Source organism: Thalia democratica, chromosome 2 (assembly GCF_965202585.1).
Source record: "Thalia democratica chromosome 2, ktThaDemo2.hap1.1, whole genome shotgun sequence".
Classification (NCBI taxonomy): Eukaryota; Metazoa; Chordata; class Thaliacea; order Salpida; family Salpidae; genus Thalia; species Thalia democratica.
The window spans coordinates 54,680,011-54,810,298 of record NC_139166.1 but is presented as its reverse complement, the minus strand read 5'-3'; the positions used below and the strand labels follow the sequence as shown (position 1 = coordinate 54,810,298).

At 25.5% G+C, this 130,288-nt stretch overlaps 16 protein-coding genes across 18 annotated transcripts; 9 read left to right on the top strand and 7 right to left on the bottom strand.

The window, feature by feature from the left end:
- Positions 1 to 12,679: 12,679 nt before the first annotated feature.
- On the bottom strand, positions 12,680 to 17,036 carry LOC145849633 (large ribosomal subunit protein eL15-like). Of its 2 annotated transcripts, none has more exons than XM_082954623.1 (4): positions 17,000 to 17,036; positions 14,221 to 14,392; positions 13,187 to 13,434; positions 12,680 to 12,927 (listed from the first exon to the last, which is right to left on the bottom strand). In XM_082954623.1, exons 2-4 carry the CDS (start codon positions 14,390 to 14,392, stop codon positions 12,730 to 12,732), a joined length of 618 nt encoding a protein of 205 aa, XP_082810749.1. In that variant the 5' UTR covers positions 17,000 to 17,036; the 3' UTR covers positions 12,680 to 12,729. The 2 variants fall into 2 exon arrangements, with proteins under 2 accessions (XP_082810749.1, XP_082810750.1); XM_082954624.1 differs by lacking the exon at positions 17,000 to 17,036 and adding an exon at positions 16,658 to 16,832.
- Positions 17,037 to 36,158: 19,122 nt separating this feature from the next.
- LOC145829660 (uncharacterized) lies at positions 36,159 to 40,445 on the top strand. 2 transcript variants are annotated; one of them, XR_014369566.1, is made up of 6 exons: positions 36,159 to 36,320; positions 36,791 to 36,861; positions 36,935 to 37,090; positions 37,684 to 37,828; positions 38,188 to 38,390; positions 40,141 to 40,445. XR_014369566.1 is itself a non-coding variant. In XM_082937513.1 (5 exons), the coding sequence occupies exons 1-5, from the start codon at positions 36,206 to 36,208 to the stop codon at positions 38,337 to 38,339; spliced, it is 639 nt and encodes a 212-aa protein (XP_082793639.1). In that variant the 5' UTR covers positions 36,159 to 36,205; the 3' UTR covers positions 38,340 to 38,708. The 2 variants fall into 2 exon arrangements, 1 of the variants encoding a protein (XP_082793639.1); XM_082937513.1 differs by lacking the exon at positions 40,141 to 40,445 and having other exon boundaries at positions 38,188 to 38,708.
- On the bottom strand, positions 40,118 to 41,239 carry LOC145829661 (uncharacterized). The gene is made up of 2 exons (XM_082937514.1): positions 41,133 to 41,239; positions 40,118 to 40,476 (listed from the first exon to the last, which is right to left on the bottom strand). The coding sequence occupies exons 1-2, from the start codon at positions 41,210 to 41,212 to the stop codon at positions 40,167 to 40,169; spliced, it is 390 nt and encodes a 129-aa protein (XP_082793640.1). The 5' UTR covers positions 41,213 to 41,239; the 3' UTR covers positions 40,118 to 40,166.
- Positions 41,240 to 41,493: 254 nt separating this feature from the next.
- On the top strand, positions 41,494 to 43,189 carry LOC145829923 (uncharacterized). The gene is made up of 3 exons (XM_082937808.1): positions 41,494 to 41,589; positions 41,859 to 41,887; positions 42,572 to 43,189. Exons 1-3 carry the CDS (start codon positions 41,522 to 41,524, stop codon positions 42,886 to 42,888), a joined length of 414 nt encoding a protein of 137 aa, XP_082793934.1. The 5' UTR covers positions 41,494 to 41,521; the 3' UTR covers positions 42,889 to 43,189.
- Positions 43,190 to 46,631: 3,442 nt separating this feature from the next.
- Positions 46,632 to 49,888, top strand: LOC145828724 (angiopoietin-related protein 2-like). The gene is made up of 4 exons (XM_082936478.1): positions 46,632 to 46,718; positions 48,065 to 48,198; positions 49,175 to 49,248; positions 49,617 to 49,888. Exons 1-4 carry the CDS (start codon positions 46,632 to 46,634, stop codon positions 49,886 to 49,888), a joined length of 567 nt encoding a protein of 188 aa, XP_082792604.1.
- Positions 49,889 to 51,310: 1,422 nt separating this feature from the next.
- Positions 51,311 to 52,435, bottom strand: LOC145830029 (uncharacterized). Its single transcript, XM_082937923.1, has 2 exons — positions 52,299 to 52,435; positions 51,311 to 51,643 (listed from the first exon to the last, which is right to left on the bottom strand). Exons 1-2 carry the CDS (start codon positions 52,376 to 52,378, stop codon positions 51,337 to 51,339), a joined length of 387 nt encoding a protein of 128 aa, XP_082794049.1. The 5' UTR covers positions 52,379 to 52,435; the 3' UTR covers positions 51,311 to 51,336.
- Positions 52,436 to 52,660: 225 nt separating this feature from the next.
- Positions 52,661 to 54,063, top strand: LOC145829999 (uncharacterized). The gene is made up of 3 exons (XM_082937889.1): positions 52,661 to 52,755; positions 53,023 to 53,051; positions 53,738 to 54,063. The coding sequence occupies exons 1-3, from the start codon at positions 52,688 to 52,690 to the stop codon at positions 54,052 to 54,054; spliced, it is 414 nt and encodes a 137-aa protein (XP_082794015.1). The 5' UTR covers positions 52,661 to 52,687; the 3' UTR covers positions 54,055 to 54,063.
- A 4,645-nt stretch (positions 54,064 to 58,708) lies between these two features.
- Positions 58,709 to 60,951, top strand: LOC145828723 (fibrinogen-like protein A). The gene is made up of 4 exons (XM_082936477.1): positions 58,709 to 58,730; positions 59,127 to 59,260; positions 59,577 to 59,673; positions 60,680 to 60,951. The coding sequence occupies exons 1-4, from the start codon at positions 58,709 to 58,711 to the stop codon at positions 60,949 to 60,951; spliced, it is 525 nt and encodes a 174-aa protein (XP_082792603.1).
- Positions 60,952 to 62,386: 1,435 nt separating this feature from the next.
- LOC145829989 (uncharacterized) lies at positions 62,387 to 63,415 on the bottom strand. Its single transcript, XM_082937879.1, has 2 exons — positions 63,336 to 63,415; positions 62,387 to 62,699 (listed from the first exon to the last, which is right to left on the bottom strand). The coding sequence occupies exons 1-2, from the start codon at positions 63,413 to 63,415 to the stop codon at positions 62,393 to 62,395; spliced, it is 387 nt and encodes a 128-aa protein (XP_082794005.1). The 3' UTR covers positions 62,387 to 62,392.
- Positions 63,416 to 63,676: 261 nt separating this feature from the next.
- On the top strand, positions 63,677 to 64,860 carry LOC145829968 (uncharacterized). The gene is made up of 3 exons (XM_082937860.1): positions 63,677 to 63,772; positions 64,017 to 64,045; positions 64,519 to 64,860. Exons 1-3 carry the CDS (start codon positions 63,705 to 63,707, stop codon positions 64,833 to 64,835), a joined length of 414 nt encoding a protein of 137 aa, XP_082793986.1. The 5' UTR covers positions 63,677 to 63,704; the 3' UTR covers positions 64,836 to 64,860.
- A 2,399-nt stretch (positions 64,861 to 67,259) lies between these two features.
- LOC145828721 (uncharacterized) lies at positions 67,260 to 68,040 on the bottom strand. The gene is made up of 2 exons (XM_082936476.1): positions 67,932 to 68,040; positions 67,260 to 67,560 (listed from the first exon to the last, which is right to left on the bottom strand). Exons 1-2 carry the CDS (start codon positions 68,009 to 68,011, stop codon positions 67,260 to 67,262), a joined length of 381 nt encoding a protein of 126 aa, XP_082792602.1. The 5' UTR covers positions 68,012 to 68,040.
- Positions 68,041 to 68,256: 216 nt separating this feature from the next.
- Positions 68,257 to 69,375, top strand: LOC145828720 (uncharacterized). Its single transcript, XM_082936475.1, has 3 exons — positions 68,257 to 68,383; positions 68,539 to 68,567; positions 69,071 to 69,375. Exons 1-3 carry the CDS (start codon positions 68,316 to 68,318, stop codon positions 69,373 to 69,375), a joined length of 402 nt encoding a protein of 133 aa, XP_082792601.1. The 5' UTR covers positions 68,257 to 68,315.
- Positions 69,376 to 77,318: 7,943 nt separating this feature from the next.
- LOC145829980 (uncharacterized) lies at positions 77,319 to 78,404 on the bottom strand. Its single transcript, XM_082937870.1, has 2 exons — positions 78,306 to 78,404; positions 77,319 to 77,833 (listed from the first exon to the last, which is right to left on the bottom strand). Exons 1-2 carry the CDS (start codon positions 78,383 to 78,385, stop codon positions 77,530 to 77,532), a joined length of 384 nt encoding a protein of 127 aa, XP_082793996.1. The 5' UTR covers positions 78,386 to 78,404; the 3' UTR covers positions 77,319 to 77,529.
- A 252-nt stretch (positions 78,405 to 78,656) lies between these two features.
- Positions 78,657 to 79,876, top strand: LOC145829958 (uncharacterized). Its single transcript, XM_082937849.1, has 3 exons — positions 78,657 to 78,762; positions 79,002 to 79,030; positions 79,527 to 79,876. Exons 1-3 carry the CDS (start codon positions 78,695 to 78,697, stop codon positions 79,841 to 79,843), a joined length of 414 nt encoding a protein of 137 aa, XP_082793975.1. The 5' UTR covers positions 78,657 to 78,694; the 3' UTR covers positions 79,844 to 79,876.
- Positions 79,877 to 96,074: 16,198 nt separating this feature from the next.
- On the bottom strand, positions 96,075 to 97,189 carry LOC145828719 (uncharacterized). Its single transcript, XM_082936474.1, has 3 exons — positions 97,090 to 97,189; positions 96,798 to 96,826; positions 96,075 to 96,391 (listed from the first exon to the last, which is right to left on the bottom strand). The coding sequence occupies exons 1-3, from the start codon at positions 97,155 to 97,157 to the stop codon at positions 96,075 to 96,077; spliced, it is 414 nt and encodes a 137-aa protein (XP_082792600.1). The 5' UTR covers positions 97,158 to 97,189.
- Positions 97,190 to 97,440: 251 nt separating this feature from the next.
- On the top strand, positions 97,441 to 98,532 carry LOC145830011 (uncharacterized). Its single transcript, XM_082937901.1, has 2 exons — positions 97,441 to 97,544; positions 98,188 to 98,532. Exons 1-2 carry the CDS (start codon positions 97,465 to 97,467, stop codon positions 98,486 to 98,488), a joined length of 381 nt encoding a protein of 126 aa, XP_082794027.1. The 5' UTR covers positions 97,441 to 97,464; the 3' UTR covers positions 98,489 to 98,532.
- The last annotated feature ends 31,756 nt before the right edge of the window (positions 98,533 to 130,288 follow it).

Genomic DNA, 130,288 nt, shown 5'->3' with positions numbered 1-130,288 from the left:
TTTAGACCTTATTTAGATTTTAAAATGTTTGCTTAGCTAAGGTCAATTTGACCTTAAGATAAACATTTGATATTTAAATATCTAAATTATATAGTTTTAAAATTACAACAAAAATTTGAAAAAAATCACATAATTCGTAGGGGAACGGGTCTAAATTACACGAAGACAAAACAGCCGACAAACAGGGTTATTGCCATCTATAATAAGCTTGTTTGTCGGCTGTGCTTAAAAGAATCAACAGCCGTTAGGTATGCGTTCGTCATTTAAGTCAGCCAGTTTTTCATAATAAAGTTTTTATGTAATTAATAAAAACTATATTTTTTTGACTTCGATCGAGTTTTTTCGAAAATATTCTAAATAAAGTAACGTGTTAAACATCACATATTTAATCTTAGTAAATTGTAAATAATTAAATTGACTTTACAACTTATCTATTTAAATTATCTAAAATTAATTGTCTGTTAAAATTGTATAAAGATTTAATAATACAAATTTATGCCAAGACATGATCTTTTAACGAAGTATATACATGAAGCAATCTTAAACAACTTATGCACTATGCAATAAAATGTAAGCATATTAACTTTTAAACAAAACTAGTTAAGCTAAAATATTTAAAAAATGTTTAACTGTGTTTTTGTTAATAACTATTTGTTACGAAAGTGGTTACTTAATAAATAATATTAAGTGAAACAAAAAATTGCAGCTTTTTTATCATTTAAAAATAGACAAAAAAGTGTTACGATACATGCATTACTGCTGTTTCTTAGAATTGAGGTACTTTGACACAAGAAAAACTGGAAAGATTACTGGTTACTTCACATGATTCTTCTGACCATATACCAGTTTGTACATCATAAAATAAACAAGCATTTTTAAAATCATTATAAATAGCAACTTTGCTCCCAATAGAAATGACTGAAAGTGGTCTGTGTAAGTAGTCTTTAATACAATCTGTAGCCGATTCAATTAAAATAAACTTTTCACTGAAAGAATCATAAACTTCACAATTTGTTGTATCACCTCCTACTAAAAATAGCTTGTTCTTAATAGATACTGATTTGTGATGACATCTACCTTCGATCATGTTAGGCATGTGTGCCCATGTATTTGCTATATGGTCATATGCTTCAACAGTGTTTAATTTTCTATTGTTAAATCCACCGGAAACAACTATTCTTCCTTCAAATACTGCGCTTGATGCTAAATATCTCGCTTCGTTTATTTCAGCAACTTCTGCTAAGCTATAATCTGCTGGACTAAACTTAAAACAAGATTTTGTTACTGTCATTTGAAGAGATCCTCCTATTAAATAAAGACTCCCCATAAAGCTACACGAAGAATATAGTATAGGTTTGAAATACTTATAAGCTATAGTTTTCCAAGTATTATTAATCCTTGAATACTTTTCAATAGACATTGTGGAATACAAATCATTACCTATGCCACCAATTACATATATATCATTTTTAATCCAAGCTACTTCGGATAACTGTCTTACTTTATTAAGTTTCGGTAAACTAGTAACATCATCATATTTGTTTACTTTTATGCTGTACACATCACGAACAACTTTTCTATCTTTCACGCCCCCACATACTATTATATTGTACTTGTCTTGACTGCAATACCTACTAACAGTTTTCAAACTTTTTAAGTGAGGTTCTTTACTTTTTTCTTTTAACATTTCATTTAAGAAAGCAAAATCGTCAATATAATTTAAAACCTTGTTTGAAACTAGTTTAAAAGCAGGAGCTGATAACAGCGATAGACGAATCTTCAAAAATAGATTCTTTGCGTATACATTACGTTCTTTGTTGTGATCTACCCAGGAACTTACTGCATTGAAAATTTCCAATTCTGAATCTATGTTTAAATCACTGCTTGACAATATTTTTGAAATACATTTAAAATCCAACTCTAAAAAAGAAGCAGAATCAACAAACATTGGGAAACAACGTTCAATAAATTGCAACGTTGATTTAGACGCATTTGAGCAATTAAATAGTTGAGAAAAGTTAAAAATAGCTGCTACATTTTTAACTTTAATTTTATGTTTGATACATCTGTGTAGTTCTTTTTCTAAACTTTCATCAATCAAAACTGTACTTTCTTGTAAAGATGATATGACTACTTTCATATTTGGTCTCATGTTTCCTACAATGTAAAAAGTTTGTTATATAAGTATTGCATAAAATAAATTATTTTTTGCCTAATAAAAAAAAACACAATGTTAAACTACAAAAAAAATATATTTATGTTGATAGTTCTTAAAACTGCATAAGCACATTTTTATTAAAGTAAGAATACTTTAATCACTAGAAAACTTATATTAATTGTTTAAGTTTTTTCGAAAATTTGATTTGTATGTTACGATATGTTAGCATTAGCAGAAAGAAGCATTTTATAACAAAATCAGGTAATTAAGTTCTTAAATTAAGCTGAACCAGTAAAATTAAAAACAAGACTTGAACAAAAATGTATGTTTATAAACTTTCAAAAGTTTTCTAGAAGAAATTAATCAGATTTTATATTTTAGTTCAAAGCTCAGAAAATTATGGACTCTGATTTTTTCTTTCCAGCTTTTTTATAAATACAACTGAAAAAATTTAACAGTATATACTGGTCTAGCTATTAACTTATGTTGGTCTAGCTGTATTGCTAGTTTCAAAATTAACTCAGGTTCAATCGTATAATGCTGCTAGTTTCCAAATGCATATACCAAGCGATTATTAAAAACTTAAACTAAAAAAGCTATAGAACTTTTTCCACAAACCATGTACTAAAACTTAATTAGTCGTTGAGTTAAATGGTTTTATGTTTTAAAATTATATTTTAAATTGAAAGTTTATCTCATAGAACTTTTAGGGTATAGAAATTTTGTAAACTCTTACTAATTCATTTAGTCAATTTATAACAATTTACTTTAAAAAACAATACAGATTACAAACAAAAAAAATGTATAGTATAAATACACAATATGTTTTAAAAACACATTTTTTTAAATTGTAACTATCAAGTAGCGATAGGAGTAAGTTTTTACTATTAAACAGATCTGGCTTAATGAGGTTGTCTTTTTTTATTCTTAAAATTCAGTATAAACAAAAATTTTGTTTTTTATAAGGTATATCTAAAAAATAACAATTTACTTATATAATCTAAAATTAAACTATAACTATTTTCAATTCTAATAGGTTTTACCTGGTCTAGCAAAATATTTTGTTTTTTGCAAGCATTTTCCATCTTTAGATTTTAAATAATTCTTTCTGCTTAGCTCTATTAGATCATAAACACGAGTATCTGTATAAGATGCTTTTTTGTTGCTTTTTTCTTGGTGACAGATTTTATGTTTTCTTTTCCTTTCATTGACGCTATAAGAGGGTTTTGTATCAAAAGACGCTTGGACGTCATCTGAAGTAATCTTATCCATTACTTATTTTATAAATTCTGCAATTTTCATGAAAAATGTAAACACTTTAAGCATATGTAACACAAAGATACTCTTGTTTAGTTAATTATTTTATTTATATATATTTTTTTTTACACTTAAATTACTGTTTAAAAATAAACGCTTTAAAAAAACAAAGTTAGTGATCAAAATGTACTTGTATGAGCTGATATATATTCATAATTATAAAATTATTTGAGCAGACATTTTGACAAAAAAAACTTCAATTACAAAGGACTTTAATTACAAAAAACTTTAATGATTAAAAAAAAATATAACAAAAAGTAAAATCTTACTATTTTTTAAATAAAGTAAACTTCAACTTATAGTTGTATTATATCTTATTCCTGTACTTAATTGGCTAAACACTTTATTTATTACTACGTAAACTTATTTTTAATTTTTTGTTCTCGTATTTGACTAAAACCGGTTTGTATAGAAATTTTGTATACAATGAATAGAGGGAGTCAGGTTAACTTTGCTGTGATTAAAGTTTCAAATCAAGTTTTATGAAAAGTTAATTAGATCTAGTATAGATTTTCATAACTTAACTGACTTATTTGTAGTCAAAGTTTTTATGTAGGTCCAAGTCTACAGAGGGCTTGTGTGATGATCGGAGTGGTATGATCAAACCTTCATGTTTAGAAAATGAAGCAATTTTTATTTAAAGTTAGACACCCAGTTTTAGAATACTGTTCTAGTAAAGTATGTCGCAGGTAAAACATGGTGAATTTTTAGTGATATATAAGGGACAAAACTAAAAATTTAAAATAATACTAAATATAAAAACATAATGCCAATGTTGTGCAGGAATCTTAATCTGAAAAATAAACCCAAGTTTATTGAGTTTTTTTCTAAAATTAAAAAAAATCTTAAAACATATGCTTGATTTGTTCAAGGAAATAACTCTAATGCATTATTAGTATAATAAAACTAGATTATTTCAAATAAAAACTAAAGCTTCTAGTAAATAAATAGTGAACAACTTTATATAAGCATCTAATTTATCTTATTTTTGTGTAGTATGTACTAGTACATAAAATAAACTTTTATAAAATTAGTTTAAAGATTCGTAGCAGAGTTTCCTTTTTTTTTTTGTAATAGTTAATGTAAAATCTAAACAGATTTAATGACAAAACTAGTTACAACTGTTTCTGAGAAATTTAGCTTTTATTGAGATTGTCACAAAGTCAAAAAAAAATTCAGCCTGACTAACTAAAAACTAGCAAAAGCTACATCAGGTTAGCCTGAATTATTCTTTGTTTTAAAAAAAACTAAAAAATATGTAAGTCAAATGCTCTAACTAATCACGCTTAAAGTCTAAAATATTGGTAAAATAATTGTTCAAAAAAAATTATTTTAAAACCAAATTTAAAGTCAGAAAAACTAGTTTAGGTTTAAATAAAGTATTCAAAAATTGTCTAATTTCTTAAAATTATTACTAACTTCAATTTGCCTTAAATATTATGAGTTTTTCAAAAGTAATAAAACATCCTGAATAGACTGAGTTTTTTATATTTGTTATAACTCTGTTGCGTAGTTTATAGCATTCACATTAAAAACTAACTTTTAATTTTAAACCACAATTTCCAAACTTAGTAAGATAAAACAAGCAAATGGAACAACCTATGTAGAAACGCTGCTATAAATCATAATCTGATTTTATTAAATACCCAAACTGTTTATTTTTCATATTTTATTTCTCTACTAACGGTCAACGCAGGTCCCACCAAACAGGTTTTGAACCACCTTTATTTTTTCTTAAATTAAACTTTGAGAGATTGACTTCTAAGAAAGTATTTTCGTTCAAAGTACTAAAAGTTAAGAAAACAAACTTATTCACAAAAACGAGCATTTAAAAACCGTATAACTTGATAGCCAAAAATCTGATTAACTATATAAAGACCTTTAAAATAACACATACCGGATTAATTAAACTCATTAGTTGTTAAACTAATAGCAACTGATTTATGAGTTTTGTATCTGTTCACCAAACTAATTCTTTATAGAAAATTAGAAAAATTAATATATACTAGCTGGACCCAAAACTTATGTTTAAGAAATTATTTTTCAACTAAAAAACATAAGATGAAATCTTAGTTTTTACATACCCATGAGTGAATTTTTTTTAGTTTCACAATATACTTACTAAGTACTTCCAAAGTTTGTATTTTTACCAAAACCAGAGTCGTATCTTATTGACTTTTGCAAAATTGTTAAAATATTAATATTTATATTTTAAAAATTAATCTTAATTTAAAATATCAGTGAATCCATGTAATTTTTAAATCTCAGTAAAAAAAAAATTTGTTAAATATTTATAGACACTCATTATTTAAAGATGTATTTAATTATAGTATATTATGATAAAACAAAAAGTCACAAAAATTATAAAAAACTAAACAAGTAAAAGTTATATCTAAATTCAATAATAAAAATTTAACTTATTCTATTTTTTTCAGTATACTGTGTTGATAGTAGAGTTTATATTAAAAAAAACTCTTTTAACATAGTTGAAGTTTAACATTTTAGTATACTTAGAAAATCGTTTAAGAAAATAGTTATGAAACAAAAGCACTACAATATTTATTTTATAGTAAAAACAACATTTAAAAGAAAGGAAAATTAATCTATATTTAAAATTTAAATGGTCAGTTTTAATGAAATATTATTGTTAAAACTAATTAATAATAACCAAGTCCAAATTAAGAAAAATATCATGACAAAAGTTGTCCGGTAGTCTTCTTTCAAATGATCTTTTTTCTAAAATAATTAAATATTTTTTCAACATAGTTTTTTTTTTAATAAATAAGTTTGATGCAACATTGTTAATACAAAATTAGATGACTTTTAACTAAAACTGTAGTTTGTAAAAAGGACAAAACTAAATAAAACACCTCATATTCGCCTAAATTGTATATATGATCATAAACAATTTTAAAAAAGTTATTTGAATTAGACAAGGTATAACAGTAAACTGATTTCTTTTGTGAGAACAAGTTAATGAATTTATAGCTTAAAAACAGCTTAACGCTCTTTAATGAAGGTTTCATTTTCTTATTGAAAAAGGACTGGCTATCTTTAACAATAATAAATACTACTTGTGTTTCTTTGTACTAGATAAAGTTTATCTGATTTTTAGAAGTAAAAATAAAAAGCAAAAAAATATTCCTTTGAACTAAAATTACTTTAAACAGTTAAAATTACTAAAATAATAACAAAAAGATTTTCTTTTTTTAGCCGAGGTATGCATAAACCAAAACAAACAAGCCTAAACGAGGCTAATTTAAAAAAAAAGTTTAAACTAGCCTGAGCTAGTTCAATGTTTTGTTAAATTTCAAAATACTCAAATTATCCAAGCGGCTTGGTTGTGTAACAACTCTTCTTCTGTTCTTTTTAATCTAATGTTTACATCCTGTTACTGCAGCACCAATAATCAGTTTTAAATTCGACACTCAACATTTAAGTAAGATCAATTTGCAAGTATAAAAATAAAATGTTTGTTTAATCAAAATCGACTTATGTAAATAACCTTAAATTAATTTTATCTCTATACTAAGGGGTAGCATAGACTCCAAAAACCAGTTTAGGAAAATTCTTAGCTTTGACTACAGTGAAGTTTTTAAATAATGATATTTACCTTTATTCTATTTGTTTAAGGATTATTGATTTCAAAAACTAAAAAAATTATAAGGAAAAGACTTACTTTACTAAGAGCCTTTAAACTTACAGTTATTTTAAAGTCTGATTTTTTTTAATATACTAATGTAAGTAAGTTTAAGTTAATACTTTTTAAACTATGCTTGCATCTAATTTTAAAACCTCATATTTCGTACAAATGCATTTTAATTGTTTTAAATCTAAATAAAAACTACTAGAGTTAAACCTAAGCTTAATTTCAAACTGTTATAAACTTTTATTTTACAAACTAATGAGTTTTGTAACAAAATTTTACAGGATATTTACGAAATACTTTTAATTTTAACCTTAACAGGGTCGTACTTTGTAAATTTTGGCAAGTTGTCAAAAGAGAATAAAATTTTAGTGAAAACTTAATTTTGATTTAAAGTATCGGTATAACTTGCAATTTTGATGTACATGTACCTTGTTAAACTTTGTTCGTACAAAAATTTTTTGTTATACATTTACAAGTATTTACAGATAGTTAACATTTCTTGACTTTATTCATTTAGCAATGAATGGAAATAGGAAAATATTAAGTTAAATAAGTTTACAATGAAGTAAAAACTAAAACATTTTTAAGTTTAAGTTTACAAATACATCATTTTTTAAAACAGTTTTCTTCTTTTTTTGTAACAATAACTGTTGTTTTTTCAATTAATAGTTAGCCTGTTTTGCTTTTGAAAGAACAAAAATACAACAACTAAAGTTTATAAATATTTGTTGCTAATACTTAGCTTTGCTATTTCTACTTTTATATATTTTTAAGCGTGCTTTCTATATCAATTTGGTGGGCAACAGTTGCCAAAAAGTATTAGCTTTGACATTTTCTCCCCTTTTTTTAAGAGGATTCAGAGCTACATTTTTTCTACTTTAATAACATAAAACTAATAAAACACGATTTAGAAAACAGTTAAAGTTAGTGAAAATCTGTTAGTGAATTAGTGAAATTTAAATATTGTGGGCAGAGTTGCTAGAATTCTCAAAAACTTAATAATTATTTAGAGTGCTTAATAAATGTTTGTATTTTTTATCTTGAAATAAAGGTTTGAGTACTTTTGTGGCAATTTTTTAAGAGAAACCTAGCAGTTATAATGGTAGGTTAGGCAAGTGTTGATACCTTTTTTTTCGATATTATAACATAGCTGTAGTTGTAGAAATTAGCATATTGCCTTAAGTTTCAAGCAGCTTTGTAAGAAAATTATTTTTCTAAACATAGCTGTTATAGAAGTTTTATACATACTAGCTGTAATTTTTATCAACCGTTGATTTAATTTTAAAGTTTAGCGTAGTCCATAGTTCATTTTTTAAAGCAGCGCCTTTCCTCTATTAATGATGGGTCCTTTTCACTGTGTTAAATTATTATTTATCTGGCTAGTCTATTGGTGGATGTGCTTAGGGTTTTAGGTTTTTTTTTGTTGTTAGTCAATGCATTTATATATTTCATGTTGATTGTTCTTCATCAAAACGTAAATAAGTATAAGTTTGTGGTTAGAAATTTTGCTTTTTAGGTTAATATATAAATTTTACAGATATTATATTAAAATATATTTTTATTTTGTTATGTGTCTTTCTGTTTAAGTGGCCTAGGTTTTGATGCCTAGGTCCATCATATGGACAATAAACTCGCAGTAATGATAATAATAACTCAGGATCTGATTTTAAAATTAGGTTCCTGATAACCTGGCTGGATAATACAGGGTTGCCACAGATCAAGCTGAGAAAAATTATCTGACTTTTTACCAAAATTTTCCTGAATTTACTAAATTTAATTTAAACTTATCTTAAAATACATAATCTAACTCTTGAAACTATATAAAGCTTTTAATCTAGTTTTAAAACAGGTTATAGCAACAGTTTTTTTGCTAAATTCAATCATCAAACTTTCATTACATCACTTGAACCATCTGTGTATGATTGATGTGTTTGCAATAAACAGCACTATCAGCAAAATACATGTAATATTACCTTATAAACACAGTTTGTCTGAAAAAAGACACAATTTTTTAGCATTTCCTAACATTAATGTATCTAAATAAACGAAACGACATATAAGGAACTTTTACAATAATAAGTAAACTTAAACTTTGCATATACCTCTCTTATAATTATTTTACAAATTTAAACTACTTTAAAAACATTATAATTAGATAAAGTACACACATCAACTTGTTACATAAAATACTCAACTAATTGCTTAATTATAAAGTACTCAATTATTTACTTTAAAAAAAAACTTTGATTTAAAAATTAAGTTAGATAAACTTTTGTTTATATATCAGTTTCACTATTGAAGTGTCCTTGCCATAGATAATCAACAATAAAAAGCTTACGAAAACTGCTTGTTCAATATATTAATAGAAAAATTTTGCAGCTTTATAAAAGATTTTTATTATTTTATACCAGATGAAGCATTGGAAATTGAATTATTATTTAAATTTCTAGGAAAATTTTGCAACTTTTATCTGACTTTTTTACAAAAACCCCCATTTTTTCTTGACTTTTGTCTTTTTTAAAAAGTTTTTCCAGACCTTGTGGCAACCCTGATATTATGATATTCTAAATTTTTAAAATAATGTTAATGTATGTTCCAAAATTACTTTAAATCACGGTTAAGACTTTTTTGTTCTTTTCCATGAACTCAAGAATACCTAGTGTAAGCTCAGAATTTTCTTTAAGTTTGTGCAAGCACCTAAAGTAGTCTACTGGATCAGAATTGTATTTTGTAATTAAGAAGAATCCAGATGTTATCTTTAATTAATATCAGGCTGGCCAACATTTTTACAAATTACGACCTTATATGTAAACTTTTAAAATTTACACCTATACATTCTAAAAACTTATAAAATTCATACAAAACTTCCCTCTTAAAATATATAAGACTACTAACTTTTCAAGAAGATTTTGCTAAGGTGTTCACTATAAAGTTGTAAAGATTTAACTTACATGGATATTATTTTTTTTACGGATTTATAAATACACCTAGATTATCCCCTTACATAACTTTAATAATGTTAGGAGAGTTTTGCATATTAATCTGCTACTCCATTCTAAAACAAGTAGTTTTAATTAACTCTTTATTCATATACTGTCTTAAAATTAATTATCATCTTTAATCACTTCCTCTTTTAAATTAGTTTGTTAATAACATTTCTATTCCAGTCAGTTACTATTAAAATAAAGAATTAGTCTACATTCTGTTAATAATATTGCGATAAAACCAAACAGCACCGCCTTAAAATTTATCTTCTTTTGGCTAATCGATTTACTTTATCGCAATTATACCTTAACCAGAAAAATCATCCAAATACATAGAGAAAATATGCGTTTTGTACATACAGTAAATTCCTAATACAACGTTTAAACTTCTAGTCTAGTGTGTTCCTACCATAAACCTCTTCCACCGTCATTTCAGTCTTAATTCGAAATTAAAGTTACGACTTAAAAATAATTGAAGTTGCAAGTCACCTATTACAACCCTGACCCGTATATTATATTGCGTTAATAACTATAAGCGATGTTTAAATATACTTATTGTTGTAACATAAACTTTTCCTTAAAACTTTAAATTAGTACATTTGAAAAATTAATCAGTGAACTTTTAAAAAAATTTAATAATTATTATAACCAGTTACATATTGGGTTGATTGGAAAACTTGCAACTTATTTGCATCTAAGTTAAATGAACCATTTATTTCTAAATTTTATTTATTTGTTATATCTTTTGGTTTAGGTAATTTATTTTAAAATGTATGACTTTAAATTTTGCTCTGTAATCTGCACTAGAAATTTTCATTTTACCATTATTTTTAACTGAAAATATTAGAATCCATGAGGACTAAATCGTTCATTTGTGTAAATGAGTATCTTATACTACATTTAAACCTTTGTCTATTCTTGATTTTGAAGGGTTTTCTGTGTTTAAATTCAATTTTCAGGGTTCGTGCGCGAATTTTTTTTCATTTAGCCTGACTGAGACCAATTTAGCCTGACATTTTTTCAAAGTAAGGAAAATACCCTTTAGAAGTCATTTTAGGTACTGGGGGGTCTTGATTAGTACTATTGAGGTCTCTAACTTAATCTCAAAAATATTTTGGGCTTTAAAAATCTGCAAAAAGCAACTCATAGCTTAGTTACAACTCAATAAAATAAGACTAAATTGTGAAAAAGGTGATTTACCCCCCTATGCCCTTAACATAACAAAATCAGTGATAAGTTTTAACACAAGTGTTATATCTAATACATAACTAGTGCAGAAATTTAGTATATATTACTTAACACAATTGTTCAAGTTAATTAAGCACTTAGTAAAAACATTATAAACAGAAGATTTATAATAAAACCACGTACATTGTCGTGTTTTACTATAATTTGAAATGAAACGCTTACACGAGTATTAAAATAAGTAAAAAATGTTGTTTATAGTATTTTGACTAATACTTAAATTGATACATAATTATAAATCCTAAACTCTAAATAAATACAGTGATTGTTGATGTCATATCAGATTTTAAAATCTTACACTTAAATTTAAAAAAAAAACCTTATATATTTTGTTCTTGTAAAGATAAACTAAATGTACCCAAAATTTGCACTCCCACAAAACTTAGTACTTATATCTTAAAGCTAAGTTATGGTGTTGTAAACATCTCTAATAACTTTAAACAAACAGTAAAATATTTAAATAAACTGCTATTGCGAGTTTTAATTTATTATAATGTATTTGGTATAAAGCCTTTAAATTAGAAATTAAAACAGTTCAACCAACTAAGCTCTGAAAAACATAGCTGATGTAAACAAATTTAAACAAACAGCTAAGTTGTTGAACTAAACTGTAATGTTTAAACTGTATTTTTGTTTATTTTTTGTTTATGAATTTTCATAACACTGACGTATATAATCTACTCAAAACAAAATAATAAAGATTCTTAAATTGTTTTTAGAGATTCAACAAAAGATTTCAAGCATTTATTTTTACAAATACTGACTGATTTTGTCTTCAATAAATAAATTTTAACAAGAAATAAATTCACATCTCAATTTGATCTTAAAAAGATTTCTCAATTTTATTTAGTCAAAAATTTTCAGCATTTGAACTGAAAAAAACTGAAATTCTCAAACTTTTAAATAAAAAAACTGACTTAGCCTGACGTTTTTCAACTTTTTTCAAAAAAACTGATTTAGCCTGACTTAGCCTGACGCGCACGAACCCTGAATTTTGTATCTTTGTGTCCCGTCAGACTTAAAAACAAAATTATGTTAAATTAGCTTATATAATTAAGATTTTCACTGGAATGCAGAGATTATTTTTGCAATAATTAAATCCGACTTAATTACAAACTTAACTTTAAATAAACATTAAGTTTAATGAAGCCAGAGGCATAACAATACTTATCATTTTACTTAGACTTTCACAGGATAGTGAACCTTTTTTTTATGGTCAGTAATTTCATAATTTCCATCTTAAGTGGAATTGTTTAATAAAAATTAAAGTATCCCATAAAACCGTGTTGAAATTTTATCACTACTAAATAATTACAAAATTTAACGTGTGAATTCGTCTATTTTAATTGTATAAAAGAGCGACAAAACAAAGCATATTAACGCTTGCGTCTCATCTGGGTGGTGTTCTTTCTCAGCCAGTTGGCGTGGACGGAACCTCCCTTGGTGTTTCCAACGAACTTGTGTCCCTTTCCGAGTCCTCTGGACTTCTTGCCGGCCGAGGTGAGTCCTCTCATCTCACGGTGCTTCATGGTGGAGTCGCAGATCCAGTTCATCTTGGCGTCGTTCCTGATGGCCTGTATGAAGTTTTGTGTTTAATTTACTGATTTTGTGACCACTATAAAGTGATGTAAGAAATAAATTAAACAGTGTTTTTGTATTTAATATATTTATGAATTATTTGTTAGTTCAAATGTTTTATCAAGTTTTTTTTTTATGAATTCAATACAATAACGCAAGCATTAACAGAATTTATAAAATTTTGAATATTTCAGAAATTAGTAAATAAAAGAACATGATAAGTGTGTAAAGAAAACAACATAGTTATAAACTCACATTGTGCATTGGGTCGACCATGACGACTTCGTAGTACTTGTAGGTGGAGTCTTGTGCCACCCAGTAGCTGTTGAGCACCCTCAAAGCTCCAAGGACGCGTCCGGCTCTCTCCTCAGCAACGGACTGCAAGCTCCTGGCGAATTTGAGCTGGTTGACTCCGTGGGTGACGGGCTTACCGTAGGTGGCTCCCTTGGGCACAGGGCGTTTGCGGCCTCCACGGCGGACACGTACACGGTATACAAGGACACCTGGAATTATTAACATATTTTATTCAGTTACTTATAGATCTCACTAATGATAAAAATACACAATAAATACAAATGAAACTACAAAATAATCAAATCCATGTATTATATAATATAGTAAACTTTAGTAAAGATTTTTTTATTACTTGACTATTATCTTAAAAAAGGTTCCTCAACATCTGTTATCACTAGAATTGATGTTATCACTAGAAAAAACAAAAATTTTGTTTAACTGATGATTATCATTTGCATTTTCATGATCCCAAAACTGAGTCTTCTTTAGGAAAAATTTAAGTTTTAATTAGCTATAATTTTTGATTGTATTTGGCTTGTGACAAGTCTTGAAAGTTATTTAGCTTATTTCTTCTATAAGCATGGCAATTAAGCAAACATGAATTTTTACTAGTTGTAACTACTAACTATATATTTAAAACCATTGAAAAAAACTCGTATCTTATTAAAGAGGTTTTTATATGTCAACTTTTTTCTAAGATTACTAGTGAAAAAAAATAAGTTGTTAAGTTGATTTCGAAATTACTTTATTTTTTGCTTTTGTTTTGAAATTCATAATCACATGCTAAAACAAAAATACTTGACTAAAAACTTAAGTTTATGGAAAGATTCAGTATAAAACAAAATAAAAAAACAATTATATTGATATGATATTTATAATTGATAACTACTGCTTGTTTGCAGAAAAAAATACAGAAACACAGGTATAAAAATTATTATACTTGATTTATAAATAACCAAAACATATATATAATTTTAACAACACACATCACACACCTTGTTTGGCCTTGTATCCGAGTTTCCTGGCCTTGTCAGGCCTGGTGGGCCTTGGTGCCCTGTGGACGGCGGGAAGCTGCCTGTAATGCCAGCACCTGATCCTCTGGGTGAATCTGTTGATGTCAGACTGCTTCTTGCGGGAAATTTCAGTCATATATTGGTAAGCACCCATCTTTAGATATTAATAGTTTATTTCTAACTTAATTCTTGTGATTAAATTCAAAAAACTAATGTTGATTTACATAGATGTTTAATAAGTAATGGGAGTTTATTAGGAACATGTTCAAATTTTTTTTCATTTACAAGATGCTTAGATCTTAGTAAGAATCTGACTACAAACAGCTCATTATATTGATATAACACCCTAAAAAAAACTTTGTTTATTAAGACTCAAAGTTATCTTTATTTTATTTATCTCAACAAATAAGAGAAACTACTTGTCCTTAAAGTCTTATCTATCATTTGAATAACAACTATAAGGAAACTTGATGGTAGATTTATTGATAACAACATTTTTCATGTTCTTCTTAATAGTTTGTAGTTTTACAACCACCCACAAAGTAAGCATACTTATTTTGACTTCGAATTGTATCGCTTTAATATGATGTATTGAAGTAAAATACACTCTTATTTTTTACATCAAGTCTTGATAGTGTGTATATTATACTAATATAAATAATAATAAAACTATATCATTAAAATATTTACATTCATAATTAATAAATTATTTGTTTTATTTATTATTGTATATTTTTGTATATTTAAACTTTTTAAAATTAATTTAATCAAGGCTAATACAGCCTTAATTAGAAATATTTTATGTTATAGGAGTATTCTAAAATAAGCATATAACTATGAAAATTAGTGAAGTACAGGAACTATAAAATCTTATGTTTAAGCTACATTATTACATAAAATTATAGATTATTAAACAGAGATTACTTATTTAGACTAAATATAGTTCTTATCTTAATTATAACATAATCAATACTAATATAATTTACATTAGTACAAAAAAATTATATACTTACATCTTTGAACTTTTGTATAATTGAAACTTCTTTAGAAATTTTGTATTAGAATTTATATCATAAATTATGATTAAAAATCTAAATAAAATATTTATTTGACTATACAAAATTTACACACATTTTCATCAAAACTAATTTTTGACAGTTTTTATTTTAAAAAACCAAGTTCCAACTGGATTGTAAAAAATAATGGGGTTTATATACAGATCATTATATACAGGTCAAAGATTAATTTTTATAAATGTTATAGGCTGTCTTAATAAATACTGATTACACCAAATTAACATGGTTTTATCATTATTTTAATATATTCAAGCATAACATTAGTATGACCCCTATTCTAAATACAGGGTTGCCACTTGTTTTGTCAAAAGTTTCCAGGTTTATAAAGTGCACATTTTTGGGTCTATTTCTAATTTAAAGCAAGTGCAAGGTAAGAAACAGAGTTAAACAGTATAACTGCGAAAAAATACTGTGAAGCTACTTAAAATATGTTTTTTAATAAAAAAACATTTGATGACAGAAAAATTATATTTTTAATATATTTTTGGAGTCAAATTGAAAACATTACTACTGAACATGTGAAAACTCTAAATTCTGGTTTAGCTTGATTTTTTTAGTGACTCAAGTTCGAAATTCCAGGTTTTTTTTGTCAAAGTTGTCAAATTATAGGTTTTTCCAGGTAAAGTGGCAACCCTGTAAACATAATTCATTCAAGCTTAATCCTTCACAGAAATTATTTTTGACACAATCAGAAAAAATCTTAAATTTTTATAAAATGTCACCTTAACTTTGGTTTAACATGTGAGAGCTAATTGGTCTTAAATTTCAGTTTAATGAAATAGATCAAAACTTATATTGCCATATACAAACTTTATCTTTATCAATCAAAAGTATTAGTTTTCATGAGCATTATCTATAACATAAATGTCAGTATAACTCTTACATATATAAAACAACATGCTTCATTATATATTTACTATACTTTAATAAATATTAATTAAAATAACAAATAAATATTTTTATGGATTTATTGTTAGTAATAAACTCATGTTACTAAACAAAACACATTATTTTTTTAGATTAATAACTTAATCTCTAAAGTTGAATCTATAAAAAAATTTAATAGCTTATTTCTAAATTTTAAACAACAAATAAATACTAAATAGATATTCAGATAACATATAAAGTTATAATTAACACTCTACAATAAGTAAAAATATACACATATAATATGGAATATACGTCAAAACACAGTGTGTGGGATGGACAATTGTTTAAACTATTTTGGTTGTTATAACATAGCTGTAGGTCAGGGTCAAAAATTTAAGTTACAACTTGAAAACTTATCTAAGAAATGATTTTTAATGAATAGCCTATTATAAATTAGTGGATCTTTAACTTACACTTCAAAAGTAAATAGTGACTTCAGCTTTCATATAGTTTTGATTCTTGATGGCATAACCAAAGGTTGTAGCCTGTCAAAACTAAGCCTTGCCATCTAACTCTCCGCATATATAGCGTCACAGAGTTTTTTTCTTATTTTTAAAATTAACATTGATCTTTAGATATCAGTGGAACTAGCATGGACTAGAAAATTTATTTAATTTTTAACTGACTTATAAACAATAAATTGCTTAGTAAAAACAAAAAATTGTGACTATAAAAAAAACAATTCTTTACATGCTTCAGTAAGAAAATAATATATTATTAATAATAAGTTTACTGAACATTGGTATGCAACTAACCTTGTTTTGTAGTTGGTTATCAATATGGAAAGATATTACTCACCAAAAAGATGAAAACATTCAGCTGTACGTTTATGGTCTTTTTTAGTTTTGCTTTAAAACTTAATTTGGCTTTTTATGCAGGGACAGAGTATATCAGGGAGCTTATTTTAAATAAACTTCTAATTTAAATTCTTTGAAGATATTTTAAAGCAGAGTCTGACTATCTTTTATTGTATCTTTTAAGCACTTAAAAAGCAATATTTAAATTAATCTAAAAACTAAAACTATTCTCTGAAAAATATAAACATTATCTAAATGTAGTTTTAATACTTATTTCCTTAACGAAAGATTTTAATAAAATGTTACGTCGAAATTATAAGAACTTTTACTGATTAAAATTATTTTATTTTTTTCTTATTTGATAAATTTTTGCATATCGTTTAAAATAAAATTTAAACTATTTAATTTAATTAAAAAAAAAACAAAACAAATATACTTGAATGTTTAAAAAGCTTATAGTATATTCATAAAATGTTGAATAAAAAAGGTTTAAAACAAAACTATGATATATAACTTAAATATTTTTAATGTTAATATTAAATAGATAAAAGAAAAATATCTAAAAAACTTTCGAAAAATTCATTTTTAAATCTTGTAGTTACATTGATAGAAGATTAATTTTTATTAGCAATTATTATTTTCTAAAGAAGTAATTTTTACTTTTGTGCAAAACTAAAGGTCAATACTAATTTCTAATCAGCAACAATTTTTTCTTTAATTTAATTTTACTCGGTATAACAGCTTTTACTTTTTAGCTGTATTCCATCATTTTTTGTTTATCACTCAAAAGTAATAATTTTTAAGTTAAATAAATTTAGTAATGTTTGTATTGCAAGAAACTAAAAAATATAAATTATAATACACATTTTATAAAGATTATAAAGTTTACGATTTATTCTGAAAAAGCACGTTTAAACTAGGTTACTGATAAGTGATAACTCTTTAAAAAAATCATCAAATAAACAGTTGAAAACAATTTACTACTGTTTTTTTGTTAAAATCACTAAAAAAGTTATTGATTAACAAGGACATTTGATAATTATAATACCACAAAATTACATACTTTTTCTAACTAATATTTTTTTTCTTAAAACTGAAAATACCATTCTATAAATGCATTCTGTTCATTATTTGTTATAAAACTATGATGAGTTTGTTAAGTATTAAAAAACTACTCCAATTAAATAATGATAGCTAGTTTCTTCTGACTTAAGCTTGTTAAATAAGTTTTAAAAATTGTGTGTTTTTTTGTAATCAATTTTATAATTTAACAGCAGTTTTCGATATATTTTATAAAAAAAACACGAAAAGATTAGGTAAAAAACTTAACAAGCTCGAAACAATGACAAACTTACAAAACATTTTCTAAGTAATAACACTAAATAAAAGATTTAGTACTCATTTTAGACAAACAATTAACAGTCTACTTATATAATATCAATCATAATTTTATTATTTGTATATGTTGTTATAAACCCCAATTAATTATAGCAAGAATATTATACTAAAAAAAACCTAAAACTTGTTATAGTTTTATTTTTGAAGAAATCTATAATACTATATTACATAATAAACCAGTTTTTTAATAATAAGTAACTACAAACACTAAGTATAATGAAGTTTAAACTTAATTAGATAAATGTACAAAAAAAGCTGCTTTGTACATAATTGTAAGAATACTCAATTAAAAATCCTTAATAACGTGTTTTAAGTCGTTCATAATTTAAAATTGATGCTTATTGTAATGAAATTTAAAAAAAAAACTAGTGATATAGATTAGTTTTGTGTTTAAAAAGAAATCTTCTACAAAAATACAAAATATTTTAATAAAAATTGCAAAAAAAAAACTTAAATATCTATTTTTATCAAAAGTTTTATAAAAATCAAACGTTTTAAAACTTATTAACACTGGCAAAATCTTTTTGCTACAATTTTGAACTTGTTTTTAGTTTATGAGAATAATTACTATATAATTATTTAGTTTGTCCGGTTCGTATTTTAGCGAAAAGGTTTTAATATTAAGCTTCATTAATTCTCAAGCCACATTTGTATTTTTTTTTAAATATGGACATACTTTAAATAAATTTACACCGCTATTTTGTAATTGCTTTCATAACTAATAAATAATAGAAAAATTTTGATATTTTATATTTGTTATAAGCAAGTTAATAAAAAGTTAAAGCTTATAGCATTTTATTTTTTATCTTAGCCGTTTTCACAAAGTAGGTTTTTAGTATTGAGATTAGTTAACTTATATGCTGCTGTTTTCAGATTATCATTTTAAAAATATTATAACAATTAGTAATGCCTTAATCTTTGACTACAACAGATGTCTGTAGTTAAAACTTTTATGATATGAAATATCATCTTATAAAAATATATTTTTAGATATCAAGGTAAATAAAAACTATTAAAAAAATTTCAGCACAGGGTTTCCCAAACTTCTTGTTATATGAAACACTTTAAAGATATTAAAAAGCAATGACACTCTCCGAAAATATTTTCCAAAAAACAACACTTTGACCTTTTTTTCTTGCTTTTCATCATTAATTTGAGAAGATCTAGTGTAAGTTTTAGATGATGTCCTTAAATACGCCTACACTACTAAAAAGACCCACTTTTGGAAGCCCTAGTTTAGTTTCAGTTCCAAAATAACCCTTGTATACGTTTGAGAACTGTTTTCTTTGTCTTAATTATTGATTCTAGAAAATTTAGTGCTCGACACGTTTCAAAATTCTCCCATAATATCTAGTGAAAGTTTAAAAACTATCTTTAACGAGTTATATTCTAGGGAAATCCATGAGGAAATAACAAATTAATAGTTTTTATTAGAGCACACTTTAACCTCTAAACAAATACAGTATTTAATGATTATTTTAAAACAAGGTAGAATTTACTTAGTAAAAAATTGTTGCTTTTTCCATTGTAAATACTTTACCTTTTATTCGTTATTTTTTTAACATAGTATAAATCAAAACTAAAACAATTTTAAAACTTTGTAATATTTTTTAATGAACTTTTCATGTTTTTAATACACTACTATTTTTAAATCTAAATTTCTAAATGCTAAATAAATACTTATACTTAATACCGGTTACTACATTTACTTCAATCACAAAGCAAAAAAAAAAGTAAATTCAAGAGATTTTCAAAAATTTTAAATTTTTTCTAGGGAAATCTAGGGGTTTTTCGAAATATCACGAATTTCTAGGGAATTTAGATAAGGAAGCGGGAACCCTGCTTTAAATAGCCTAAGACCATTGTTTTGCTCACAACATCATCAGCTCTAAAATATCTAGTGTAAAATTATGGCCTTATTGCCCCTTTAGTAGTCACGGACCCGCTTTTGCTTCTTTGCCGTTTATGGCCCCCTAGGGGGTCCTCTGATCCACTTTAGGAAACCCTATGTTAGAATGGTAACTTAAAAGATTGAAAAACAAATTAAGTACTAGGTAACTTTAAAAAACGAGAAAGTTTTTGCTTATACCAAAATAAAAAAAGTATATTAAGATTCGCACACAACAACTGTTAAGTTTTTTTTCACAAAGTACCTTCAACATATAGTTTAGGTTGTTGTACTAAAGTTAGAAGAATCGGAAGCAAATACTTTTTTTTTCACATAAAGATCATAATTTGGTATCAAATTGTGACACTCTTAAAACACTTGCAAGAAATAGAAAGATTATAAGAAGATTGAATTTATATTAAGTAACATTTGTTATTGTTATAACTAATTTAAACTAGTTAGTGAAAGTTCCAAATGTTTTGCAAAGCTATTAAATTTTTAAGCTTCTCGTGTTTTTGACTTTATCTGCTGTTTATAGTATATTTTTACCTAAAATTACTCATTTAATTTTATTGAAATAAGATTTCTACAAACTTGTTTAATATACACTTAAGTTTCATTTTATACTACATTATAGTTAATAAAGATGTTTTACAGTATATAATTTGTGAAAAACAAAGTATATTTTAGCTATTATAAATTGTTAGTTTAAAAAAGTTAGATTACATACAGAAAAAACTTGGTTGAATTGTTTTAATATTAAACCGTATTTAATCGTTTTTCACATATAAAGCACAAATATTAATTTGAAGCAAACTTATTTGAATAAATAAGAAAAATAAAATGTTATAACGGTTAACATAATGGTTATTTGTATACTAATAACTGATAATATTTGTTTTTTGTATAACTGTTAAGTCTTTTTTTAGCTCATTATAATTTTGAACTAAGTGTGGTGTGCGATTTGATAACCAAGAGGTCTTTACGTGCATCCAAGTTCTTGAAAGAAAAAATTGAGCATATTTTTTTTAATTTTTGTTAAATCAACTTACAATTTAGTCATAGAGGTTTGCTGTATCTAATATAGGCAGTTATCAAACAACGATTATTTGATGAATGACAAAAATAGCTAATCTAGGATTTTTTCCAGTACTACTTAAAGTTTTGATATTGTATAAAGTAAGCTAAGACACTTTGCTTAAGGAGTTTTATAATCTTGTTAAAACAGTACTCACTAAATACTTTAAACACTAAACCAGTTAATCTAAAACATTATAATTAGTTAAAAGTAGTTTCTAAGGTGCTGTGCTTTATAGGCAAACAATTAATTAATTTAAACTTGTTTATTTTGGAACAAAATACTACATTTTATTGTAAATAATCAAGAAGTTTATTATTTTGAATAAGTAAAATTGGTTTTAGTTATTTTTAATCTTTTAGTTGTTTATATACTTAGATATAACATCAATGAAACTATGTAAAAATAAAGTTTATGTGTTTTTTGAAATTTATTAGTTTACTCAAGTAAATTTCAAGTTCATTTATTTTTATATAAACATTTTAGATAAATGCAGAATGCAATTTATATAGTCGAATAGTAAAACAAACATCTAAAAAACATTGTGTAAGTTTTTTATTACGTCAATTTGTTTCAGAGTTTTGTTAGTGAAGAACATATAAAAATGAAGTGCTGTGGAAAAACTTCAACCAAAGACAACTTAGTAAGTAAATTTATAAATAAAACTTCATTTCAGTTAAATTTATTTTTAGTAAGACAAAAAATTGATTAAAAAAAAACAGAGTCATAAAAAACACAGTAAAGTGTAAATAACAAATTACAAAATTTTAAGTTTGTTTTCATTTTTACCACAAAAATTTAATGAAAAAAGTTTAAACTAACATAATGTAAAACTATTCTTAACAAAAAAAATCGAAGTCTTAAACTCAAAATAAATATTATCAAATAATCAAAGTACATACAAAAGTGTTAAAGATTCATGCATGTTGTTTATCTAAAGAAACGTTTTTTAGATGAGAAAGATTTTCAAACCGTTGGGATTTATATGGCTTGTGATCTACTTTGTTTTCAGAGTCTTACCTTATTTAATTTATGGAATAATTGGTTAGTAAAAAAAATTAGAAAGATGTTTAATAGAATGTAAAAACAATAAAAAATACTAAAACTGAGAATTAAATAAATTTACAAAAAGAATAACTTATTTCTAATAAATAGTAATTCACAACTGTTTTGTGTTTTTTTTAAAGTACATTATATTCTAATAAACTTAAATACAACTATTAGTTCTTTTGAAATCAAGATAGTCGGTATAAAACAGTTATTAATGACTCGTTTATTAATTTTTGTTTAACTTGAATTAAAAACATAAGGTTTAAAAAACCAATATACTTTATGATTTTAGCTATTGTCATATATTTAAACAACAACAATAGGATTTTTGAAAGCTTCGGTTATAAAGTAGCACTTAGTACTTGTAAGAAAGTATTTTACAATCTCCCACATAATTATGTATAACAGTAGTATCACTTAAGTATACAAAAATTTCCTGATTACAGTTTTGTGTTGTTTATTGTATATAAATCATAAAAAACTGTTATACAACTTGAATATTTTCAATGTGACAGCTCACGGAGGAGATGGAGATTTTCGTTGCAACAGAGCGGGGAAGACTTGCGCCAACATGTGCTACGATCGTTTCGCTAAAATCTCAACTTTCACCTTTTGGGGATACCAGGTGACTGATAAGTGATTACAATTTGCCATTAAATAAATGCAAGTTAAAAAAACTTATTTTAATTTTACTATGAAAAATCGTACTTAATAATTTTAGAAAATTATTAATTTGAAACAAAAGTTGTTTGATACAAACAAACAGATTAAAAGCTTTCTTGATGCTTTTTATGATTACTTAAAATTCAGTACAGCAAAATTTTGTTTTAAAACAAAATAAATTTTAATAAATATAAAAAAAAAATTAAAAAACAAAAACATTTAAATTTTTCAGTTGTTTGCCATAATAAGCCCGATGCTGCTTGTTTACTTGTTTCGATATCTTTATTACAAAAAAGTTGCCAAAGAAAGCAGGACAATTGAAGAAAATTTCACTACTGCAAAAGAGACCAGGGTTAAGAAATTTTTAGTCTATGAAATTGGAAATTAAGTGTATAACTTTAAACACACATATTATTTATATCATTACTTTGTATAGATTAAGTTAAAGATTTAGGAATTAAAACAAAAATAATATAAAAAAAAAGTATGTAAATATACTTTTTGTCATATTAAAGTTAGTTCAAAAAATATAAAATTATACTTTTTAAAATGTATAATATTAAAAGTCATATATGTCTTCTTAAAATGTGATATTGATAAAATTTAAAATTATTTCAAAAGTAATTAAAGTCTCGTTGATCATCTGAGATTAAAATAAATTTTTGAGTTTAGAGAACTGATACTCTATAGTTTAAAAAATATTGTTGAAGCCTTAATACTTTTGAGTACAAAGTCTGAAGTAAAATAAAACTTAACTTTATTTCTAGCTGTTAAACAAAACATCAAAAAAAAGAAAGATATTTAATTAATTTACTTAAGAAATACTATTTTTGCAGCTATCAATAGGAGATGTCGGGATGCAATTTTTGATGACTGCATTCATTTGTATGAGGATGATTATAGAAACAGCTTTTCTATATTTTGGCATTAGATTCCTAGATACCCAGGTAACTTGAAAAATTTCAAGCGAAAAGTAAAACGTCAATTTGCTAATTTGATCAATGTTCAGATGAACATAATTTAACTGTACGTTCAAAGAAAGTTGTTTGAGCTGCCAGAAATTTAAAGCAATTAGATTTAATAACATTTTTACCCTTAGATTAATAAAATAAATGTTTTAATTCATAAAAAAACAATACAGATTAGTCCCAAGCAAGGATTTTTCCAATTCAAACATGCTGAGCGTTACAATTGCTCGTATGAAGATGAAAACGACTCAGCTTTTCTCGATGCTTGTCGGACACGTGACCCCGTCGCTTGTTCCGTGTTAAGTGTCTACGTTAGTTCATATTTTCATCACCTTCAAAAACCAGTTTTGAATCATAAAGATTCTTTAGAATTATTTTCGAGTTAGGGTGATTTCAAAAGAAATCAAGAGGATTTTACTTTGAAGAAGCTATTTGTTCGTCTAAATTTTTTTTTGATTTCAAGAAGTTTAATGCTTTTGTAAAGTCTTTTTAGGACAAAACTAGTTTAAAATTAAGACGCTTTTAAAAAATTACAAAAAATTATCAAGTTTTAAGAAAACTTGTACTTTGTATAATTTTATTTTCGATTCTAAGAAGTTACTGCTGTTATACATCATTCCAATTAAGTGAAATTGATTTCATGTTGCACTTAAACAGGAGAAGACGTTGTTTTTCAATTGCATGTACATGCTGAGCGCTATTTCGGTCTTTTACAGCATTTTTGAAATTATTGTTGAAGCAATAACGTTTCTTGAAGTTATGTGGGATTATCGTAATGAAAAAAAATCCAAGTAAGAGCATTTGTTTTAGTATAACTTTAATGTTTTCTAACGTGGCTATAATTTTTTATCATATATGTATACTTCATACAATCACAATAATCTTGTAGTATATACTCTCATGAGTTTGGTTATAATAACTATTATTAAGTTTTACTTTACATATACAAATGGTAAAGTTTATTGAATACAGATAATAACTCATACTCAGAAACAAATTTTAGTTTCAATTGTTAAAAAAACTCTGAATAAATTTATAGCTTAGATTGGTTATTTAAACTTCTATAGTATTTTAAACTAAAGTTTTTTAGTTAAACAGTTTAGTTACTGATAACTAAGCAAGCAAAGTATAATTTCTATAAAAAATGTTGATTATAAGTCTTGAAATTTTTGTAGTGTTATGTGCTTATAACTTAATTTTTAAAAACTGTGTTTAAAATTTAATTTGTAACGTAGACTACGAGTGACATAGTTTTTTGTGTATTTTTTATAATTAAATTTAACTTTGCGAAACGCACAGGTACAAAACAAGAAGTTCAAATCACAAAAAACAAACATCTTTTTGCATGAAAGGTTTTTATAATTTTTATTAAATATTTAAAAACAAAAAAAAAACAAATGTTTTTATATTAACAGCTTAGTTATAATTTAAGAGAGCATAACAATACATAAAAATTTTTGTTTAGAATAATAAAACTTTTAGTATTTAAGTTTATTTTTTTGGAAAAAATACTAACAAGTTTGTATTTTTGATGACCGCTGTACGTAGAATTTTTTAAAAAGATAAACGTAAACACTTTAACATTGTTTGAAATGTTAGGTGAGTTTGTTTACAAACAACTATAATACGTTAAACAGAAATAGATTCAAGACATAAAAAGCCTAACCAAACTAAATGGTCTACCGAAATTCAGAACAAACAAAATAGCTTGTCAGATGAGTTTGATCGGACCATAAAGTTTATGAACAGAATAAAAGAAGTTGATTATGATCGCACAAAACCGATATCAAAATCTAAAACTAGAAATTATGATCAGGTTAACAAAATAAAAAGAGATTAAACAAATATACTGAATTTTTTATATACATGATTTAGTTGTAAAAATGTATAAAACTAAAAAGATTTAGTTAAACCAAATTTTATTTTTAGTTGACTGTAGTGTCTCAATTTTTTGAAAAGCAAGCTGTTTAGTTTAGTATACAACTCATTAAAAACTAAAAAAAAAACTTTTAAAATAATGTTAGCTTAAGTTTATTAGTTTAAGCTAATTTTAAAAGTAAATTGAAAAACATATTGAAAGTTAAACTAAAAAAAGTAAAATTATATGAAAATAAAAAAAACTATATATTTAGAAATATGAAAACACAAATCAACGGCAATCGAATCAAGCTGCAATGAAAAAATTAGAACAAGGGTAAATTAATAATAGAAAAACAATCACGTATTTAGGCTTGCACTAATTTTATTACAACTACTTGGCTACTTTGTAGTTCTATAAATTTTTTACAAAGTTTTATTTATATAATATTTGTAGATATAGTTTTATAGTAGTATTAAATTAAAACTTAACTTAAGATAATATGCAGGCACCAGACAAGAAGTTCGAGTCATGCTAAAAAACCTTTTCGAGTAACAGGTTCATGAAATTTTATTATATAGTGCATAGTATGTTAATAAATAAGAACTAATTTATAGTTTTAAGGTATATATAGAAAAAAAACGATACATTTATATTTTAGACATGTCATAAAAAAATTACAAAACTTAAGTATTCAATTTTGGTATTTTAAAAAACTTTCTGATTTGTAAAAGTTTGTCAAACAATTTTTCTAAAGAAAAAGGAATTAAAAAATACTATAATTAGCTTAAGCTCACAATAGTAATAACTATTTTAACTCACTTATATGTGTAGTATATAATAAGATTCATTTTAGTTTTAAATTCCTTCACATTGCATAATAATTGAAAATGTAGAGAAAGCTTAATTGTAAAACCTTTTTATAACTTTTTATTAGGACAGTTTGTCATAAATAAATGTTTGTTTTATTTGCAATTTAATATTGTCATGATATACAAATAACCTGAATTTAAAAAAATTAGAAATAGATTCAAGAACTTTAGAGACTTACATAAACTATTGGCCTGCCACAAGTCAGAGCAGCAGGTCAAGAATGGTTGACTGGTCAGATAATTTTGATCGTAAGATTGAAATTGACAGTAACCGCAAAGATGTTGATTGTGATCGCACAAAAAAATTACCAAAATCTACACATGGCAACTATAAAAAGGTTGGTAAATTCAAAAGGAGCTAAAATGTACTGGTTTTTATGCTTAAAGATAAACTTTCAATGATATGGACCAGTTTTTTCAAACTGTGTGCATTAGTGCACATTATAATGAACCTGTTTTAAAGGAGTGTTTACCTGTGCAAAGTGGTTTATACTGTTAGCTGTAAAAAAATCACCGCTGTATATAAAATAAACTTGAAAAACTTAAATTTGTATTTTTAACTCTAAGTTTTCAAATTTAGTGCATAGCCAAATAGTTAGAGTAAAATATATCAAATATCTCAATCCGATAAACTAGTATTTTCATAAACATTTTCGGTAATTTTATACATTTTAATACTGTAAGCCCGATTAGAGGTAAAATGATAAATTGATTTGATAAACAAATGCATGTTCAAACCTATATAAAGTCTAAAGAATAATTGAAGTTATTGTTTTACACATTTAGAAATACGAAAATGCAACTCAACACAAATCAAATCAAGCTCCAACAAAAAAAGTAGTACATGGGTAAATTATCAGTATACAAATAGTCATAATGTTTACTTTTTTATAACAAAACTGCTTTAATTTAGTTTTATTAAACTGTGTACCAAACTTTATTGATAATAAAATATTCACATTTACAAATAATTTTTGGTTTGAAGTTTCTTATAAAATACAACTTAAGCTAAACAAACAGGCACAACACAAGAAGTTTGGACTATGTTGAAGAACCAACTTTTCAAATGAAAGGTTTTTAATTACTTGTTATAAATAAATTTAAAACAAAAAAAGTCAATTTATTTCAAAGTTATTTAAAACAGAAAATTGCATATATAAATGTTAAAACTAAAAAAAAGTAAATAGGTAACATAATATTGATAGTAATTTAGAAAGGATTGTTATATAGATACACTTTAAAAAATATAGTAAAATATAAAATATATAAGAAATAGATTCAAGAGCTAGGGAGTCTCACATAACCGATTGGCCTTCGGCTAATCAGAGCAAACAAGATAATTGGGTGGATAAGTTTGATAGAAGCATAAAAATTATTGGTAAACGTAAAGATGCTGACTATGATCACACAAAACAATTATCAACAACTGACACTTATAAAAAGGTTTACATTTGAAAAATAATTTTAAATTGACTATCAACTATCCTTAAAAACTTTGCCTAAATTGAGTTTGTTATACTATAGATTGAAGATACCAAGACAAACTTATCAATATTTTTGATCAATTCTTAGCTTTTATTTTTGAAAGGTAAATCAAATAAGTGTAAAACTCATTAAACATTCTAAACCGAAGAAAAAAAGTTTAACCTTCTATATATAAGTATAGTAAATCAGATTGTTAGTAAAAAGTATAACTTAGTTTATCAATAAAATTTATGTAAAAAACTAAAAAAAGTCATATATATTTTTGATGTTACAAAAAAAATTAAAAAAAATGTTTTATATTTTTAGAAATATGAAAATACAAAGCAACGTCAATCGAACCAAACGACAACCAAAAACGAAGAATTACGGTAATCTATTAGTAAACAAATATTCATAACTTTGAGTTTGCCTTTTTATAAAACAGTTAGATATATTTTAGTTGTTTAAAACTGTGTAGTAACTTCATAAATAATAAATAACTATGTTTAGATTAAACATTTAATATAACCTTATAAAATAATAAAATTGTAATCAAACAAACAGGTACAAAACGGGAAATTTAAACCATACCGAAGAACCAACTACTTGCGTGACAGGTTCTCAAATTATTTATTACTAGAAATACAAAACAATCGATTATGCTTAAAAGTTATTCAACACTGCAAGTTGAATAAAAAATGTAAAATAAAAATAAAAAGAATTATATCAGTAGTGGCTTTTCTTAAAGTATTTTCTTGAAATATAAAGTTAGAAAAAAGAGGCTATTTAAATATAATTTTTCTTTAGACTTGATTAAGGAAAAAAACAAAAGGTGTGATAACATTGTCTATTATACGGTTATCATATATAATCTGATATATTATAGTGTTTTTGTATGAAATACAACATGTAAATAAAAAAATGATAGTTTTCTAATTTAACAACTTTTGTAGAACTAAAAAACAAATTTAATACAAAAGTGCAGAATTTAACAAAGTTTAATTTTGAATTTTAAATTGGTTTAGTATCAATAATTGTATGATCACGAAAGTTCTATTTATAAAAAACTAACGTTGAGAATTTTTTGTTAAATCTTATTATTGATTCTCTTTAATTTTGATATTTTGTTGCCACAATATAAAACTTGTTAAAAAAAAACTAGAAATAGATTCAAGACTTAAAGACTCTCTTATATTTGATTGGCCTGCTTCAAACCAGAGCAAACAAGATGATTGGTCAGATAACTCTGATCGAAGCATAGAAAATATCAATGCACGTAAAGAAATTGGTTATGATCACACAAAAAAATCACCGAAATTTACAACTGGCAGTCATAACAAGGTTGTTAAGTATAAAACGAGTATGAATACACTTGTTTTTATAGCTAAAGGTCATTTACGTTAAGTTGATATTATTTAAACAACAAATTAAAGATTCAATTTTAAAATATACAAGCGGTGTTTAAAGATAATTAAAGTAAAACTTTTGTAGGTATATATGTTATTTTAATTCTAAATTTTATTTTATAAAATCTAACAGAACCTAGAGGTCTCAGTCAAACGGTTTATTGATGATTGCAACTTAATCTTGATAAGTAAAAACTACGATGAACAATACAGAAAAGTAATTTATTTATACAACTTAATTGTTTTTTTAGTTTTAATACGTTTTTCATTTTAAAACTGGCTTTTATCATAAAAAAGTTTATCTTAAACACTTCTCAGTACAATAAAAGAAGTTTAGATTACACAAAGCCTTAGATTTATAGCTATTTTTTTCATAAAGTAACACTATGTAAAAGTTGTTTTACAAATTAGTTCAACAACAGTAATTGTAAAACAAGCAAGTAGATTTTATTTTTTTTATATAAACGATTAAAAAAACTAAAAATTTCTAGAAAAAAGTGCTTTCAGTTATGCAAGAAAAAGACAATTTTGAAGTTTTAAATAAAATACAACTTGATGATCATTTATGTATTATAGATGGTGAAGATTTTAGGACTTTATCTGGCTGGCTTAATGCCATGGTAAGTATTTAATATCACGTTTTTATTGGTTCTAGCTTATATAAAGATAACATAACCTGTCCTTAAAGTAACATTCTTAAGGTTTATATATTAATATTATTATTTTTTTTTTATAAAAAGTGTTTTGTTTGCTATTTATAGATGTCATTTTATCAATTAAAAACAATTTATATATATAAATATATATATATATATATTTATACATATATTTTCTATTTTAATATTAATTTTGTTTTTACAGCCGTACTTTTGCATTGAAAATGTTCTAAATAAAGGACGAAAGCTTTGCAATTAAAGTGTTTTAGTTACTGTTTCATTAGACAACTATTTAATGGCTATTTTATAGCTTTTTTGTATTTGAAAATTTTAGCATAGCTTTGTCTGAAACAGTAGTTAATTGGATTTGTTTTGAACCCCGGAGTACGGCTTACCTGTTTTCTTATGAATGATAATGATTTTTATTTGCTAAAATTTTTAGTTTTAATAAATCATATTTTGTATTAAGCTTTTAAAGTCTTTTCCAAGTTTTAATTCTAGATAACAAGGACCTTAGTTCAATTATAAATAAACGTGCTTAATTTTTTATTAAAAATGTTAAATGTTATAATATAATAAGTATAAAAACAACAACTTTAGAAAAAATAAACTAACTGCAGGAAAAAAAAACTTTATAAAAAATTTTCTTACAAAAACTAAATTAAAAAGTGAAATTTAACTTTAAACTTAAAAAAAAGCTTTTTGATTTATAATCATATTATACTTACGTAGGTAATAGAGTTTTCCATATGTTCTGAGCTAATATTAAACAATAAGCTTGGAAAAATACTCTACCTAAATAACTCAATTATTGAAGAAGTTTTGAATGACAGCTACTACAAAATGCCAATGGAAGTAAGTTTAGTTTTTTTACTTAAAAGTTTTTGAACTTTTTAATAACTCTTAATGTTTGCAGATTCAGTTCACAAAGTACAAATCTTTTATTTCTTTCTACAATGTCAACAAAAATCATTGGAGGTTTATTGTAAGTACTGTTGTTACTTATTTGTATTTTAAAACATTTAAATGTACTTTCAAAGTAAATGAGCTTTTTTGTTTAACCAAACCATTTAAAGTAGCTAAAAATGCAAAAATTTAACTTAGTCTTTTAAAAAAAGTTCATCTGTAAAAACATTTTCAAATGAACAACAGTATTTTCACAATAAAACGTTCTACGTACTTGATTCGATGAAAAATGATTTCGATAAGGAAATGGAACTTTCAAATGAAGTCGCAGAAAAATTCAGGTTGGTTTCAACATGTATTTCAGGTATAAGTCACGTTTAATACCAAGCAAGACAGACACTTTTTAACTGTTTATTAAGTTAAACACTATGATCATAACTTTTTGGTTTTACAAAATTTTGACGTTGTTGTGTCATTTATTATAATCTGATGTTACTTTTTTGCTATTTAAAAGTGTTTTTGTTTAGAATATTTATCAGTAATAAAGTTGTAACTTTGTTTTTGCTAAATTAGTCAAAAAAGTAGTGTATCTCTGTTTTTTTTTAAGTATTAATAGTAAAAATGACAAATAACAAAATTAAATACTCTGGTAAAAAATGAAAAAATTGTTCATGTAAAACTAAATTTATATTTATGTTTTTTAAATTACGCCTTATTTAAATAGTTAATTAAAATTAAAAAAAAGTATAATTGATTACCTTAATTTATTTTTAAATTTTGTTCTGTAAGAATTAACCTTAAAGAATTTTAAGAATATTTTAATTTTGTTTCAACCTTAGACTTTTTTTATCAATTATATAATTAAATTTACTGAAACTTTTTTAACTACAATGCTAATAATGCTATTTCATATTATCGATATATATATTTAGAACAAATAGTATAGAAATTAAATGCAAAGAATTAGCTGGTCGAGGTAATTTGTTTGTTAGGGTTAAGCTAGTAAATATTTAGAGTTAATAAACTGTTAAATATAAGTTTACCGCCATAGAGCGTGCCTCAGCAGAACGATGGGCAGAAGCAACGATTGGTTGCAAGATTGGAAATACTGTGCATTGAATCATCAGGTTCAGAAGGACAGTACAAGCTGCGGGGTCCACGTAATTGAGGTTTTAAAAAGATGTGTTATAAGCAAATAAATTAAAATATTTAAACATAAACTGAAACTTTATACTCTTTAGTTTTTGCAACTTCACAAAATGTGCTAACACCATTGAAAAAGAATAAACTTAGTTTTTGTTTGTTGAAGTACACATATCTGCGTTTTAATTAAAGTATAATACAAAGCTAAGCATATTTTAAAGTTTAAAATTTAAAGTTAATTACTTAATAATTTCTGGAACCAGGGGCCACCAAATTTTTACAATTTTTTTGTTAAAAGTATTCGCAAGCAGCAGTTACCTCCTTAAAAAACAGCTTGACGTCCAACAATCAAATTAAAAAAATAAAATTGCAACAAAGTTTACTAAACTAACACTACATTTATATACTTTATGAACAGCATCACTTTGTTAACTTTGGTTGTTTTGCACAGTCTTTGATTACATTAAATATTTTATAAAAAAAATTAAACTTAGTAAAATTTTAGGATTCTTAAAAAAGTTCTTAAAACTAAAGAGTGTTATTGCTTTTTTACCAAACCTTGCTTAAAACACCACTTTATGTTACATTAAATTGTATACTTTTGTTTTCAATTTGTAACGTTGTATATAGCTTTTTAAATTACCACCAATCACTGATATATAAAAATCATGATTTAAAAAGAAAGTAATTTACCTAAATTAAAAAAAAAAAAAATGGAACAGATCAGCATATAAATTAGGTAAGTAGAGTTTGTGAAGCATCAGAATTTTTGTACAAATGCAATTAACTTTTTAATGATATATTAACACTTAAAAAAAACTTTCTTGATTTTAATAACAGCATGGCAGTATAATGTTTAGTATAATCAAAAAAAAGCAACAATGTTTTAGGTTCAATATTTAAATAAATATAATTTTTTAAATAGAAATAAATAAACTTAATCAAATATAAATAAATATACTTTTGTGATTTGTTTAGACATTCGTTTTTTAAGGTTGCTCAATCAATTATTCGTAACTATCCGTTAATTCCCGAGATGATTGAACTGAGTAATACAAAAAAGTCTACTTTGCAAAAAAGAATCGATATCGGAATGGATATAATAAATTTTAAAGGTAAGTTTTTACTTATTTAAAATGAATAAACAAGCTACAGTTTTAGTGCAAATGTTTATACAAACTTTATATGGTTTAAAAATATTTAAATTAAGTTTGCTAATATAAAATAAGTTTTAATTAAAACATTTCTTTCTTTTTATTACTAAATTTTGTTTTAATAAAAGTAAATTAGCTGTATTAGTAGAAATGTTTTTTAGTATTCTTCATCCCTTTGTTCAAAAATATATTTATTATAAGATATGGAAAAGAAGTATTTACAAAAAAAGCTATCTAATATCTTTCTTTTTGTTTTACACTGCAGTTTAATGAATAGGCCGTTAGTATTGTAAAAACAAAAACTATTGGTACTTAAAAAAAAACAAGCATATTTTTAGTTTTTATTAACACTTTATTTAAATAACTTAATAAATTAACGTAGAGTATAGTTTTATAATCTAAAACCAAGTTTTAAAGAAACATCTAATTGTCTCAACATGTTTTTATAAATAATGAGCGATTTGTATAATTATAAGTTACAAGCTTTTAAAGTATGTTCAATCTAAATAGTGAAAAATGTTTTTCAAAGATACTGAACACGTTGAATCGAAAAGTAGGCCACGAGAAGAAAGTGCAATTAGCAAGAAAATGCGACTTTCCAAAAAAGTTCAGCAGAGACTTTATTACGAAGACGATAGTAATTTCTGTTAAGTTTTTAGAAATTTGATGTGACATTTTTAGTGCTGCATAAACGGTGTATTCAAGTATAACAACGGAAAAATGAAATTTTCATCTAAAACTTCATTTTTTTCATCTAACGTTGAAAACTATCTAAAGTTCTTCTATAAGTTTGCTTATATCATTGTCGTTTTATGAGTTTAATAAAGCTTAAGACATTTAATACCAGTGTTGTGTATGGAAATTTTTTATTTCAAACTTACAACTGTGTCTCTATGTTCTTGTTCTAATATATCATGGAAGTAAACGAACTTGTTTATGAAAGTATTTTATATAAGAACACACAATTTAAAAAATAAGTAAGGTATTCATACACATTCGTTTTATTTGAGTTTTTATTCTGATGCATAAATTAAATTTAAAGTATTACAGCCACAAATTACAAAAAGAAAACTTCAAAAACCAATATTTACCTGCTAGCTAAAATTTTACATGCTTACTTATTACTAACGTGTATTTTTAAAGTATACTATTTGGATGTAGCATACTTTTTGTCCAACCTTGTTTTCTTTAATAATATTCTACTAACTGAATTAATCTGATATATACTTTTAATAAAAAATACCTAGTAAATTTTTAGAGACCTTAAGTCTGTATTAATTTTTTTTTCGGTATAATCTAGATTAATTATTAGCAATATTAAAATGATTATCATTTAAAAACAATCCTTTCTAATTGTTAAAGGAAAAATGAAAAAAATAAACAAAATTTAGCGGTTTTAGGCTGTATGTACTAGTTTACATTTTCAATTTGTAGTAAAAATGTTTGGTTTTAGTTAATAAAATAATCAAAAATGCTTTGTTTTAGATAGTATTGTTAATTTATGAAAAAAAAATCTTTAGTTTTACTTTGATTACAATGTCATATAAGCGAGCTGTACGTTTTTATTTTATCCTAAAAAAATATTTAAAAATGCTTATGATTTTTACGTTGGTCACAAACTAGTAATTTAAAATAGTATGTTTAATAAAGAACATTACACTGAAATAAAGCAAATGATTTAAACATATACAGACATTTAAATTTGCTTCTCAGTCCCAACTTGGGAGTTCAAAATAAAAACTATAAACTTAAAAAAAAATTTGTAAACATAATCGCAAATTAAGTTCAAATACTCAATGCTACTGTTATTGTTGTATCAACAATTTTTTATCAAAAAAGTGATAAAAGATATATGTCATATATAACTGTGTTATTTATACTAAAAAAGTTTTGCTGTGTTTATATGTATAATATATAGGTAAAAAATATAAATAAGTATTGTTAAAAAGTACTGTAAAATAAAGCGTAGTGTTTAAAATTTATTTTAAACTTTGACTATATTTTTATATAATTTTGATTTTTAGAGATGTTTTAAGTAAGGCTTTTCTTACACATTTTAAGAGATTATGTACAATTAAAACCAATGACAAACTTGACGTTTTCTATAAATATTGACGGTGTAGTTTCATAATAATAAAAAATATTTATATAACCTGAAAAAAAAACAATTTTTTTGAGTGATAAATAGTAAATAATTTCTATTAAACTTTTCTTTAAAAGCTCAAAGACAAGAGCGTTTAAGTTATTAATAAGTTATGAAGTTAACTCTGAAATCGATGGCAATTACCGTCCAGGCAAATGAGCTTACACTTGAGTTGGAATTTTTTTTGAAGTATCATTGTTGTTGCTATAGTAGTGAAGTTAGTGCATAGAGAAAATTTCTACTATTTTGAGCACAAATTTTTAAATTCATTTTTACTTGTAAAAGTTTATTTTTTTTTGTTACTTTAGTAGCAAAGCTGGCACATTTAGAATATTTTTACTTTTATGAGCATGAGTTTATAATTTTAGCTTTGTTTGTAAAAGATAATATAGAATGCATACAATTTCTTTTTAATTATACAATACTTTATGTTTCTAGTAGAATTTATTTTTTAGTTTTCTTTTAGAAATTGTATCGCTTTAAAATGTAAAATAGCTTATTTAAAGTTTGAATCCAAATGCAGAAGAACATTGTTGTGAAATTAGATGAGAAAAGTAACACTGTTATTGAAAATTCTAGCAGGCCAAGAAGTTTTTCAAGTTTAACTAATGATGAGCCTTCAATAATAAATGGTTAACAAAGCACTATGTAAACAATATTAATAATCTAAATAAAGTTCAGTGGTCTTAAACCTTTTCAAAAACTGCGTTCACTAATTTACTGGATAAAACTGTATGTACACAAGGCTATAAAAACATAGTATATTATAAAGAGACAGGTTTTTTAGTGTCTGACTATATGAATAAAATGTTAATAAGTGTTAATTTAGTTCATAATTACATTTTTCTTTAAGATATAGACAAAACAAATGTCATCAAAAAGAATTATTTAATCCTACTAAACTTTTTGTACAGAGTAAAGTAATTTCAATACACACTAGTTTTTACATACTGTATAGACCACTGATTTAGTTCATTCTATTTTAAAACTTTATTCACAGTTGTTACAAAAATTTACTAAAAAATAAACTTACTTGAAAAAGAGAAGTGTATGTTATTATTATCCTTGAGTATAATTACTTAAAAGTTTAACCAATTTAAAGGTAACATAGAAAACGATGGTGTAGAAATCTCAGAAGGAAGTGAAATTAAGTTTATCAACGAAAAAATAAAAGTAAATTATTAAAATAACTGTGTTAAATTGAAAGTTTGTTTAAGTTATTAAACTTATTTTCCTCATACTATAGGTCACAAATAAGGAGAATTTAGACGCACTCAAACTCTTATCAGATTTGAAAAGAAGGTATACTAGAGAAACTGATAAATGGAAAAACTTGTCGCTTCGTTTGAGGATTACAAACTTGATTTTGACTTGTGTTATTATTTTACTTCAAGTTACTCAGGTTGTTTGAAAAAATTGCTAACTTGTTGCATGAATTTTGTAATAATGAATGAAAGTGTAATAAGATACTTAACAAATGTAAAAAAAAACTGTAGAGGTATTTGCATATACGAAATATATTTTTATATATTTCATACACGAACAGCTCGAAAATTAAAATGAATATGCGACTTCAATACTGGTAAGAAATTCAGTTACTGAGAAATATTTAATTAGTGTATTTAAAAGAAAAATGTTTAACATACTTTATTTGTTTAAAATTGTTCGTGTTGTTCGTTTTAAGTTATCTAATTTGTAGTTAACTGTTTTAATAAACTTTTATAGTCACTATTTGTTTTCTATCAACTTAAACCTTTAAATAAAAGTTAAAAAGACTGTACATAGAAACTAGTCTTATGTTTTTGCTTTGATTATAAATGTATTTAAAAGTAATTTTTTTTTTGAAAAAAGATTTAAAACAATGCATTAAGTTATAAGCTGGTTTGAAACAATCATTTCTGGTGCTGTTAAATATAAGCACATTAAAACTTAGGGATTAAATCAGTATTCAAAACATTTTAACTAAGCTTAATCTTTTTAAATATTTTGCAACAGGGTATTGTGTTTCAGCTAAGTGACACAGTAATATCTTCTACAACAAAAAGTTCTCTGGGAACAGTCATACCCATACTAGTTAGCGGGATTGCAGCCATTCAACTCAAATTCGGCTGGGCCAAGAAGTCAGATAAAGCTAAAAAATGTTTGTTGTTAAAAAATTTATATTAGACAAACTTCTTAATTTTATTAGTTTTACTAAATTAATAAAGTTGATTAAACTCATTTTTATTTTTGATTGTAAGTTCTTAAAAGAAGAAACAAAAGTGTATATTTAGTTTAATTTTTCTTCTGTAAATAATAACATGTCTAAATTATAACATAACAAAATATTTAAATGCAAGTTATACCAAAGTTTTTTAAGCTAATCAGTTTAAGAAAATGTTCTAAACTATATTTTCTTTTTAATTTTAAGTATGTTGTTTTCAGTTTAGAACCTATTGTGAATTTTACACATCGAATATATTACAAATAACAAATACGTTTACTTGTGTTAATATTTAGGTGCGTTGATGTACAGTAAAATGCTAAAGGAGGTCAACTACAGATTGGTACTTGTACAAAGTGGAGCACTTATTGAAGACTTGGACAAAATTTGCAACGATTTTCTGTTAATGGAAACTGAAAATGCACCTGCTTATATTAATGCGTACTGATGAGTGCTGCATGTTGAAGTGTTGCCTTAAATAGCTGTGTGAAATGCTTAAGTTCGTGTATTACTAATGGTAGAAGTACTTGAAGTATGCTCCTTTTTCTTTAGTGTTATATTTTATTCATAAATCTGTTGATAATGCTTTAATTAAATGGAATGAACTTTTCTTACTTAACAAATTTAAGCTTTAGTACTTTAAACTTGCTCTGAATTTAGTTTAAATTTTATTAATGTTAAGTATAATATCAATTGAAACTATTTCTATCTATACTTAAAAAAAATTATTAAAAGCTTCAACGATACAAAAAAGTAACTATAAGTTTTTGTTTAAAATTGTATTTTCAGTGTGCAAAAAATGCTTGCGAATAAATTGAAAAACAAAGTTATGTAAAGTTTCAGTTGTAAAAAACATATTTTTTATTAACTTAACAACCTAAAAAATAAGTTCAATGTATATTATATGTTACTTTAATTTTCGTCTAAATGTTTTTTTATGACGAACAACAGTTTTATAAGTTAAGTATAGATCTGAAACTTTCTACTTTATTTTATCTTATAATGACCTTAGTCTTATAAGTTCATACAATCATTTAAAAAATGTTTATTAAATTAACAGTTAAATAGTAGTAGAAAACTTATATAAATATTAAAAGTTTCTAAAAAATATAGAACCGAGTTGTCGAATTACGGAATTTGGATTTATAAAACTTTTGCTGATTTAGTGTTTTAAGATAGTTTTGCTATTCAACTTAAAGTTTTTATAAATTTTCTAGGAGTATACTAAAATGTCTTAGTCTTCTAAAAGCCTTTGTTAAAAGCATATTAAATAAGATATTCTAGATCTATAGTATTCTTTGAAAACTTTTCTTAAAAACTTAAAACTTTTATTTTTACAGTTTTTTTACAAAATGTAGTTAAAACTTTCAAAAACATAGCTCTGTTTAGATTACAGTTGTTTTTATTATTAAGAAAAAGCAAAAAAAATAAATAACCGTATATTTAAACTATAAATTAAATTACATGGTTTTTAAAACCAAGATGTAAACGGATAAAATCTAAATAATGTTTTTGTAACCAACTAAGTTTACAGAAACTAACCTGATTTTTAATTTTATATTTTGTGGATATAGAACGATTTTTGTTTTCAATTTATGTTAGTTGTTAAAATGCTCTAGCATAAAATTCTTAATATCAAAAAAAGTGTAAGCTTACATCAAAGTTTTTTATAAAACTACGCTTTTCAGTTTATAAACCATATAGATATGAATGTATTAACGCAAACTGTAAAATTTATTTTAAACTTTAAGTAGACACACTTGCAATTGTTGTCTTTTTTTTATTTGTTATTAATTTTTGGTTGATTCTCAACATTAATAGATAAGAACGCACCAGTAAATTACTAAACATGTATCTTTTAGGCTGTTTTAAAATTTAAAAGTTAAACAACAGACTACTGTCTGTATATGTATACTAAAATTTCTTAGTCTTCTCAAAAGCCTTTGTTGAAAGCATATAAAATAAGATATTCTAGATCTAGAGTATTCTTTTAAAGTTTTTCTTCAAAACTTAGATATAATGTTTTTACTGTTGGTTTACAAAATGCAGTTGAAACTTTTAAAACATAGCTCTATTCAAGTTACAGTTGTTTTTCTTATCTAAAAAAGGAAACATAAGTAAATAACTGTACATTTAAACTATAAAGTAAACCTACATGTTTTTTAAAGCCGAGTATTTGTACTAAAATGTTTAGCTGACTACTATAATACAAAACCATTGTCTAGTTTACTTAATACTTTTATTTTCAGTTCAAATTATCATCAAATTATCAAATTTATTCTTCTTCTTCTTCTTCATCTCCTCTCTTTTGACGTCCCCCGCGTCTCCACCAGCAGTATCTGTTGCAGTGACGATATTTGCGGAGCCAGTAGTAATAGACGCGCTTGCTCTTTGCAACGCGCACCCTCAAGTGGTTGTAAATGCGGGTGAGATGACGGATCCTGTTGTTGCATTTTTTGATGATGCGCGGCAGTCTGTGTCTGCAGATGCGGTATTGGTGACGGATACGAATGGCGTGAAGGACGAGGGGATTCACCCAACGACCGCCTTTGATCTGACGGAAGTCATCTTCAGCTAAGTCAGTTCTGTTTAGGAGAAATTTGTAATTTTGTGAATTCGAAATTTAACGTAAGCTAAAAAAGCTGTTTTCAGATTTTTTATAGCACTATGTTTATTACGAGAGCTAAAAAACTAATGTTTACTAGAAGAGGAATTATTGTACTAAAAGTAGAGGAGACTTAAAGAACATGATAGTTTTTATTTATCAAGGCAAAACTTCTAATTTTAAACTATACAATCTTACAGCAGTTTAACTAAGTTTATCTTTAAACAGTTTGTTATGTTTCGTGTTTTAGTATTGAAAGAAACTTAGTGTAGGTTTTTACGTAAAGAAATTAAAAAAACTTTAAATAAAAATGATAGAAATATATTTTTTGACACTTATAAGGTTTTTTAAAGTTTTATTTAAGATTGAATTATAATATATACTCTTATAATTTAATATTTAGTATATAAATGTTACAAAGTTATTCTTAAGTAAATAAATTTATATTTTTTTTTATGTGCTACGTAGACTATTTATACATCATAAATTTAAGACTAAAGTATAAATAAAAATAAGCTTTGCTTGTTTTTATAGCAGTTTAATTTAAAAATTATGATTAGGTGATCATTAATGTTTAAACTTGTTATGATATTAAAAAAGATGTTAGATTTTGAAACAATAAAGTTTTAAACTAACACATCTTCTTTATTTTCTTCAGCTTTTGAAAATCCAACAAAAAAGATGACAGCAAAAGCAACCAGCAAGTAAAATTTCATCTCTACTTTTTATTGTAGTCTTTTAATCAACTATAATAAATTTCTGTTTCTTCATCGGTTTATATACGACTTGCAATTTAATAATAAAAAGTGGGAAAATTATTCAAAACAGGACATGACGTAATCAAAACTGTGGGTTAATTTGCCTCCACAGTTTATTAAATAAAAATAAAAATTAATTAAAAATTGAATTTAAATAAAAACAAAAACAAAATTTAATTAAAAAAAAAAGCTAATATAAAAGGATGAAAATTTTGCATAAATTTATCATTTACATTTGAACTAGCGTTTGAAAGATCAAAAATAAAAATGAAATTTTTAACTTTTGGATTGTTATCCGTACTTTTGCTAGCATACGCTTATGCTGAAGAATCAAAGTAAGTTTTTTATATTTAAATGAATTTGAATCTTTCACTAAAACCAACTCTGTAAAAATAAAAGTTCAATTCTTAAGCTTATGCAAACTATAAATTAAAAAACATAGGAGTGTAAAGATCTTTTTTTTACTAACATTAAATATTTTTTGATTAACGTTTTATTAATTCGACTATTTTATTATAGTACTAATTTCTACTTCAGGAATATAAAAAAATCAATAATTTATTATTAGAAAAACTGTAAAATTGAAAGAAATAATTTTTCACAGGGAGCTTTCTGATAAAACAGATGCTGAACGTTAGTTTTATTTTAAAAAATACAAAAATTAATAGTTAAAATCAAATACTTAATTTGAATAAAATTTATTTGTTTCAAGTATAGAAAATTAATTAGAATACACATTATAAGTTTATACTTGGAGTTTTTATACAAATTGGTTTATTATACATATATTACATTTACATATCATTTGCAACTTATTATATAAATGTTACTTATTTTATTTTATATTTTATTTCACAAACGTTTTCAGAACTTTACAAGTTTCATTATCAAAAAGGTAAACGTAATGAATTTCCGAAACCTTCCTATAATACTTTATATTATAATTTTACTAAATATAAAGTTGAAAAAGGAAAACATAATTAGTAGATACATAACGTTAGAATACTTTTTTTACTAAATCCTAATGTAAATTTATGTAAATTTTACTAATTTCTTTTACTAAAGTTTTTTTAAATATTTTTATGAATACTTATGCTACCAACAAGTTATGGCTGCTTTTCATATTTCTCAATAAAAAATACAAAATTTTTAGTAATTATTATAAAAAAATATTTATATTGACTGAAAAAACATACTGATTATTTAATGTTGTATACAGTTGAGAACTACTTGAAATTCATTTTCCTGATAATCTAGTAAAAACGAAACATTTTCAATATAATTATACAAAAGAATTAAAAAAAATTTTTTCTACAGTATTGAACACTGACTACCATGTCTGCACCGCCGGACATCTTCGCGTCATCATTCGTCGTTTGACCGTTTTGAGGAACCGTTGCTGGCACACCACCAAAGTTCGTCGTGCTCACTGTAGACGTCGCATCCACTGGCTTCTGACCCGCATCAGGAAATTCAGACACTCTTTGAAATACTACAACAAACGTATCCACATCTACAAGAGGAAATACTACTGGTGCAGACGTCGTTGTTACTGGAGCTGCAACAAAATCATCAATTATTATTCTCGTTACGGAATTAAGAAGGGAGATGAAGAACAGCAAGATGATGAATAAATATTTTGTTTGTCGCAATAAATAAAAGTTCTTTAAAAATATACTTTCGTTCATATTTGTTTCAAATTGATTACCTAAAAAATGTAGACAAAGATTTAATTCAATTAAAAAGACTAATAACAGTTGAAATAAGCTCACTATCGACGTTTTTCTTGAGTCTTTTTGAATACCATGCATACAAATTAACTTTAAGTTATGGTTACAAGCAATATTTGTTGTTAACAACTAACCAAATGAAGGCCGTGTACATAGTAAACAATTTTTTGATAGTCTTTAAAAAATTTGAAGTATCACTTATGTATGATCGTAACAAAACTAAATCTTTTAATGTTCTACTAATCCACTCGTAAACATTACTAGTAAAAATATTAAAAATTTTTGAGCATCTAAATAAATAAAATTTAAGTTCCTTTAACGTATGCTTTCTTTACTTAAATATATTCATCAGTTTTTTTTGTTGATCAAGTTTTGTTTTGACAAAAAAAAAAAACTTTAGTTTAATTAAAGTTATTTTTACAGTTTTAAAGATAAAAGTAAACCATTAAAAACATATCTACTTAAACTTTATTAGATAATTAAAAAAAATCTTAATGCGTTAGCTGCTTTCAAAATTATTTTTTTTCAATTTAAGATTTTATCAAAGCAAAGGGAAAATATAAATCTCGAAGTTGTAAGAAAAGCTAATACAATAGATAAATTATAAAACTTGTAACCTTATCAGTAAAAAACTTCAGTAATACCACTAATTCTAACTTATAGGCATTAAAAAAAAAGGTACTAACTTAAGTAATATTTTAACAGGATTAATATTTTTTTTAAGTCAATATAATTTTTGAATGAAATTTTTTAACTAAATATTTTTCCAATATGTATTAAATATAATTTTAAGCGAAAAAAGGAATTCATAGTTTAAGTTTCATTTCTCTCAAAAATTATGTCTAAGTCTTTTTTTGTTCTTCATTACAAACGCCAGATTTTCTAGTGTAAGTTTCAACTATTTCTGTTTTAGCGGGCCAAGTTTACATGCTTGCCACAATTTTATCTTTCGCGGGCCGTATAAATTAAAATAAAAATATTCTCGTGGACCTCATAAATTAAAAAAAAAAGTGTACCTTTTTAAAGTTACAACAAAAGATATAATAATCAATCTATTTCAGTCTGCTTTGAAGAAACTGTATTTTATAAACTTGAAAAAGTTAAGTTTTTTATAATTAGATTTTTCTTACAAGTTTTAATACAAAATTTTTGACAATGAAAAATTTACTTTATCCTTAGTTGAAGCATTCAATCAAACATAATTACTATTTGAGCAAACTAAAAAACTTTTTGAAAGTGGTCATTATGAAATATTTAAGTTTTTGTATAGTATTTCAATTTTTGATTTTAAATCTCGAGGATAGTTACAAAAAGTTAGTTTTTTTTACCTTTTACTTAGGCGAAAAGTTTTATAGATAAAATGGATAAAAACTCGGCTTTAAAAGAAATAAAATATTTTACATGAAAACTGATTAAATTTGAAGAACTATTTTAATAATCAGATTTTTAAAGTTAAATGATATAAGATTGTTTTTTTTTTTAACAAACACCTAACGTTTGTTTAATATAAAATTCGACAATCTCGCTTGTTGTTCTATTTTTGTTCTTTTTGTGTCACGTTTCTATATTTTTATTTGTTTTTCTCAAGAAAGTTTTATTGCTCGCAAAACTTCAATAATTCTTAAAAAGAAAAACAATTTTGTGTGAGACCTCTGTTTGAAATCTCACAAACGCCAATTGTTTCTTTGTTTTAAACTTTAAATATACCGCCTAAAAATTAAAAATCACGTCCGAATATTTTCGATAACTTTTTTGTTTAAATTTAAAATCACGTCCTCATGTTTTTGTTTGTTTTTTCATTTTTGCACGCGTTTCTTAAGTGTTTCATATTAATGTTCAGTTTTTGTGCGTTGCTCAATACGTTTATATAACAAGGAAGCTTGTATGCTGTATATAAGCAGCTTTGTTGTACTTAATTCATCAAATCATGTCAGCTAGCTATGTTGTGATATCTGAGTTTAGTATAATAATTCCAGACTTATTAAAGATTTCAGATAGGAATTTTGTTCTTGTAGTTTAGGGGTGGGTAACGTTTTTAGCCGGTGGGCCAGGTGTAGAAAGTTTAGTCCTTAGCGGGCCGGCGCATTTCATTTTGATTGGTATACTATCAAAATCCACCCGATCAAAATCCACCCGCGTTCAAAATCCACCCATTTTTTTTTACATTTTCTATGTTTTTTAACTTATTTTATATATTAAAAACTTTTTTTATAACTTTTTAAAATTTATTTTTCACTATCACTGTTACCCCTAACCCTTACCCTCGATCGGTAAGCGGTTCTCAATTTTTACTGGGTGGATTTTGAACGTTTCCTTTTTGATTTAATTTAATAAAATTTATTAGTTACATACTCAAGTTATTTTTCATAAACTATTAGTTTTATGTGAACTTTGAATTTTTTTTACAATATCTAGTGTAAGTTTAAATTTTCCGTAAATTGTACCTAGTACCTTTTTTTTTTGATTTTCATTTGAAAATCGGAATATATGATGTAAGTTTTAAAATTTACTTTAGTAGGCAAGATTAAAATGCTCATGAGCCGCTGTTTTATATTTTTCTGGTTGAGCTCTATTCCATTTTTGTAAACATTGGCGAGCAAGTTATTTTCTTTCCAAAGGCCGTATTGAGCCCGCAGACCGTACGTTGCCCACCCCTATTGTAGTTGGTAGTTGTTATACAACTACAATTTAACTGATTTTTTTTTGATTATACTTGATGTTTATAAGATAAAGGAAATTATTTATACTTAATCTATACTTCTATATAGCAGCTTTGATAAGTATTTAAAAAATAAAATTTCTAGCAAATACAATAACTAAGATCTATAGCTATAAAAACAGCTCAGTTTTATTTAGCTAAATAGTAAAAACTATTTGATAAACTTATTAAATAACTAGAAACTTTATGAGATTATTGTGATAAGTAAGATTGTGATAAAAAATTATTACATTAAATACCAAAAAAAAATCTAAAGTATCTTCGTTGTCAAATAATAAACAAATTCAAATGTTACAATTTTTTTCTGTTTTATTTTACATCTTAATCATTAAAAAGTTTATATTTTTTTTATTAAGTAAACTAAAGTACCGAAAAAATAAAAGTATATTTATTTGTGGAGTATTTAAATCTTCAAACCACATAAATTTAAAAATACTTATAATAAATAAAATTATAAGAAAAAAACATCACATTACTTCTTTTTTAAATAGAAATGCTGAATACACTATAAACGAAGAATATGATTGTGAAAAAAAGAACGTTTAATTAAATAAAAAAACTGGTAAAAAGTAATGAAGAGATTAGTAAAAAATTTAAAACTTATTAGAATGTAACAGAAACTTTTTTCTGTCATACTTATCAGGTTTTGTGTTTATATTGATAAACTTACAGTAAATAAATGTAGTACTTAAATTGAGCTCAAATTTTTGTAAAAGTGTTTTATTCAATTAATATACGAATCAACATATTATGTATATAAAACTCAAGTCTGAATTTTTGAGTTTACCAAAATTGAAAACTTCTTAAAAGCTTTAAACTGCTAACTAACTTATTATTTATTAGAAATATAATATATACGTAATATATTTAATTAGTATTAACTAAAAGTTGAAAATTGGTTAAACCAACGAAGGACATGTTTAAATGTATGATATATTTGTTTCTTGTGGTAGCTTCAGTCAGAGCTCATCCAATTTCTATCAATAAAGTTAAGAATCCATTTGACCAGTACTCAGTTAGTTACTAGATCATTAGTATCATTATATAAAATAATATCAGTTGTTACTACTATTAAAGTACAAAACAGCAAAGTTTACATTTTTCAAAAAAGCTGTTGTTTACTTTTAATGTTTTTATAAACTATTTAAAAATAACTTGTGTAGATGAAAATTTATAATAGTGTTAAGTCGTAAATAAATTTTCACCTCAAAATTTTCTTTTTAACTTATTATCGAGCACTAAAAACTTATATAAATACTTTTATTACAGAACAGCACTAGTCTTGTAAACGATGGTTTTGTAAATGTGATGACTCAAAGCTTTGTTTTTCAAGAAACTGAAAAAAATAATACTCTTTCTAATGTAGAAACTACGAGAAGTAATTTAGTGGACTTATAAATTTATGTTTATAAACTTAAAAAAAATACGTTTGAAAACTTTGGTTACATGAAAATTCAAATTCTTAAATTAATACTTAAAGGACCACATCTCAAAAAGTAATAAATGTTAAAAAAAAATTGTTATATACGTCTAACAATAAGACTATAATGATGAAAAAAAAATCTGAAACAATATTTATAAAAGTAGAAAAATAATAGCTACTAAAAATCACTATGTTTTAGTAATTTTTTAAAACTTGTTATAGCTTTATCTCAAAAAATTGTTTAAATTTTTCAATAAGAAATTCTCATCTAGGTCAAATTTGTAGTGTTATAATAATCGTAAAATATTGTAGTTTTTAATTATTATTAATAAAGATACTCAAAAGTATTAAAATTTGTCGTGTCAGAAGTTAAATTATCAGAATTTGAGTAGTCGTGCAGTGAAAGTTTTTATGCTGTAAGTAATTAGTCTTTTTATACCAATCTCATCAAATCGTGTAAGTTAGCTAAGTAAAGGTATATAAGTTTTCTAAAAAAATAATTTATTAGATATTTCAAAATTAAAACTGCTTCTTAAAGTTAATATCTGTAACTAGAGTAGGGTTATTTAGTATTAAAAATTAGTTCAAAAGATAGTTCTATTAAGCCATTCAACAAAGTGAGACGAATGTGCTTCATTAAAAGTTGTTTAAAACTACAAACTTAACTTTTTTAACTGATAAAGTGTTTAAGTTTGGTTGTAATTGCTATTTATAAAATACAATAAACAAATATAATATAAGTGAATTTTTTCCAAAATATTTCAAGCATCTTCGTTTTTTCATTCCCGTTTTTGATTAAATTACTACTAGTAATCATTTGCTTACTACGTTGAATAACATTAATATCAATTTTATAAATGTGAAATGATATATTTTACTTGTAGTTTTTCAAAAGTAGTTGAGAACTTTATCTGAAATCAAACATTTTCTATTAAAAGGCACAACAAACACTTGCAAGGACATCAAACACGCTGACCCGAGTGCAGCCAGTGGAATATGCGAGGTGGAAGTCCAAGGTGAAAGAATTGAACATGGAGTTTGTGACATGGACACTGCTGGCGGTGGCTGGGCCGTTAGTGTTTACATTTTTTTTTTGCTTTTGTGTTTGTTTAAGTATTTATTTAAAACAAACCTTTGATTATCAAGTCCTTCTTAAAAGTTAGTGGATAGTGAATAAGCTCTGAAATAGAAATTCAGATAATTTATAGCTTTCATAAACTTTGTAGAAAAAGATTCTAAAATTTAATAACAACCTTTATAACACATTTTAAACAGCCTAAAGTATTTGTTTTGTGAAACCTTAGTGCTTTTGATGAAAGATTTGAAAAAGTTCTTGTGTAAAACATTTATATTTATTTTTATGACATGAAAACTAACCATTTTTTAAAGGTTATCCAGAACAGGTTTAATGGGGAAACTGACTTCGCTAGAAATTGGATTACTTACGAGAATGGATTTGGAGATTTAAATGCAGAATTTTAGTTGGGTTAGTTTACTTATTTATATAAATTATTGTTAGAACTAGAACATAGACGTACATATACTTTTTAGATGTTAAAAAGTTTACAATATTGTTTAAAACATCATAGTGAAGGTTTATAACAAGTAAAAAGTTGTACTTTAACAGCTTGTATTTTTTTCAGTTTTCGGTTTTACTGATCTATGCTACATATGTCTTGGATTCTTAGTTGAAATGACAAAAAAAAAAGTAAAGTAAAATATTTAAAATAAATGCTTAATGCTTATCTTATAACAATAACACTTTAAGAACATATGATCATACTCTAGAACTTTTTTTAAAGTTCTCAAAAACATCCACAAGTTAACTACCGTTAAACAAGTTGATATTCGTATTGAAATGTCTTCATTTTATGGTATAGATAAATATGTTGAGTACAAGTTAGTTTGTAGACAAATTTTACTTAAATAAGTATACATGTAAAAATAAATTTATATTAAAAAATTTGTAAGATTAAGAGTTTGAAAATAAAATAAATAAAATAATTTTGATATTCAAACTTATGCTGATTGTGATCAACATTTTTTAGAGATTTTAAGGTTTCTGATGCTAGAGACAACTATAGACTATCTTTCAACGGAAGTTCCTATTCCGGTAATGCAGGTTAAAAAGTTTTGTGAGGTATCATTACAAATGAAATTATATTGGTGAAGAACTTATAAAAACTCCAAAAATATTTTCAATAATAAAATGACCATTGTTTTTTTCTATAACTTTTATGCGGAAATTGAATAACTTGTTTACAATAACTAGAACTTGAACAACTAAATTAAACGAACATAAAATGTTAGTCTGACTGTAAAAGCTTAATTACAAACTTTAAATACATACACCAAGGATAAATTTTTATCTATACTTTTAATACAAAAAAAAAATCAGACTTACAAAATTTAATTAAATAGCCTCAGTTAAATGGTAAAACTGAACAAATTTAATTTTAACACACTTGTGATCAAAAATTAGTTTTTTAGGTGACAACTTGAGGTTTCACAACCACATGCAGTTTACCACGCTTGACGCGGACCACGACTTACTCCGAAACGAAAGTTGTTCTGAATACATGAGCGGAAACTCAGGCAACTGGTTTTCGGGGTACTATGGATGCTTCTTGCAAAACTTGAATGGGATCTACGGCCGAAAAGGTGATTTCGGTAACAAGTACATGGTTTGGTTGTACTACGGAGAAGGAAATATCTACGATGCTTTGCAGAAGTCTCGTTGGATGCTGCGCGAAGCAGTTTAAAATATATAATCTTTTGTTAATGTTTTAACAACAACTGAAAAGTATATACTAAATATATTGAACTTGTGTTTAAAGTTTTAATGCGTTGTAATTTATGTTATTATTTATTCGTTAAAAAACTTTATCAAATTAATTTGAACAAAAGTTTTTTGAGAGCAATTAACGTTTAATGATACTTTGCATAGATACACCCTTATTTTCTGTTGTAATTAATGTAAAACTTTGCTTGTGTAAAAAGTATTTATGTTTAATTGATTGTCTAAATAAACAATTTATTTGCATATTTGTTTTTGTTTAAAAAAATATGCAGTATAAATGTACTTTTTTCTAGTTAAATTGTTTTTTTGCATAGTTTATAAGGAAAAATTAGTTTTAATATTAACAAAATAATTTTAAAGTATTTTTAAATTTATTGATTGTTAGCGAATAGTATTAAATTTGTTAAAGTTATTTAGAAACTACTGTCTAGTTTCAACCTTTTTGTATTAATTAATTACTACTAGCAACCTAAGAAAATTTTGTAACTTGTAAAAAAATAACAATGATATTTTGTGCTAATTTTGTTCTTCATGGTTGAAAAAATGTATTTGTGTTTTTAATTCTATCAAGTTAAATGAACTTTAGTTTTAAAACAATTTTAAATAAACAAAAATATAAAAACTTATTTGTACTCACCTAAAATACATAATAAGTCTGCATTGAATCAAATAAAATTTTTTTAGCTTAATTCAAATAAGGATGACTACTGCTATTTTAAAGTTTTCAAATTTTATTTTAAAACTTTTAAAATTTGCATTGAAAAATGTCATGAAGCATTCTGGTTGGTTATAGTTTAAACTGTCGATGCAAGAAAGACGGCAGAGTTTACGTAATTGTTATATTAGTATATTATGTGTACGCATTAAGCTGCTAAGAACTCTTTATATTTCCTTATTCCGTAACTTAGTTGGATATTGATGTGAAACTTTATTCTTTCACCTCAACCGTACAAATACCTATTATTCCCCAAAACTTTTGTTTAAATAAATTCTTGATTAAAAACCCTTAAAAAAAAACTTCTTTAAAAAAAATGACTTCTGTTATACCTATATTTAACTTTTGAATTTTTATTTTAAGATAAAAACTAAATAAAAACAAAACAACAATTCCGAACACACGTTATGTTCATTATTAGGTGGTTAAGCTAGAAAGCACTATTAAAAAACTGTTTTAAAATCTTTACTACTGAACACTAATATCTAAAATTAAATTCGTATTCCTTTTCTTGCTTGTCGATTCATAAGTTTTCAATTTCCTTTTCTATTAATAATTTTTATACAATAGAAACTATAAAAATAGGGATGTACACAAATTTTATGCTTTAAAATTTAGCACAACTCTAAGACAACATAAAAAAAAGTCCAATTTGATTTATAAATTTATTTTAACTTAAATTATCAGCGATAAATCTATTCTTCTTCTTCTTCGTCTCCTCTCTTTTGACGTCCCCCGCGTCTCCACCAGCAGTACCTGTTGCAGTGACGATATTTGCGGAGCCAGTAGTAATAGACGCGCTTGCTCTTTGCAACGCGCACCCTCAAGTGGTTGTAAATGCGGGTAAGATGACGGATCCTGTTGTTGCATTTTTTGATTATGCGCGGCAGTCTGTGTCTGCAGATGCGGTATTGGTGACGGATACGAATGGCGTGAAGGACGAGGGGATTCACCCAACGACCGCCTTTGATCTGACGGAAGTCATCTTCAGCTAAGTCAGTTCTGTTTAGGGGAAATTTGTAATTTTGTGAATTCGAAATTTAACGTAAGCTAAAAAAGCTGTTTTCAGATTTTTTATAGCTCTATGTTTATTACGAGAGTTAAAAAACTAATGTTTACTAGAAGAGGAATTATTGTACTAAAAGTAGAGGAGACTTAAAGAACATGATAGTTTTTATTTTTCAAGGCAAAACTTCTAATTTTGAATTATATAATCTTACAGCAGTTTAACTAAGTTTATCTTTAAACAGTTTGTTATGTTTCGTGTTTTAGTACTAAAAGAAACTTAGTGTAGGTTTTTACGTAAAGAAATTAAAAAAACTTTATATAAAAATGATAGAAATATATTTTTTGACACTATTAAGTTTTTTTAAAGTTTTATTTAAGATTAAATTATACTATATACTCTTATAATTTAATATTTACAATATAAATGTTACAAAGCTATTCTTAAGTAAATAAATTTATAAAATTTTTATGTGCTAAGTAGACTATTTATACATCATAAATTTAAGACTTAAATATAAATAAAAATAAGCTTTGCTTGTTTTTATAGCAGTTTAATTTAAGAATTATGATTAGATGATCATTAATGTTTAAAATTGTTATGATATTAAAAAAGATGTTAGATTTTGAAACAATAATGTTTTAAACTAACACATCTTCTTTATTTTCTTCAGCTTTTGAAAATCCAACAAAAAAGATGGCAGCAAAAGCAACCAGCAAGTAAAATTTCATCTCTACTTTTTATTGTAGTCTTTTAATCAACTATAATAAATTTCTGTTTCTTCATCGGTTTATATACGACTTGCAATTTAATAATAAAAAGTGGGAAAATTAGTCAAAACAGGACATGACGTAATCAAAACTGTGGGCTAATTTGCCTCCACAGTTTATTAAAAATAAAAGAAAATTAATTAAAAATTGAGTTAAAATAAAAACAAAAACAAAATTTAATTAAAAAAAAAAGCTAATATAAAAGGATGAAAATTTTGCATAAATTTATCATTTACATTTGAACTAGCGTTTGAAAGATCAAAAATAAAAATGAAATTTTTAACTTTTGGATTGTTATCCGTACTTTTGCTAGCATACGCTTATGCTGAAGAATCAAAGTAAGTTTTTTATATCTAAATAAATTTGAATCTTTCACTAAAACCAACTCTGTAAAAATAAAAGTTCATTGCTTAAGCTTATGCAAACTATAAATTAAAAAACATAGGAGTGTAAAGATCTTTTTTTACTAACATTAAACATTTTTTGATTAACGTTTTATTAATTCGATTTTTTTATTATAGGACTAATCTCTACTTAAGGAATATAAAAAAATAAATAGTTTATTATTAGAAAAACTGTAAAATTAAAAAAAAAAAATTTCACAGGGAACTTTCTGATAAAACAGATGCTGAAGGTTAGTTTTATTTTAAAAATTACAAAAAATTAATAGTTAAAAGCAAATACTTAATTTGTTTAAGATTTATTAGTTTCAAATATAGAAAACTAATTAGAATAGACGTTATAAGCTTATACTTTGAGTTTTTATACAAATTGGTTTATTATATATATATTATATTTACATTTTATTTGCAACTTATTATATAAATGTTACTTATTTTATTTTATATTTTATTTCACAAAAGTTTTCAAAACTTTACAAGTTTTATTATCAAATGGTAAACGTAATGAATTTTCGAAATTTTCCTATAACACTTTATATTATAACTTTACTAAATATAAAGTTGAAAAAGGAAAATATAATTAGTAGATACATAACGTTAGAATACTTTTTTTACTAAATCCTAATGTAAATTTATATAAATTTCACTAATTCGTTTTACTAAAGTTTTTCTAAATATTTTTATGAATACTTATGCTACCAACAAGTTATGGCTGCTTTTCATATTTCTCAATAAAAAATACAAAATTTTTAGCAGTTATTATAAGAAATTATTTATATTGACTGAAAAAACATACTGATTATTTGATGTTGTATACAGTTGAGAACTACTTGAAATTCATTTTCCTGATAATCTAGTAAAAACGAAACATTTTCAATATACTTATACAAAAGAATGTTAAAAAAAGAAATTTCTACAGTATTGAACACTGACTACCATGTCTGCACCGCCGGACATCTTCGCGTCATCATTCGTCGTTTGACCGTTTTGAGGAACCGTTGCTGGCACACCACCAAAGTTCGTCGTGCTCACTGTAGACGTCGCATCCACTGGCTTCTGACCCGCATCAGGAAATTCAGGCACTCTTTGAAATACTACAACAAACGTATCCACATCTACAAGAGGAAATACTACTGGTGCAGACGTCGTTGTTACTGGAGCTGCAACAAAATCATCAATTATTATTCTCGCTACGGAGTCAAAAAGGGAGATGAAGAACAGCAAGATGATGAATAAATGTTTTGTTTGTCGCAATAAATAAAAGCTCTTTAAAAATATACTTTCGTTCATATTTGTTTCAAATTGATTACTTAAAAATGTAGACAAAGATTTAATTCAATTAAAAAGACTAATAACAGTTGAAATAAGCTCACTATCGACGTTTTTCTTGAGTCGTTTTGATTACCATGCATACAAATTAACTTTAAGTTATGGTTACAAGCAATATTTGTTGTTAACAACTAACCAAATGTAGGCCGTGTACGTAGTAAACAATTTTTTGATAGTCTTTAAAAAATTTGAAGTATAGTTTATGTATGATCGTAACAAAACTAAATATTTTAATGTTCTACTAATCCACTCGTAAACATTACTAGTACAAATATTAAAAATTTTTGAGCATCTAAATAAATAAAATTTAAGTTCCTTTAACGTATGCTTTCTTTACTTAAGTATATTCATCAGTTTTTTTTGTTGATCAAGTTTTGTTTTGACAAAAAAAATTACTTTAGTTTAATAAAAGTTTTTTTTAACAGTTTTAAAGATAAAAGTAAACCATTAAAAACATATCTACTTAAACTTTATTAGATAATTTAAAAAAATCTTTTTTCGTTAGCTGTTTTCAAAAATAATTTTTTTCAATTTAAGATTTTATCAAAGCAAAGGGAAAATCTAAATCTCGAAGTTGTAAGAAAAGCTATTACAATAGATAAATTATAAAACTTGTAACCTTATCAATAAAAAACTTCAGTAATACCGCTGATTCTAACTTATAAACATTGAAAAAAAAAGTTACTAAAAGTTAAGTAGTTCCAGTATGTATTAAATACAATTTTAGTCGAAAAAAGGAATACATAGTTTAAGTTTCACTTCTCTCGAAAAGTATGCGGGAGTCTTTTTTTTGTTCTTCATTACAAACGCCAGATTATCTAGTGTAAGTTTCAACTATTTCTGGTTTAGCGGGCCAAGTTTACATGCTCGCTTGCCACAATTTTATCTTTCGCGGGCCGTATCCCACTTAAAATAAAAATATTCTCGTTGACCTCATAAATTTTATCATAAAGATATCATAATCAATCTATTTCAGTCTGCTTTGAAGAAACTGTATTTTATAAACTTAAAAAAGTTAAGTTTTTTAAAATTAGATTTTTCTTACAAGTTTTAATATAAATTTTTTGACAATGAAAAATTTACTTTATTCTTAGTTGAAGCATTCAATTAAGTATAAGTACTATTTGAGCAAACTAAAAAATTTTTGAAAGTGGTCATTATGAAATAATTAAGCTATTGTATAATATTCCAATTTTTATTTTAAATTTCGAGGATAGATACAAAAAGTTAGTTTTTTTTTATTTTACTTAGGCGAAAAGATTTTAAAGATAAATAGATAAAAACTTGGCTTTAAAAGAATTAAAATATTTTACATGAAAACTGATTAAATTTGAAGAACTATTTTAATAATCAGATGTTCAAAGTTAAATGATATAAGATTTGTTTTTCTTTTAATCTCGCAAACACCTAACGTTTATTTAATATAAAGTTCGACAATCTCGCTTGTTGTTCTATTTTTGTTCTTTTTGTGTCACGTTTCTATATTTTTATTTAATTTTCTCAAGAAAGTTTTATTGCTCGCACAACTTCAATAATTCTTAAAAAAAAAAAAATTTGTGTGAGACCTCTGTTTGAAATCTCACAAACGCCAATTGTTTATTTGTTTTAAACTTTAAATATACCGCCTAAAAATTTAAAATCACGTCCGAATATTTTCGATAACTTTTTTGTTTAAATTTTAAATCACGTCCTCATTTTTTGCTTGTTTTTTTATTTTTGCACGCGTTTCTTAAGTGTTTCATATGAATGTTCAGTTTTTGTGCGTTCCTCAATACGTTTATATAACAAGGAAGCTTGTATGCTGTATATAAGCAGCTTTGTTGTATTTAATTCATCAAATCATGTCAGCTAGCTATGTTGTGATGTCTGAGCTTAGTATAATAATTCCAGACTTATTAAAGATTTCAGATATGAATTTTGTTCTTGTAGTTTAGGAGTGGGCAACGTTTTTAGCCGGTGGGCCAGGTGTAGAAAGTTTAGTCCTTGGCAGGCCGGCACATTTCATTTTGATTGGTATACTATCAAAATCCACCCGCGTTCAAAATCCACCCATTTTTTTTACATTTTCTATGTTTTTTAACTTATTTCTTATATTAAAATTTTTTTTTATAATTTTTAAAAATTTATTTTTCACTATCACTGTTACCCCTAACCCTAACCCTCGATCGGTAAGCGGTTCTCAAATTTTACAGGGTGGATTTTGAACGTCTCCCTTTTGATTTAATTTAATAAAATTCATTAGTTACATAATCAAGTTATTTTTCATAAATTATTAGTTTTATGTGAACTTTGAAATTATTTTTTTAAATATCTAGTGTAAGTTTAAATTTTCCGTAAATTGTACCTAGTACCTTTTGTTTTTGTTTTTCATTTGAAAATCGGAATATATGATGTAAGTTTTAAAATTTACTTTAGCAGCCAAGATTAAAATGCTCATGAGCCGCTGTTTTATATTTTTCTGGTTGAGCTCTATTCCATTTTTGTAAACATTGGCGAGCAAGTTATTTTCTTTCCAAAGGCCGTATTGAGCCCGCAGACCGTACGTTGCCCACCCCTATTGTAGTTGGTAGTTGTTATACAACTACAATTTAACTGATTTTTTTTTGATTATACTTGATGTTTAAAAGATAAAGAAAATTATCTATACTTAATCTATACTTCTATGTAGCAGCTTTGATAAGTATTTAAAAAATAAAATTTCTAGCAAATACAATAACTAAGATCTATAGCTATATAAACAGCTCAGTTTTATTTAGCTAAATAGTTAGAACTAGAAACTTTATGAGATTATTGTGATAAGTAAGATTGTGATAAAAAATTATTACATTAAATACCAAAAAAAAATCTAAAGTATCTTCGTTGTCAAATAATAAACAAACTCAAATGTTACAATTATTTTTTGTTTTATTTTACATCTCAATCATTAAAAAGTTTATATTCTTTTTTATTAAGTAAACTAAAGTACCGAAAAAATAAAAGTATATTTACTTGTGGAGTATTTAAATCCTCAAACCACATAAATTTAAAAATACTTATAATAAATAAAAATTATAAGAAAAAAACATCACAATACTTTTTTTTTAAATAGAAATGCTGAATACACTATAAACGAAGAATATGATTGTGAAAAAAAAGAACGTTTAATTAAATAAAAAACTGGTAAAAAATAATGAAGAGATTAATAAAAAAGTTTAAAACTTATTAGATTGTAACAGAAACTTTTTTCTGTCATACTTATCAGGTTTTGTGTTTATATTGATAAACTTACAGTAAATAAATTTAGTACTTAAATTGAGCTCGAATTTTTGTAAAAGAGTTTTATTCAATTAATATACGAATCAACATATTATGTATATAAAACTCAAGTCTGAACTTTTTGAGTTTACCAAAATTTAAAACTTCTTAAAAGCTTAAAACTGCTAACTAACTTATTATTTATTAGAAATATAATACAAACATAATATATTTAATTAGTACTAACTAAAAGTTGAAAATTGGTTAAACCAACGAATGACATGTTTAAATGTATAATATATTTGTTTCTTGTTGTAGCTTCAGTCAGAGCTCATCCAATTTCTTTCAATAAAGTTAAGAATCCATTTGACCGGTACTCAGTTAGTTACTAGATCATTAGTATCATTATATAAAACAATATCAGATATTACTACTATTAAAGTACAAAACAGCAAAGTTTACATTTTTCAAAAAAGCTGTTGTTTACTTTTAATGTTTTTATAAACTATTTAAAAATAACTTGTGTAGATGAAAATTTATAATAGTGTTAAGTCGTAAATAAATTTTCACCTCAAACTTTTCTTTTTAACTTATTATCGAGCACTAAAAACTTATATAAATACTTTTATTACAGAACAGCACTAGTCTTGTAAACGATGGTTTTGTAAATGTGATGACTCAAAGCTTTGTTTTTCAAGAAACTGAAAAAAATAATACTCTTTCTAATGTAGAAACTACGAGAAGTAATTTAGTGGACTTATAAATTTATGTTTATAAACTTAAAAAAAATACGTTTGAAAACTTTGGTTACATGAAAATTCAAATTCTTAAATTAATACTTAAAGGACCACATCTCAAAAAGTAATAAATGTTAAAAAAAAATTGTTATATACGTCTAACAATAAGACTATAATGATGAAAAAAAAATCTGAAACAATATTTAAAAAAGTAGAAAAATAATAGCTACTAAAAATCACTATGTTTTAGTAATTTTTTAAAACTTGTTATAGCTTTATCTCAAAAAATTGTTTAAAACTTTTCAATAAGAAGTTCTCATCTAGGTCAAAATCGTAGTGTTATAATAATCATAGAATATTGTAGTTTTTTAATTTTTGTTAATAAAGATAGTCAAAAATAGCTCAAAGTTATTAAAATTTGTCGTGTCAGAAGTTAAATTATCAGAATTTGAGTAGTCGTGCAGTGAAAAGTTTTTATGCTGTAAGTAATTAGTCTTTTTATACCAATCTCATCAAATCGTGTAAGTTAGCTAAGTAAAGGTATATAAGTTTTCTAAAAAAATAATTTATTAGATATTTCAAAATTAAAAATGCTTCTTAAAGTTAATATCTGTAATTAGAGTAGGGTTATTAAGTTTTTAAAATTAGTTCAAAAGATAATTCTGTTAAGGCATTCAACAAAGTGAGACGAATGTGCTTCATTAAAAGTTGCTTAAAACTGCAAACTTAACTTTTTTAACTGATAAAGTGTTTAAGTTTGGATGTAATTGGTTTTTATAAAATACAATTAACAAATATAATATAAGTGAGTTTTTCCCAAAATATTTCAAGCATCTTCGTTTTTTCATTCCCGCTTTTGATGAAATTACTACTAGTAATAATTAGCTTACTACGTTGAATAATATTAATATCAAGCTTATAAATGTGGTTTGATATGATATATTTTACTTGTAGTTTTTCAAAAGTAGTTGAGAACTTTATCTGAAATTAAACATTGTCTATCGTAAGGCACAACAAACACTTGCAAGGACATCAAACACGCTGGTCCGAGTGCAGCCAGCGGAATATGCGAGGTGGAAGTCCAAGGTGAAAGAATTGAACATGGAGTTTGTGACATGGACACTGCTGGCGGTGGCTGGGCCGTTAGTGTTTACATTTTTTTTTTGCTTTTGTGTTTGTTTAAGTATTTATTTAAAACAAACCTTTGATTATCAAGTCCTTCTTAAAATTTAGTGGATAGTGAATACGCTCTGAAATAGAAATTCAGATAATATATAGCTTTCTAAACTTTGTAGAAAAAGATTCTAAAGTTTAATAACAACCTTTATAACACATTTTAAACAGCCTAAAGTATTTGTTTTGTGAAACCTTAGTGCTTTTGATGAACTATTTGAAAAAATTCTTGTGTAAAACATTTATATTTATTTTGATGACATGAAAACTAACCGATTTTTAAAGGTTATCCTGAACAGGTTTAATGGGGAAACTGACTTCGCTAGAAATTGGATTACTTACGAGAATGGATTTGGAGATTTAAATGCAGAATTTTGGTTGGGTTAGTTTACTTATTTATATAAATTATTGTTAGAACTAGAACATAGACGTACATATACTTTTTAGATGTTAAATAGTTTATAATACTGTTTAAAAAATATAGAAAAAAAAAAGTTTATAACAAGTAAAAAGTTGTACTTTAACAGCTTGTATTTTTTTCAGTTTTCGGTTTTACTGATCTATGCTACATATGTCTTGAATTTTTAGTTGAAATGACAAAAAAAAGTAAAGTAAAATATTTAAAATAAATGCTAAATGCTTTTCTTATAACAATAACACTTTAAGAACATATGATCATACTCTAGAACATTTTATAAAGGTCTCAAAATCATCCACAAGTTAACTACCGTTAAACAAGTTGATATTCGTATTGAAATGTCCTCATTTTATGGTATAGATAAATATGTTGAGTACAAGCTAGTTTGTAGACAAATTTTACTTAAATAAGTATACATGTATAAATACATTTTTATTAAAAATTTGTAAGATAAAGAGTTTGAAAATAAGATAAATAAAATAATTTTGATATTCAAACTTATGGTAATTGTGATCAACATTTTTCAGAGATTTTAAGGTTTCTGATGCTATTGACAACTATAGACTATCTTTCAACGGAAGTTCTTATTCCGGTAATGCAGGTTAAAAAAGTTTTGTGAGGTATCATTACAAATGAAATTGTATTGGTGAAGAACTTATAAAAACTCCAAAAATATTTTCAATAATAAAATGACCATTGTTTTTTTCTATAACTTTTATGCGGAAATTGAATAACTTGTTTACAATAACTAGAACTTGAACAACTAAATTAAACGAACATAAAATGTTAGTCTGACTGTAAAAGCTTAATTACAAACTTTAAATACATACACCAAGGATAAATTTTTATCTATACTTTTAATACAAAAAAAAAATCAGACTTACAAAATTTAATTAAATAGCCTCAGTTAAATGGTAAAACTGAACAAATTTAATTTTAACACACTTGTGATCAAAAATTAGTTTTTTAGGTGACAACTTGAGGTTTCACAACCACATGCAGTTTACCACGCTTGACGCGGACCACGACTTACTCCGAAACAAAAGTTGTTCTGAATACATGAGCGGAAACTCAGGCAACTGGTTTTCGGGGTACTATAGATGCTTCTTGCAAAACTTGAATGGGCTCTACGGCCGAAAAGGTGATTTCGGTAACAAGTACATGGTTTGGTTGTACTACGGAGTAGGAAATATCTACGATGTTTTGCAGAAGTCTCGTTGGATGCTGCGCGAAGCAGTTTAAAATATATAATCTTTTGTTAATGTTTTAACAACAACTGAAAAGTATATACTAAATATATTAAACTTGTTTTAAAGTTTTAATGCGTTGTAATTTATGTTATTATTTATTCGTTTAAAAACTTTATCAAATTAATTTGAACAAAAGTTTTTTGAGAGCAATTAACGTTTAATGATACTTTGCATAGATATACCCTTATTTTCTGTTGTAATTAATGTAAAACTTTGCTTGTGTAAAAAGTATTTATGTTTAATTGATTGTCTAAATAAACAATTTATTTGCATAATGTTTAAAAAAAATGCAGTATAAATGTACTTTTTTCTCGTTAAATTATTTTTTTTGCATAGTTTATAAGGAAAAATTAGTTTTAATATTAACAAAATAATTTTAAAGTATTTTTAAATTTATTGATTGTTAGCGAATAGTATTAAATTTGTTAAAGTTATTTAGAAACTACTGTGTAGTTTCAACCTTTTTGTATTAGTTAATTACTACTAGCAACCTAAGAAAATTTTGTAACTTGTAAAAAAATAACAATGATATTTTGTGCTAATTTTGTTCTTCATGGTTGAAAAAAATGTATTTGTGTTTTTAATTCTATCAAGTTAATGAACTTTAGTTTTAAAACAATTTTAAATAAAAAAAGAATATAAAAACTTATTTGTACTCACCTAAAATACATAATAAGTCTGCATTGAATCAAATAAATTTTTTTTAACTTAATTCAAATAAGGATGACTACTACTATTTTAAAATTTTCAAATTTTATTTTAAAACTTTTAAAATTTGCATTGAAAAATGTCATGAAGCATTCTGGTTGGTTATAGTTTAAACTGTCGATGCAAGAAAGACGGCAGAGTTTACGTAATTGTTATATTAGTATATTATGTGTACGCATTAAGCTGCTAAGAACTCTTTATATTTCCTTATTCCGTAACTTAGTTGGATATTGATGTGAAACTTTATTCTTTCACCTCAACCGTACAAATACCTATAATTCCACAAAACTTTTGTTTAAATAAATTCTTGATTAAAAACCCTTAAAAAAAAACTTCTTTAAAAAAAATGACTTCTGTTATACCTATATTTAATTTTTGAATTTTTATTTTAAGATAAAAATTAAATAAAAACAAAACAACAATTCCGAACACACGTTATGTTCATTATTAGGTGGTTAAGCTAGAAAGCACTATTAAAAAACTGTTTTAAAATCTTTACTACTGAACACTAATATCTAAAATTAAATTCGTATTCCTTTTCTTGCTTGTCGATTCATAAGTTTTCAATTTCCTTTTCTATTAATAATTTACATACAGTAGAAACTATAAAAATAGGGATGTACATAAATTTTATGCTTTAAAACTTAGCACAACTCTAAGACAACATAAAAAAAAGCCCAATTTGATTTATAAATTTATTTTAACTTAAATTATCAGCGATAAATCTATTCTTCTTCTTCTTCGTCTCCTCTCTTTTGACGTCCCCCGCGTCTCCACCAGCAGTATCTGTTGCAGTGACGATATTTGCGGAGCCAGTAGTAATAGACGCGCTTGCTCTTTGCAACGCGCACCCTCAAGTGGTTGTAAATGCGGGTGAGATGACGGATCCTGTTGTTGCATTTTTTGATGATGCGCGGCAGTCTGTGTCTGCAGATGCGGTATTGGTGACGGATACGAATGGCGTGAAGGACGAGGGGATTCACCCAACGACCGCCTTTGATCTGACGGAAGTCATCTTCAGCTAAGTCAGTTCTGTTTGATTTTGTTACTTGATAAAGTAAGGTATTTAGCTTATTTTATAAGATATTTTTAGTACGATATTTACAATAAATTTGTTTATTCAAAATTATTTACTATTTAACAAAAGTTTTCTAATACTTTACAGCATGTTTTCTTACTTTTTTCTAAATTATCATACTTTTATAGCAATTTTTCTACTTTAAAGTAGACAAAACAATCTTATTGTAGTCTAACTAAATTAAACGTTAAACAGTATTTTAAATATATTTCAGAATTAAAATAAAGTTAGTCAGTTATTTTGAAAAACTAAATTAGAAAAAGAAACATAAAATTAGTTGTAAAAGTGTCCAATTTTTATAAATTTTTATTTAAAATTTTGAAATATTAAATCCTTTTTATTAAAATATCTAATGTAAAAAAAATTACTAACTTGTTCTTTATTAAAAAAAAAATATAACAAATTTAGCTGTGCTCAATAGCGTATCTGTACATTATAAGTTTAAGTTAATGAATAAAAAAAAACCTTGTCTCTTTATATTGTAGCATAATTTAAAAAGGTTTTAAAACTAGATGGTCCTTAATTTTTGAATTTTATATGCTGATAAACGTTATGGTAGTATTAATAATTCATAAGATTTTTTAACTTACACATCTTCTTTATTTTCTTCAGCTTTTGAAAATCCAACAAAAAAGATGGCAGCAAAAGCAACCAGCAAATAAAATTTCATCTTAACTTTATAGAGTAATTTTTTAAAGCTTCGTCAGTTTATATACAATTTTATTTTGATAATAAAAAGTGGGCAAATTAGTCAAAACAGGACATGACGTAATCAAAATTGTGGGCTAATTTGCCTCCACAGTTTATTAAATCAAAACAAAAGTTAATTAAAAATAAAACCGGTTATTAAAAATAAAAACAAAACTTAATTAAAAACAAAAGCTATTATAAAAGCATAAAAAGTTTGCACAATTTTATCATTTACATTTGAACTCGCATTTGAAAGATCAAAAACTAGAATGAAATTTTTAACTTTTGGATTGTTATCCGTACTTTTGCTAGCATACGCTTATGCTGAAGAATCAAAGTTAGTTTTTCAAGATAAAATGAATTAGAATAAAAATAAAAGTTCAATGCTTAAATTTGTGTAGATTATTACTTAACAATATTTCATTAAAAAGCATTAGATTTTACTAAAATTTATTTGTTTCGACTAACGTTTAATTGTTTTTAATGTTTTATTTTAGTTTTAATTTTTAATTAATGGAACATGAACTATAAAAAAAGTCTCTTAAAAAATTATCCAAATTAAAAGTAATACATTTTTACAGCGAGCTTTCTGATAAAACAGATGCTGAAGGTTAGTTTCATTTTTATTAATGTTACAAAAAATTAAAAGAAAAGCTATAATTAAATCTAAACAAGATTCATCTGTGTTTCACAAAGTAAATGAACTAAATTAAACGTTATAAGCTTGTACTTGGAAGTTTTATATAGAATGTTTTGTATTACAATTTTACAAATACAAAATTGAAAAAAGGAAAACATTGCTAGTAAATATATAAAGTAAGTTTTTTTTTACTTAATCTTTATGAATATTCATGCTCCCAAGTAGTTATGGTTGTTTTTCATATTTCAGAAAACAAAATACAAAATTTTTGGTAGTTTTTATCAAAAGTTAACTATATTAATAAAAAAAATGTTGATTTTCAATGCTGTTTTAAGTTGAGAACTAGTTGAAATTCAGTTTTCTGATATTTTACTGAGCATGAACAGTTTTCAAAATATTTTTAGTGAAAAATTCTAAAAACTTAAATAAAATCGTTTCTACAGTATTGAACACTGACTACCATGTCTGCACCGCCGGACATCTTCGCGTCATCATTCGTCGTTTGACCGTTTTGAGGAACCGTTGCTGGCACACCACCAAAGTTCGTCGTGCTCACTGTAGACGTCGCATCCACTGGCTTCTGACCCGCATCAGGAAATTCAGACACTCTTTGAAATACTACAACAAACGTATCCACATCTACAAGAGGAAATACTACTGGTGCAGACGTCGTTGTTACTGGAGCTGCAACAAAATCATCAATTATTATTCTCGCTACGGAGTCAAAAAGGGAGATGAAGAACAGCAAGATGATGAATAAATGTTTTGTTGTTTGAATAATCCCATGCTTTTTGCTCGTCAATAAAACTTTAACTTAAAATTATTTTCAATTTAACTCAAATGCTCAAATACAACTTTAAATGGTTTTAGAATTACGATATATATAGGAAACCCACAACTGTACTTAATTTTTCTTAACTTATTATTAATTAAAAAATACAAGTTATCAAACAAAAAAGTATTACGTTATATCATAAGTAAGCTATTGTCTATTTCTAAAAAAGTATATGTATACACCTACAGTTTAAATAAAAATATACTTACTATAAATAGTTTCGTTAAATCAAGTGCTATTAAATCTCATACTTTTTTGAAATAAATTTGTCAATACTAGACCTATGAAGATTTAGTTCAGGGTTTCCATCAGTAGGCGGTTTTAAATTTAGGGGTAAAATACTAGTAAGGGTAACTTAAGAGTAAATCGGTAATTAACTAGTGAAGAGGCGATATATCTATTAAGGCGGGGAGAAAATTATCTTTAAATTTTCTGAAAAGTGTTAATTAAAAATAATTTTTGAAACCCTGCTTAGAACATAAAGTACAACAGCTTTTACAACTTTTAAACTAAAACAAACAATGGCTACTTTGCCTTACAGTTACACTACTCATGTTTCAAGCTAAATTTACAAAGTTTCTTCTTTTTTTAGTAGTTAGATTACTGTTTATGTCTATTGTTTGATTCTTTACAAAAATTTTTTCTGTGGATAGCGCAGTATCAAAAAAGTGAACCAAAATAAATTCTTGAACAAAAAAAGTTTACAACACAAAAATGCTGAAGTAACCTTGTTCAATCTTTTTAAAAGACTTCAAAAGTTATCTAATACTTTACTAATCGTGTAGATTATTCTTATTTATTGGTTAGCTTCAAACTCCTGTAAAAATACATCTGTAAATAAACAAAGTTTTACAACTATTTAAAGTTTTTTTAAACATTTTATGTATGATTTTCATCTTAAGTCTGTTTAAACTCAAAAAATTTTACGTGCTGAAAGCGTAAAAATAATTAACTAAGATACATATGTAAATGCTTTCTCATAAAAAATATATCACAGTTTATGAAAACTTTTAAATTTCATGATAAAAACAAAATTCTAATTTCTTGTCAGTAAACTTTGTAGAGTTGTTCAAAGTTGTTAGTTTTGCTGGAAAAATAACTTTTCTAATGCTTTTTAATTAAATAACTTTGGTTTTTAAACTGAACTTAAAATAACCGAAAATATGTTAATTTGTTGTGTTGAACAAAATTTCATTTTGTAAAATTGAAAATTATCATTATACAATCATATAACATTTTAAAGACTTTTATAAAACGCACAATAGATCAAAACAATACTTAATTAGTTTGTTAAAGTTTTGGTTTAAAAGTTAGTACTTAAGGAAACATGAAAATCGATTTAATAAATCGTGTTTAACAGTTGCAAACCAAACTTACTAAACTATAAGACAAGCAAACAATAAGTATACCTGGATAATAAAAGAAAATATATATTAAAAGCATGCCACAAGTAACTATTCCTAATAAGAAAAAAAAAATTCAGACATTATTAAGAACGTTTGGTTTTGAATCTAGAAAAAACCTTTATCATGATAGTACTATTTTAGAAGCTTATTCGAAAAAATTTGTCGTGTTAAACATCAAAAACAGGTTTTAATATTCATCATACAAGTTTTTTAGATTTCTGTTGCAAACTCTTACTTTTATAAAATTAAAGGTTCTAGAATCAAAAATTTGATTTTGTTAACCAATAGTTTAAAAAATTAAACTTGTCTCTTTTACTAAATTTTTGTAACAAACCAAAGTCATCAAAATTTACTCATATAAGTCGTTTTATCTTTATTCTTTAGAAGCAATTAAAACAAATAAAAACAATAAGTTAAACGTTTTTATACTTTCATAATAAAAATAAGAATATATAACTAGAAAATTATTTTAGTTTTATCTTGAAACTAAGTTGTTTTAGATCAGGGATCAGCTAACTGCGGCTTGCAAGTTACTTTTAAGCTAAAAAATACTTTTTTTTTAAATGAAAGGATACTTTTTGTGGTAGAAACTTACAATTAGGCTCTTAGTTTAAAAGCTACTCATTACAAGTGCGCTTTTTTGACTTATCTTATCAATTTTTTGCTTTAAAATAGTTTTTTTATATTGATTACTAAAACTATTTTAAATAACTGATGCCGGCGAAAATTTTTCTTAGTAGACTTACAAAACATTAAACTATTTAAAATAAATGGTATCAGAAAGAAATGTTTTTTTAATAATTTTTTTTGCTAAATTTAATGTAAATAACTTGTTGCAATGGTATTATGCATTTTTATGCTAGTTTATCTTATCATTATTAAAAAAAAACAACAATTTGAAACTGTTTAGTTTTATTTTCGAGGTGAATTATCAGCGATAAAGTTACTCTTCTTCTTCATCTCCTTTCCTGCGTCCCCCGCGTCTCCACCAGCAGTATCTGTTGCAGTGACGATATTTGCGGAGCCAGTAGTAATAGACGCGCTTGCTCTTTGCAACGCGCACCCTCAAGTGGTTGTAAATGCGGGTGAGATGACGGATTCTGTTGTTGCATTTTCTGATGATGCGAGGCAGTCTGTGTCTGCAGATGCGGTATTGGTGACGGATACGAATGGCGTGAAGGACGAGGGGATTCACCCAACGACCGCCTTTGATCTGACGGAAGTCATCTTCAGCTAAGTCAGTTCTGTTTAGAAAAAAATTCTTATGCTTAAATTCAAAAGTTAAAGTAAGCTAGATAACCTGTTTTATGGTTTTATGTTGTAACTTAATTATTAAGAGAGTTAATGAAGTAATGGAAACAATTTTCTAATAATAGAATAGCATTATAGTTTTAGACAATGTTCTACTTTCAAATTGATTAAACAATCTCACAGCTGTCTAATTAACTTCAACTTTAAAATTTTTATAAATATGTTTTAGCATAAAATTAAACTATTCTAAATATTTTAATTTTTTTTGTAGTAGAATATTTTTTTCTAAAACGAGATGTTTCTTAGTGTTTGAACTTTCTATGTTAATAAACAATATGTTCAACAATAAAATCTTTAAACTAACACATCTTCTTTGTTTTCTTCAGCTTTTGAAAATCCAACAAAAAAGATGGCAGCAAAAGCAACTAGCAAGTAAAATTTCATCTTAATTTTTTATTGTAGTCAAATGATCAACTAGAATAATATTTGATTTGAAGTCTCATTAGTTTATATATAATTTTTGATTTAGTAATTAAAAAGTGGGCGAAAAAGTCAAAACAGGACATGACGTAATCAAAGCTGTGGGCTAATTAACCTTCACAGTTTATTAAATAAAACAAAAACTAATTAAAAACTTGATAAAAACTAAAACAAAAGTTAATTAGAAATATAAAGTATAAAAAGATAGAAACTTTGCACAAGTTTATCATTTACATTTGAGCTGTCATTTAAAAGATCAAAATTTAAAATGAAATTTTTAACTTTTGGATTGTTATCCGTACTTTTGCTAGCATACGCTTATGCTGAAGAATCAAAGTTAGTTTTTCATTTAATAATAGTAATCTTTTTGAAAAAAATCAGTTAAGTTTTGTTACTATGCTTAAAATTCCGTTTTTATATTTACTGTTATCTATAACAAAAGTAAGATCTTATTGTTTAATATAACTTATTGAACTAAAAATGTTTTACAGCGAGCTCCCTGATCAAACAGATAATGAAGGTTAGTTTTATATTTTACAATTAACGGTTTAAAACTAATTTTAAAAATTTTAACTAGTTTGATATATCTCTGATAGAGTAAATACTTAATTAAAATTTTGTAAGGTTTTAATTTCATCTAATTTTTTTTAAACCTTATACTTGTATACAAACATTTTCAAAGTTTTATGAAACCTTTTATTATTGAGTATCACTAGTCATCATACTAAAAGATACTTTCAAGAAAAACTTTATGTTTAAAGTACTTATGGTAGTTTTAAAGAATCTGATATTTAACTTTATTATTTTTTTAATTATTTCAGCTCTTACTTCCGGGAAAATTTAAAAAGAATGTTTTTAAAAGCAGTTCTGTGATATAGCTTTGACTACTATACACTAGCTTAATTTTTATGTTTTTTATTTAACTATAACTTAATTTTTAACTAAGCATCCCTATTTCGTTCCTAGTAGAATAAGAAGTTGTTAAAAACTAAAAACAACTATTTTCTACGGTATTAAACACAGACTACCATGTCTGCACCGCCGGACATCTTCGCGTCATCATTCGTCGTTTGACCGTTTTGAGGAACCGTTGCTGGCACACCACCAAAGTTCGTCGTGCTCACTGTAGACGTCGCATCCACTGGCTTCTGACCCGCATCAGGAAATTCAGACACTCTTTGAAATACTACAACAAACGTATCCACATCTACAAGAGGAAATACTACTGGTGCAGACGTCGTTGTTACTGGAGCTGCAACAAAATCATCAATTATTATTCTCGCTACGGAGTCAAGAAGGGAGATGAAGAACAGCAAGATGATGAATAAATATTTTGTTGTTTGAACAATCTCATGTTTTTTTGCTCGTCAATAAAACGTTAACTTAGAATGCTGTTTAATTGTACTTGCATGAAAAATAGTTTATAAATACTGAAGAAAATAAATAAACCTAAATTAGTAAAAAACTCAATTGTAAAAGATACGGTATGTATTCGACTTAGCGTCAAAAATACAATAAGTATATGAAGTTTAAAAAAAAAACAGTTTTATTATAAGATTAAACTTTCTTAATTTTAAATTCAGTAAAACTTTTAACTAAATGATTAAAGTAATTAATCTGCATTAAAATATATTTTTTCTGAATTACAGGGCCAGACTTGAGGATCTACCAGTTCAAATTGCCTATATAATTATGTTTTTAGAAAAGTTTGAATTAAATAGTTCGGATTATAAAGAATTTTTTATAAATAAAATGTAAGGTAAAACTACACATGAAAAACTACTTTAACGTTTAATATTAAATATTAAATTAAGAAAATAAAGTTTTTTGTATGTACATTAAAAAAAAAGAAAATTAATTTATAAACCATCAGCTCTAATAAAAAATCAATTTATTTTTAGTATGAAACTAAAACTAATGAAAAAAAAATCGATCTTTGATAAATTTATAAAATTATTACTTAAAAGCTATACTTTTATACAGAAATAAGGTAAATGTCTTTTGAAACAAACTTTGTGTCATGTTATGAATAAAAACAGTTCTAGATTAACTTAATACAAAAACTTAAAGTTGTGAAAACTGTATTTGAGGTATTTTTGTAATGATAACTAAAAAAAGTAACTTTTTATGCGTTTAAAAAAATATATTGCAAAGATATGTTTTTTTTTGTAAGTAGAGAAATTGAAAATGAGTCTAAAAAATGTTTGTCATAATAGTTAGAAAAAGAAATAATTTTTGATTTTGATCGTTTTTCTAGATTAAAACACAAAAAAGTTGATTAATTTTAAAAACAGTTTTATTTTCAATAAAAGACGGCTTTTTAATTAAACAAAAATAATTAAGTGAAATGTTTAATCATTGATAAGGTGCGACTCTTGTCTTTTCAGCTCTTTTAAATAAAACTTTTGTCTTAGTTTAAATATTCTTTTGTGTTCATTTACAATTAAGTTTAATTTTCAGCAGTTTTTTGATGAATAGTTACTTAAGGTACTTCCGTTTTATTTTTGTTTTAACGACGTCACCCTTATATTTTTAATTTCGTTATGATTTATTCTACAGTGTGCAAATTTTTGTTTTGTATTTTATATTAATTATAGCATATGCTTATTCTTAGTTTGTTTTATTATACTGTATGTGACTATATTTCTTTAATTTATTCATTAGGTTTTATACGTTTGTTGTTTTCATTTTATTACTTGTCTTATTTATTTTTGTGTATCTTTCTATTTGGTTTAAAATCAAGTTTAATTTTGATCAAATGAAGCAAATTTTGATTTCAAAACAGGCTGTCAAAATTAACAGCATTTTCATAGCTCTCGTCGATTTATTACAGCATTAACAATAAAAAACGACCAATTCAAGTTTTTTAATACAGTTACGTTATCAACAAATTTTATATTTTTACAATTAAAAGTTTATTAACTTGACTTAGTCTAAAGGAAATTACATTAAAAAAAAGATACCTACTTTAAGAAAAATTACATTCATAACATTGTTTTATTTTTGTATATTAATAAGTCTGGTTAATGCCCTCAATAAATTTATTTTAATTACTATAGAAAATTTAAATAAAAACTGATGTAATTATATCCAAACTAATATAAACTTTAAAATTGTTTTAAATAAATATTTCTGAGGTATAATAAAACTATAAAAATATTAAGAAGAAATATCAAAACTAAAAACACTTAATTAGCTCACAAATTAAAGTTATGATTTTAAATAAAATTATTTAACTAGTAAAACGTGCTAAAAATTTTTTTTTTTACATAAACTTATTGTAGTTAAATGATGTTATTAACAAAAATTAGGTTATTTTATTTTTCTGAAATCTGTAATAAACATTTTATACAACTGTTTTTTAAATTTATCTGTTTTCTTTTTAATTAAAGGTAAGACAGATATTTTTGTTCATTAAAAGCTTAAGTTTACGTAAACGCACAACTTTAAAGTTTAGTATCATTAGCTTATACTTATAGTATAACAAAGTATTTATCCAGTTTAAAACTATATATTTTATATGTCAATAACTTTAAAATTTTGAAAACTTTTAAGTTTTAATATTTAAACATAAAAAAGTTAAGTCGTTTTTCTTGTAATTTACTATGGATTTTATAATGGTGTGATTAATAAAATATTTTCAAAACCAAAGTTTCAAACACTTCTCGAAAAAATAAATGAACATTTATAGAAATTCTAGTCCTATAACATTCAAAAAAATTATGATAAAAAATTAGTTACAGACATAATAAAAGTTTTACAGTAGCTAATAATTATAAGTATTATTTTCATTAAATTGCCATTTAAAAATATTTAAAACTAAAAAAAAATTAAATAGACTATGTACATTATTCAAACGTAAGTTACTAAGAAATTCATAAAAGCAGAAAATTTGAAGATAATTCAAGTTTTGTACAATCATATGTAAAAAATAATATTAAGAATATTCAGTTCTTATCTAGTTTACAATATAGTAAATATAAAGATCATTAAAAATATTAAGTTCATTATCGATTAACAATACAAAGTAAAAATCATTAAAGTTATGCGGATATTTTTTGATTTCCAGAACAATATACAAATCTTCAAGATTATTCAGATGTCTTACTTAGTTTACAGATCAATATATAAAGCTTTTTTATTTATGTTGGGTTGCAATTCGATATTAGGACATTCTTGTTTTTTATTGTCTCTAAAACATCTTTAACAACTTTGTTGTGTTTAATCTCCTCATACACATTCTCGTTAGTTGCTTCGACATCTGCGTATTCTTCCTCGGTTTTTCCTTCACCTTCAACTATGATTAGAACTACGCTCACATAATTGTTTAGAATCTAAATTAAATCATCACATAAATCACGTAAACAAGTGAGTGCATAAAAGTACTAAATACGTCATTATCCTCATTATCATTTATTATCTATTACGTGTTTAGCAGATTTCGAAAATTAAGGCAGTCATATAAATTTCTATAATTTTAGCTTCCTTTTTAAAATTTGACCCCGAGTTAAGATTAAAAAAAAAGTACAATTTGTTCAAGTAAAATATAAAGAGATAAAAACTAAGTGCCACAGGGCTTTCAAAAATGAGCGATATCGTATGGGGGCGATATATGACAAAGGAGGCAATGACAAAAATGAGTTTAGGAAACCTAGATTTTGTATTAATATATAAGTACTTGCTAGAAAAAAATGACTAAAAAAATATGAATTCCGAATATTTCTTGCAATTTAGTCAAGTTTGAATTTTTTTTTATGAAAACTTTTTGTAATAAAAAAATACACATCTTTGTCAAAAATGAATACGATTAAATTATAGATGTAATTTTAAATTCAAAAACATTATTTAACAACTCAACAAAATTATTTCAGTCTGTAATATGCAGTTTAAATATAGAATAAAAGTAATTCGAACTACTATTTAATAAAAATAATCATGTCATTGTATATTTAAATAGTATTAGAAACAGTAACATTTAAAGTAGCTAATTCGATATTTTCATTTTTTCGATATTTAATTATTACATAAAAAATTGAAAAGTTACCTGAGTCTTTTTTCTTTTTCGCTTTAAGCTTCCAAACCAATACAACAATGACGACTACCAGCAGCGATACAGCTATTCCGAGCGTTATGTAAACTAGATTTGTCGTTGATTTCGGAATTTCGTATTTAGCAGGTACCGTTACAACGAAATGCGCGGGAATACTCAGAGGTTGATTTGGAAATGTTGTGGTCTCTCTGACTTTAATAGTTGCGTTGAATATTGAATTTTTAGTGATTGTGTTCTGTTTTAGGTATACAAACATTTTAAATAATGGAAAAATATTCCTTTAAAATTAATAGAACAAAAATACTCTCTGACTTACAAAGAATAAAGTCTTTTAGTAAGCATTTTGAATAAAAAGTATTTTTTTTACAAAAAGTTTTTAAAGTTTTTCTAACGAGTAGAAAACTATTGTTATTGACGAACTAACACAAGATGTTTTAAGTAAATAACTAAGAAAATATTATCGTTTATCAAACCTTATTTATAAAGAACTCTGATAACTTACTTCTAAAAACGAAATATAGACCAATTGTGTATAACTCGACAAATCTTTATCTTTAATTTGTGTATACATTTTAATGTCATTAACACTGAAATCACCTATAAATCGTTTAAATTAAGCTAAACTTCAAGTTTTAATTTCACTTTTTGACTTACTTATGTCTATTGTTACATCAGTAAATTTTGGTTTCGACTGTATTTCAAACATGCATTTTTTGTTCGCAAAACCAACAATCCAACTGCATTTGAATATTGTTAAATTGCTGTCAGAGAGTCTGGAAGGATCTGAAACAAAAAAAAAGTTTCTAAACCTTGATAATAACCGTGTAAAAGTTTCAAAATTTTGCCAACTTTTGTTTAAACCAACGACCAAACTATATTTTGATTATTTTCAAAATAGAACTGGGAGGTTTTGTAATAAATATGACAAAAAATTGTAGACTTTAAATATTTTTAATACGCGCAAGTTGGTTGTACTAAATTAAAAAAAAAACTTTTATAGGAAAAACTTATATTTAACTAAACTTTTTGTTAAAGTTTTTAGTAAGTTATTAGGTTCTCATTTATCTGTACTTTTTCATTAATAAACAAATTAATGTATAATTAGTATAACTAATTTTTTTTAAAATTTGTTTTGTAGGTCAGCTTTTATTTAAGGTCAGTACAAACAGACTGATGTAACTGACAAACAACAAGCAAACATTCAACAAAATATTCGTTACTCCAGGATGCATTTTTTAAACATTCAGTATTCAAACTCTGTACGTTTGATTGCAGATTTTTCAAATCATACCCATCTTCACATCTAAACACTCCAGTGTCCTGATAATTGGAAGAAGCTGAATCAACTTTTAAATAAGGAATAGTTGTTTTGCACTCTTTGTAAATATGTCAAGGTTGTAACTCTACACATTTGAGATAAAGTTTTGATAGTTATCAAAAAACGGTAATACTCAGTAATTTTTACCGAGTTAATTAAAAGTATGAGTAAGTAATCTACTTTTTAGTATTACGATAAGTAATCAGTGAAAGAAATAGAGCCATATTTTTGTTAAACAATAGAATACTTTTATGATTAAAGAACAGTGTAAGTTTGTTTATTTTTTAATTTTTTAAAGCAAATCGAGCTCTTTATTCTTTTTTTTTATTATTAATAGTTACTCTTTATACATTTAGATCTAAGCTTTAAATGTTTTATGTTTGAAAAAAAAAATATTTCAGAAAGTTTTTATCGGAAAAAGTAATGTTGTTAATATTACACTTCTTTGTTGTAGAAAAATCTTCTAACGAAAACATCAAATCAAATGTTGAATCCACAACCGCCTTTTTGGTTACATTAAATCAAGAATTAAGCGAGTTGTAATTTTTGTAAACCACGGTAGCAATTTCAAACATTTCTGAAATCCTTTCTTGCGAGATCCAGTAATAATGAGAACCGTTGTGCTTGCTTTCAAAATAAAAGTTTTCTTCTGTTACGTGAAGTTTTCTTACTTCTCTACGTTTCCAGTTTAAACTTTTGACCTTTGTTCTATCTGGCACATATACAGTAACAGTAGTGCCGTTGTATCCACTAGCCCACTTATTTTCGGAGTTAATTTCAGTTCGCAAACTAAACAAGTCAGTATATTGACTATATCCACAGCCGTCTATGAAAACTAGGTTTTAGTAATATTATCAAAACGCACTACATGCATAATCTTGATAAAGATACATAAGTGAACATTTGTATAAAAATATTTGTAAATAATCTATATTTAAAATGAAATTATACCAAGATATACAATTTTTTAAAAAACCTGTGGTTCTTGCGTGAATAGTCTTTTTATAAAAAACAGATGAAAACAAAACTGAAATTAGGTCTTATACTCAGTCAGTTTTATATCTAAATTAAACAGATCGAAATAATAGCAAACATTATTTAATTGGTACATTAACAGCTTGTCTTACTTACGTCTTGTGACGTCTTGTGACGAATAACGTAAACACTGTTTTGAAAAAAATTTAAAACATTTTTTAACCAACTAAAGTATTAATGAAATGTTATTTGTTAATTACTTTACTAAGAAAAAATGTTTTTTAATTGTCTATGGTTTTATTCTTACCACATTTAACTTATAACATAACAAGTTTCAAGTGAACTTTCAGCCCATGTTTTAAATTGCGTAAAACAAAATTGAAATACAAGCCGCTTTACTTGTATTTTAAGACAACTATAAGGTGAGTGATTTATGGTTTTTAAAAAAAAGTTTTACATGGGAAATGGGAAGTACCTTTTTTAAAACTACTTATAATTTATGACGGCTACAATAAAAGTACTCATAAATTCACAACTATTCTAAATTCTTCTCAAGTTTGTTAAAATTTATATTTTGTTCCCAAAATTAACATTGTTCCAAAGCGGAACCGTTATAAATGTAACTTCTTAAAACCAAGTAGTAATAAACTTTATACTATTTTGAAACTAGTTCAACAATACTAGACGCGCGACGGTATATTTCAGGGTCTCTTAAAGTGGGCTATTTTTGCTATGATTAGTTAATTTCTAGTAAGGGGCAAAAAGTTTGATATTAAAGGAGCGATATCTAATAAAAGGGGTGATTATTTTTGAATTTTCTACCAAACGACGACTAAGGAAATGAATTGAGGAAATACTGGTTTAAACATAAGATACATCAAAATTTACAAATTCTAAAATAACACAGCTTAAAATAGTAGCAATTCAGCTTAACAGTTATACAAAACATTTTTTGCGCTAAGTTTGCAAAGATGCTCCTGAATTTTAGTGGTTTAATAACCACTTAAGTTTATTGTTCGATTTTTTACAAATTTTTTACCGATTAAAGTGAAGTTAAAAAAAAGTATACTTTTTGTGAAGCAAAAGTATACCAGAAAAACGAAAACTTGTTTTGAAAAAATAAAAAAAATGAAGTAGTCTTGTTTAGTCTCATTAAAACAATTTTGAAAAGAAAAACTGCCAAATTTTTTAAAATCCTTTAATATATCTTGTTTGTTAATAGTTTTTACAGTTTAAAATTGAGATATCAATTACAAAACGGTAATTTAAAACTAAGTGTGAATCATTATTACTCATAAGGTAATTAAGAATGTAGCTTTTTTAATGCCAGTTCAATACAAAAAAAACAGATAAAACTTTGATACTGAAAGTTAGTTTTGTAAAAAACTATCATATTCAAGTATAAGATGTTTTGAGAAACTTTAATTGAATGAACAATATATCAAGCAAAATAATAAAAGTTTAATATGTAACTAAACAAATCTATAGTTTAGACACAGTTATTTAAGTAAACACTAACATTTTTTCTAATCTTTAGTTCCTACTAGTGCAAACTAGTCTAACTAAACCGTTTAGGGACAGTTTTAGAAGCTTAAACATATTTAATAAGAAACAGAATTGGGTTTTAACATTTACTGTACAGGTTTTTTACTTTTGTTGCGAACTTTCGCTTTTATTTTTATATTATATTAACTGTACTTAAATACTGATTTTTAATTTAAATAAGTAGTGAAAAGTTTTAAATTAATCTCTTTTATGAAATGTTTATTACAAGCAAATTCATCATAAAGTACTTTAGAAAGTTTGTTTTTTCTAAATTACTTTTAGCAAATTAAAAAATAAAAACTGACTTTTTACAAAAGCAAAGACTTCAAAAGTTAATCTAAGAAGAGTATAATTGTGAAATTATTCAGCTGTTCTAAAAAAAGTTGTTGAGGACTTACAAAGCATTTTAAACTATTTATAAATTAATATGTTTTAAATCAAAGTGGTTGTTTTAAGAGCTTCCAGTTAAACTTAATTTAATTTTTTTTTATTAGCTTTACGCTTTTTCATACTACTTAAGCTTAACATTAATGAAATAATACAACGTTTCTTATTCAGTCTTTTTATTTTCAATTATAACTGTCAGCGATAAAGTTATTCTTCTTCTTCTTCATCTCCTTTCCTGCGTCCCCCGCGTCTCCACCAGCAGTATCTGTTGCAGTGACGATATTTGCGGAGCCAGTAGTAATAGACGCGCTTGCTCTTTGCAACGCGCACCCTCAAGTGGTTGTAAATGCGGGTGAGATGACGGATTCTGTTGTTGCATTTTCTGATGATGCGAGGCAGTCTGTGTCTGCAGATGCGGTATTGGTGACGGATACGAATGGCGTGAAGGACGAGGGGATTCACCCAACGACCGCCTTTGATCTGACGGAAGTCATCTTCAGCTAAGTCAGTTCTGTTTGATATAAAACAAACTAGTTACTAATAAGCACAAAAAGCTACAGTTTTGATTAAAGTTCTGATAGCAGAATGTATATCGGATATTTAAATGCCTGATGAATTAATTGACCTGCTAATCAGCTTTAAATAAAAATAACATTTAACAAATTTAATAATTTTCAGATTTTCAATAAGTGAAATTTTAAATATTGTACTGAAATAAGTCAAATAGACTATTTGATTATTTTTAAAAATAATTATTTAAATTTCTCTTAAATTTATCTGTTTTTTAATAATGTATTTTTGATTTTAAGTTTATTTTAAAACCTACAAGCAAAACTTAGTATACTTTTTGCTTAGTACTATAGTTTTGTATTTAAAGACCACACTTTTTAAGTTTATACTATTAATATTTAATTCTCCTGTAAGTAGTTAATCAATATATATTTACGTATTAGTAAAACAGCTATAAGTAATTTTAAACTTACACATCTTCTTTGTTTTCTTCAGCTTTTGAAAATCCAACAAAAAAGATGGCAGCAAAAGCAACCAGCAAGTAAAATTTCATCTTTACTTTTTGTTTTAGTCTTTTAATAAACTAGAATGAAATTTCGGTATCTTCATCTGTTTATATACGACTCGCAATTTAATATTAAAAAGTGGGCGAATAAGTCAAAACAGGACATGACGTTATCAAAGCTGTGGGTTAATTTGCCTACACAGTTTATTAAATCAAAACAAAAATTAATTAAAAATTGAATTAAAATAAAAACAAAAAAAAGATTTGATTAAAAACAAAACCTATTATAAAAGGATAGAAACTTTGAACAAATTTATCATTTACATTTGAACTAGCGTTTGAAAGATCAAAATTAAAATGAAATTTTTAACCTTTGGATTGTTATCCGTACTTTTGATAGCATACGCTTATGCTGAAGAATCAAAGTTAGTTTAAAACAAAGGAAAAATTAGAATTTCTATCAAAATTTACTAAAGTAAAAATTAGAATTAAGTTTGTATAAAATATTTCATAAACAATATGTTAGTTGAAATTGCTTGTTTTTACTAATAATAATTTGTTTCTACTATATTACTATAGTTTTAATATTATTTAATGAAACATTAAATTCAAAACAAGTTCTTTAAACAATTAAGTCAATTATTAAAAAAAAATAATTTTACAGCGAGCTTTCAGATAAAACAGATACTGAAGGTTAGTCTATTTATATTATTTTTTTAGATATTATATAAAGAAACAAAAAATTAAATTTCATAGCTTGAATTTAATTTAAGTAAAATTGATCTGTTTTCAATATAGCAAATTAACTAAAATAAATGTTATAAGCTTATACTTTGAAGTTTTATAGAGGATGTTATAGATTTAAATTTTTCTAAATATGATCTTGTTAAAATTGAAACATATTTAATAGATATTAAAAATTAATGTATAAATTACTAAAATTGTTTTTAATACTTATTCTATCAATTAGTAATGGTTATTTTTTATACTTCTTAAAATAAATTTACAACATTTATAACACTTATATTATAATTTATTTATATTGATAAAGAAATATATTGATTTTCTAATGTTCTATAAAGTTGAGAACTACCTAAAGTTTAGCTTCCTAGTATTGTAACAAACACAAACTACTTACAATAAAGTAGTATGAAAAAATATCAAAACTAAAAACAAATATTTTCTACAGTATTGAACACTGACTACCATGTCTGCACCGCCGGACATCTTCGCGTCATCATTCGTCGTTTGACCGTTTTGAGGAACCGTTGCTGGCACACCACCAAAGTTCGTCGTGCTCACTGTAGACGTCGCATCCACTGGCTTCTGACCCGCATCAGGAAATTCAGACACTCTTTGAAATACTACAACAAACGTATCCACATCTACAAGAGGAAATACTACTGGTGCAGACGTCGTTGTTACTGGAGCTGCAACAAAATCATCAACTATTATTCTCGCTACGGAGTCAAAAAGGGAGATGAAGAACAGCAAGATGACGAATAAATGTTTTGTTTAACGCAATAAATAAATGTTTTCTAAAAATCAAAAGGAAATATACTTTCTTTAAGTTACAACGTAATTTTTTTAAAAAATAAATAGTTCTTTTTAGCAATATAGCTAAATTTTGAATGCAAGGCTAAAGAGCAAAGTGTCTATCACTAGCTATCTATATTTAGATACACATTTTACAGTATCTATGGGTTTTTAATAGCTAAAGGAAATAAGTTTTAAATACATATTTAATAACAGTATTTACTAGCTTTTTAAAAACTAAAAATTCTATTAGAATAATAGCTAAAAGTGTGTAAATTAAATGAAATAAAACTTTTTTATAAGAAATGAATATGAAAAGTTACCATAAAAAACATACTTAAGCCAGTTTAGTTTTTCAAAAAGGGAAAAAATCGAATCCGGTAAAGACGATGAAAGTGTTATATAAAAAGTACTGAGTTGAAGCTAAATATAAACTTATTTTTTGAATATGTTTAATATAAAAAACAAAATTACATCCTGAAAAGTATTTTCAACTTTTATTAGTTTTGACTAACATAATTTAAAATAATGATTAAATACATGAAATTTTTAATCAAAGTTAATTAAATAACTTTTTACTACTTAAAGTTTTAAAGTTTGCCAATTATAATTTAATCATTCAGTTTTAGAAAGTTTTTGAAATATATTTATATTTTCATTTGGATAAGTATGATTAATTTTTTAAGTTTAGAATTTAATTCTATACATAAAATTTCCTTAGGATTAAAAAAGCAATGCATATTTTTTATTCGTATTGTAGTTTACAAACTCGTTCAAAACTTTTAAAAAATCTTTTATACCCATTAACTAGTTTATCATCAGTAGTAGGTTTGTTAAAAAAAGCGAATATTAGCTGTAATTAAACTATCAAAAAAAGTAGAAAGTTTGTAAACTTAACGATAAGAAAACTAGTTAATTGTAAGCTTACACTTTTAGTAAGAATAGTTTTAAATTTATTTTGTAAATTACCATCAAGCTTGACCTTATTTAAAGATTTTAAGAATTTAAGTTGTTTTCATTGTATTATTTTATTTGCTGTTTTTCAAATTTTATAACATAATCTCAAAAATTATAGTACGTATTTTAAAAAAGTTTTACAAATTTAAATTTATTAAAATATTTTATTTTATTAATAAAAGGTGTTTTGTTCACGTTTAAATACAAAAGTACTAATATAAAACAAACATATTTGAAGTAAACAAATACAAATTTTACTGTACTGTCTTTTTGACACTTTTAAACTTTTAAACACTCGACAACTCAAAACTTATACTTGATAGAAATGTCTAAAGCAGGGTTTCCCAAACTTATTTACTAAATTGCCCCCTTTTCAGAAACTTGAAAAATAATCGCCCCCCCACGATTTTACAAAGTAGTTTTTCTCTTGAGTACAAACTTTTGAGCCAAAAAAAATGTGTTTGAAATGTAACTTAGTCTGGTATTTCTTATGCACGCACTTTTGGGCTGTGTTCAAAGTAGTTTACAGGGCGTGAGAAAATAAGTTACAGTTGTTTTCTTATAGGCCCAGTAAAGTGTATAAAAATACTTAATTTTAAAAAAGCCTTGTGTAATCTGTAATCGATCCTGTTTAAATATGAATTGTTTTGAAACTAATTAAACTTTTAGGGTAGTGGTGGACAACGTTTGTAGTCAGAAATTCATATTTACTAATAAATATTTTTCTAGTTTCAACTCGTTAAAAAAAATGTAATTGCGGGCTGCATAATTTAATATAATAACATACAATAAAATTAAAAAAACTCGATTAAAATTGTAATAAAATTATTTAGTATTATTGTGATATAGTAAATACTATTGTGAACTGAAAACCAAACTTAAAGTGTATTTCAAAATATCAAGTATCAAAAAACTAAATTTTGTTTATTTTGCACGAGTAGTTTTCAAGTTATTTAGCGCGTCGAAATTTGACTGGATCTTAACCGTACGTTACCCATCTGAAATCTTAACTGAAATCTGACATTATAATAATCTCTCATATAACAAATTTCGGACATTTAGAAGTTAATACTAAGTAACTTATCTAAGCCGTTAATTATTAGACTATAATAATTTACCGGAAGAAAATAGTGAAAAACTAAAAGCTAGTGTTGAGCTATTAAAATAAACAACAAATTCTAATTGCTAATATAATAAAAATTAAGATAAAACAAAAAACAGTTGTAGTAATAGTTTAAAATTACTTAATATATAGATTTTTTAACAATAATAAATCAAGTTAGAAAATAAAATTGAATTTTTTAATCTTTTAAATAAAAAATTTGAAGTCATTTCAAATAGAGACTTCAAATCTATACTCTTTTAAAACCAAAAAAAAAATTTTGAAATAAAAACTTTAATGGTTATCAAGATTTTTTTATTTATACAGATTTAACAAGTAATAACAAAAAGATGTCAAAAAAATTTCTTTCAAACAAACACTTTAATCACTACGCTATAAAAACTTTTAGTGTAATGTAAAACGACAAATATAAATACAAAATTAACCAGGTCAAAATAAAACTATTAACAGATTTAAAACATTAACCATTTGATAAATAATGTAGACTTCCGATTGAAATCGCACTTTGACCAAAATTAAAAAGTGCAAACTCAAAATTTATTATCAATTTTTTTATAAGATATTAAATATTATGTATTTTTTGTTTTATTAATACTTAGTTAGTAATAGACTTTATTTTAGTTAAATTTAGGAAAATATAAATTTGCACTTTTTATTGGGTAAAAAGTGCGAACTCAAGAGGAAGTCTACCGTAACTATTATTTATTAGGCATTATGCAAACCTGTTGTAGAATAAATAACTTTGTATTTTTTTTTATTATAAAAAGACTACTTAAATACAATACAAACCAGGTTAATAAGAAGTATTTTAAAAAATCAAGAAAAAAAAAAATCATAAAAAATGTCTGCTACTGAAGTCTAACATAATGTGAAGGATCAGTTTCATGACTGCTTGCAAATTTTTCCAATCTGATTCTTAATCAAAAAAAATAAAGCCTCCTTTACAAATATCTAGATTAGATCTTTTGCTCAAGATGTTGATAATGAACTGAAAGCTTTCTCAACAACATAGTAAAAGGAAAGACTATAAACAACAATCTAAATTCCACTCAAATGATTGGATACTTTTGCCTTATTTTCTGTTGAGTCCAAAAACTATCATATCGTTCTTTGGAAAAATTTGCTTTAAGTTCAAGGTCAGTTTGTAAGTCTGAGAAGGTTTCCTGTAAGTCGTTTACTTTAAAAAGATCTGCCTCGAGGGAATCCATATTTTAATCTATATGATAGCTTATTTGTGTCAAATAAAAGTTTTACTTGTTAATATGTTGAAATTGTTGAAAATTATAGATTTTTTAGGTTTTTTATTTGCCTAAATTGTCAAATTCTAGGTTCTTTCAGGTTTCTAGGTAAATTGGCAACCTGTATAGTTTTATTTATTAGTCTAACTTAGTGACTTTTCAAAAAACAATTGAAAATATCATGAGGTGATAGTTGATAATAGATAATATAGAATTGTGCAAACCATTTATGGTCCAAAATAACATTTATGTCAGGTTATAAAATGGTGAGAGGGATTCCGATCGTCTATAATCTATGTAACTGTCAAATAAAAAAACATATAAATGAAAATATGTAATTTACTTAAAAGTAAGGGTCATAAGTACTTAATTGTTTTCTCTATATTTTACATAAACAAAATAAACTTTTTTGTTTAAGTTTTACCTCAGGGTCAAATATTTAATAGCAAACTAAAATTAGTAACATAGCAAAATAAAAAGTAAAAGTTTTATGACAGCCCAAAATTATAAAATCGCCCACTTTTCGCCCCCTTACTAGTTATCGCCCACCCTTTTGCCCCTTTACTAATTATCGCCCCCCGACTTACTAAAATCGCCCCCAGGGGGGCGATATCGCCCACTTTGGGAAACCCTGGTCTAAAGGCACTTTAGAATGAATAAATAACCTCAATATCATCAGTAAACTTTAAAAAACTGTTTTCTACTTAAAATATATAATTTGACCGGTTATTCTAGTTCGAAGTACTATAGACATAGAGTATACAGAAAATACAAAAGTGATTTTTAAACTTCTTTTTTAATTTAAAAACAGAACTACCGGAAAAATCATACTTTAAATTAGGAATACCACAAAAGTTAAAGAAGTTCGAAACTTTATAGTCTGTATATAGATCAGGGGTCGGCAGCCGTTTTTAACTCGCCGGCAAATTTTTCCAGAAAAATTGCTTGCGGACCGCACTTTGTACAAAAAATTTTTCGAGGGCCGCAGTTATTTAAAAAAAAATCATAGTAATTAGTAAAAAAAACAACTTTAAACGAAAATATTACAAAATAATTAGTAAAATAGCACAAGTTAATATTAACTATTTAATTAAAAGCCTGACTGTAAGTTTTTATTGCAAACACTTTATTTTTATAAGTCTTAAAAAAAAGTGTGTTTAGCTGAAAAGTACCTCGCGGGCCGCAGATTTAGGCTTTAGGGCTGCATTTGGCCTGCGGGCCGCAGTTTGCCGACCCCTGATCTAAACTAATTTAAATTGTCTTAAAAAAATAAGCATAGTTGTAACTAAACTGTATGTGTATGAATGTAATTTATACTGTGAATTGGGTTCTTATGATACACTATCTATACTGTTTTGGTAAGTATTTTTAACTTAAAACTTTAAACTACCTCATAACATTAGTTTCTGAATTTGTAAGCATTTTTATTGTAGCTTTCATAAAATATACGTTGTTTCAAAAAAAGGTATTTTTTATTTGCCATGTAGAACAACTGTCTTCAAAAAGTATGAATAATTCTTCTTAATCTTTAAGTAAAGCGGTTAGTATTTCTTTTTTCTACATGGATTAAAAATTAATTTAAAACTTGTTTTATTGTAAGTTGAATGTGATAAAAAATAATAACATGTTTAACATAAATATAAAAAATTCAATCATAATTAAGTTAATACTAATTCAATTTATAAATAGAATACATTTCATAAACATTTAGTTAATTAAGACAAGACTTTGAAACTATTACCAAACAAAGAACTTATCTTAACGGTGTTTACATTATTCGTCATAAGAATTATGACTCATGTTTCATAAACTTATTAAATAATGTTTGCTATTATTTCGATCTTTTTATTTTTTTACAACTGACAGAGTATGAGATCTAGTTTCAGTTTTGTTTTTATGTTTTTAATTATTTTTTATACAGTCAAGACTGTTTACGCAAGAACCCCAGGTTTTTTTATAAAATTGTATATTTTGATAAAATTTTATTTTTAAATATAGTTTTTTTATGATTATTTTAATGTTATTAAACAAATAAATGTTCTTCCATGTATCTTTATCAATATTAATGCATGTTGTGTGATTTGTTGACTTGAATTTTTCTTTTCATAGATGGGTGTGGATATAGGTCAGATACTGACTGGTTCAGTTTGCATACCCAAGTTAACCCCGAAAATAAATGGGCTACTGGATATATAGGCCAAATTGTAAAAGCGTCAATGCCAGATAAAACTAAAGTCAAAAGTTTTAACTGGAAAGTCAAGCACGGAAGAGAAGAAAACTTTTATTTTGAAAGCAAGTACAATGGTGCTCATTATTACTGGCTTTCGGAAGAAAAGACTTCAGAAATTTTTAAAGTTTCTACCTCGGTTCTCACTACTGAAAACTCTTTTCATTCTGATTTTAAAGTAATCAAGGAGATGGCTGTGGATTCAAATTTTGACTTGGAGTTTTCGTTAGATGATTTTTCTACAACAAAGATTTGTAGTATTAACAACATTACTTTTTCTGGTAAGAAACTTTCAAAACTAAAATTTTTCAACCATAAAAAGTTGAAAACTTTTAGCTTTTATTTATTAAAAGTAACTTTAAATAAACCAATATATAAATAGCTTGATTAGTTTCAAAAAAAATAACTTTGTTTTATAGATTAAAGATTATTCTATTATCTTAAAAATGTATAGCTTACTTTTTTTCATTGACTATTTCTTATAATACCTAATAATAGATTTTTACAAATGTTTTTTATTCTTCCGGTTAAAGTTAATAGGTATATCAGTTTTTGAATATAATCAAAACTGCATCTTAGTGTGTAGAGATACAAACTTAGTATATTTAAACAGAGTGCAAAACAACTGTTCCTTATTTAAAAGTTGATTCAGCTTCTTCCAATTATCAGGACAATGGAGTGTTTAGATGTGAAGATGGGTATGATTTGAAGCACCTGCAATCAAACGTACAGAGTTTGAATACTGAATGTTTAAAAAATGCATCCTGGAGTAACGAATATTTTGTTGAATGTTTGCTTGTTGTTTGTGAGTTACATCAGTCTGTTTGTACTGACCTTAAATAAAAACTAACCTACAAAACAAATTAAAAAAAAAAATTAGTTATACTTTTTATGCATTAATTTGTATCTTAATGAAATATTACAGATAACTTAGAACTCAATAACTTACTAAAAACTTTAACAAAAAAAAGTTTAGTTAAATATAAGTTTTTCCATAAAAGTTTTTTTTATTAGTATAACAAACTTGCGCGTATCAAAAATCTTTAAAGTTATCAATTTTTTGTCATATTTAATACAAAACCTCTTAGTTCTATTCTGAAAATAATCAAAATATAATTTGGTCGTTGGTTTAAACAAAAGTTGGTAGAATGTTGAAACTTTTACACGGTTATTATCAAGGTTTAGAAACTTTTTTTTGTTTCAGATCCTCCCAGACTCTCTGACAGCAATTTAACAATGATCAAATGCAGTTGGATTGTTGGTTTTGCGAACAACAAATGCATGTTTGAAATACAGTCAAAACCAAAATTTACTGATGTAACAATAGACATAAGTAAGTCAAAAAGTGAAACTAAAACTTGAAGTTTACTTTAATTTAAACGATTTATAGGTGATTTCAGTGTTAATGACATTAAAATAAAAACACAAATAGAAGATAATGATTTGTCAAGTTATACACAATTGGTCTATATCTCGTTTTTAGAAGTAAGCTATCTGAGTTCTTTGTAAATAAGGTTTGGTAGATAAAAAAAATCTTACTTATTTACTTAAAACATCTTGTGTTAGTTCGTCAAGAATAACAGTTTTTTACTTATTAGGAAACTTAAAAAGATTTATGTAAAAAAGCTTAAAATATGCTTTTATTCAAAATGCTCACTAAAAGACTGTTATCTTTGTAAGCTAGAAAGTATTTTTGTTCTATTAATTTAAATAAAATAATTTTTCATTATTTAAAATGTTTGTATAACTAAAACAGAACACAATCACTAAAAATTCAACATTCAACGCAACCATTAAAGTCAGAGAGACCACAACATTTCCAGATCAACCTCTGAGTATTCCCGCGCATTTTGTTGTAACGGTACCTGCTAAATACGAAATTCCGAAATCAACGACAAATCTAGTTTACATAACGTTCGGAATAGCTGTATCGCTGCTACTAATTGTCGTTGTTGTATTGGTTTGGAAGCTTAAAGCGAAAAAGATAAAAGACTCAGGTAACTTTTCAATTTTTAATGTAATGAATATTAGTAATAACATGAAAATATCGAATTAACTACTTTTACTGTTACTGTTTCTAATAGAGGCATGTTTTTAAATACACAATGTTATGATTATTTTAATTCAATAATAGTTTAAATTACTTTCATATTATAATAGGTTTTATACTACAAATTACAGACTGAAATAATTTTGTTGATTTTGACGAAATGTTTTTTCTTTATAAAAAAGAGCTTTTAATAGAAAAAATTGTGAATTTAACTCAAGTGTCAATAAAATCTTTTTTAGACATTCTTTCCTAGCAAATACTTATCTGTTGATAAAAAATCTAGGTTTCCTAAACTCATTTTTATTATTGCCTCTTTTATCATATATCGCCCCAATACTGATTATTACCCATTTACATTTCTTGCCACGTTACAAGATATTGCCCCTTGATAGCCAAAACTGCCACAAGAATGCGATATCGCTCATTTTTGAAAGCCCTGTCCTAAGCACTTAATTTTTATCGCTTTATATTTTACTTGAACAAATTGTACTTTTTAGTTTTAATCTTACCTCGGGGTCAAATTTTAAAAAGGAAGCTAAAATTATAGAAATTTATATGACTGTCTAAGGCTTAAGTTTCAAAATCTTCGAAAATATGCATGAATGAAGATGATGACGTATTTGGCACTTTTATGAACTGTCTTGTTTACGTGATTTATGTGATGATATAATGTAGTTTTTAAACAATTATGTTAGCGTAGTTTTAATCACAGTAGAAAGTGAAGGAAAAACTGAGATAGAATACGCAGATGTCGAAGCAACTAACGAGAATGTGTATGAGGAAATTAAAAAAAACAAAGTTGTTCAAGACATAAAAACTAGATACAATAAAAAACAAGAAGACCCTTATATCGAATTGCAACCCAACATGAATAAAAATGTTTAACGCTTTATATATTGATCTGTAAACTAAGTAAGACCTCTGAATAATCTTGAAGATTTGTATATTGTTCTGTAAACCAAAAAAGATCCGCAAATTTTTTATCGTTTTTACTTTGTTTTTTTAATCAATATTAAACTTAATATTTTTAATGATCTTTATATTTACTGTATTGTAAACTAAATATGAACTGATTATTCTTAACACTTTTTTGTTACAAATGATTGTACAAAAGTTGAATTATCTTCAGATTTTCTGCTTTTATGAATTTCTTAGTAACTTACGTTTGAATAATGTCGTCTATTTAATTTTTTTTAGTTTTTAATGTTTTTAAATGGCAATTTAATAAAAATAATACGTATAATTATTAGCTACTGTAAAACTTTTATTATGTCTGTAACTAATTTTTTATCATAATTTTTTTTTGAATGTTATAGGACTAGAATTTCTATACATGTTCATTTATTTTTTCGAGAAGTGTTTGAAACTTTGGTTTTGAAAATATTTTATTAACACGCCATTATAAAATCCATATTAAATTACAAGAAAAACGACTTGACTTTTTGATGTGTAAATATTAAAACTTGAAAATTAACATTTTTTACTTTCAAAATTTAAAAGTTAATGACATATATAAAATATTGTTTTAAACTGGATAAATACTTTGTTATACTATAAGTATAAGCTAATAATACTAAACTTTAAAGCTGTGCATTTACGTAAACTTAAACCTTTAATGAACAAAAATATCTGTTTTACCTTTAACTAAAAAGAAAATAAATAAACTTAAAAAACAGCTGTATAAAATGTTTATTACAGATTTCAAAAAAATAAAATAATTTAATTTTTATTAATAAAATCTTTTAATTACAATAAGTTTAATTAAAAAAAAATTATATTTTTAACACGTTTTACTTAACAAAAAATTTTATTTAAAATCATAACTTTAGTTTGTGAGCAAATCAAGTGTTTTTAGTTTTGATATTTCTTCTTAATGTTTTTATACTTTTAAAAACTTATTATACCTCACAAATATTGATTTAAAACAATTTTATAGTTTATATAAGTTTGGATATAATTATGTCAGCTTTTATTTCAAGTTTCTATAGCGATCAAATTAAATTTATTGAGGGCATTCACCAGACTTATTAATATACAAAATTAAAACAATGTTATTAATTTAATTGTTTTTTAAAGTAGGTATCTTTTTTTTTAATGTAATTTCCTTTAGACTAAGTCAATTTAATAAACTTTTAATTCTAAAAATAAAAAATGTTTTTATAACGTAACTGTATTAAAAAAATTGAATTGGTAGTTTTTTTATTTTTAATGCTGTAATAAATCAACGAGAGCTATGAAAATGCTGTTAATTTTGACAGCCTGTTTTGAAATCAGAATTTGCTTCAATGTTTTACATTGATCAAAATTAAACTTGATTTTAAATCAAATATAAATCAAGATACACAAAAATAAATAAGACAGGTTATATAATGAAAACAACAAACGTATAAGACCTAATAAATAAATTAAAGAAATATAATCACATACAGTATGATAAAACAAGTTAAGAACAAGCATATGCTATATCTAATATAAAAGACAAAACAAAAATGTGCACACCGCAGAACAAATCATATCGAAACTTAAAAAATAAGTGTGACGTCGTTAAAACAAAAATAAAACGGAAATACCTTTAGCAACTATTCATCAAAAAACTGCTGAAAATTAAACTTAATTGTAAATGAACACGAAAGAATATTTAAACTAAGACAAAAGTTTTATTTTGTAAAAGAGACAAGAGTCGCACCTAATCAGTGATAAAACAATTCACTTAATTACCTTATGTTTTATTAAATAGCCGTCTTTTATTGAAAATAAAACTGTTTTTAAACTTAATCAAATTTTTTTGTGTTTAAATCTAGAGAGACAATCAAAATCAAAAACTTCTTTTTTTTTTCAACTATTAAGACAAACAATTTTTAGACACATTTTCAATTTCACTACTTACAAAAAAAAAAACATATCTTTGCAATATAATTTTTAAGACACATAAAAAGTTACTTTTATTACTTATCATTACAAAAATACCTCAAATACAGTTTTTACAACTTCAAATTTTTGTATTGAGTTAATCTAGAACTATTTTTACTCATAACATGTCTACAAAGTTTGTTCCAAAAGACATTTTCCTTTTTTTTTTGTATAAAAATATATCTTTTAAGTATTAATTTATAAATTTATCAAAGATCGATTTTTTTTTTCATTAGTTTTAGTTTCATACTAAAAATAAATTGATTTTTATTAGAGCTGATTATTTAAAAATTAATTTTCTCTTTTTTTAATGTACATACAAAAGAGTTTATTGTCTTAATATAACATTTAATATTAAGCAATTAAAGTAGTTTTTCATGTGTAGTTTTAGCTTACATTTTATTTATAAAAATTCTTTATAATCTGAACTATTTAATTCAAATTTTTCTAAAAACATAATTTTATAGGCAATTTGAACTGGTAGATCCTCAAGTCTGGCCCTGTAATTCAGAAAAAATAACTTTTAATGTAGATTAATTACTTTAATCATTTAGTTTAAAGTTTTACTAAATTTAAAATTAAAAAAATTGTGGGCGTTCAATCTTATAATAAAACTGTTTTTTTTTCAAACCTACATATACTTATTGTATTTTTGACGCTAAGTCGAATATATACCGTATCTTTTACATTTGAGATTTTTACTAATTTAGGTTTATTTATTTTCTTCAGTATTCATTTTTTTTGTTTCAGATCCTCCCAGACTCTCTGACAACAATTTAACAATGATCAAATGCAGTTGGATTGTTGGTTTTGCGAACAACAAATGCATGTTTGAAATACAGTCAAAACCAAAATTTACTGATGTAACAATAGACATAAGTAAGTCAAAAAGTGAAATTAAAACTTGAAGTTTAGCTTAATTTAAACGATTTATAGGTGATTTCAGTGTTAATGACATTAAAATAAAAACACAAATAGAAGATAATGATTTGTCGAGTTATACACAATTGGTCTATATCTCGTTTTTAGAAGTAAGCTATCTGAGTTCTTTGTAAATAAGGTTTGGTAGATAAAAAAAATCTTACTTATTTACTTAAAACATCTTGTGTTAGTTCGTCAAGAATAACAGTTTTTTACTTATTAGGAAACTTAAAAAGATTTATGTAAAAAAACTTAAAATATGCTTTTATTCAAAATGCTCACTAAAAGACTGTTATCTTTGTAAGCTAGAAAGTATTTTTGTTCTATTGATTTAAATAAAATAATTTTTCATTATTTAAAATGTTTGTATACCTAAAACAGAACACAATCACTAAAAATTCAACATTCAACGCAACCATTAAAGTCAGAGTTTAAAAGTCTCTCTGACCACAACATTTCCAGATCACCCGCTGAGTATTCCCGCGTATTTTGTTGTAACGGTACCTGCTAAATACGAAATTCCGAAATCAATGACAAATCTAATTTACATAACGCTCGGAGTAGCTGTATCGCTGCTGGTAGTCGTCGTTGTTGTATTGGTTTGGAAGCAAAAGGCAAAAAAGATAAAAGACTCAGGTAATTTTTTAGTTTTTAATGTAATAAATATTATTAATAATATGAAAAAATCGAATTAACTACTTTTACTGTTACTGTTTCTAATAGAGGCATGTTTTTAAATACACAATGATATGATTATTTTAATTCAATAATAGTTTAAATTACTTTCATATTATAATAGGTTTTATACTACAAATTACAGACTGAAATAACTTTGTTGATTTTGACGAAATGTTTTTTCTTTATAAAAAAGAGCTTTTAATAGAAAAAATTGTGAATTTAATTAAGTTGTCAATAAAATCTTTTTTAGACATTCTTTCCTAGCAAATACTTATCTGTTGATAAAAAATCTAGGTTTCCTAAATAATTTCTGTTATTGCCTCTTTAATCATATATCGCCCCAATACTAATTATTACCCATTTACATTTCTTGCCACGTTACAAGATATTGCCCCTTGATAGCCAAAACTGCCACAAGAATGCGATATCGCTCATTTTTGAAAGCCCTGTCCTAAGCACTTAATTTTTATCTTTTTATATTTTAGCTAAACAAATTGTACTTTTTAGTTTTAATCTTACCTCGGGGTCAAATTTTAAAAAGGAAGCTAAAATTATAAAAGAAATTTATATGACTGCCTTAATTTTCGAAATCTGCTAAACACGTAATAGATAATAAATGATAATGAGGATAATGACGTATTTAGTACTTTTATGCACTCACTTGTTTACGTGATTTATGTGATGATTTAACTTAAATTCTAGACAATTTTGTGAGCGTAGTTTTAATCACAGTTGAAAGTGAAGGAAAAACCGAGGATGAATACGCAGATGTCGAAGCAACTAACGAGAATGTGTATAAGGAAATTAAAAACAATAAGTTGTTAAAGATGTTAAAGTTAGAGACATTAAAAAACAAGACGGCCCTTATATTGAGTTGCAACCCAACAATAAGATCTGACTGTTCTTAATGATTTTTGAAAATTCTTGTAAACGATACAAGAGCTGAAAACTTTTGACGCTTTTTCGGTAATTATGATTGAGCAAAAATTAAATTATCTTCAAATTTGTTGGTTTTATAATTTTCGTAGTAACTTACATTTGAAAAATGTACTCTATTTAAATTTTATAAAAAAATTAATTTTTTTTTTAGTTTCGAATATTTAAAAAATGTCCAGTAAGAAATGAAATACGTATAACTGTCAGCTACTGTAAAACTTTTGTTATGCTTGTTACTTACTTTTTTATCATAATTTTGTTTTAAATGGTTAAGACTAAAATTGCTATAAATGTTCACCTTGTACAATTACGTTTGTGTACTTGTGGTTTTAAATTTTTTAAATTAATCACTCCTTTATAAAATACAAATTATGAAATGAATCAGCTTTTTTACATGTAAATTTAAAAATTTAAAAGGTGATATATTTTAAAGGTATGATATAAAAGAAATAATGTATTGGACCTCTGAGAATAATTATTCTATAACAATTTAAATGTAAGAATATTATTATAAGACTTTAAAGTTATCCTTTTTTTGTAAATACGTATACTTAAGCCTTTAATAAAGGCTTCCCAAAGTGGGCCAACAATGTCATACTTTGAAAATTACATAAGGTATTCTGGAGTTGATGAGAAACAGCAAAAAAAAAGTCTAGGTATTTTAAATGATAGTTTTTGAGAAATCTTGTTGGAGGGGGCCATAGCTTTTTAAATTTTTTAAAGGGGGTCTTTTTTAAAAAGTTTGGGAAACCTTGCTTTAACTGAATCAAAATATCTTCTTACTTTTGATTAAAATAAACTTTAACTTTTAACTTATTAACTTATTATTACTTTGTTTTACTTATCAAAGTTTTTATTAAAATCAATAATGTTTATTTAACTTTTTTTTGTTGAGCTGATGAAATGTTTTTGTTTTTGATAGTTTTTCTTGATAATTTTTATATTTAAAAAAAGCTGGTATATAATTCAAATTGTGATTTAAAACAACTTTAAAGTTTATATCAACATATTTAATTTGAAATTTGCACTATGAATAAGAAAGTAACAAAAGTTATTGTAGGTATTATCCAGAATTGAGTAATATACATAACTATAAAGGTGTTATTTATTTAATTGCTTTTAAAAGTAAGTGTAAAAAGTTTTCATAGTATTTAAAAAATGTAACTTCCTTTTAACTGAGTCAAATTGTTAAACTTTTAAATGTGAAAAACAAACATTTGTAGATAGTGTAACTGTCGTAAGACATTTTAATTGTTCGTTTTTTATTGATAATGTTGTGATAAAACAACGATGTTGTTGGGTTTCTTTTGAAGTTTAAATAATCTTTTGCTACAATGTTTAACATTGATTAAAATGAAACTAATCTTTTAATCAAAAAAGCATTAACAAAAGTAATAAAAAGACACAACACAAACATAAAACTTATTAAGTAAATTGGAGAGACATATTCAATTGTATAAACAAAAAAACAAAACAATCTAATAAAAAAGAAGAATAAGTTTGTGCTATAATTAATGAAAAAGACAATGCAAATGTGCACACTGCAGAATGAATCACCAAAGTTAAAAATACTACGGTGACATCATCAAAACAAAAATAAAACGGAAATACTTTGCACGACTAGTCATCACAAAACTGATGAAAATGAAACTTAATTTTTAATTCACACGAAAGAGTATTTATATTAAGACAAAAGTATTATTTTAACCAGCTGAAAAGACAAGAGTTGTACCTAATTAATGATGAAACATTTAAGTTAATTATCTTTTCTTTTATTAAATAGCCGCATTCTATTGAAAAAAATTGTTTTAAAACTCAATCAAATCTTTTCTTTAGAATTTAAAATTATGATTAATATCAAAAGTTAGTCCTTTTCAAAATACGTTACCACAATAATTTATACTTATAACGGTCAAAACTTTTAAGCCTCGTTTTTTATTTTTTCTATAATAAATGCATACTTCTGCAAGATAATTTTTAGTTGCATAAAAAGTTTCTATTGTTTATGTCAGTACGAAAATAACTGGTACTTTTTATAATTTAGATATTTATTTTGATTTAAAATCGTTGAATAAACTTAGATAAGAACCAATTCATACTCATAGCTTGTCTATAAAACGCTTTTTTTTAAATGATTATATCTATCAATGTAGTAAGTTTACAGATTTACTAAAAATCAATACTTTATTCTTAAGATTAAAAATATAGAAATTTTCTCCAGTAAACTAATGTTTTATTGTATTAAGTTTTATATAACTTTCTTTTACTACATATATTAAACAGAAATTCAAGACATGATTCGTTCAAAAACATTAAACACAAACGAAAGTAGTTGATAGTTATATTTATCAACTATATTTATCTTTATATAAGTATTTTACTTCTTTGTTTAAATAAAAATATTTTTGAACGAATCATGTCACAAAATTCTGTTTAATATTAAGTTTTAGTTTCATACTTTAAAACTTTAATTCTGTGTTAGTTTTAATTCATTCTATATGTTTATATATTTAACAACTTTTTTGTTATATTTTGAATGTTTCTAAGAAAAAAAAAAGATCTTCTAAACTCACTTTTGATGTGATAAAAATCAATTCTATATGTGTTGTTTTGCTTTTAAATTTTATTTTTAAGCATTCTTTATAATCAAAAGTATTTAATTTAAATTGTTACAAAATCATAATTCTGTAGAAAATTTCATATGCTAGAACGCTAGATCATCAAGTCTGGCTCTGTGATTAAGAAAAATATTAACATTAATGGACACTTATCACGCTCATCATTTAAATTAAGATTAAAAAAAATAATAATTATTTCTGTGGGCGTCACATCTATTTTTAAACAAATTTTTTTAAGACCTGCATATAATTTATTTAATTTTTGATGCTGGGTCCTATATATACCATAGTTTATACAATTGAATTTTGGTTTAACTTTTATTGATTTATTTCTTTAGTACATATTTATAAATACCGTACTTTTATACATCTTATAATGTACACCTGTTACGTTTTTAGCTGTTATTTGAGTTTCTTATGTTTTTACTTTATAGTATTTTGCTGAAAAAATATCGAAAAGCTTAGTTAATTATTTTAATAAAACATTTTAGTTACAGTTTTATTGACGCTTGAAAACATGAGATTGTTCAAAAAACAAATCATTTATTCATCATCTTGCTGTTCTTCATCTCCCTTTTTGATTCCGTAGCGAGAATAATAATTGATGATTTTGTTGCAGCTCCAGTAACAACGACGTCTGCACCAGTAGTATTTCCTCTTGTAGATGTGGATACGTTTGTTGTAGTATTTCAAGTAGTGTCTGAATTTCCTGATGCGGGTCAGAAGCCAGTGGATGCGACGTCTACAGTGAGCACGACGAACTTTGGTGGTGTGCCAGCAACGGTTCCTCAAAACGGTCAAACGACGAATGATGACGCGAAGATGTCCGGCGGTGCAGACATGGTAGTCAGTGTTCAATACTGTAAAAAAAAATGTTTCATGAAGTTTTAAATAACTTAGAATATTGCTTTTAACTGACTTCAACTAGTCAATTTAACCAAACTAAAATTATTTTCTTTAAATTAGCAACCAGCAAATGTTGTTTAAGGAAGACCATTATACTTATTAATATTTTACATCATTAGATAAAAAATGCTGTGAAAGTTAAAAAATGTTATTGACATAAGATTTATTACTAAAAGCTTCTAAATCTTACAGTAAATAAATAATAAAAACTTATTTAGTATAATTTTGTTGTACTGTTTTTAATAATACTTTAATCTATTTAATTAAATAAAAATTTATATCTACTTGAAAAAATAACTAAAAATATACATAAAACAAAAAAAAAAGATCGCTTAATGTTTACTAAAATTTCAAACTAACCTTCAGCATTTGTTTTATCCGAAAGCTCGCTGTAAAATTAATTTTAATAAATATACATAAAAAAAAAATTATTTAGGACTTAATATATAAAATTTACTTTTGTAAATCATCAAAATACACAATAACAAAGTAGAATTAAAGTACTTATTTATTTCTCTACTTATTTATTTACTTTTGTTTTTATGTAAGTTTTTATTTGATACAGAAAAAATATAGAATAAAACTAAATTCATCTATATTTTTCGAACTTCTGTTTTAAATAACAAAAAATATTCCACTACTAAAAACTTACTTTGATTCTTCAGCATAAGCGTATGCTAGCAAAAGTACGGATAACAATCCAAAGGTTAAAAATTTCATTTTAATTTTGATCTTTCAAATGACAGTTCAAATGTAAATGATAAACTTATGCAAAGTTTTTATCTTTTTATACTTTATAATTTTAATTAATTTTTGTTTTTGTATTTTATAACCGGTTTTGATTTTAATTAATTTTTGTTTTATTTAATAAACTGTGGTGGCAAATTAACCCACAGTTTTGATTATGTCATATCCTGTTTCGACTTATTTGCCCACTTTTTATTATTAAAATGCAAGTCGTATATAAACAGATGAAGATACCGAAATTTTATTCTAGTTGATTATTTGACTACAATAAAAAGTTAAGATGAAATTTTACTTGCTGGTTGCTTTTGCTGCCATCTTTTTTGTTGTATTTTCAAAAGCTGAGGAAAACAAAGAAGATGTGTTAGTTGAAAGTTTTTGTAAAGATATAATAATTTATCTATTGTATTTATCTATGTAATTTATAAGCAGATACAGTTAAATATTAAGAATTTTATCAACTTAAAAAATTTATAATTGCGTTTATTACAAGTACCTACAAAGTAACTTTTAGTTTTTTAATGTGATAATTGCGTTAAACAAAAGTTTGATACAAAAATGGTTGTGAAAAATATTGGTTTTTATTCTGTTGAAATTGAAATTACATAAACACAAGAATATAACTAGTCTTAAATTTTTACAAAGAGGTCAAAGTAACCTTAAAAATTCATCTTTGTTTTTTCTTATTGTGAAGTAGTTGTGAATATATTTATCAAAAACTTTAGAATAATTTCTTTTTGATAAGTTAAAAAATGTACATATATATATGCTTAAAAAATTTAAGCAGTTCACTTGAATTAGAAATAAGTACATCTTTAGAATTGTTTAAACGATTCAAAAATATACTAAAGTCAGTAAAAGTTTAACAATTATATAAATAAACATGCTGTATAGTACAAAATATTTTCGTCTAATTATAAATAGTTTTTACAGTTTTATATATATTCTTAAAAAAAACATAAAACAAGTTATATACCTTACTTTATCAAGTAACAAAATCAAACAGAACTGACTTAGCTGAAGATGACTTCCGTCAGATCAAAGGCGGTCGTTGGGTGAATCCCCTCGTCCTTCACGCCATTCGTATCCGTCACCAATACCGCATCTGCAGACATAGACTGCCGCGCATCATTAAAAAATGCAACAACAGGATCCGTCATCTCACCCGCATTTACAACCACTTGAGGGTGCGCGTTGCAAAGAGCAAGCGCGTCTATTACTACTGGCTCCGCAAATATCGTCACTGCAACAGGTACTGCTGGTGGAGACGCGGGGGACGCAGGAAAGGAGATGAAGAAGAAGAATAACTTTTTTGTGATTTGAAACGTTGCGTTTAAATAGCTATAACCAATAAACCAATATCAACAGATAAATTAAAATAAAAAATTTGAAAAATTTTATTTTGGAATTATTTGTAAAATAAATCAAAAGTAATTATGTTTTTATAAATTAAAACAAGAAAAAGCTTTATAAGAATACTAAGCTTTCATTTAAGTTAAATATGACTGAAGAAATATCTTTTATCGTCTAATAACTTTATTTTAGTTTCATACTTTGGGTCGTTAATTACTAACAAAAAAGTTTAATTGTTCTATAACATAAAGAAAGATTTTTTTAAAGTAAAACTGCTGTTACGATATCAAATTTGCTGAAGCTATTTTAAAAATATAGGCTAAACAGTTTCAAGAACTAAGTTTCAAGTAATGACTTTCTGTATCCATATAATTAAGATCATTTTCTTTATTTTTTTAAAGATTCGTTTAGATCCTGTAGATCACTAGTTTTAATTCAACTAATAAGTGACAAAAAATTAAGTTTGTAAAGAATAATATAATTTTAAATAACACCTTCTTTATTACTAACAAATTTAAAACAAGTTTGTACAATCAAGCAATGGGTATTTATGTCCTATAGGGTACTAAAAACTATAACAAAATTAAGGTAACTTGATTACTTTTACTAATTCACTATCAATTAGTTTTTTTTTGTTCATTAGGATGTGAAACTGTATCATAAAAAAACTTAAAAATACTTATAACAGCAAAATAATTCGCGTTTATTTTTTTAAAAGGTACTAAGCTTGAATAATGTATTGGTTTTTTTAAAGTATTTTGTAAGAAAATTTAAATTGAAATCTATTAAAAACGACATTCATTTAATTTTTTTTTATATTGTTACTGTTCATTTTTAGAATTTACAAAAGTAAATTGACATGCTTTATTTACCTTAATATGTCTTAACTTAAAAAAAAAGTTATTATTGTTTGCTTTTATTCTATACATAGAACTTAACAAACTTTAACGGCTTTGTATCCAAGATCTGTTTTAAAGATAGCGTAATAGTTGGTTTATTTAAAAGTCTCGTTGGAAAGTCAAAGTAACTATTTGATTAAACTGAAAACTTATTTCATTTATGAATTTTCTTTTCCTTAAAACTTTTCTTACAAAAAATATTGAACAATCAATCTGACTAATCTATATGAAAGTAGTGAAAACTATATTATACTAACTGCAATGTAACGTCTATAAATGTGATAAATTACTTTATGAGTTTAAAAATAAAACACTTTCTGTGTATTAAATATTTAAAAATGCATGATATAAATTTATTTTTTAAATTAATCTTTACATAACCTGCATATAAGTCTATTTTAAATAGATAGTGAACATCGTAAGTATATAGTATATTTCCAATAACTTAACAACTTTTTTGTCAATAATGCAGTAAAATTCTTACTTAATTATGTTTATACAAACGGTTTTTCAATAAAAACTTTAAGATTTGTAACTAAAAATATCAATTAAATATTTTTTTATAAATAAGTCTGATAATAGATATCAAAAACTCAAAACCAGCGGTGTAATTACTAGAACAAGAAGCTAAACGAAATAACATATCAAAAACAAGATATCTCAATTGAAAAAATGCTCTTCTGTTTAAGATGAGCCTAACACTTTTTTATGCGTCGATTTAAATCAACAAGCTCTTTTTGTTTAAGTCAGAGGCATAACTAATCAAAAATAACATATCTACGACCCAATACCTAACACTTTACATTTGTTCATCGCAGTATAGTACTTTTTATTTACGCGACTTGAAAACTGGTAGAAACTTCTTTCGATCAACACAGCTTAACATTAGTAGTTATATTTTTATTCATCTTCATTCAGATCTTTGAGCTTTGGTCCGCAGTGAGTTTTTCTAGAAAAATTTTACTTGTTCTATTTAGTGGAAACAGATTCTCTTTTTAACTTTTTGTAATGGACTAAAACAAAAATTTTACAAAATTGAACTATTACTTGCTTTTAATAATTTTATATAATTTCAAATTTAACAATGTAAAAATCCTGATGTAAGAGTCGATTTTTACGAAGCCATACAAGAATGGGTAGCTGCAAATTTACCGAAAAATAAAAGGATATCGTGTGGTGATATACTTTATCTTGCTGATATTATTAGTTTTATTTTAATTAAAACTTATTTGATATCTTTTGTTTTACACATATTGTTGTACATGTTTGTATGGGTTTGTTATAATTTAAAAATAATACAACTTATAGAAAAAAGTTAAAAACATAAGTAGTTTATGTATACCTAGGTTTAAGTATAAAACAATAGCAGTTTGTATGAAAAACAAATGATTTTGCATTCCTAAATTAATTTTTTATACTATTGTTTAACGTCAATAGCTCTAATAAATATATTCTTATCAAGAATAATTTTCTATTGGAAACTAATATCTATCTAATAAAACTTACACAGTCATTATACGGAATCTTGAGCGTGATGGAAGAACTTGAAATTTGGCGGGTAATACGGAAAAACACTGGGATCGAAAGTTGAAGAATGTTGAGGGTCGAGAAAATAAAGAAGCAAATAGATAGTTGGTAGAAAGTTTGTTGAAATTTTACCTAAACGTAATTACGTATATTAGGGATATTGTAATATTGAATGTGTTTTTTATACCTTCTGTTAATTTTATTTATATTACTGGAGTATTTTATTTATATATTAAAAAAAAACTACGTAAATTTAAAAAACAGTTTTTCTTTCATTAAAGTGCATTCATTTATTTTAAGTTATCAAAATACGTTTAGGTTAAACTTTTAGAATGAAGACAAGTCTATTATGTACATTTTCTTATTCTTTAAAATCAAAATGTTTATGCGTCTAACAAATTCTCTTTTCAACGGTAATTTTAGGTACATAAAAAACTTTTTAAGCAAATATTAAATAACTTTTTAATGAAAATATAAAAAAAATAGTTTTAATTTTGTGTTAAAAATTTCCAAGCAGTACTTTTAACTAGCACACTTCAAGTTTCTTAAAAAGTTTTAAATTTAAAACACGTTTATATAATAAGTACTACTTTTTTACTATTAATAAAAATGGTTTGTTGGTAACATAGTTTTATGTTAATTTTTTAAACCTAAAAACTTACTTTAAATGTTTTATGACATTCGGTTCTAAATTAGAATAAACTTAATTTAGTATTCTGACCTTTTAATTATATGCATGCCTAAAAAAGTCGAAAATTAAGAAACAAAATAAGTTTAGTCTTAAATTTAGATTTTAGAAAGTTGTTGTAAAAAAACTAACAAAACGACTGTAAACAAATTAACTTTTAAGTTTTGTACAATATTTGTATTCATACTTTACAAGTCATTGTATTGTTATATTCAATACTTTAATCTACAGCTAAGTTAAAAAGTTGTAGAACGAAATTTATGAATTACACCCTTCTCGTTAATTTTTAAAACTCAAAAAACTAGTTATTTTTTAAAAATCTTAAATATTTAAAATCTTTTAAACAAGTTAGGCTAGATTATTTCACTTATTAAAAATACTGGCTTGCTTAAAACTGTAAATAAACTTTTTTTTTCTAAAAATTTATGAAAGCTACTTTATCACGAGCGTTAACTTAGCTCGATTAGCATTTTTTTAAATGTCCAAACTTAAGTTCCAATTATTTTTCTTATCTTTATAGCTAAATAATTTTTTCTTATTCTATAGTACGCTCCTTTGCTTAAATTAAAAAAAAATCCATTGGATTGGGGTTTGACTTTTTGAGTGGGCTGTTAAAAAAATATGCTTTTTGGATATTTTTACTCCAACTGATGTTTTAACTAGAAAATATTGATTATTTTTTTAATGTTCTTACTTTGCTGTGTTCTTACTCTCATATTTCTTTTATGAGGGATTTCATGTTTAAACATTGATAATTTTAGTAAAACGTGCATGGGTCATGTCTTACATAAAAACAGTTTAGATAAAAAAACGTAAACCATCTTAAATAGTCATAATTAAGTAGAATAACCAAAAGTTTTAAAAATATTGTTTTTTGCTACAGTGACTGTTATAAAATTGAGGGTCTTTAAAATTTACAATTGGGCATATTTTAATGCTTTATTGAAATATTAGAAGTTTGAAAAAAAAAAAACATACCTTTAAAAACATAGCAAAGTAAGAATATTAGAAAAAAAAATTTCTAAGTGGCCCAACTTAAACCCAAAGGATTTAAAAAAATTAAAAGTAAAGGAGCGTTCTCTAGTATAAAATAGTCTTGGTTAGCTTTAAAGATAAGAAAAGTCCTGTTTTTGAGTATAATTGTAAAATAATCAAAGTAGTTTAATTGGGAACCGCACAATTCCTACCCGATAATAACCGAGAACCGCTTACCGACCAAGGGTTAAGGGTAAGAGTGATAGTAAAAAGTAAATGATAGAAAAAAATAGAATTAATAAAGCAAAACAATTGGGTGGAAATTGTAAGCATACAAGTTTCAAACTTCTAGTTGATTAAATACGATGAGTTTTTACTATTTTAAAGCAAACATTTATCATTCATGTTTTTCTGTTAAATCTTGATAGCTTATAAAAATAAAGTTAATAATAAATCGTGCATTTTGTAAGTTTTCACCAAGCTAAATTTAACTAGCAGTAAACATTTTTTTAATAACTGCAACCCTAACCTCATTTAAAATAACTCGGTATAAATACTTATTGTTTATTCTTTAATAAAAACCCATGTTAGCAAAAGCTAACTAAGATTTATACTTTTCTTTGATTAAAAGAAGTAAAATGTTGGTAGGATTTATTTTATATCAAGTGCTATATATTACAACGAAGTATACTTTTAAAGTTAATATTATTTGGAATTGATCAAAAACCGACTTATGTTTCACAGAATATAGCTTTAACTTTATCAATTATGGTTTAATAAAAAAGAGTTAATACACTAACCTCTGAAATAAAACAAACATGATATTTATTTGATTACGAAAAAGGTAGTTAAACTTTTTGAATAATGGTTTTCGGTTTTAATCTAACATTCTAACTAATTATATATTTTAACTTAAATTTTTAATTTAGACAACAGCTTTTGGAGCATTGTTCAAATTCTCATCAAATGTACAGAAGGCTTTTAGTTAAGCATTATGGTTAAACTGAATTTTACTTTCATAGAACAGTTTATAGTTTAAAAACTTTTTTATTTAAATGCTAATATTTTTATATAAAAGCTTACTTGCAAAGAAGCATAAATAGAAGAACTTTATATATGTATATATGTATATATAAGGCAATTATTTCAACTCGATCACTTTCTACAGAGCCTACTTGAAGGACTTTTAAGTAATTTATTAGGAAAATGCGATTTAAAAAATTCCAAAACATACGTTTTATAAAGACAAAAAAAGATTGCCTTTAATCTTCAGCTTGGTTTAATTTAAAATAAAAAGCACTTTGGTAAACAGAAATGCAAAAGTTATACAAAAAAACAATATGACGTAAAAATTAAACATTCTACATTACGAAAATTGATCTAACTTCTAACTAAACAAACAACTAAAATTCACAAAAAAACACAGTTAAGTGACCATAAAATACTTTGAAATTTATTGTATTTAAAGAGGAGCTTTTTCATATGTTGACAGGACGATATGAATTCACTTCTATTATTTAAACAACCTTCGTTTTTTAACACATACACAACGGCTGTTGATTCTTTTAAGCACAGCCTACAAACAGGGTTATTACCATCTGCTATTGGCTGTGCTCTTTTTATCACCTCCCAAGTTAATTCAAATCAATATTTTTTCGCTTTTGGCCGCAAAAATGCTTTGGAAGCTCAGTCTTATTTTCGTATACACCACCTTTAAAAGATTTTTTATGGTTGGCATACCAGAATCTGAACGGAGTCGAGCATAAGACGATGTAGAACTTCTTTTTAAGGTCAGAGTTAACTGTTGCCTTGTAAATAATGTTCTCCAAACGGCAATAGCCCCTTTTTAAATCATATTTTCAGCTTATATGTACATATGTAATTTATTAGAAAAATATAATTTTTAAAATTCTAGAACACATGTTTCATAAAACTAAATGCTTTAATCGTCAGCTAGTTCATTCGAAAATAATGAAAAAGTTATACAAAAAAAATATTATGACGTAAGAATTAAATATTGTACATTACAAAAATTCGGTACAAAAATTTGATCTTCCTCTAACTAATCAAACAACTAAAATTCACAAAAACCACAGCCAAGTGACCATAAAACACTTTAAAATTTATTGTACTTTAAAGAAGGGCTTTTTCATAGGCAGACAAAACGATATGAATTCACTCCTCTTATTTAAACAATCTTCCTTTTTTAACGCATACACAGCGGCTGTTGATTCTTTTAATACAGCCTACAATTTATAAATCTAGTAAAAAAAAATTTCAACAAAAATAACCCATTATCAAAGATCTTTAACAAACATAATATGCAAATTAGTTATTCATGTATGGCGAATTTTTAGAGATTAATTAATCTCACAATCAAAGGATTCTAAACAAAAGTAATTTAATCAAAAATCAGTGTAATTGCGCTGGTGGCTGCAAACATGATTTGAAGGGGGTAATTGCCGTTCTGAGAAAATTATTTACAAGGCAACAGTCAACTCTGACCTTGAAAAGAAGTTCTTAATCGGCTTTTGCTCAACTCAGTTCAGATTTCGTTATGTTAACCATAAAAAATCTCTTAAAGGTGGTGTATACGAAAATGAGACTGAGCCGTTGTGTATAAGTTAAAAAACGAAGGTTGTTTAAATAAGAGGAGTGAACTCATATCGTCTTGTCGACATATAAAAAAGCTCCTCTTAAAATACAATAAATTTCAAAGTACTTTATGTTTACTTAACTGTGGTTTTTTTTTGAATTTTAGTTGTTTGATTAGTTAGATCAATTTTTGTACAGAATTTTTGTAATGTACAATATTTAATTCTTACGTGATACTGTTTTTGTTTTTTTTGCATTAATTTTGCATCTCTGTTAACAAAAGTTCTTTTTATTTTAAATTAACTAGCTGAGGATTAAAGCATTTAGCTTTATGAAACATATGTTCTAGAATTTTTACAATCGTATTTTTCTAATAAATTGTTTAAAAGCCTTTAAGTAGGCTCTGTGAAATGTGTTCAGTTTAAATAATTACCTTATTCTAAATAATTATTATTTCATATATATATATATATATGTATGTATAAGGAGACACACGTAAAATAATATAACTAATGTCTGTTGTAGCAGCAAACAGTTGTACAAAAAAAAATCAAGCAAAAACTATTTACATTATAGCTTATACTCAACTAATAATCTCCTATTGTTTTAATTTATTCATCCAATTTTATACAACTAAATATAGTGCATTTCTTTCTTTTTAAAACTTATTAACAGTATCTAAAAAGCCTTTGCAATTTTTTAATTATTCTTTATTAAAAGAAATTATACAAACACTCCGTGTCTAATTTCGTTTCAAATTAAAACATAGCCAGTAAAAAAGTTTTATGCACCTTTTTGAATTAAGATAGAAGTAATTATCAACTCGATTCGAAAAATTTAATTCTTATGTAAGTAGTACATAGCAAGCTGCCAATGAAAATCAACATAAACTTAACTTTGTAAAATCATACACTATACTTGAACGACTTTAGCTTCTTTAACTAGAGACGCTAATTTTAAAAGTTAATTTAAACTGAAAACAGCTAAAACTAACGGGCAATCTAATACAAGGTTAAAATATAAGTTTGTAGTTTTAAATAATCTAACGTACAGGTTTAAGTATATAACGAAACGTAGAAATATAACATTGTTGGTTAGAACTGGTAGAAGCAAAACTGAATAACTTTAAATATATGATATACAAAAGTAATATGTTTTGGTTTTAAGAAAACAAATAGAGAGATCTCAACTGCTGGAGGAGAAGTAATATATTTATTCTTTCAAAAATTTATTTTACAAACTAAGTTTCGGTCAAAGCACTGAAGAGGTCTTTGACCGAAACTTAGTTTGTAAAATAAATTTTTGAAAGAATAAATATATACAAAAGTAAAGTAATTTAGATAATGTTTATAAACCTTTTTGAAACAAAAAATAACTTCTTATTTCAAACTAAAAAAGTATAAAATAGGAAACTCTCCTATTTCTAATCTAAACTCGTTTTAAAAAACGCTATATTCTTAGTACATTTAAAAATTTGCGTTAAAGATTACTTAAACTTCAATAGTATCATATATTAGGTTATATGACAATTAAATTTTTTACTCAAGTTTAACTAAGACGTCGCCTATTACAATATTTTATATGAATTGTCAAAATTTTAACTGTCGGGCACCAAAAAGATCAAGATTAAAAAAAAACGTAGTTTTATTGACAAGCTTTTCAAATTGAGCTAACTGTTATTAAACATTTTTTTTTCATATAACACTTAACTACTATTAGTTAAAGATTAACTTTAACTCTACAATTTAAAATTCAGTTGTTTGTAAAAATATTTATTCTAAAAAATAAAACTATTTAGTAAAATTTATCAAATCACTTTACAAAAGAATAGCTATTTTAGAATTTGAAAAATGTTTTGGTTTTCACTTTTAATTTGAAACTTTCATTAAAGTTTACAAACAACTATATAATTGAATTTGGTTATTAATTCTAAACTTAGGCCAAAAAATGCCACTTAATCAATTTCAATGCTTAACTTGTAAAACTAGGATTAGAATTTATAATAAAAGAATACTCTTGAACTTCTTCGTTTTGTAAAATTCTTAAGTAGTTATTGAAGATTCTTAATTTAACTTGATAAAACTTTCTAACCTATTTTTTATTAACTACTCTTTTTATTTAACTAATACTTAATACATGAATCTCTCTTTTGAATTAATTTCTTTTCTAATCCTGCGTAAACCAAATATTTAATATTAAACTTTGTGTTAAAGAAACTAATAATCTTCTGTTGTACAAAAACTGAACTTTAATTATTAACTAAAACCATTAGATTAAAAAAAGTTCATCAAGATCTTGTTAAGTCGTGTTTTCAGTCTAATGTAGAGAAAAATTTAAGTAACGTATTAAACTGCTTTAACAGTATGCATATATTTAACAATCTTAAAACATCTACTTATCAAGGTAAACTGCTAGAGGTTTAACAACGAACGTATCAACTAGGTCTTTAAAATTACGGTATAAACATATTCTAATACATTTACTGTGAATATTTCTCAATCTCAAAATTACTTTGTTTCAAAGTAAACATTGCACGTCCTAATTATTATAAGTTGTACAAGCTCAAGCTTTTCGAAAATTTTCAAGTATTTGTATATTTTTATGGAATCATATTTTTGTTATATCTTACTAGGTAGCAGGGACGTAGCTTGGTAGGTTTCTGCAAATCTACAGAAACGTATACTTATGTGCGAAAAAACTTGCTTTTATTTCAGCTTGAAAAGACTCTGCTGTCTTGGCTTTAAGTATTCATTTATGCTTAATTTTGCACTCCTGAGAGATAATTTTGAAATATACGTACTCTTTAGCATTTTTAGTGTCGTAAAAAAATTGAACGAATTAAATACATCCAAATTGTAACATTTAGGGCGTTAAAGCTGTATTTTGTCAAAAAGCTGCAATGCAAAATTGATTCTAAAGGAAGCTGTAGCTTCAAAAACCAAAATCATACAATTTTATGTTACAAAAATTTGCATAACTTGTTGTTACTATTGACTACGTTAAATGTTTGATTTTCAAAAAAATATAAGTGTTTTTGAGTTAAAAGGTGATTCTTTATAGTTATTTTTAATGAAGGGTGGACTTTTTAACTTTTTATGGGTAGTTTTAAGTATTGGGTACTTTTAATTGCCTCAATTTTGCAAAAAAAAGTACCCAATATTTTGATGATGTCATTAACTTTACTTTGGGTAGTTATTAAGGTTAAAGTTTGTAAAAAAAAAAAAAAAATACTGTCTAGGCCTATGATAAATTCAATTTGTTTATTTTTCCTAATATAAAAACAATTGTATCTGAAATAAAACAATACTAAACATTTCATTATGTTAACAAAATTAAGGAAATTTAATTTTCCACCTTGATATTTTTGTGTAAGTTAAGATTTTAAATTCAACCACAAACTAAGCTATTGACTTTGAATTTTTTTTTTATAGATTATTGATGACTTTAAGTTATCATTTTTTATAAAAATTTCATTATTTTACATGTAGAAGTAGTTTAAAATTTACAGATTTTTAGATGATTTTTTTTAAAACTAGATTTTTACAATTTTTTTAATTTCAAAAGTTCAAGGTTTTTCCAGTTTGTGTATAAACTGTCAAGTTCCTGGATTCCAGGTGTTTTGGCAACCCTTCTCAAATTTTAAGGAAGTATTCCTTTCAATATTTAAAAAATAGTAAAAGATGACAATTAAAAACTACTGTACTCTCCTATTTTAATGTTTTATATCAAAAATTTGTTTTGGTATAAAAAATCTGTATAAAGATACTTGTAGTTTAGATTAAATTTCATAAAGTGACATCAACTTGTAATAAAAGTGATCTACACCCTCCCTGTACCCAAGGTGGCTGCTAAAGTTTTTTTTAAACTTCTTTCAATTTTTCAAAATTTAATATACTTTTTAAAATTCAAGTCTTATTTACTTTACTAGACAAAATAAGTGATCAGAATTTCAAGTCATTCTAGGATTTTATATAACATTCCAAGATCTCATAAGCATTTAGGTTTGATGGCCACCCTATTAACTTTATTTCAAACTATAAAAAGGTAGCTTTTATTGAAGTACATAACTCATGTATAATTGGTTATAAATTTTTGTGAATTAAATTCATCAATAAACTATAAAATAAAAATTTTAAAAATTATTTTTTTTTAATTTGTGTTTGAATTTAAAATTGTAACTTTATGTTAATAAAAAATATTTCTATAATTTTGTTAACATAGGGAAATGTTTAGTATTATTCTATTGTTTTATTTCAGATATGATTATTTTCATATTTTAGAAAATTAAAAAAGTGAATTTATCATAGGCTTGGACAGCAATTTTGTTTTTTTACAAGTTTATGCTTCAAAACTACCCAAAGTAAAGTTAATGACGTCATCAAAATATTTGGTACTTTTTTTTTGCAAATTTGCTGCAATTGAAAGTACCCAATATTTAAAACTACCTTTAAAAATTCCTACCGTTTAATGAATGTTTTCTTGGTTTACACAAGTGGCAAGACATAAAGAGTCATAGGGGGTGTGGAGCAAATTAAATTGCCTTGTATACAGTTATTACTCGTACCCCAACATTCCATTTTTGATGTATTAACATAACTGAATTTTTTCAGATTAAATTCAATAACATTAGATGTAGTTTAAATTGCTGTGTTCCCGCTAGGACGTTATCACGAGTTATTTCAGATGTTTAAATTTTTTGCAGATTCGTAACTTTTTTGAGTTAGCTACGTCCCTGCTAGGTAGTAAAACAAATCAAACTTTTTCAGCTTGCTCTAAAGAAATTTAGCTATAAAAGTATGAAATTATCTATTTAATTAAGTTTGCACGTAGATAAAATTACAAATATTCTTGTTATTATTATTTATTGCATTTTATTCCAAATACGAAATTCAGGAACTATTATTCACATTGTCTTCAAAAAGTTTTTTCTTACAAGGTGGCACACTCTTGCTTCTATTCGACTTTTTTTTATGGCAAGCTTCTTAAAAAATACATTACAAGTACTAGTTATCAAAAAAAGTACTTAATGTATTTAAAAAAAACATAAAGAACAATAAAATAAATTTGTTTAACTCTAACTTTAGCACAACTGGGTGACAAAATATTTTTCAAAAGTTTTAGTTTTTTAAATTCATACTATTCAGAATACCAACTAAATTGATAAAATTTTACTTTTTAAACACAAAAAGTGTAATTCAACTAAAGCTAACAAATTAACAGTATATTGCTTAGACTTAGCTGGAGAAACTCAAAAGGGTAACTAACGACTTACGTACAAAAAAGTTTAAACGTGAAAAATATTTGAAATCTAACCAGAACTAGTCTCTGACGCTTCATTGTTGCGCCTGCTACGTTTTGGAGTCTTTTTTAAAGGTTTTAAAGGATCCGTGCCAGCCTTCTGCTTTTTATTTGAGCCGTCTTAAATTTTAATTTTGATTAAGTTTTGAAATAAAAGTTTACTAAAATGTTTCAAACATATTTTAAAACTCCCAAGAATAACTATAGATCATTTGTCAATTATCACAAATATTTTAATCTGCTGTACATGCAGTATCATTCACATAACAAACTCACTAGATGTGCTTCCATTTCTTTTTTGACCTGAATGTATTTATCGGTGTTTAGTTAGGATTTAAAAATGTGACTTTAATTGGTTTACGGAAAAAAAAAAGGTGTTCTTTAATAAAAATTGCAAATATTAAAAATTGAACATACAAAAATAACTTTTAATCAACCTTATAATGCATTTCATATTTAAATTTTTTTACTGAAAAAATCCAAATTGAGATAGTTTTATTACAGTTTGAAAATACAAAAAAGTTATTTTCTAACAAGGTTGTTACTAAGGTTTTAATGCTATGTGTTGGCTACTACTTAACAAACCTGATGAATTTGTAAATTTCGATTCACTATCATCAGGAGTTTTGTTTTGAGAAGTGATTTTTCCATCAGTTACTTTTGTAGAAACTTTTTTCGAACCTGCATAAATAAGTCGCTAAATTTTCTGTTAAAAACAAATCGGCAGCTACAGCTTATACAAAATAAGAAAATATAAAATTCTCTGTTTAACTTTAACGTTTTTATCTATTTAACTATTTTAACAAGGTAAAAACAAGCATTAAAGTATTTGATTACAATGGTAACGGTTTAAATTTCGTAAAGTTTTGGAGCGCAAAGAAATATTACTAAACACTTATAGTTTATTTAGTTTTTTTCAATTTTTATTAACCCTAAAAAGAAAGCAATCACTAATTGTCTAATAATTTGATTCTAAATTTTAAGAATAACCTTCTGTGTACTAATAGTACTATATAACATTTGACAATAACATAAAAAGAAGTACTAAATTCGAACTTTTGCTGAGAAAATTTATACATATTAAATAAAACCTCTATTTTGTCTAGATAGCAGTTTCGGCGATTCAGGTTCAATTCTTTCGGGTAATTCTGGAATTTCCTTAACTTGAGAAATGCTCGAATCCTGATTTATTTTCTTAACGAATCTTTTTGCTGGAAAAAAATAATTTATTGTTTTTTCTTGCTTTTGACATACATATTTTTATTCTTTTATGACTTTCTTAACGATCTTAGAATATTTTGCCTTTTTATGTTACAGCAAAATATAAACAAGTTTTCAAAACCAATACTGTAAGCGGATTTTCAAATTGTAAATTTGTAATAAAATAATAATGACAAATAATATAAAATTTATGTGAATTAAGATACATGTTGAATCATTAAAAAATAGAAAAATATTAATGGTATAGAACAAGGTTTCCCAAAGTGGGCGATAACTAGTAAGGGGGTGAAAGGGGGCGATTTTATTATTTTGGGCAGTCATAAAATTTTTATTTTGCTATTTCACTAATTTTAACTTGCTATAAAATATTTGACCCTGAGGTATAAACACCAGGTCAAAACAATTCCATTTTGTTTACGTAAAATATAGAAAAAAATTAAGTGCTTACGACTCATATTTTGAAGTAAATTACATATTTTTATTCATACCTTTTCTTATTTAACAAGTACATAGGTCATAAACGATCGGAGCCCCTTTCACCATTTCATAACCTAACATATATGCTATTTGGGATAACAAATAGTTTGTAAAAATCTATTTTATGTAAGAATAACTTTCACCTCATGATATTTCCAATTGTTTTTTGAAAAGTTACTTAGTTAGACTAAAAAATTAAGCTATACAGGGTTGCCACTTTACCTAGAATTTGACAATTCAGGATTAAATATCAACTTAAAGATGTCATTCAAAACATGTAAATAAAAATGTAAAAATTTTCAGAAAACATCGAGATTAGAAAACAAAATAGTACAAAATCACAAACATGTTCAAGAAATCTACACAAAGTATTGAAGATGGACAATTAGCTTCTTACTATTTGTCTCTCATAGTTGCTAAACAAGGACTTTCTCACACCATTGGGGAAAAAACGTTTATTCCTGTCTTAAAAACAATTTTGGAAAAAGTCACTCATTATAAAAACACCAGTAATGTTTTACGTTCTATTCCTTTAAGTAACAACTGTGAAAAGACGTATAGATGAAATGTCGAAATGTGTTGAATAAAAGCTAGTTCGAATGTTGTGCGAATTTTTTTTTCGATGCACGTTGACGTGTCAACATTTCCGGGGAATAAATGTCTGTTTCTTGTTTGCCTACGTTTAATAGTTGATGATGCAACATACGAAGAACTAGCTTTCTCCCAACTAATGGAAACGCATAGCACAGGAAGGCTGTGTTTAAAAATATTGAAATAAAAATACCTTCAAAATATCTTATAGGAATTGCAAAAGATGATGTTCCATCTATGATAGGAAAGCATCGTGAATTAATCACATATTTTAAAGAGTTAAACCCTGAAATGTTTACTATTTATTGCGCTATACATCGCCAACATTTAGTTGTAAAAAAATTGATTGTCCATTTAAACGACTCATTAAACTTAGTGATAAAAGCTGTTAACAAAATAAAAAGGCATGCTTTACAAAGTCGTCTGTTTAAACAGCTGTGCAATGACAATGATGAGGTTTTTGATAATGCATACAGAAGCGTGATAGTTATCAAAAGGAAACTGTCTAGAAAGATTTTTGGCTGTTTTTAATTTAGTTATTGATTTTTTTTCTGAAAAGGATAAGACCAACGATCTCAACAAAACTTTACAAGGTAACAACTTGAACCTTGTGAAAGTCAAAAGTAAGATAACCAATTTCAGAAACCAACTTGAACTGTATGGAAGAAATTTTAAAAATAATTTGTTTTCACAGTTTGGAAAACTTAAAACAAGTAAAGGTGAAGTAGAAGTATTTCTATCTCATCTGTTATAGCTTAAAGGTGATAATGATAAACGTTTTACTGGCGTTTTTCAATAAAACTTCCCGAATTTGATTATGGATTCTTCGAAGCAGGTTTTTTTGAAGTAAACGTTGCTTTACAGGAAACTTTCTCGGACTTACAAACTGACCTTGAACAAGTATTTTTTTTCAAAAAACGATATGAAAGCATTTGGACTCAACAAAAACTAAGGCAAAAGTAACCAATCATTTGGGAGGAAGTTAGATTGTTGTTTATAGCTTTGGCTGAATTTCTAGCTATGTTGTTAAGAAAGCTTTCAGTTCAGTTATCAACACCTTGAGCAAAAAATCTAATCTAGATATTTTTAAAGGAGGTGACTTGAGGCTTTATTTGACTGATTTAGAACCAAATATAGAAAAAATTGCAAGCAGTCATAAAGCTCGTCTTGCACATTAGATTAGACTTCAGTAGCAGACATTATCTTATGTAAGTTTTTTTTGTTTTATTTGATTTTTAAAAATATTTCTAATTTAACCTGGTTTGCATTGTATTTAAGTAACCTTTTTGTAATAAAATTTTTATTAAGTTATATATTCTTCAAAAGGTTTGCAAAATGCCTAATGAATAATAATTACGGTAGACTTCCTCTTGAGTTCGCACTTTTTACCCAAAAAAAAAGTGCAAATTTATATTTTCTTAAATTTAACTTAAATAAAGTCTATTTCTAATTAAGTATTAATAAAACAAAAAAAAGGTATTTAATAGCTTATATAAAACTACTTTTTAATGAATGTTTCTTTTTTTGTTGATTTTATGTTTATTCATAACATTATAAGATATTGAAACTTACCATTTTGTAAAAAATGATAATGATTTTTCGAGTTTGCTCTTTTTGATTTCGTGCAAAGTGCGAATTCAAGCGGAAGTCTACTGTACTTATTAAGTGGTTTATGTTTTAAAGTTGTTAATAGTTTAGTTTTGACCTGGTTAATTTTGTAGTGTATATTTGTCGTTTTACATTACACTAAAAGTTTTTATAGCATAGTGATTAAATATTTATTTGACAGATTTTTGTTATTACTCGTTTAATCTGTATAATTTAAAAAACTTTGATAACAACTAAAGTTTTTATTCCAAAATGGATTTTTTTGGTTTAAGAAGAGTATATACTTGAGGTCTCTATTTGAAATGACTTTAAATTTCCTACTTAAAAGATTTTTAAAGTCAAATTTATTTTTAAGTTGATTAATTATTGTTGAAAAATCTATATATTAAGGAATTTTAAACTATTAGTACAACTGTTTTTTGTTTTATCTTACTTCAAAATATTTTGACAATTAAAATGTGTTGTTTATTTTAATAGTTCAACCCTAGCTTTTAATTTTTCATTACTTTCCTCTCTTAAATTATTATAGGCTGATAGCAAGAAAAAATTTTTTTGAACAGAATTAAATAAGCCGTCAAAAAGATTGCTACAGTTACAAAACTAAATTTTAACCTAATTAAAATTTTTTTTAAATGATTCCTTTCTGTTCATAGAATTAACTGTAAAACCTTTAAGTTTATTTTTTTTGGATTTTGAATAGAGAAAAAAAAAATGTTGGAATTAAGGTTTAGTTTTTCAAAGGTTTTTCCAAGTCAAGTCAAGTTTTTAGTAAATATGGATTGCTGACTTCAAAAGTTGTCCACCACTGACCTAAAGGTTTCATTAGTTTCAAAACAATTCATATTTAAACAGAATTGATTACAGAAGGCTAATTAATTAAATTTTTTAACACACTTTACTGGGCTTATAAGAAAATAACTGTAAATTTTTTTCTCAAGCCTTGTAAATTACTTTGAACACAGCTCAAAAGCGCGTGTATAAGATATACTAGAGTAAATTTTATTTTGAACACAATTTTTTTGGTTAAAAAGTGCGTACTCAAGAGAAAAATTACTTTATAAAATCATAGGGGCGATTTTTTTTTCAAATTTTTGAAAAGGGGGCTATTTAGTAAATGAGTTTGGAAAGCCCTGGTATGAACCTTAAAAACACCTTCAAAAATAGTATAAGCTATAAACAGGCAAAGACAAACAACAGAACTATTGTATATATTACATAGTAGACAATTAAATAAAGAGGATTTTAAAAACAGAACATTATAAAGTTAAAAATTAGTTTGACATGAAACACGTTGTTCCTATGGTTAAATTATAATGTATCATGTTTAAAAAAATTGTTATAAATGTTTAAAAAAAAAGACCAAAATTTTAGGGGTAAATATAAAAATATTTTGAGCTGTAAATATTGTTGATATGGTTTAGATATGTTATCATGCAGAACAAAACGGCTTTTTATGAAAAATGCTTATTAAGGAAAAAATATTAGAAGGGTAGTATTTAGAATGTTAAATTAAATTTGAAAAAATAAAAACCATAAAATTTTTGTTAACATACAACTATAAAAAATATTAAGTATTATTAACCTAACTTTATATAAAAATAATAATAATTTAAAAACGAAAATGCATGCACATACAATTTAATATCTTAATTTTTTTGTCTATCTAAGTTATAATCTAATAATTAACAGGTTAACACACTTCAACGGGGACGTCAAAATTAAGAAACTACTTTCATAGCTTTGTTGAAGTGTGTTAATCAGTTAACACACAGAAACATGTCTTAGTGTAATAAAGAAAGAATACTGTTCAATTTGTTATTATAATATAAACCAGTGAACTTGTTTCGCTCGGATCTATGTTAACAAACGCTTAAATTTATTTTTTTGCATAGCTAAATTATAATCTATAAATATTCATTCAAGTAATGCGGGCTTTGAGGTATCAATTCGTTTCTTTTATTTAAGGTTTTTAATTTGTTTATAGGGCTATGGAGACTTTCCAGGTAGCATAAGGTACCATGTTAGTATTGTTTGTGTTAGTTTTTATTGCTTCTACTATTTCCATTCGATTGAGTATCTTATATTGGCATTTTTTAAATTCCATAGATGGTTTGCAAGTTGGGTTTATTTTAATAAGATTTAGGGAAAGAGGTTTTATGTTCGTAATATCTATATTTAAATGTTCTTTTGGTTGAACCTATGTAAACTTTGTGGTCGTTATCTGGCGGGAAACCTTAGTTTGTTATATGACGTTATTTAGGCAAAACTTGTTATGCACAGGGCAGTTTTTTTGAATTACAATTGCAAAGTTTTAATTGTTTTCCGATTTACTCATAAGTTTTATGTTGTGTCTATTTATAAGAGCCGTAATATTTGGTGTGCAGCAATATAATATCTCTATGTTATTTATGTTAATTATTTTGTGATATATACTGTCTTTGTTACAATGTTAATGTATTTTCCAGGAAACGCTTTCCAAATTTGGTCTGTAAAGACTTACAAAAGGAGGGGTTATAATAAATACAATTTCTATTTTTGTTAATGCTGTTATTATTATGTTGTTTGTAGGTTAAATGTATTTGAAATTACTTTTGTTTAATACATTTTGGTATCGCAAGCTTATAATTAATAAAATAAGAAAAACACACGCAAAAAATTACAATTCTAAAGGACGAAACAGGTCGTAGGTTGTCTCGGATGCTGTTGTTGTCGGTCGTGTGTTAAAATTCATTATTATTGCTGATGATGCGGACATCTCAACTTTGTTGATGATGGCCGAAATAAGTTTAGGTTAAATATTTTAACTAGTTGATGCTTAAAAACTATTTTCTCCGATAAAAAGTCACAGCTACAAGCAAGCAAATAATTACTTTCTAAATTTAAAAATTACTCTCTAAATTGTGTAAATACTTTCTAAGTTTTCACTGCTTCTGCAAAAAACGCAGTAGTCTCCGGTGATGTAGTTTTGTAAGCACTCGTACTCGAAATTTTCCATTTTTTTATTAAGTGACCAAAAAATGATAAATTCTTTTTTCTCGCTGCTGCGGTAAGCTCTTCCACAGGTTCCGCACACCACAATTTCCTTAAAATTTCAAATTTAAAAATAAATTAAAAATTAAAAGTTTTTGTAAAACTCCCTAACAAACTGACCACTTTAAGTTTTTAATCTTTTACTTACGTAAACAGGATTTTTGTCAATTAGTGTTTTTTAATTTAAGCAGACAAAAATAAAAAATTACATTAAAGGTATTGTAGAACTTTAATTGATATTGGACCATATAATTTTTAAAAATCTATGAAATATTTGCCTAAACATTAAAGCAAAAAAAAAAAAGAAACAGAATCACTAGACTAAGTATTTTTTTTGCCAAACGCCAATAACTGTATTATTTAAGTAAATGTATTGTAAAAAAAAACAAATATTCAAAATAAACATCTATCTCCATTATCTACTCCATTATAACATTAATCTACTCCAAAACAGTTTACATTAAGACTGTTCTTATAAAAACAAAAAATTATTTACGCCACTATTATTATTTTATTAATAAAAAGTTAAATTAAACTAATTACTCTATACCAAACAAATATCACTAACTTGTTGCGCAAAGTTTTTAAATGCTTTTAGCTTTAGTAAAATCATACTTTATTTGAAATCGCTAAGAGACATACTGTAATCATGTTCTTACACACTTTGTTTGTACAAAATGCTGTGAGTTTTTTTTTAATATATAAGTAGAGCCATCTGCAACACTGTTAATAAAAATCAGCACTATAAAAATAACGAAATTAAATAGTTGAAACAAACATCTCCGTTTTTATGTTGAAATTCTTCCAGATCTTTCCTAGTAAAGGTTATTCGAGTCTGGTTCATCAGGTAGCAGTACTCATCCATTGGCAGCCCGACACCACCTTAATTTTATTGTAAATAACTTTAAAATAGTAAAGACCTTGTACAAACATGCCACGAGTTAATGATTAAAAAAATGTGTACTGGGCAAAACGACAAAAAAATATGCAATATTTTATACAGTTTATTTTTATGTTATTTTTTTACACAAAGCTAAATCAAAACACATATAAGAGTTAGGTAATGCTACAAAAATAATTGGCGAATTTACTGTATGTCATACATAGGTGTCTTATTAAAACCAAATTAATAAATACCAAAGTTTCATATAAAAAAAAATGAATATCAGACTTCTATAGTCTTTTTGAAATTTAATAATTAAGAACATACGCTTGCTAGTTCATTGTTTATCTAAAAAAGTAAAAACAGCGGGAATAGTTACAACAATTTTTCACAAAACGGTCAATATCGCACCCTTAGCTTCGAAATTTTGGCTGTCAGAAGGATTACAATTAGTATGGTAGCGAAAAAATTAACAGGTAAGGGGCGATATCTAAAATGAGGACGTTTGTTTTTTAAGGACTCTGTCAATTCAGCAGCTGTGAATAAGATTCCGAAAGTTAAAACACTTGTAAAAATACTAACTTCTCATATGCAAACTACTAAACTTTCGTAAAAGACGATGTTCAAATACGAAGTATTACTTCTTACCGTGCAGCACAAACTCTGCCATCCTCCAACGATAAACTCCGCTAGACATCAAATTCACATCGACTCTCAGCTCATCCGGCATATGAAACATTTTCGGATTCTTGTTGGAAATTTTCACCGCGTTCAGTATTTGCTCGTTGTACTGCATGGAATTAATATTGACAATTGCAAATAAAATTACAAAAAAAAAATATTGCAGAACATAAAAATTGTCATAAAATTTTTTTTTAATTTGTTTAACAGGTTTTCTAAGTTTTCGAGAAAACTAAGGATTGAAAACTTTTGGTCCATAGTTCTGTATCGGAAACATTTTACAAAAATGGGTATTTTTGAAAAACTAAACCAAGATTCAGCACGCTGAGTTAGATCGCTGTGGATTAGCAAACTTTGTTCTATGCACTCGGCTGTCTTCACAGATAACAAAATATTAAAGTTTTTCTTTTAATAATAAAAATACTAAAAATAAGTATTAGTTTTTCGTATTTAAAGTTTTAATTGTTTTTTTCATTAAACTACGATACTTTCGGCAATGTCTGAACTTCGATAGGAAAAATGCTTGAAGAACTTGTTCAAACTACATCGGTTTGACTGTGTGCAACTGACCTCTGCGCAGTAAACGCCGCAGTTGTAACCGTCCTGCTGGTAGTTTTTCTTCGTCGTTCGCACCACTTTCATCTCGACGTGCCACACATCCTGCAGTATCGAAATAATCTTCGCGTCCTGCGACCGTTAATGACGTCATAACAAGATTCTTTACATATGGTTTAAATATCAACTTTCGTTGTTCAAAACAACTGTCCATAAAAATTACTACGAAACAGTTTTTCTATATATTTTTTAATTGAAAAATAAAGACAACTGTCTATGAAAATTTAAAAGCTATAAAACGTCAAATGTTTGACATACTATTTTGCAAAGCAAACTTAATCATAAAAGTGGATAGTATATATGAGTAAAATGTTTAAAATAATATTTAGAGTACATACTTGTTAATGTTTAAAATGTATAATTTTGAGAACCACTGTCTTACGCAATACAACATAATTTTGTACTAATGAATATTACTTTATTAAAAGCTAAAAATGTCTTTAAAAACAGATTGTGCTCAAATAACATTTTTATTTTATTTTAGCATTATTAAATACTTTTAATAAAGTGACTTTTTATGTAAACAGATTATTTGAGAAAACAAACCTCATCTTTACGATCTATGACGCCTGGGTCGGTGATATAAATTGTTCCATGGTGTTTCGAGGCGAACTAGAAAAGCAACCATTATCAAAACAAGTAGTTAAATTTTGTCATAATGAGATACGTAACTAAACAAAAGTTATATTAATTTTCATAGCATAGTAAATACTCTTATTCTTTTGTTTAATTCAACACAACCGATATGAAAAACTGTTATCATCACAACAAAGCAAAAAAAAATTCTCGGCTTCTGATTGGGTAATACTTTACAAACCTATGTTTTAAGTTTTAATTAATAAAACTTTTTTTTCGGTTTAATTTGTTTATATTTAGGTAAGGTGTGTTATGGATAAGGATATAGAGATTTTCTTTTTGATTAGGTGGATCATAGATAATGGTATACACATGTTCTTATCATACTGCTATATTATTTACTTCATTTGCATATTGTTATGAGTGAAAATTTTTTGTTTATTGAAACTGCAGAGGAAACCCAAAAAACAGCAATTTCAACAAACAACTTACCAGGCTGACAAAATGCGCTCCCACATACTCTGACGTCATTTCATTGAACGCGCACACACAGTACTGGGCCTTTGAAATTCTTTTGTCCGGCGACGCGACCAGGTCGCCTTCAAACATCTCCACGGTCTTGTAGTTCTTGACCAGCCCGGTGTTGTCCATGGCGAAGTAGCACACTTGGTCTTCTAGCCCGAACCTTTCTATCTGCCGGTGGGTGTAGTACCTGCGTACAGTCAACAGATATACAAGTTGGACTCGAACTTGTTTAGGCTGCTGCTTGGTTTCAATAAACTTAAGTTGTATTTTTAAAAAAATCCATGACTTAAAGAGAAATAAGCGCCAGCTAGCGACTGATTTTTGGGAAATTTCTTGCAAGTATTCCGAATTTCTTCAGGTCTTTTAAAAGAACATGTTTTTGGGTCTAATTTTAGTTTAAAGTTGAGTTTAAGGTTAAAAACTGTGTTGAGTAGTATAATAACACTGAACAGATACTGTAAAGCTACATTAAACGTGTTTTCTAATAAAAAAAAATTGATGAAGATAAAAAATCAATGTATTTGATAGATTTTCGTGTGAAATCAAAATTTTACTAATTTACAAAAATTTTTAAAAATTTAAGATTTTTTAGTGACTTTAGTTCAAAATTCCAGGATTTTTTCAAAACTTCTCAAATTTCAGGTTTCGTGGCAACCCTGGCTAGCGGAAAGTTTAAAATCAACGAAAACGTTTTGAGATCAACGCATGAAGGATCTTATCGCACCTGAGCATTTCGAGGGTCAGCCACCCAGTTTCGCCAAGTGTCAGCAGGTCGGAAGGTACCACGCTCTGCCCGCTCGCCATCAGTTTCGCCGTGAATCTCAGCTGATTGCTCCATTTACGGGTAAATATCCGCCGTACCTGGAAAAATTGTTTGTTAACAAATTGGCATTAACTGTTTACAACGCAAGGTTCTAGAAGCAGAATTGTCAAACGCTGATTGCGCTCTGAAGCGTAATTTTTTAGTTTGTAGTTGAATTACACGCTGGAGTGACTAAAGCAACTTTTTTTAACTACTAGGTTCTAGTATTCAGCAAAACAATTGTAAGATAGTCGGAGCTTGTTTAACATTGGTTACTTGCGTGAATTATACAACTTCTTAAGTGTTTAACTAAGTTTACTTTAAAGCTTAAGACATTGCTTCAGAAGACTTAAAAAAATCTTTCTTAAAGCAACAAATAAAAAGCAGGTTAATTATTAAAATCAACTGACGTCGTCACTTAAACTTCCTTCGTAAGTTTGAACCCAATTTCTCAGCTCTCTTGCTTGTAAGTTTTTCCCATTAATCTGCAAAATACAATTAAAGTGAGCTACGAAAAGTGTTTCTTTTAAACTTAATCTATTTTAATTTATCAATCACTACGTTGTTAAATGATTAGGGTGTATGCGGTTAATAACTTATTCTTAAATTAAATTTCATCTTTTACATTTACAGCAAATCTACCTTATGCTTTTTAGCATTTTTAAATCCAATGAGTTTTTGAGATTTAAGCGGTCAAAGTTTTTTTATTTTCAAGTTTTATGTAAGGTAACAAAGTAAACTACCTACTAAAAATTTATCTTTTTAAGTTTTTGAGAAATCGATATTAAATTTTCTCATTTTAACTTTTAATAAATTACAAACAACTTTATAAAAAATATTTGTTTAAACAAATTTTTTTGTTGCTTGAAAATAGCTTTTATTTTATTTTTAATAACATAAAAAAACAAACGTTTATGTACTGCTTCGGTTTATTACCTGGTTTCGGTGAACTTTAATTGACCTTGTCAAATAAATTCAAAGCAGTAAATAACATTTAGACAATGGCAGTAATGTGAATCTTAACTCATTTATGCGTAAAAACATAAACAAAAGAATCTTGACATTAAGTATTCAAATTTTAATGAAAAATGCATAATTGGGTGAACTTAATATTGGTATTAATTGATGAAAATGAAAAAGTTAAAAAAAACTAAATACAATATGAATGAAAACACAACAAATTCTTAACAAAATTCTTAAAAAACTAACAGATGATTCAAATGCTATTAATATTTAAATTCCTAGGTTTTAGTTTCATTCCAATAAAATAATAAAAATTTATTCTTATGTCTACATGAACTCATTACTTATGATATTTTATTAATGCAATTTTTATACGCTTGAAGAATCATTTGTGCTTCTTTCAAGCACAATCTGCACGTTTCTACTCTAGGTCTTGATTTATATTCTTTTTCTAGTATTGTCCAAGTTAATTCAAAATTTTTATTCTCGTTCTTAAATTTGTGGATGTATTTTGATAGTTCAGTTGCCTGTTTGTACTGTATATAATATCTATATTCTGGATTGCTGTTTACTGTTCTTCTGTGGGTTGCCACTCTTTTTTTTAAATTGGTTAGCGCTTAGACCAATATATGATTTAGTTGCATATTTTGTTTTTTAAAAACATCAAACATTTACAAGTCGTTTGTAATACTACTTTTTTTTTATTAGAATTATGTTTTTAAACGTTGGAGAGGATAGATATTTAATGTCAAAGTCTTCTTTTTAGCTTTCGCCTTCCACAAGAAACCTAAAAAAACAATCTAACTTCGAACGCTTATATCTCAAACCTTAACTTGTTTTTCCTCTTACATCTAAAGTTACAACTAACAGTTAACTCTCCCTCTACGCTGAAAATTTTTTATAGCTTTAAGCGTCTCTTATTACTTTTTCAATATAGCATTTTTGTTATTTAGTCTTTAGAATGTTGTGAGTAACAAAAAAATAAAAAGATCACCAGAGAGCGTAACAACGTTTAAAAATAGTTGAAACCCGCTTAAAATAATTAAAATAAAACTTAAAATTTTTAACAATTAAAAGGACCGAGCATGGATGTAGCTACAAAACTGTTACTTTAAAATCTGTTTTAAGCCAACGAAATATTGAGCTTCCTTAAATATAGCGGTTGTGCAGTTTACAGGTCTTCACTCAATTTGCAAAACTAAAAGCATTTCGATCGAAAAGAGTAGAAAACAAAAACCGTCAGAGTTACAAAAAATAAAACGTAATGGAAATTGCGCAAGCTAAATATATGACCAAAAAACTGCGAAAGCGTTTGCTACACAAGAGTGCAGGTTAAGTCCAAAAAGAAACAATTTGGGAGCTGACTATTTCAGTTAGTTTGTGGTAAGACAGGATTGTTTTCTGTACATCCGTAAAAACGTCCTTTTGTTCTTCCGAAATTTGATCCACTTTCACTAGATTTAAAGTTTTGTCCGTATTTGTATCTGAATAACATTAATTTTTTTTTAATGTGTGTATTCTAAATAAAATAAAAAATCAGCTCACATTTTCCATCAGTCGGTTCTGAAAACAGAAAACAGTTAGATAAAATTATTTAAAAATTATGTAACAGTAATACCTATATAATCTTAAATACATTTTAAAAACAATAAACTAACAAAAATTTAGGTAAACTTAGCTTACCTTGGTGCTCTTTCTCTTTACCTAAGTAAAAAAGAGTGATTAAAAACTATAAAATTAATAAATATAAAATAATTAACAGCATTTTTAATATAAACTAAATAAATATAAAAATTTACTTGATAATGTTTATACCTTTTCTATAAGCTATTCTATAAACCATATCTAGTAACTTAAACTTTCCTTTAGGTTAAATATTTATTATACTTGTACACGCTTAATCAAGGCCATAGGGTGTCAACCTTGTAGTTTTATAAACAAGCTTTGTTGTGTATAACTTTACCTTAGCTATCAGACAATCTTAACCGATTGAGAAAATTAATTTTCAATAAATAAGGGATCTATAACGGCAATCTAACAGGTTTCTCATTGAAAGTACAAATTTAAAAGGCGAAAAAAGACCATTTTAATAAAAATCAATTTTCTCCTTTATTTCGTAAAAATTTTTTTTTTAACTTATGGATGCTTACCTTAATTAGTTTCCAACAAATGACTAGCATAATTTTTTATAGTTAAGATATTTTTGTTGCAAAAATAGGGTTTTTATGTTAGTTTTGAACACAACATTTTCATATACAATTTTTTTAATTTTAAAAAGTTATTTTTTAAACTATTTTAGGAAAGTCTTCTGAGAGTTTGAAGTCTCTAGATTAAAAAAAGTAGATACTTATAAGTAAATTTTTAAGAAAAGTTACAAAAAAGTGTTACAACCGATATGTTTCACCGGATTTATTTTCTAATTTAACTATATCTAACAACGTAAATTAATGTTTTTACTCTATAACAAGCAAATCATAGTTTATACTTGCATATAAAAGATAATGTTCTTCTTTTAGTGTGTTATACCCCCTTATTTTTTAAATTGAGTTAGTCAAAAGTTAATAATTGTAGTTTTTTAAATTGATACTAAAATAAATTAGTAAGTTTATGAAATATTATATTAATCAAGTATTAAAATATGACAACTTTATTACCTTACAAAGAAACGTTCAAACATTACTACATTAAAGCTTTAAAGTATTTTTTTTCTGTAAAAGTAAAGCGGATTTTAAAATTCAGAATGTTATCCTTTCGTATACCTTTTTATTTATCCCATAAAATAAAACTTTATTTCAGATTATCTTAAAGTTTCAGAAGTAAGGTAACATATACAAGATGCGAAACACGCTTAAAATAAAATATTTTTTTTTTACTATTTCTGTAGCGCAACTAATATAATAACCAATAGCTCAGTTTTTATTTTAGACTTGTTAAAACAGTCACTAAAAAACAAACGCAAATAAAAGAAGTGAGCTACAAATATTCTAGTAAAAACTTAATAATAGATTTGGCATAAAAAAAAAACCTAAAATATCTTTGGCAAACATCCAGCGCTGAACTCCGAAAGCCAAGTAACTTACATCTATTTTGAGCTTGAACACCCCTATTTGATTCATTTTATCTTCCGCCATTTTATCCAATAAAGAGGTAATGTGATCCAAAATTTGATCGACAAACTGCAAAAGCAGCACATTTGCTAGAAACGCTCACGATATTTTGTCAAACTAGTTTGATTAAAAAAAAAGTCAGCTACGAAATAACAACGCCGAAGTTTTTAAAACCAACTTCTATGGCGACGACGGCCGAGTTAAGCGTCTTGTATTCTTCGTTGTAGTCGTAACTGATGAAGTTTCTACTGATGTCTTCAACTTCCATTTCTTTTACTTCTCTTTTACCCCATCCAACGGACTTGAAAAATTTTTCCAGCAGACTACATGTCTGTGAGAAAAAATAAATTCTCCTACGTCAGTTACTAAAGTTCAATATAAGTTACAAATGTTTAATACATTTTAGAAAGAAAAACCGGTTCTACCAAAGGTTAATATATTCACGTTTGACAAAACTTGAATTAAAAATTAAATAGCAGTTATTTTTTTATTTAACTAATGAGTAAGTGCTTTTATAACTCAACTTTGTTTTATTTTTACGTATATATAAGAAAAAAAGTTAACAAACTTTTTCTATATTTAGGATCAAAATTAATTTGAGCTTTAAATGTTTTTATATTTCCACTAAAATAGTACTTAACATGAAAAAACTATTTACATTTGAAATCGATAAAAAAGTGATCAATAGTAGTTTTATCAAAATAGTATAAACTAGAGTAGGGTTTCCCAAACTTTTTTTTAAAAGGCCCCCTTTCAACAAACTAAAAAATCTATGCCCCCTCCAACATAATTTCTCAAAATCTACCATTAAAACCGCTAAAGACCTTTTTTATTTTTTGCTTTTCATCATCAACTCCAGAATATCTAGCGTAAGTTTAAAATTATGACCTCATGGCCCCCTGTGGCCCCTTGCTGCTCAAGGCGGCCCCCTATATTTCTGTAATGGCCACCAAGGGGGCCGCTTGGCCCAGTTTGGGAAACCCTAAATTAGAGGTTTGAAAACAACAGAGTCAATCTGGTAATTCCTGACTTAATTTACTTCTAACAAACACTTTAAGGTCTCATGATAAGCTGACAAAGCAAATGTTTAATTTTAGATAATATTGAACTTTAAAATATTTAATGTTTTGACTAAAACATTTTTCTCATCTGCTAAAATTTAGAATTTATACATTTGGCTTATATTTGAGCTTACAACGTAGGAATTTAGAGATGCTAAAAATCAAGTTTATGTAAAAACATCAAACTTTTATCTTTTTCTTGCTTAATAAGTTAAAAGAAGTTATCTTAAAATAAAAGGAGAATCAAGCAATAATTGACTAAACTAAATAATTTTAGTAAACAGAAAATAAAACCAGATGATATACATGGTTGGATAGAACTGTACTTTTTGTTTTCAAAGCTAACTTTGTTATTTAGTTCAAGTTCTATAGAAGTTATGTAAGTTCAAATTAAACTAGTATTTGCTACTTTCTGCTAAAAATCTACTAAAAATTCTCTAGAAATTTTGTCATAAAATGATTTTTAAATATAGCTAAAACTCTTATTTGTATATAATACTTTTATAACTTTTCCTATTTATGGGACCAAATATTTAGTTTTTATTTCCTAAAAATTGCTTTTTCACAAAAAAAGCAAACATTGTTCAAAATATTGCTCACAAAAACCTTAAAAAATGGTTTCGTGCCTACAAATAAAAACTTCTGAATATTTTTTGTAACTTCTCTACTATATGTACTTTAGCTTGAGAAAAAGGGAAGTTTCACTAAAAGTTTTGTGTTATATGACTTACAGTATTCTATAAAATTGACCTAAAACACCCCGATAAAAAAAAAAAATAAAAACCTTATTTTAAGACAAAATAAGCATTCAAAAACAGAACATTTGGTTGTATTTTAACTATACTATTGCATTTATAAACTTCTACAATACTTGAAGCAAAAAAGAAACAATACAAGACTTAAAAAGAAAAACCAAATTACAATCAACAAGTATAACTCCAAATTTAATTTAGTTAAATGTGGTACCCAAACAACTTTAAATTAGTAATTTAAGTTAAACAAAGTGATCAGGACAACTTACTTATAATGTTAAGCTGCAAGTAAATTTTGTCGCTTTTCATTTAAAAAATGTAAATTAAAAAACTTGCAACTAACCTGCTTTAACTCTAAGTCGAGGTATTTTGCGTATTTGCTACAAATGTAAAATTTATCACTGTTCCTCATTGCTAACTGTGGTGAAAAAACATTGTTTGCTTAAACGCAACCTTCACAACCCAAAAACTAACTGAAACAAAAACTGACCACACTTATCCAATTGTCGCTATTCACGCGGTAACACCCCACCACGTAAACCACCTCTTTTGCAATTACCGCTTCGAAAACATCGTGTATGTTAGTCACTGGCAGAATGTAACAAATATCATCACAAATTCTAACTTTTTTCTGATATTGGAGGTTGACGTAATACTTGACCAGCTTGTCGGTCAGTTTGGCGTCATTTAAGCTGATCAGGTCCCTATTCAGCAACTTTTCGCCGGTCGCCTCATTAAGCGCGGCCGTATCATCTTCGTTTTTAAAATTGAATGCATTTTTTACCTGCGTTTTTATGTGTTGACATTTGGCTCTCAAGTTATGATCTATAACTTGATAAAATAAAACAAAAAATATTCAACTTAAACTGAATAAACTTACTAAGAAGTTAATTAAACTTTTTTATACTTGCTTTATAGCAAGAATAAATATTTGAAAACTACAGTTTTTATTATTTCTTGTATAAAATTTATCTTCGATGTAAATAACTAATACAACTAATCAGTTGTTTTCAATACATGAAAAAAAAACCTGTTTAAAATAGTTGTCATAACATCAGAAACAAAAAAGTTCTGAACACTTAATAAACAGGTGTTTTATGCTTGGGTAATTTACCGCCACAATGGCAAATATCAGGGTTGTCAAAGGTTTTGAGAAAAACAACTTAGGTTTTATAAATATCTTCTAAGTTCTTAAAAGTACAAGTTTTTTTAACATTTCTAGTATAAAACTAACTTCAAGGTCAATACTTTCTTAAACAGTGTAAAGATATAGAAAATATACTGTAAAGTGTAATGCTACTTTAAATGTGTTATGTAGTATTAAAAAATTTCAATGATATAAAAAAGATATTACCGCGATAATATATGATGTATATAATAGGTTTTCGTATCTAATCGAAATTTCATTATTTTACACGCAAAAATTGTTTAAAATTCTAAACTTTTTCAGGTTTTTTAATGATTTTTGTTCAAATTTCCAGGATTTTCTTCACCTTTGTAAATAATAAGACTAAAATAAATAGACATGACATGCAGAAAAATATTTGTAAATAAAAAGACTAAAATAGATATAATAGATGTCAGTAAATCAGTTGTAAATTATAAGTCTTAGCCTATATTATGAACTAGCTTTTTTTGGAAAAAAAAAACTGTTAAAAATAAAATTCTAAAAACTTAATGATAATACAATTAAGCGAATTAGGACTGTAATTTAAATCTTAATTAAAATTTTTTTATTCTTTGAATTTTATATGCTTAATGGTTGTGAATAAGATAGAGTATGATTAATATTCTTAACTAACAATATTTTACTACATACATCTGTACATTGATAGCACAATTTTAACCAGACTAACTCTATTTTCAACAAATTCATCAAAATTTTCAATCCAATTTAACGGATGAGGGATCTGTATAAATTTTAAAACTGTATTATCAAATCAATTTTACTAATTGTTAGAGGATATTTAGCAAATGAATGCTAAAAAATTTTCAAACTTAGACAAGCCAGAATTGACCAAATTTTGTTCAAAAGTCAGGCTTAATTAAAGTATAAAATTTAAAGGCCAAGTAGTATAATTCTAAAAAATTAAAAGTGCAAAAAAGTAATTTTCAATATATTTGTACGGAGGTTAATTTTACTTTAAGAATATAAATTTTGTTTAAATTGAACCCATACCTCAAAATATTTGAGTGAACTAACTCAGTTTTATTACAAAAAAACTCACGTGATTTTCTATAATATTCAAAAATCCCTGAAAAGAATTTTTTAAGTTATATTATTAAACTTTATATTTCACATTTAAAAATAAACTTTATAACAGATGTTAGAACAACAAAAATAGTTTTCAAATACTGAAAATTATCTTTATTAGTTATATTTAGACAAAAGATAAAACTCTATTAAAACTATTAAAGCGGCTACCTTTTAATTAAGTTTAAACATATGACAAATTGACACATTATCTATAGCAAAAGCCTTTAGTAATCAGATAATTTAAAGATTTTATAATATAATTGGTCTCTACACTAGCAAATTGTAAATAAAGGGCATAGGATCGTGGGTAAGCCACTTATTTCACATTTAGATCTTATTTCAAAGTTTTTCACCTTAGCTGCCAGCTACATTTTCTATTGTTTCTTGTAATGAAAATTATAGTTTTTGACATATTAGTGGGGAAATTCGGAAAGTTCAATAGGAACCTTATGGAAGGGCGAAGTAAAAAAGTTACAAAAGATTATTTCATTAAAAATGTATGTTTATAAAAAGTTTTTCAGTTAAATATTAAGTGAAAAATAAACAATCTTTTATAAGAATTTGTTATACTTTGAGTAAAAAAAAATTCATTTTAATTTAATTTTATTTAGTTAAGATTTTTT

Excerpts from the sequence above, each read along its gene's own strand:
- LOC145849633 (XM_082954623.1), bottom strand. The coding sequence starts at position 14,392 with ATGGGTGCTTACCAATATATGACTGAAATTTCCCGCAAGAAGCAGTCT. Across the intron at positions 13,435-14,220 it reads CGGATACAAGGCCAAACAAG|GTGTCCTTGTATACCGTGTA; the intron begins GTGTGTGATGTG and ends TAATAATTCCAG. Across the intron at positions 12,928-13,186 it reads TGGTCGACCCAATGCACAAT|GCCATCAGGAACGACGCCAA; the intron begins GTGAGTTTATAA and ends AACTTCATACAG.
- LOC145829660 (XM_082937513.1), top strand. The coding sequence starts at position 36,206 with ATGCAGAAGAACATTGTTGTGAAATTAGATGAGAAAAGTAACACTGTT. Across the intron at positions 36,862-36,934 it reads TTATCAACGAAAAAATAAAA|GTCACAAATAAGGAGAATTT; the intron begins GTAAATTATTAA and ends CTCATACTATAG. Across the intron at positions 37,829-38,187 it reads GTCAGATAAAGCTAAAAAAT|GTGCGTTGATGTACAGTAAA; the intron begins GTTTGTTGTTAA and ends GTTAATATTTAG.
- LOC145829661 (XM_082937514.1), bottom strand. The coding sequence starts at position 41,212 with ATGAAATTTTACTTGCTGGTTGCTTTTGCTGTCATCTTTTTTGTTGGA. Across the intron at positions 40,477-41,132 it reads GAAGAAAATAAAGAAGATGT|AACTGACTTAGCTGAAGATG; the intron begins GTTAGTTTAAAA and ends TCTCCTAAACAG.
- LOC145829923 (XM_082937808.1), top strand. The coding sequence starts at position 41,522 with ATGAAATTTTTAACTTTTGGATTGTTATCCGTACTTTTGCTAGCATAC. Across the intron at positions 41,590-41,858 it reads GCTTATGCTGAAGAATCAAA|GGAGCTTTCTGATAAAACAG; the intron begins GTAAGTTTTTTA and ends AATTTTTCACAG. Across the intron at positions 41,888-42,571 it reads TGATAAAACAGATGCTGAAC|TATTGAACACTGACTACCAT; the intron begins GTTAGTTTTATT and ends TTTTTTCTACAG.
- LOC145828724 (XM_082936478.1), top strand. The coding sequence starts at position 46,632 with ATGATATATTTGTTTCTTGTGGTAGCTTCAGTCAGAGCTCATCCAATT. Across the intron at positions 46,719-48,064 it reads ATCCATTTGACCAGTACTCA|GCACAACAAACACTTGCAAG; the intron begins GTTAGTTACTAG and ends TTCTATTAAAAG. Across the intron at positions 48,199-49,174 it reads CTGCTGGCGGTGGCTGGGCC|AGATTTTAAGGTTTCTGATG; the intron begins GTTAGTGTTTAC and ends AACATTTTTTAG.
- LOC145830029 (XM_082937923.1), bottom strand. The coding sequence starts at position 52,378 with ATGAAATTTTACTTGCTGGTTGCTTTTGCTGCCATCTTTTTTGTTGGA. Across the intron at positions 51,644-52,298 it reads GAAGAAAATAAAGAAGATGT|AACTGACTTAGCTGAAGATG; the intron begins GTTAGTTTAAAA and ends TCCCCTAAACAG.
- LOC145829999 (XM_082937889.1), top strand. The coding sequence starts at position 52,688 with ATGAAATTTTTAACTTTTGGATTGTTATCCGTACTTTTGCTAGCATAC. Across the intron at positions 52,756-53,022 it reads GCTTATGCTGAAGAATCAAA|GGAACTTTCTGATAAAACAG; the intron begins GTAAGTTTTTTA and ends AAAATTTCACAG. Across the intron at positions 53,052-53,737 it reads TGATAAAACAGATGCTGAAG|TATTGAACACTGACTACCAT; the intron begins GTTAGTTTTATT and ends AAATTTCTACAG.
- LOC145828723 (XM_082936477.1), top strand. The coding sequence starts at position 58,709 with ATGCTTCTTAAAGTTAATATCT. Across the intron at positions 58,731-59,126 it reads GCTTCTTAAAGTTAATATCT|GCACAACAAACACTTGCAAG; the intron begins GTAATTAGAGTA and ends GTCTATCGTAAG. Across the intron at positions 59,261-59,576 it reads CTGCTGGCGGTGGCTGGGCC|GTTATCCTGAACAGGTTTAA; the intron begins GTTAGTGTTTAC and ends CGATTTTTAAAG.
- LOC145829989 (XM_082937879.1), bottom strand. The coding sequence starts at position 63,415 with ATGAAATTTTATTTGCTGGTTGCTTTTGCTGCCATCTTTTTTGTTGGA. Across the intron at positions 62,700-63,335 it reads GAAGAAAATAAAGAAGATGT|AACTGACTTAGCTGAAGATG; the intron begins GTAAGTTAAAAA and ends AAAATCAAACAG.
- LOC145829968 (XM_082937860.1), top strand. The coding sequence starts at position 63,705 with ATGAAATTTTTAACTTTTGGATTGTTATCCGTACTTTTGCTAGCATAC. Across the intron at positions 63,773-64,016 it reads GCTTATGCTGAAGAATCAAA|CGAGCTTTCTGATAAAACAG; the intron begins GTTAGTTTTTCA and ends ACATTTTTACAG. Across the intron at positions 64,046-64,518 it reads TGATAAAACAGATGCTGAAG|TATTGAACACTGACTACCAT; the intron begins GTTAGTTTCATT and ends TCGTTTCTACAG.
- LOC145828721 (XM_082936476.1), bottom strand. The coding sequence starts at position 68,011 with ATGAAATTTTACTTGCTAGTTGCTTTTGCTGCCATCTTTTTTGTTGGA. Across the intron at positions 67,561-67,931 it reads GAAGAAAACAAAGAAGATGT|AACTGACTTAGCTGAAGATG; the intron begins GTTAGTTTAAAG and ends TTTTCTAAACAG.
- LOC145828720 (XM_082936475.1), top strand. The coding sequence starts at position 68,316 with ATGAAATTTTTAACTTTTGGATTGTTATCCGTACTTTTGCTAGCATAC. Across the intron at positions 68,384-68,538 it reads GCTTATGCTGAAGAATCAAA|CGAGCTCCCTGATCAAACAG; the intron begins GTTAGTTTTTCA and ends AATGTTTTACAG. Across the intron at positions 68,568-69,070 it reads TGATCAAACAGATAATGAAG|ACTACCATGTCTGCACCGCC; the intron begins GTTAGTTTTATA and ends TATTAAACACAG.
- LOC145829980 (XM_082937870.1), bottom strand. The coding sequence starts at position 78,385 with ATGAAATTTTACTTGCTGGTTGCTTTTGCTGCCATCTTTTTTGTTGGA. Across the intron at positions 77,834-78,305 it reads GAAGAAAACAAAGAAGATGT|AACTGACTTAGCTGAAGATG; the intron begins GTAAGTTTAAAA and ends TATATCAAACAG.
- LOC145829958 (XM_082937849.1), top strand. The coding sequence starts at position 78,695 with ATGAAATTTTTAACCTTTGGATTGTTATCCGTACTTTTGATAGCATAC. Across the intron at positions 78,763-79,001 it reads GCTTATGCTGAAGAATCAAA|CGAGCTTTCAGATAAAACAG; the intron begins GTTAGTTTAAAA and ends ATAATTTTACAG. Across the intron at positions 79,031-79,526 it reads AGATAAAACAGATACTGAAG|TATTGAACACTGACTACCAT; the intron begins GTTAGTCTATTT and ends TATTTTCTACAG.
- LOC145828719 (XM_082936474.1), bottom strand. The coding sequence starts at position 97,157 with ATGAAATTTTTAACCTTTGGATTGTTATCCGTACTTTTGCTAGCATAC. Across the intron at positions 96,827-97,089 it reads GCTTATGCTGAAGAATCAAA|CGAGCTTTCGGATAAAACAA; the intron begins GTAAGTTTTTAG and ends TTAATTTTACAG. Across the intron at positions 96,392-96,797 it reads GGATAAAACAAATGCTGAAG|TATTGAACACTGACTACCAT; the intron begins GTTAGTTTGAAA and ends TTTTTTTTACAG.
- LOC145830011 (XM_082937901.1), top strand. The coding sequence starts at position 97,465 with ATGAAATTTTACTTGCTGGTTGCTTTTGCTGCCATCTTTTTTGTTGTA. Across the intron at positions 97,545-98,187 it reads GAGGAAAACAAAGAAGATGT|AACTGACTTAGCTGAAGATG; the intron begins GTTAGTTGAAAG and ends AAAATCAAACAG.